We start from the raw sequence: 124477 nt of genomic DNA, 5'->3' as shown, positions 1-124477 counted from the left end.
AAATTGTGTAAAATGCAGTTTTCATTCTGAAAGAGGATGATGCAGAGTGAGGAGACATGAGAATAAGAGCAGCGCTAACTGTGGCCTGTGGGTCAGAAGCATGCAGACAAAAATGAGAAATACATCTTAAAGAATTCCAGATGTGTGCATAATACATTTATTTAACTGATGCTTTTCTCCAAAGCAACTTACAATATTAAGCTACTTACAGTTACTTACCCTCTTATACAGCTGGGTAATTTTACCAGGGAAATTGAGGTTAAACACCTTGCTCAAGGGTACTAGAGCCAGAGGTGGGACTTGAACTGGTGACCTCTAGGTCCAAAAGCAACAGCTGTAACCTGTGGTTTTGTGAAAGTTCTGGTTCTACCCATTTCAACTCGCTCTGAGAGCTCCTATGAAACCCAAAGTACCACCAGAACTTGGTGCTCCTCCTTTTCGCACCATGGGCTGAGGCTCCCCCTCTGCCAGGAGAGCAAGCGATGGAGGCTGTAGGTTGAGGGGCAGCGAGAGACGATCAATCGCACAGTAAACCTCTGCATACCGAGAAGCTGTTTCTCGTGGTGTCGAAATGTTGTGGAGCGAACAGCTGAGCCACGTCAGCGTCACCCCCTGGGCCACATATCTTCTCTCTTACCTCTTTCTCCCGAAGAACAGGTGCGGTATATGCGGGAATTCTTTTCCGCTCACAGAGTAATCTCGATAACACAATTAAGGCACAAATCTTTTGACACTGACTCATCATGTCTAGAATTTATTTATTCAAGGAGGCACAGAAGAGGTCATCGGTTTCCAGCTACTTGGAATGCAGAAAATTGACAATATTCAAAACTCCAACTCCGGGGAAAAAAGAAGTGAAATTAATTAAACGGAGAAAAAAATGCAGCGAAACACTGCCAGTAAAGCAGTCAATGGTGGTGAGAGTGAAGTACTTTGAAGGAAAATCTATAACTTGGACAGAGGAGACCTGTTTTACACCAAGCCCATAAGCGCAGACAGAAGGGACATTCAGCCTGTTGTCCCAAGGGAGAAAAGTCCAACAGATACTCTTATACCACTAAGAGCTCAGAGGAGTAGTAAAAATAGGTACCATCATGACAGCAAGTTGAAACTTGATTCAGTGTCTAACAAATAAAAACTTACTGGACCAGGTCCAACAGGAGCCCCAAATGGACTGGATGGACCTACTGTGTGAAATGCACACAGGACATCCGTACGAGAAGTAATAACGGAGTTATTTCATTCCTTGATCGGCTCAGTTGATTTACATTAAAATATTACAATGCAAACCATCACATGAGCTATGTGTCAGTGCATTATTCCACTCTGTCAGTGCGAGGTCCATCGCAAATGGCCACGTTTTGTCCTTAGCCCTTCGTTACTGCTCTTACAAACTGCAGATTCAAATAAAAACAAGATACACTTCCACAACAACCTGTCTTAACATGTATGACACAAATCAATCTTGTCTATTTTACAAAATTCTGCCACTGAAAATATGAAGGAAAAAACCACTTACGGGCAACACGTGAAAGTCTGATAAATACATAAAAAAATAAGACATCTTCATTACGTTCGTTTAATCCTAAATGCGTCGGATTAAGGCAAAGATATCAAACTCGGTCCCCAGCCAGCCCACAACATTAGTCTTAGATGTTTTTCCCCTAGTTAATAAAGACCTGTCTGTATTTCCCAGAAGTTACGGCACTTTCTGGAACACATGAGAAAACTGTTAAATTCCTTTTTCCCCTAAAAGCAGAAGGATCTAAGTGGGTGGTTGGGAGGGGGACAAAGTAGGCCCACGAAGAAGTTGCAGCGATGACCTCTGGGATCAGGGCAGCGACTGGACCAAGATGACCCTCTCGTTGATGCAGAAGCGGTGCAGCACACTGAGCAGGTTCTCCCCGCAGCGCGCCACCTGTCGCTCCATGGCCAGCCGGAAGTCTTCTTTGACGCCCTTGGTGATGCCGCGGGTCACAGTGTGATGCCTAAGGAAGGGAAGGAAGGGAAACAGCAGGACTAACGTGTGTGTATGATGCTGACTTTCTGGAAGGGCTACTGTACTAAACAGGAACACTGAATCAACCCACAACTTCATTTAGGATAAAGCTCTTTTCCTCACCTGTGTACCTTGTCCCCCTCCTGCGTCAACTCTACTAATTTAATGGACTCTCTGTCCTTTTAACAAAATTAGATGGCATTTAAAAGGAGAAATAAATTTTAAGTAATGCCCTGGATCCGTTTTGGCAGGTGCAGAACAGAAAGGCAGTCATTCAGCAAATATCAAAAGTAAACAGATATATTAAATCACAGAACTTGTGTAACTGATTCAGGCCCCAACATTCAAAAGTACAAATATCATGGGACTCTTTTTCCAGGGTACCTGACTGAATTTAGAATTTCACACACACAAAAGTATTAGCTCAATCCATCTCTACTTTGACACTTTCACAGTAAGTTGAAAAAGAAAAAGAAAAACAAAAAAAAAAAAAAAAAACCAAATACAGACAGCATGAAGGCCACAGTGAAGTCATGCAGGGTGAGCTGTGTTTCAGGGAGCAGCGGGACAAGGACGACGGAGACATGGAGACCTGCGGATCGGGGAGGAACTGGGAGGGTTCGTGTGGGAACTCAACCTGGAGTTCCAGCTCAGGAGCAGGATTGACGGTGTGCCACGAATTCAACACACCCTCCCTGAGAAGCTGAGAGAAGAATCCCGCACAATGGATCCTCAGCTTACTAATGCAATTAGGACCAGAATTCTGTTCTTCATCTTTTCTGTTTGTAAATTCAAAGTCACTTTTCTAAGTCACAATCACACATTCACCATCGCTAAGTGTTCAAAGTCCAAATTGGGGTCACGGCAGTGCAGAGCCTATCCCAGAAGCACAGGGCATGAGGCTAAACAGGGTACACCCCAGATGGGATGCTAGTCCATCAGAGCACGGCCAGACACACATCTCTGTCTCTGTCTCAGCAATTTAGAGTCACCAATCCACCAGAAACATGCCTTTCAACTGTGGGAAGAAACCAAACACCTGAAGAAAACCCACTCAGCTATAGAGAGAATATGTGAACTCACAGACTGAGCAGGATTCAACCTAACAGCCCAGGCACTGAGGCACCACCGTGTCATCCAAGTTAGAACCAATACATGCTTAACACAGAATTACAAACTTATTCAATTTTTATCTGTGTTGGTTTTTGCAAAAACTGTGGGTCAAACAGAAGAATTTGTGATTCTAAACTACCCTTTGTGTGTGACTGTGTGTGATTGCCTGGTGATGGACTGGTCTCCCATGCAGGGTGTTCCCTGCCTCATACACTCTGCTCCCAGGATAGGCTCCGGTTCATCACAACCCTGCACTGGAAAAGTTTTTATTATTAACAGGTGGATTCTGTGTTACCTTGTTGTAGTGAATTGTTTTTTTTTTTTTTTAAATACTGATATGTATGACAACTGCTTTGGACCTGGGACAAGTGGTTTCAGTCAATGTGTGTGTGTGTGCGCTTTGGACCTGCAGGCTATACATCTTCTTTATTGTAAAGCACTTTAAGAAGATTAAAATATTTAAAAGATAACATTACCCAACAAAGCAATTCTGCTAATAACTGTAAAGACTCATGCTCATAAAATTCTCCCTGTTGAGCCACTGGCAAAGCTTAATGTGTGAAAGAACAGCTAAAACCGTGACAGTGACTCAAAATGATAATATCTTTCAGAATGATATTGCCTTTCAAGGGAATTCTACGCATTTTATCACTTCAAGTTAAACTTCTTTTAGCACTTTCTTTAAAACTTTACTTTTCTCTTTTAGAAGTTATGATAAATGATTAAAAAGTCACAAGGTTTGTGAGAGCGGCTTGTGAGTGGGCACACGGCAACAAGATGACTGAACTGTGCAGGAGAAATCACATCCCATGTGGGCGGCTACACGCCTTGCGTGGTGCTCTGTGTCACCACGGCTCCTATTTTGAACTGAAACCATGCTTTGATAAGGGGTTTATCTTAAAAATAAGTTTGTTATGTAAATGTTTACTTATAAGTCAGAAATCTTGTACTAGGAGTGTTCATTATGCAGGTGAAGCCATCATTTTCAATTTTAGTCACTTTGACTGCTTACCACAAACATCAATCCATGCTGATTTTTGGCCAATTCATCCTATAAATATGTACAACATTCGTCACCTTGATACTGGTCACCAACACGACACATGAACTGTAAACTAATATGAAAGTGAGCTGAACTGATCAGGTCCCTCACACTGTCATGCATTTTAGATACAGTCTGGAACATGTGGAGCCAGTGTGTGTCTACATCTACATTTGCGCACATACTGTAAAATTACAGTAACAAAGCATATTTATTACACTCCTGCCACAGAGTCCAAATTTCTCACTGTGGATAAGGGTTTTAAAAAAATGACCACACTGGGATAAAATCAGGGACTGAAAAGCAACATTAAGAGGTTAAGGTAAAGATTTTCTGCATCTTCAAGCTAAGCTGGAACGAATGCCAAGGGTGATGGGGAGGGGGTGGAGGAGAGCCAGCGGGCCTTCGAAGACCTTGCTGTACACAGTGTATCTGAGTGTGAGAGCTGAAACAGTAACAAACACACACGATAAATAGGCCCCGTCCAGTCACCGATACACTTCTGTCACATTATTCCAATTACTGCCGGAAACTGGGTTGTACTTCCAGTTACGTGGGTAAAACGAGGGCGTAAATTTAGATGTAATCACACCTCTGTATAATGGAGAGCAGAGATATGAAATGGATACCCAAACAGACTGCATACAATCACAATAACACGTCATAATCAAAAACTTGATGCTATGGCTGGAAAAAAAAAAAAATGTTTGCGCAGCTCAGCGAAATAATGAAGAGTAAGACTACGAACAAACAGAAAAACTGAAAACAGACGAAGGATGGCCAGGCTGCAGGTGGCTGGGGTGGAGGGGGGGGGGAATTGGGGTGGGTACCTTTCAGCGCTCTGTGCCCCTGGAAGCAGCAGGGTACTAAACTCCTGGGATACCAGGCCCAGGGAAGGGCTAGGGTTCCTAGAGACAGCAAACACGATCATTGAACAGCCCGGAGCAGCTTTGCACGTGCCCCCCACAAAGACGAGAGGCCGGCCAGCACGACGGACCGAGGTCTTAGTGAGGGCACAGAGAGGGCCAGAGTGTAGGGACAAGTATTAACAGGCCCAGCATGTGGTTTCTTCACAAGGACCCCTGATCTCTTCTGAAGAATAATGATTTAGAAGGCTGCGTCAGCTGCCTAACGCATTTTTAAAAAAAAAAAAAAAAAAAAAAAAGCGTTTCCCCTAGTAGTGTCTCTGCAGACCTTTGGATAACATCTGAGTTAAAGTTGTAATACATACTGAGATATCAGAATCATAGAAAACAAAAGGAGCACTGGGTGAGGAAACCCTACTGTATATTCACAATCTGACCAATAAATACTGTATATAATTACAATATAAGGAACTGTAAGGAGTCTTTATCTAGCTGCACCCCCTCTTCTATTTTTAACGGAAAAACTAGTCAGTCTCCAGTTTCTCTTTGCCGGCAGACAAGACGGACACTGCATGAACAGCTGCCTCTCATAGACAGAGACTTTTGGTAACCAACCACAGAATAGCAATGCAGTGTATACCCCCTCACCCACCCGGCTGGGTCTCTTGCACCGACCGGGGCTGCACACCCACACCCACCCGCACCAGTCCCACCTCCAGCAGGGAACTTACTTGATGAGCATTCCTTGGTTGGGCAGCAGCTCCAGCTGGACTCTGCCCCCTTCTGTGGTGCGCAGGTAGGCAAACTCCTCCAGCATGTCAATGTCTGTGCAGGTTGTCAGGGTCAACATGGCATGTGGATCTACTGCTCAGATCCTAGTATTAACATCTCAGATGAGAAAACCCCAAATCTGCCACTGATGCTCCAAAAATACAGGTCCACTGCAAACCCACCACAAAACACCTGAAGGTTTCACAGGTACAAGGACAAACTTTTCACGAACAGCACAAAGGATACTGGTGACATAGTTGAAGAAATTCTCATACTGGAAGCTCCCCTGCTGGCAGATTTTATCTATAGCCTTAAGGAAGAGGGCTTCTCCCAGAGGCCAATCATGTTGCAGGAGAACAATTACATGACCAAGAGCGAGATCATCCCTGTTGTCCATGAAAGCCCGCAGCTGATTTGCATTTTGTGGGACAAGAACAAACAAGGACAGCACAATTAAACTAACGTTTATTCATTTAACTGACGCTTTTCTCTAAAGCCACTTACAGTGATAAGCTACTTACAATTATTTCTCCATTTATACAGCTGGGTAATTTTACTGGAGTAACTTAGGGTAAGTAATTTTCTCAAGAGAACTACAGCTGGAGGTGAGATTTCAACCTGCAACCTTTGTGTCCAAAGGAAGCAGCTCTGTCCACTATGCTACCAGCTGCCCAATTACAGATGGTAGGCAGGACAAAAACACATGGTAACCATGCCTGTGTGATATACATGTATACATACAGATACACGAATAAACAACCATGATGGGAAAGCTGTCACATAAAACCCCCCTGCGCCCTTTGTGACCCAGCCAGGGAAAATTCTGCCTGTGCCGGAGGCGGGGGTTTGCTACCTTGAAGCAGGCCAGCATCAGCTGCAGGCAGAAGGGTAGGACGGCCTTGGTGGTGCAGGGCAGGAGTCGCAGGTCACTGCCTGTGGGACACAGCAAGGGAGCAGAACGACCCTGGTGAGCTCACACCAACGGAGTTATGTCTCAAAGTTGTCTTCTTTTTTCTTCTTCTTCGGTAAACAACCTGACAGTCATTTTCCACATGAAAAACAGCACACCGGGTCACATGAAGCATGCATAAAGTACCTTTCCGAAACTTAGTGCGTGTGCTGCGGGTGAGCTCCTCAGGGGTCCGGGAGGGGTCATGGGCTTGGGGAGTTAGTGTGCACACCACCTCCAGTAACTTCTCACAGGCCAACTGAATACACGAACACAGGTGGGGGCGGGAACCCACAGACAATGTTATACACTTTTGAAAACAACGAGAGGAAAAATGCCAATCTGAACACTTTCATGATGGCTGGACAGAAAAACAACATAGACTCATTGTATCACAACAGAGAGAGGACACACACAGAAAGAAAGAGAGGAAGGGGGTAGCTCAGAGGGGGGTCTCACCCGATACTCCCCCAGGGCATAGTGGCATGAGGCCAGCTGGATAAGGGCACGCTGGTGCTCCAGACTACCTTGGGGGACCATTGGCCCCTGCTGGAGGGGCTGGAAGGCAGCCATCTGATGTAGGCTGGTCAAGGCCTTCCTATAGTGACCCTGAAGCACAGATTTACATTTATTTATTTAGCAGATGCTTTTGTCCAAAGCGACTTCCAGTGAACTCCATGTAGTGTTATCAGCCAATACACACCTTATTCACCGTGGTGACTTACACTGCTAGATACACTAATTACACTGGGTCACTCATCCATACATCAGTGGAACACACTCTGTCACTCACACACTATGTGTGAACCTGAACAGTATGTCTTTGGACTGTGGGAGGAAACCAGAGCACCTGGAGAAAGCCCATGCAGACACCGAGAGAACATGAAAACTCCACACAGACTGAGCAGGGATCAAACCCATGTCCTCTTGCACCACTCAGGCATTGAGAGACAGCAACACTACTCGCTGTGCCACTATACTGCCGATAAAGCTCAGGTTTGAGAAAGACATGATTCCGGGGGTTTGAGGTTTGATATATAAGTTCTTTGCAGGCATCCATGTACAGAACACCTTTCCTATACATTAGAAATCATAATAGTCAAGTGTCCTCTTAAGATACCAAAACGTGCCATTTACTTTTATACAAAACACAAGACACTTTCACTAAAACAGATCAAAATAAAAGCAATTTGGCAAAATGTTGGGAAGAGTCTCATGAACTATATAATGTGCTTGCTAGACAGTCCCCCCCCCTTCCCCAAGTTTCTTGGTTACCTGGTAGATGATCATGTCCGTGAGGAAGATCCGGAGCCACAGCCAGGTGTCAGTCTTCCAGGAAGAGCAGATTTTGCTGAACTCTGGGGGGAGAGACCAGTAAAAACTGAAAAAGCATAATGCCTCTTCATAAAGCACATACATGATTCTTGGAAGGAACTGCAAACATCAATAGTTCTTCAGCTGCTGTTTGTCTGAGGCTGAAAAAAAAGCAGTGGATGTAGCTGAGTCAAAAGAACAATAAGGACAGCACTACGTTTTCATATCCTTTAAAACCAGGGGGAAAAAAAACTGGAAAAAAGTACTTTTACATGCATACATGTACTGGAAAAATGAGACCACAACGTAATTAGACAAACAGCTAAATATAAGGTTTTACACACAAAAATGGTTTCTAAAGTCAATTCAATACAGCTCACACTGCAGCACAAAAGGTGATGTGAGGAGTGAACAGTTTCCTATTGTAATACACTGGCTCCTCACCTTACAAACACAGCTAAGGCCACAAGTCTGGTCTAAAGTGTCTACCGTTCATTTTGTTCGTAATTCCAATCGCAGTCAGCAAGATCTTAATCTCCAATTTATTTACAAGTTAGTTTGTGTTAAAAACTTGGAGACAGCTGTAATTTTTACAAACGCTTTCTCACATTTTAATCAAATTTGAGCTACATTAACATTAAAGCTAAATTTATAGTGACTGCAAACAAATATACGTCATGCTCTTCGGTCCATTCAATGCATTTAAAAAAAAAAAATCTATTAAAAGTTAACATATTGCAAAATGTAACTGAAAAATCATGTCAATGGTTCATAACACGGAGCCAGTGTGCAACTGCAATGTAAGAATAAAAGCAGTGGCAGTCGAATGGGCTGACGGATGTACCAGATTCCAGGGCCTCGTGTGAGTGCAGCAGGTCCCAGCTCTCGCGCGCCGTCCTGAAGCTGTCCAGCGTCTCCGCCCAGCCTGGCACGTCCGCCTTGCTCAGCACTATATGACGGTTGCGGCCCTTCCCAAGGCCTTCCTCGTCATCCGAGCTCTGGACACACACCCGTGAACAGCGTCAGCACTGACATGTTCGCAAGTCAATACCCATCACACACTAACACAAAGCAAGCAAAAATGTAGTTGCTGCAATGAAGCGACACCACTGAGGCATCAATGATGGAGTAGCTAGGAGAACAATAAGCAAATTCTTCTCAGTTGTATATTTAGCTGCAGCTCTGATGGAAAGTGGAATAATAAGGAAACTCATGACTGCCAACATGTACCCTCACCACGGTCTTCTCCCGGCTGTCAGCCAGCTTGCACTTTTTGTGCGCATGCTTAGCGCTCTTCTCTAGGTCCACCTCGCTGTACACAGAGGACAGGTCTTCAACCAGGATCCAAGGGCCCGTCCCGGGGGAGCAGTGAGCTGAAGGGTCAGCAAAGACAAAAATACATTATATTCATTGTCATGATCCTCATCTTGATTACCATCACCATCCGTGATCACAAAATCAAAAACAAGCACACGAGACAGATAACCCTGGACGCTCCAACCGCCACAAAATTTCGGCCCAGTAAGCCTCGCTCACCCTGGAAGAGGGATGGCTGCACGGTGCTCACATAGAGGTACGCGCTGCGGAACAGCACGAGGGCAGCGCAGGTGACCACCTGACTGCGGCAGCGTGACAACGTCTCACCCTCCAGGCTAGGCAGGTAGCGGCACAATTTCTTCATACGCTGCAGGATCTCAGGGTAGCTCCTGTGCGCACACACAGACACACAAATGTGACAGAACCAACAACCACCAGTAGGGTGACATTTCTCATTTCACATATTTTACGTAAGAGACTTTGTCATCATTAAAACCAGTAACAAAATTGCTGCTGCCTTTGGACCCAAAGGTTACAGCTTTGATCCCTACCTCTAGCTGTAGTACCCTTGAACAAGGTACTTACCCTAAATTGCTCCAGTAAAACTACCCAGCTGTATAAATGGGTAAATAATTGTTAGTAGACTAACATTGTAAGTCACTTTGGAAAAAATGCCAGCTAAATGAATTAATGTAAAATTAATAACGCTGCAAGTTCCCCATAGGAGTTCATGTTAAGAACCTCCCTTGGGAGTATGATCTTTCAACTGCATTTCCATAACCAGTGTGACACAAATTACCTCCACCTTCATCAGTTTAGAGAATCATGGGTAGGGGAAGGACACTGCAATAGATAGGGGAATCAGTAGAATCAGCACACAGAGCAACAGAGGAATAAAACTGCAGTCTGTGCATTGTGACACTACCCTACCCGTGTGGTTTGCTGCCCAGTACCTGCTTGCTTTGTCACCCTGCCACTCGCAGAGGGCCCCAACCACAGCCAGAATGTCCAGCAGGCGTTCCCAAGGGTCCGACACCAGGGAGGATTTCTCCGTCAGCCCGTCAATCACGTAGCGCTGTGATCCCCGGTGGGCGCTGGGGGACTTCAGTCCAACAGCCTCTTGAGAGCCTAGTTTGAGAGACACAGATTCAATGAGCACCTTCAGAGAGAGAAAGATGTAATCTGTCCCTCAATTAAACTTTAAAATTCACCTGTTTGAATAAATAACTATGGATCTGAATATGTATGCCAGATCTGGGCACTCCAAAACAGCAGTTCAAACAGCAGTACCTGAAGCATGTGGGCAGAGACAGGCAAGATACCTGGCAGCTGGCCGTCCGCAGAGGGTCCACGTGTGACATAGGCAATGTAGAACTCTGCTGCCTTGTGCATGTACTTGTACATCAGGCTGGGTGGCAGACGCATGTCGGAGGTGTTGATGATGAGAGGCAGGACGTCACACACTGTGGAAGGAGAAGCCCATTACACCTAATGACCCCATTCTCACTTTCATTGATTACTTTCTCTTTAGCTGTAAGTGGCTGTGTGTTTCCATCAAGGTCTTTCCACCCGACTAACCAAAGAGCTTCCTAAAGCAGTTGACTGGTGTGTCCAGGTCCTCGATGCTTTCAGCCTCCAGGAGAGTCTCCCCCAGACTCACCTGGAGGAAGATCAATGCAGTGTTACATTTTCATTACATTTACATTTATTCATTCAGCAAATGCTTTTCTCCAAAGCAGCATACATCTCAGCAAAAATACAATCTGTGCATTATGTTAGGAGAAAGAGAGACATAGTTGCAGACGTAATTCTTAAGTAAACCTAGTTCGTTTCTTTCCACTTTATGCACCGATGTCCATCGCACAAGTGCATAAAACGCAGGATAGAGTAATCCTGATAACCTTCCTACAAATTTTGGCACATATATTTCAACGTCAAGTTGCACTCATCAGCCTGGTAGCACTGACACTAAAGCAAATTACAACCCCTTATCTTCTGCTAAACATTTGTAGAATTACAAACTATTAACGTGAACATTGATCCACTGGATTCTAGGCAGAACTCACTATCATCATCATTATTATTATTTTTATTTAATAAAAATAATAAAAAAACCTTTCCTCCAAAGTGACTTTGGAAAATCATTCTAAGTAGCTGTGCATACAATTTATACTTATAAACACTCTGCTACCTATTGTGCAACATTAGGGATTTATGGGAAATGCATTATTAAGATTTCAAGCTGTGTCTGAACGCAGAAATCAGTAAAATAATAACTCAAGACTAAAAAAACATGACCGTGCGGAAGAACGGTCTGTTTACCCCATGCTGGACAACAGATTCAGGGAACCGCCTGAGCAGCAACAGCAGCATCTCAGCCTTCTCCACTGTGTTGAAACACTGCTCCGTGGCCTTGAGGAGCATCTCGCACTGCACACGTCCGGGCAGCGTCTCAAACAGGCCTGACACACACAGGCGTGAGACAGACACACGAGTGAGAAAGCACAGGCATGGTGCGGAAGGAGGATGACACCCTAAGCGCAAGAGCATGTCTGCATCCTTACCCCGCAGGAATTGCGCGTGTTTGTCCTGACAGTCGCTGCGCAGAGCTGCAGTGATCACAGAGATCTCCCTCCACACCACAGGCTGATCGGGGAAGTTCACAAACCTGAGTGCACACGGCAGACACACACTACACACTCAGTACCAAGACACACCTGCATTGAGGGAGCCAGGAGTGTTGTACACACCTCGCGCAAACCACTTATTTACATGCGTTCATTTAGCAGACGCTTTTCTCCAACGTGATGTACATCTTATAGAAAATACACTGTTCATTACATTAGCAGGAGGAGACACTTAGATGCAGACGCGTGATTCTAAAGTGCAGTTAGTTTTGTTTCTTTCCACCATACGAACCAATGTTCATCACACAAGTAGCTGCATAAAACTTTATCACAATATCCACAATTCCTGATCACCTTCCAAATTCAGTTTTTTTTAAATTACACATTTACATGAGCAGCTGCGTGAAACTTCATCCAGTATTCAACAGTTATGATGTCAAAGTTAAAGAGCACGAACATTTACGCATTACCTGAACTTAGATCATGGGAGAAGTGAGTTTTAAGACCCTTTTTAAATGTGGACAGAGATTCAGCAGTTCTGAGTGACAGGGGGGTCATACAGGTACCAAACAGCGCAAAAAGTAGAGAGCAGAACAAACACAGTCACTGATTTGTTTTCTCAGTATGACATGTGTGCTGTTTAGCAGAACCTTGTGAAGCACTATCATCATGTGGACTTTCTGAGTTTCTCCATTCTTCACTCACATGTCATACAGGAGCCTCCCGGCCGAGGCAGTCCTCTCGGCATTGCGCTCGATGGTGTACATCTCGTACTGGAAGAGACACGGTGAGAGCCTGTGATCAGCAGTGCGTCCACACTGTAACTACACCAGTAGTAGGTCTTTTTTTTCTTTTTTTTTTAATCCAGTGACCCACCTGTATGTTGAAGTCGGAGGGGTATAGGGTCCGGGCGGTGATGAGCCACGCTTTTGCCGCCCAGGGGTCTTCAGACACGAGCTCCCTGGCCTTCTTCACCAGAAACTCGCAGTCCCCCTGAGCAGACATGTTGCCTGTACACACTCCTCGCCGACGGACACGTGTGTTTATACAGCGTCAGTCTGCGTTCACACACACATCGCCCACCAACTTGACCAAGCAAGCTCAGAGTCAGACAGCTGCAACACAGTGGATGTCCACTGAGTCCAGTCCAGGAGTCCCTGGCCTGCGCTGCAAGAACGCCAAGCGCCCCCTTGTCCGTCCCTCACTTTCACAACTCAGCGCCGTGCATATGAACTATATTTCCCCAAGACTGCTATATCCTAACGTATCAATATTCATTTAATTTAAATGCGTCGTATAATCATCACAGAAACAGAGTAATTTTCTCCTGTTACTCTTACTCCTGAGCTACGCGTCGCTGGAAAATGAAGCGGGCATGACGTCATAGAGTCGGTCGCATAAAAAATACGTCACACACGTTCGAAGAAAGCCGCTTATGAATGAATGAATGAGCTTTATTGCCAAGTATGTTTACACATACAAGGAATTCGTCTTTGTGACAGGAACTTCCACAGCACAGAGAGAATGACAGTGACAAGAGACAGATAATAAAAGTAGAGTGGGCTAATAAAGATAAAGAAAATATATAAAGTACACCCCCGGTCAAAGCATCTTGTTTCAGGTGCCTCTCCAGTAATAAAAATAGCATTACATTCACACGGATTTTTTTGTTGTTTGTTTTTTAATCATATATTTCGTTTGCCTGGTCACCCTCCTGCAATGCACGTGACATGGACGTTGCTTTATTCATTGCCGTAAACCTGGGGAGGTTCAAAACGAGCAGCTCTAACCCTGTTGACAGGTGGGTTGTAGTGACCAGGCTGGCGTTCTAGTAGTACACACTGTAATAATGCCATGAAATATACGTTGCTGTTATTGCTGCTATTAGTTACTGTGATTGACACTGTTTTGTTTGTCATTGTTTTGTTGTGCAGTATTTCTATTGTCCTTGCCCATAGTCTGTGGAGAAGCATTCAGGAAGATTTTCATGATACATGTACAACATGGTACTTGTATCTATGACAATAAACGTGAAACTTAATATACAAAACAAACATACTAAAATGTATCCTAATTATTCGCTCCCTTATATATGTAATGTAAAGTGTCTTTAATTGGGTCAATAATAATTTTATATAATGCAATTTATAATTTATTATAGCAATATCTTATGTGTGGTTATATAATGTAAATGGCCAACTATGGGAAACATCACCGTACGCCTTTAAGGATGTGATCCTCACGCTGTGATTTGATCTTTACCCTCCTGACGTCACAGATACGCGCCAAGGTGCGCACGAAGGCAGTCCTCGGACGGGCAAGTAAAGATGACGTGTGAAGTGTCTCTCTTTTTGAAGTGCAGTCACGTGTTGACTATGAAGGTGAAAAGCTCGGGGTAAGAGTTTGCCCACAGGACGCAGCACGGATTCCGTGCTGGTGGCTGTTAGTCGGTCTTTTTGGGACAGAGTACCGGGTTGTGCCGCGCTCGGCTCGTCCCATCTTGGATCGGTACGCTATTTCTACTGTGCCCCACTCCGCCGCTGCCGCGACGGGGAGGGACATCGACGTGTAGAGGCGAGGAGGTATGATGATCGCAGAGAAAAAAAGGAGCCCCCAAGTTCTCCAGGCTCTGTCCGTCTGGTCTGGCCGGCGACGTCGGTCACTTTTTTTTTCGTTGTTGTGTGTGCGCGCGCCGCGATGATGATCCGCTCGCGCTGCCGCGTCAAAAACGTTTCCGAGTTCGTCTGTGTGTTACAATTCTTGCAAAAAATTGTTAAAAAAACAATAACTGTTACTGTAATAAGCTGGTAGCGCGTTCTTGCCGAAAAGTTTAACGTACCACAGAGGACGAGATAGAGGTTCGAATCCTACCCTGAGGGAGGTATCCATCCCGACCATCCCACATCGATCGATACGGTAAAAAATTACCCAGTACATGGGACATAACAGCAATATTTTTTTTTAGCAGATTAGTACAACAAGCTGTGGAAGGTGTTTCACCGTAATTACTGGGTGTGAAACGCTAAAAGTGTAAATCGGGATCACGAGTAATCCGATTAGGGGTTTTAACCATTTGCCCACTTATCTCACCGGCTGTCAGTAATAGTCACCGTTTACATGTTTCCTATAAACTTCATTAGCTCCCTGGTCCGGTGAAAATCTCCAACTATGGAAGTTTATGCATAACGGGTGAAAGCTATGCATTCATCTCAACTTTAACGTCAGGCGCGGCGTGTGACGCAATGTGACGTTAACGGCTCGATGACGTCATTCATTTTCCATTAATTCACCAGTCATTGTTCGTTGTTATTAACAAATGAGAAGTTAAAGCGGAAGCCGCCCCCTTCTTGTGTTGATACTTGTTCTGAGTCTTTTTTTTTTTTTTTTTTTTTAAAATAAAAAATATGGTGTCAGATTTAATAAAAATCACCAAAATTACATGATCATTTAGGTTCTCGGGAAACTGCTTTCCTGCGACTACAAAATGAACGAAACAAAGTAATACAGCCTTGCAGAACACAGTCCAGAGAGAGGTTTTACACGTATTTCTCGGTTTGACTCTCTCTGTGTGTGTGTGTGTGTGTGTGTGTGTGTACGTACGTACTTACAGTGTTTATTTTAAAATTGCTTCTGTTAATGTTTGAGCTATACTTAATGTCATTTTAGACTTTGCAGCATATTTAGTTTGGCATCAGTAACTAAATCATTGCATTTTTTTTTTCTTTTTATGAATTCACCTTTGAGCCAGAAGTTGATAAAGGTAAGCCAAATGTAGAAGTGACCTTAGGCAAAGACTTGGTTCTGTGTAAATAGTGTAGGCCTGAACTAAATTGCCACTGTGTGACCAGAATCAATGAAATGCATAGCTAGAAACTTAAAAAAATCCCAAATCAAATTATAGTAAAGACATTTAAACGCAGCACTAATTGTATATGATCCTAAAAGAATAATAAGCTGCAGTTGAACCTGCTTTTGTTAATTATGTATGACATGGGGCAGTACGTGGTACCGTGGTTAGAATCCAGGTTTACACCCCCCCTGCTTGATCAAGGTACTTACCCTGAACTGATGCAGTAAAAACTACTTGGCTGTTCATATGGTATATGGTGTATGTATAAATAAAGGGATAAGTTGTTGTAAGTTGCTTTGGAGAAACACATCTACTTAATAAATAGTAGTAATTATAGGGAACACTTTGTGTTCCTTCACAAGTGACAGTGACGGGGTGGACTGGGGTGGACTGTGATCCCCTGTTGCTGATTCCCTTTGCAGGATGACATGAATGGGCGACACAGCTAGCGATGGAGGCCGTTAGGGTGGTGTGATCTATTTCCGCCATGGAGCAAGAGGCGCGCCAGGGCCGGCGGAGGAGCCACGTGCTGCTTCCCACCCTGGGCCCACGGGGGCGACACTATGCGTGCGGGTCGTGCGCCTCCTTTACCAACATCCTGGTGACGTTCCCCATCCAGAAAGTGCTGTTCCGGCAGCAGCTGCATGGCGTGCGTGCGACCGATGCCCTGCGGCAGCTGCGTCAGGAAGGTCTGCGAAACCTGTACCGGGGGCTGCTGCCGCCGCTGCTGCAGAAGAGCACCACGCTCGCGCTCATGTTCGGCCTGTACGAGGACCTCTCCCGCTTGCTGTCGCGGCACGCCGGGGGGCCCGAATTGCTGACGTGCGGCACGGCGGCCGTGTTGGCCGGGGCGGCCGAGGCCGTTTTCACCCCCTTCGAGAGAGTGCAGACCCTCTTGCAGGACCACCGGCACCACGGTCGATTCAACAACACGTTCCACACCTTCCGGACGCTGGTGCGGGACTACGGTGCGAGGGAGTGCTACCGCGGCCTGGTGCCCATCTTGCTGCGCAATGGCCCGAGCAACGCCCTCTTCTTTGGGCTCCGCGGTCCCATCAAGCGGCAGCTGCCCGACGCCCGGACTCGCGCTGTCCACCTGGTCAACGACTTCATCTGCGGTGGGCTGCTGGGCGCCATGCTGGGGATCCTCTTCTACCCCTGCAACGTGCTGAAGACGCGCTTGCAGTCGCAGGTGGGCGGTGACTTCCTGTCCTCGCGCCAGGCGCTGCTTACCATCTGGAGGGAACGGGGGGGCAAGGTGACGCACCTCTTCCGAGGGGCACACCTCAACTATCACCGCTCCATACTCTCGTGGGGCATTATCAACGCTACCTACGAGCTCCTGCTCAAGCTCATGTGAACGGCGGATGGGGCGGGGCTGGGCAGGGAGGGAAGCGCGTTTCGCCGGTGAGTTGGTACGAGAGCGAGGGAACGTGTTTGGCTGGGTCTTCGCATAACCCAACAGGCGACTACCACTGAACACCAGGACTACAGGCAGTTCGATCTTGAACCCAAGCTCATGACTGCTCACATTCTTACCAGTTGGTTTACTAGCTTCTTCTGGTATAGTGGCAGTTAAATGGGTTGAGCAGGGTTTTTTTTTTTTTCTCTTCCTCCTTTCCATTTTCTGAATTACTTGAAGGAATGTCAGGAGCTGCACGAAACTGAATGTCTCACTGCAGATCTGTGCGTGTGTGTTCTGCCTTTTTTTTTTTTATTTTTTTAATTCACCCACCCACTGCAGTGCTCTATCCAATCACTTCCCAAGCTGTAAATCTCTGTCCTTTGCTGCTGTGAGTGTCTGAAGATCTGTGTTGGCTCTTGATGGCACTACTTATCAGCGCATGCCAGTAAAGATATATTTTCACCACTTGGTAGCCGTCTCCTGCTTGCGAACACGGCAACGCCGACATAAGTGAGGAGGCTGGGAAAACCCAGCAGTAGGATTCCTTCCACCAGCAATCCATCCTGCTTGCTCTCTGAGCGTGGGAGAACGTTGGAGCTCTGGGCCTGAGTGCCATGGGTGCCTGCTTTTCCCTCTTATTGCGTAACAGGGCACGTCTCTTATTGCCTGAATAACAGGAGATTAACCAGCAGTGTGATCCTGCTGGTGGAGCCAAGAGCTTGACCTCCTGCCTAGATTAAATTCAATTTATGACCCTTTCTTACTGAATAAAGCATAAATCATGATCTTTCTTTTGGGGGTGTTTGGAGGAGGGGAAGGAATGATGGGGATGACCCCTTTACCATAGTACCTCCCACGCACTGGCCCCAATTCCTGGGATACGGGGTCAGAGGAGGATGAGGAGGGATCTGCACGGAGTCGTGGATTTAGCGCTCTGTCGCAACGTGTGACCCGACGTACAGGAGGTGTTTGCCGACGACGGCGTTTATTCAGTTTCATTCCATTTGCATTGTTCACACACCTTTTTTTTGTTTGGGTGTTTCCATTTACAAGCGCACTACTTCCAACCAGCTCTTAAAGTGAAACGAGCGATCAGTCCCAGCAGCTTCTTCTCCACCAGAGCACGTTCATCTCTACGGTTACTATTAATCATTGCTGGTGCTTTTCTCCTAAGCAACTTAAAATGTGAGCTTTGTCTACTCAGCTACTTATATATATTTTTTTTTTTACCAGTTTATACAGCTGGGTGATTTTTCCTGTACCAATTCAGGGTAAGTATTTTACTCAAGGGCACTAGAACAGGAGATAGGATTTGAACCTGTTTCTTTTGATTGAAAGGTACCAGCTTTAACCACTATTCCACCTTGTGCCCCCACATTAGTGTTAGTGTGTTCATCTTGCACACAAGTTGTCCTGAATGGGGTTGGTGCAGCTATTCATTCATAAGCCCACACACACACCTTGACTGAAACCGCTTGTCTCAAGCAGGGTCGCGGCAAACCGGAGCCTAACCCAGCAACACAGGGCCTAAGGCTGGAGGGGAAGGGGATACACCCGGGACGGGACGCCAGTCCGACACAGGGCACCCCAACCGGGACTTAGCAGAGGCCAGACCCACTGCGCCCCTCTCATTTATAAGCAGGGTGATTAATTCATTGATATATTCAGTATTGTTTTCCACTTGTCCGCCGCAGCTCCGCAGTCCATCCTGAAGAACAGGGACTCAGGATGGGACACATCCATCACAAAGCAACCAGCCACACACACTCTAAAGGCAGTTTAGAGTCCTCGTTCACCTGAAACATGTCTTTGGACTGTGGGAGGAAACCAGAGCGCCTGGAGGAAACCCACAGAAACGAGGACAGCGTGCAGACAGCGTGCAAACTCCATGCAGACTGAGCTCGTTTCGAACCCACAGCCCAGGAGCTCTGAGGCACCAGTGCTACCTGCTGCACCACTCCAGGATAGTTCAAATCCCTGTTCGACACCATGCGTCGGTGTATGTCACAACTGAACAGGAGGTTTTAAAGCCCTGGAAAGTCACCTGGATGAGACACCTGGTAAAGAAAAAAGTTCTGACAATATGGCTTAAACGACTGTGTGCACTAATACTGTAGCAGCCAGTCACTCAGATAAATTTACTGCGAAAATACTCCAGGTCCCAACGGAGGAAGTAGACTGTCGGCACATTTCTCCACGCTGCGAAATAGAGTTCTCTCTCTACCCCGGGGAAGCGCTGCAGGAAACGGCTTCGTCTCTGATATATTGTTCTAATGCCCAGTGCTTGGAAGGTGTTTCGGTCTCACGACCGGCTGCGGTCGAATCACATTAATTTAGATACGGTGTCCACGGTGCCAAGAGCGACTGGAAAAATGTGATTTTTACAGGCAGCGCGGTCGCGCTCCGGTCGAACCCTCGACAGGGATGAATGTGGTCGGAAAAGAGGTGTTCCTTTCTGATGAAATATAACTTCATTGTCAGCTGCGTTTCTTTTCTAGCCCTTTTACTTCACCACGCTTTTCATCCAAAACGCCATTACTTATTTAACTGATGCTTTTCTTCAGACGACTTACGATAGTTTTGTACGCTGAGATGCTAAGAATAATCGGCCCAGTTACGCACCTGGGTAATTTTTACTGCGGCAATCCACTGTACGTACTTTGATCAAAGGTCCAACAGTGAGACAGCTGGTAGTGGAGTGCTTAGAGCCAAAGGTCACAGGTTTGAATACCCCCTCCACATATAGTACCTGTGAGAAATTGCTCCTGTAAAATTATCCAGGTGTATAAACAGGTAAATAATTGTAAGTAGCTTAATGCGGTAAGTTACTTTGGAGAAAAGCATCAGCTAAATGAATAAATATGAGGGGGGACTTGAACCCAAAACCTTCAGATAGCAAGGTGTAAGGCTGGAGGGGGAGAGGACACACCCAGGACAGGACACCAGTCCATTGCAAGGCAGCCCGAGCGGGACTCGAACCCGAGAACCCACTCCAACCTACTGCGCCACCGCCCCCCCCGGGGTAAAACACTTACACTGAACTGGTAAATGAGTGTAAATTACTTTGGTAAAAAGTGACAGGTAAATGTAAACAGTGTATTGTGGCATTTTGAGATTTTGGCAGTCGGCTTCTTGCGCTAAATTGTGTCGTATTTGTCCTTTGAGTCCTGCTGGGAGGTCTTCCCGACGCCTTTTCCCAGTGAATAAGAACAGATCGCACTCGTAGTACTTGAACTAGCAAACACCCCACAGCCACATATACTGCACACATTGCAATACCTTCAGGAGGGCCTTGACCCTATAAGGTCCCTGGAGGAAGGAGTGAGACAGTGCAAAGCAGGTATCAGCTTTCACCACACCTGTCTATCACTGGGGATGGCTCTGAATGCCCAGGGGGATTATAAACCCTAACCCTGATTTTACTCCGCTCGTCCTGCGGCAGTGTGGCGCTGTGACTCAGCGTGTCCTGTAGAGCGGGTGTGTGTTTGGCCCGCGTGGCCTTCACACAACCTGCTGAATTTCCTAAGGAGACACGGGACCCGTCGGACAGGTGGGGCAGAGGAGGAGCCGGAAGGACCGCGATCCTCGGGCGTTTCTCTACGCCGCGGGACACAGATCCAGACCTACGTGGTACGTTTTAAACGCGAGCAACCACAGTTCCAGCCAAAAGCCCTTAGTGACCGCTGCGAGGTTGCTCCTTCCACGCTCCTGGTGCTGAACGCTTGGAATATTGAGCTGATCATCTCACATTGAATAAAAAAGTTCAACAGTGAAATGTTTTGTGTGTTTGCCAATATGTGTTAAAAAAAATAGCTTTATTGCACGGGGGGGGCTGATGTAATTCAGCGGAGATCACCGAAACAGGCTTTGCTGAGGGAAACAAATTATTCGCTTATGTCTGCAGAAATCTGGGCCTTTCAGCATCCTGCGAACACCCAAGGGTCCTTGTTGGCGCAGATAAACACCTCCTGCGCAAATGGGAAACAGGCAGGCTGTAGCGGTGCTGCCTCCTCCTGGGTGAACACACACCTGCACTGCAATGGTGCCCAGCAGAGGACAGTGGAATCCCTCCTTTCGTCCCCACGGATTGGGATGGGGGACACAAATAAACGTGGTAAACGGACACGCGGTCAATACGAAAGCCGGCAAACGTTTTCCCGTTTTCCAGAGTTTACAACGGTAGAAATGTCATTAAGGCCACTCGTTTCGTCTGGATTTGTTCTTAAGCAATATTCATTTACTGTATATACACTATGTGTGTGTGTGTGGCTATAGTGTCCGGCAAACAGGAACAGAGTAGAAACGTACAAGGTGAAGTTACATACAAACATTTGTTTATTTCGCAGACACTTTTCTGCAAAGCAACTTCCAATGAACTCTATGTAGTGTTATCAGCCCACACACCTTATTCACCATGGTGACTTACACTGCTAGATACACTACTTACACTGGCTCACTCATTCATACATCAGTGGAACACACTCTCTCTGTCACTCACAATAGGGGAACCTGAACTGGATGTCTTTGGACTGTGGGAGGAAACCAGAGTACCTGGAGGAAACCCATGCTGACTGAGTGGGGATCAAACCCACATCCTCTCGCACCACCCAGGCGCTGTGAGATAGCAGCACTATTTGCTGTGCCACCATATATATATATATATATATATATATATATACATGCATGCATGCAAGCATACAGACATATGTGTGTATATTATATAAGTTATATATCAAATTTATAATTGATGCTCTAAATAGCAATAAATTGTCTTAAAAGTCTTCTTTAGTCTAGAATGCTCGGGTGTGGGGAGTGGGGGGGTTTGGGGGGGTCAGGTCAGCCACTGTCACTTGGACCCCCAGAGGTTTTTTTTTCTTTCCTTGCCTTTTGGTTGGGAGTTTTTTTTGTCCCTTTCCTCCCTGGCCAATAGGTATACTTATAGCTTTAATAACTGTGTAGTGACCGGGGGTGCGGTGGCGCAGTGGGTTGGACCACGGTCCTGCTGTCCGGTGGGTCTGGGGTTCGAGTCCCGCTTAGGGTGCCTTGCGACGGACTGGCGTCCCGTCCTGGGTGTGTCCCCTTCCCCCTCCGGCCTTACGCCCTGTGTTGCCGGGTAGGCTCCGGTTCCCCGTGACCCCGTATGGGACAAGCGGTTCTGAAACTGTGTGTGTAACTGTGTAGTAATTTTATGTATGGAAAACATTTTATGCCTCTCATTCTTTGTTCGGCAACACCGTGTGAGAAGAGCACTTTATAAAAATGAATTGAATTGAACATTAGTCCCAGTCAAAAGTTTGAGTCCACTTGAGCAACACTTACGTGGGACACACTGGACAGATTAGTGAAAGCGAAGCAATACGCAAGTGTCCTACATCTCTGGGAACCGCTGCAGAAGAGCGGGGGAAGACATAGCGCCTCATTTCCTAATCAAACTTGCTGACATTGTAGGAAAAAAATGAATTTCCAGCACACATACTCATGCTTTGGTTGGTACGGTAAGTCTCAACCAAGCTGCAAGGTCACTGGCCTCCTGCTCTTGGACCCCATCAAGAGTCTCTCAACGCACAGCATCCTACCGTCCTGCCATTGCGCTCGGCCTCAGTTAAGGTACATGCTCTTTGCTCAGCCTTCGTTCGATCTCGTACGTCAGCGTGTACTCATGGAGCCCGAACAGCAGCCAGGTGAGCTCTTCGCTCACACATTTTTAATGCATGGGAAGACCGTGTTTTTTCTTTATCAAGGTAAAGGTCCTGTCACAGATGTTACTAAACAGTTGCACGGGATAAAAAAAAAAAAAAAAAAATCACTAAACACAATGAGTGGTGAGAAACCATTTAAACCAGACAAAATTTTTGTCTAAACTGAATTTAAACCATTTTTTACTTCTCAAAAGTGCCGGTTAAAATATACACATTCAAAAGAGCTGGGAAGAGATACTAGTGTCAGACAGCTGGTAGTGGTGTGGTTAGAGCTGCTTCCTGTGACCCCAAAGGTTGTGGGTTTGAATCCTACCTCTAGTTGTAATACCCTTGAGCAAGGTACTTACCCTAAATTGTGCTGGTAAAAATTACTCTGCTATATAAACGGGTAAATAATTGTAAGTACCTTAACAATATAAGCTGCTCTGGAGAAAAACCATCAGCTAAATAAATGTAAAAGATTTGTATGTCATCTTATGACTACTGTCACCTCTGCAATGCTCATCTGGTTTTCCCACAAGAGGAATGATGAAACGGTTTGCAACGGAGGAAGAAAAAGTTTGAGGATCCAATTAAAAAGGATAATTGGTTGAAAGAAACAGTAGTTGGATCTTGACTTTTTTTTTAATTAGAGGAAGGAATAGTGGGCTCAGGCACACAAAGAAGACAAATGATAATATCCAAAGGCATATTTTATTCAAAACAAAGAGTTAACTGTAGTAATACAGTGTAAAAAAGAAGCAGTGATTGTCCCTTCACATTTCCTCTTCGTTCAACCCTCAGATATGGCTTCTGTGGAGCAACTTCGCGGCCCGAGAGGCTGCGACTGACCGCGTTCGCACCTCTCGTTGGAGACACAGCGCTGAACTATCCATCCGTCATTCGCAGCGTAACCATGACCTAATGAGTTAGTTTTTAGAAAAAAACACACCTGGCACAAAAACCAAATGCTGTGACTACTCATGTTTTGCAGACAACCAGATCGCTTTTTAAACCTTTTAAATGCAGCCTGAACTTGATCTCAGAAGTAAGTTTTTTTGTCGTTTTTTTTTTTCTCCTACGGGCCACTGAATATCTGAAAGGGCCGTGAAACACGAGCTTTGGCAGAAACGAGGTCGTGTAAACGTGTGCGAGACCTGCCAGGATCCTTCTGATGATCCTTCGAGTGACGCATACGATCTGGATGAAGGCTGCCAACAGCCCGACGCGCAAATACAGAGTTCAGGACTAAATAATATTAGAAACGTTACAGGCAGCAAGAGGAGGACCTTGGTAATAAAATTCAACCTCAAGTCATCGACTGGTAAAAGGGACAGAACTTACCGGTGTTTTTGACTACCAACATGTATTACCGTACCTTGATATAGCCTAATTCTCGTGCATTATTTACGGAGTATCCGAGGGCTGCAAGTTTCAAGAAATAAAAATTCCATCTCGGTTCTCCGTGAAACCTACGAGCGGCGAGATCTTCAGGGCATCGCATCTAATGTTCGTCTCCTCGGCAGACATTGCGCTTCCCGCTGCATTCTGCCAGTTGCTGGTATTGTGCTTTACGAAAACCCCAAAGGTTACCCTTCCTTAAGACGCACATTTACCGCATGTTCCTAGGAGACTGTCGCAGATGGACAAAAGCAAAAACCCCTTGGTTGCCATGGGAACGGCCTGACCTCAGTAACAACAAACACCGGCACCTCTCTCTCTCTCTCTCTCTCACACACACACACACACACACACACACACACATTTCACAGACCCCCTGAACACACTGCACCGGGGATTAATACACTTTGTCGAGACATCAAGACAGTTAAGTGCTTAAAGGTTTTTTCTCTTGCATTCCATGCAATTATACCTGGCGACTTTGGCCTGTGTAGACAGACCTAAATAAATAAGAGCGTTAGCCTTTTAAACAGCATCGAGCGCAATTTAATTCCAATAAACGGAGGTCTGTTCGTAAGGCCTTGCAGTCACGGGGACACGATAACCGGAACTGCTTGTCTGTCCAAATGTCGATATGTGGCATCATTTGTAAACTGTTAGTGTATTAATGCTGCAAATCGTGATGAGCATCATAAAGGACTCTCCACCCAACAGAGCTACAGGAAATATGGAGACATACGAACGTCTCCCGAGCCCCTTTGCGCTCGCTCCTTCGAATAAAACAAACAGTCAAGTAAATTAATCACGTACATTAAGCACGTGAACGCGTGTACCGTGCGTCCGTTTCCAGCAGAACGTCTCGTTCACGTGCTTTATCCGAGGAGTGCGAGAAGCTCCCGCCCAGCGCGACTGGCGCAAGGGAGCCCGAGCACGTCTCGGTTCCGCTCAGACGTAAGGGTCACGGGTTCGAGGTCGGAGGTGGCCCGGGCGCTCAGAGAGCGGCGAGGGTGCAGTAGAGCTGAGTGAGGCAGAAGACGGAGGAGGTGAGGGCTGTGCACTGCCTGGCCAGCACTTTGATACTGAGATCGTGGCAGCTCTTGCGGCCGCACGCCAGCTCCGCCGCCTGCGAGAAGTCCCCGTACGCCTTGGCTATGTCCCTCAGGCTACCCAGCACGTTGCCGAGGCTGCCTTCGCAGTGGCTGCAGCTGGAGAAGCACATGCACACGCTGGCCAGCTGCACGAGCGTGCGGAAGCTCTGGCTCAGTGACTGCAGCATCTCCTCGGGGCTCTGGCCCACTCGGATGACCCGCTGGCAGTCGGACATGAGCTTCCGCGCCTCGGCGTGGAGCACGTGTTTGTTTTCCGAGAGGTGCGCCACACAGGTCTCCCAGTGGTGCCGACTGCGGCTCCGGGGCTCCCCCTGTAAGATGACCAGCAGGTCAGCCAGGTCCCGCTGCAAGTGAGCGAACCCTCCGGGGAGGGCGTAGCGCCGGCTGCGCAGCTCCCCAAGCACCTCCTGCAGGGACTCGGGAGGGAGAGAGTCCGAGGGCTCCAGAGGGGACAGTAAGGGGCTGAGCTCCGAAAAAGACGAACGGGGAAGGGGTGCTCTTGAGGAGAAAGATATGGAGGAAACGGGAAAGGAGGAAGGCGTCGTCGCTATTAGGCCCATCCCCTGCAATCCCTGTGCCCGACAGGAAAACTCGTGCAAAGTCAGCTCCTCATCCAAAGCTGCTCTGTCCAGCTCTCCACTGAAGCAGTTGGAGTAGGTGGTCCGGCACCCACAGGTCTCCCCGGGGGTCCGGTTCACCTGTAGGGCAGGCGGGCTCAGAAAGCAAGCCTTCCCTTGCGAGCAGGGGTGGGGTAAAGGTTGAGGTTGCTGAGACTCGCAGTGTTTTAAACCTTCATATACTCCTTTGGGGGCCTGCGTCCCCTCAATCTCCTCAACTGATTGGCCTCCCGGCTCAACCGACCCAGGGCTACGTAGTCTATCGGGGTCCTTGCAAGCCTCCAGCAACTTATCCATAGACGACACAGTAGGAGAAGCATCTGGCATCAAGGTACCCTTTACCCTGGAGATGGACGTGACCTCGTTGACCTCCCGCAGCAGCTTTTGATCTTCTCCTGGCTCTTCACTGACCAACTCGACGATTCCCCCTGCAGATTCACAGGCTTCTTCAGCATCCTCTGCCACCGCTTCCGTGACGTCTCCAACCTCAGTGGTAACCGGGCTTGTTTCAGAAATTCTTTGCGAAGGACTCTGATCATCGGCGCTGCTGCTGCTGCCTAAAGTGCTGAGGGTCTCCTGGGACCTGGACAGGCAGCAGGGAAGCTTCCGGATCTTTGCCCGCAGGGTCGAATTCGACAGACGGCCCGCAAGCTCCGAGGAGCGGCTTCGGGAGCCAGTAGCTGTCTGCTCTTGCGCGGCGCCATCTCCCGCTTCAGCAGTGGTGCCAGAGAAGGCAAGATCTTCTGCTCCTGTCAACAGCAGGCTTTCACAGCTGTGAGATATGCCTTTCTTGTTGACCAGAGCCAGACAGCTACCGTCTCTCTGGTCTGCGGTCATACTGAGAGATTCTGCCTCGGAGTCGCCGTCGTAACTCTCGGCTTCTTTAGCCTCCTCCGAACTGGGGCTGTTGTTTCCTGAGGAACAAGGAGGTATGGTTGCGTGTACAGGTGGAGATGAGTCCAGCTCTGGGGAGGAACCTTCATCTCGTTTACCGTTCGTTCCATTGTTCAGTTCCTGTTTTTTACTGCCAAGCACCGGCTCCTTGAGGACCACAGAAGCACCAGTGCAATCCAACCCCTTCCTCCTCACACCCGAGTCAGGGCTGGAGCACTTCCTATCCCCTGGAACTATGTGGTTCTGTACAGCCGCAATAAAACGAGAGGCCCCCGAGAGCAAGTGGTTCACGGGTTTGAACTCCATGGTATCTGGCTCCATCTCCATGAGCTCAGAAGACAACGTGGCATCCTTAAGGGGCTCCTCACTTATCATGTTGCCATGAGAACCAGTCGGATGAGAGAGTTTAGCAAGAGCCGGGTTGGGATGTTCAATGGGTTTCTCATCCTCACTTCTCAACACTGGGAGCAGGTTTAAGAGCTCTCTGTCAGCACAGGGCACCTGGTCCTCCGCCTCCCGACCACGTGTGGGGAAGGACACTTGCGAGGTGTAGACGGATTCTACGAAGGAGCGTCGCTTGCGGAGCTTCTTCACTAAACTTAGGGATGCCTGCTGTGCCCCATCCTCCTTGTCCACCTCCAGCTCTAGGTCCATCGCCCGCTGCAGATCCACCTCGCTGAGGTTGTGCAGGTTCAGTGTCCGCGTCATGCTACATGCATCCATGCAGCTCTCTGCAAATACACAGTGTGACCCTTTTAATAACAAAATAATAATATTTTTATTGCTTTTAATTACAAACCCCCCCCCCCCCCCAATCTTCTGCTTAGTGATTCTGTTATAGGCTCCAGACTCCTGCCACCCTCACCAGGATACGTGGTTAATGAAAATGGATGGATAATAACAAAAAATGATCATTTCCATTCCAACGAGCACGGGAGCATTCATGTTGGTCTGCATGCCTTTCATCTCCACAAGCTGCAAAAAAAACGAACGGTTTGACCCTGACCTCTCCTTTAATAGAACATGGTAAAGATGTGCAATTTGCCGAAAAAGCTCAACAGAGAAAGAGACTGACCTGTAAATTCCTCAAGGGCGGTTGGGGGCGTGAGCCTATCGTTTGCGTCAAAGAACTCATCATCCGAGCTGCTGTCTACAAAACTGGGGGAAGGCTGGAGAATGGGAGCTGACACTAAGTCTTGGGATGGGGTGTATTCCTCCGACTGGGCCCAATGAGGTTCACCAGGAAGGTCGCACGCCCAGTCGGAGGGGGGTCTGGAGTCGGTGGGGCACTGCATGTTCATCTCATCCAGAGTGAGTATACAGTCCCTGTGAGGAGGCAGTCTGGGACCCTGGTGCTCCTCTTCCTCATCCGTGGCCTCTGTGGGGCTGGGGAGGGAGTCCGCCATGCGTGAGAGCTCAGCATAGCAAAGGAAGTCATCGTTACTGGTGCTGACGGCATCAGGACAGGGGACAGAGCCGCTGTCCGTCAATTCCTGCTTCTCAGACGTGACCAGCAGATACGGGTGGTGGACGTCTGGGTTCAAAAGGACAAGGTCATCCTCATCCAGGTTGTCCAGGGAGTTGGCGTCGGTGCGTGAGTCAGTGGGGCACCAGTTGGACAGCTCTGAAAGCTCATCCTCAGTCGCATCCCCACCCTTGTCCACACACTCTGCATTCACACACTCCTCCGATGTCGCCGCAGCCGCAACCGGCTGCTCCTGTTGTATCTCTTCCTCCTTTTGTCCTTCTTCCTTGTTCTCCTCCTTCTCCCCGACTCTCTCCTGCGCCACCCTAGCGGTGTCAATAGAGAAGTGCAAGTCGACTAGGGCGCTGGTCGAATGGTCCACCCCCGGGAAGTCCTCCGGGTCACTGCTGCGTCGAGACACGTACCCTTTAAACAATGCAACACACTATGTTGAACTTGATGTAATGCATCAGACCAATAAAGGCAGTAGCTCTTACATAAATCATAAGTCATATTTCATTCCCAAAGGACCATGGGTAGTATCATGAAGTCCCAGTCAATGCCCAGTCCCATCGTGCTTCACCTCCTCACCTTCCTCAGTGGAGATGCGGTAGGTCTTAGCGGGGCTGCTCCAGGACAGGACCGACTGGGCCGGGTCCACAAACAGCCTGCAGTAGCCTGTCACCAGGCAAGACAGATCCTTGGCAGCGGCAGACTCCATCAGCAAGGTTATTTGCTGGGGTTAGGAGACAGCGAGAACCTGATGGAGTTACAAGTTTACTGGTACACCCAATATAATCAAGTTCAGAAAAACAGCAGCATCTCGTGATGCACAACAAAAAACATCAAATACTTAATGGCACGAAGCTGCAGGAATGTGTAGTATATCCTATGAATGCAAGGGCAAGTACCCTGACATCCTGCAGGTAGATCTTGACCAGGCTGACTCTCTCGGACTCAGGGAGGAGATCCACACGGGTGATGCCGCTGAATTCGGTTAGGGTGCTGATGATGTTCAGCTTGTGGTTAATCACCTGACTGATGCCATATCTGGCCCCGACCAGCAAGCTCACCATGGCCTCTCTGTCCTGAAGCTGCGAAGCACAGGCACGGATGCGTACGGTGAACCCAATCTGTCAAGGTCTTCCTACTGTGGCAGCGAACAATCCGACAGCCCGAAGACAGCTTCCTCTCCCAGAAACGGAACCGGCTGCTTTTCTTGACAGAACTACAACATTTTCATTTAAATACGACCTCGGACTTGTCGCTTTCACACAGAGAGTTCAACAAGTTCGGAACAAAAAGGTGTAAACTTCAAAAATACTTCCCCTTACTGAATAAGAAAGATACATTTTTCATACATTTGTATCGCACTTCTACTGCAAAAATTCCTCATTAAGAAAAGCCGCAGTTGCCTGAAAGCGAAACGTCTTTCAAATTACACTGCTGTCGGAAGCACGTCGGTACTGTGTACGTTTCCAGATGGTTCTCCTACCAGGATGGTGGCCGTGAAGCACTTGCCCCCATAGGACTGAAGGTCGCCCAGCTGGGACAGGTAGCTCAGCCGCGCTTGAGTAGCTGATATCACCTGTTCAGGACAAAGTCATGTCCCCCCAGCTGTAATAATGGCTCAGTGAATAGCAGGGAAACATCAGCCAGGCTTCCCAGAGTTTTGCCGCACCTTCTGCTTGGGCTCCAGCAGGGCCTGGATCTTCTTCATATGGTATCCAATGGCCTTCTTTAGGTCCTTCTCACTCATGTTCCTCAGCAGGGTTGGTGAGATGAAGTTCTCGATTCCCCAGTCCTTCCTGCAAACGTGGGCAAAGTAAGGGTTGAGCTCAATGTGTTCAGTTAAAGAAGCACTGGGAGGAAAGGAGCATGGTACTTAAAGTCAGGGGCTTGGAATCTCAAGGCTACATGTCCCCGGAGGGGCCGTGATTTCTACTACTGTACTCTTTAGCAACACACTCGTACACTTGACACCTGATAAAAACATCGATCAAATGGATAAATATGTTTTTTCACTTTATACTGGATAAGTAAAGTAATAGCAAGATAATTTTACTGAATTTCAGTTCAGGAACTGATTTGTGCTCAGTATTTCATATGCACTGGCTCCTCAGCTTATAGACACAGTTGGGGCAACAAGGTTGTTTGAAATTTATTTTGCTTGCAATTCTAGAGTCACGTTTAGCCCTAAATCATAGTCAGTAAATGGTTTAACAATACAGACTTTCTCAATTTATTCGCCGATTCTGCAAAAATCTCTGTAGTACAATCATGGCCAAAATATTGGCACCCCTGCGACTTTCGCAAATGACTCACATTTTCTTTAGAAATCAGTTGAAAAGGACCAGTTCAGTCCACTGAGTCTGGGGCGTCAGTAATTTTGTCAGTGACATTTTTTTCCTATTTAAAAAGATATAAGTTCTGAATGAAAATTAAAGGTTTCTATTCGGTGAAATAGAGAATTGTGGAGACCAAATACTGTACTGTGGTCAATTTATTTTTGGAGAGAATTGTAAATTACCTGCAAAAAGTAGCGAAGCAACTGTAACTATCAGAAAAAAAAATTCTCTATAAGACTTTTTTTAAAAAAATGTACTAACCTGTAGCTCCACAAAATTAAAATTACAGTCATCCCTCAGACATAATTACCATGCGTTTCAATCGTAAACATTTTCGTTTCTTCCTGAACCCCAAAGTTGACACCTCTTTAGCTAAAATATCACCAAATCCCAATAAAAGTGAACACAGTTACTACAGTAATAAACGTTATGATAACATAAGTTTGTGTTCATTAATTATATGATGTTATTAATTATATTAACTGACTATATTAATGACTAATAATAATATATATTGATTAATTAATTGACATATGACTGTCTGCTTGCCTTGTTCATTTCTTTCATAGTCATTATGTTCTACATCCAAACTTCACAAGACAAACATACATATGATACTCAAAGTTTATGCATTAATTCAACCTGTAATGTAAAAACGAGCAGAACTGTTGTGTACTACCTTACTGCCTTAATTAGGTAGTTTGAATTCAATGAATGAATACACAAGTGGATTCTGGACAAAAAAAAATCTGCTAATTACTCCATCTATTTACTTCTTACACACTTGCCACGCAATATGTATGAAGTCCTCTTAAGCATATGCACACCTACTACATGACATGAACAGTAAAGACAAAAGAAACCAACGCAAACAATGCAAATGAATTCACGCTCACGGAACAAGCGAACATGGCTTGGAAAGTCCGTTGGCCATGGTTATTGTGACTGAACGAAATTCCTCAAAGTTGAGTCCTTGTATCCCAAATGGGTGTATCTTGGTGTATGACTGTGACTTAAAATGACTGAAATTAAAAATAAATCATCTCCACAAAATTCTATTCTGCGGTAATTTTGATGGCCAGTTCATCCCATGAACATGGCGACATTTGCCATCTTGCTGTTGATCATCATCACTCAGAAACACCAGACACAAGTTGTCAACACTCGTTCTACAGACATGCGTCGCTTAACAACGGGGATACGTTCTGAGAAATGTGTCGTTAGGCGATTTCGTCGTTGTGTGAACATTATAGAGTGTACTTATACAAACCTAGATGGTATAGCCTCAATCATTGAGTGTACTTATACAAACCTAGACCGGTATAGCCTTGATCATAGAGTGTATTTATACAAACCTAGAAGGTATAGCCTCGATCATAGAGTGTATTTATACAAACCAAAAGGTATAGCCTCGATCGTAGAGTGTACTTATACAAACCTACATGGTACAGCCTCGATCATAGAGTGTACTTATAAAAACCTAGATGGTATAGCCTCGGTGCAGTCAAGAGACGCGGTAAACGCGAGATTTATGACACTGCTGCCAGCGTACCACAGCATACTGTTTTACGGTAAACTTTTTTTATAAGTAGAAAGAGTACACTCTAAAACAACGATAAAAAGTACAGTATAGTACATACATAAACAGTAACAAAGGTGTTTATTATCGTTTTCAAGTATTATGTTCTGTACATAATTGTATGTGCTATACTTTTATACAACTGGTAGAGCAGGAGGTTGGTTTACAGCACCACTACAAACACGTGGGTAACACGTTGCGCTACAACATCGCTAGCTGATAAGAATTTTTCAGTTCCATTATAATCTTCTGGGACCACCGTCATATATGTGGTCAGTCGTTAAACGAAACGTTAAGCGGCGCATGACTGTATTCCATTTCTGTGCTCTTTACTGTCATCTGTTGGGCAGGTGCAGAAAGAGTTTTCATCCACTGAGAGAAATGTTAGAAAATAGACCACAGAAGACTGTGCAGTGAAAAATGGAAAATAAAATGAAAAACTCTTAAAATTCTGGTTTTCTTTGAGAATTCATAGCTTGACCGTTCATAAACTGAGGAGCCAGCGTACTGGGTATAACATTCGCCGACATGTGTGTTATCTGCTCACGTGATACTCTTGAGCGAGGCGCGCTGTGTGTGCCCACAGGTGTCCAGGCGCTCGTGGATGTGCAGCGCAGCCAGGTGCAAGGCAGTGTTGCACTTCATCTCCACGGCGAAGCGCTCCTGCAGCACATCGCTCACACTCTGGGGAGACGGAGCGTGTGGCCCACAGCTAGTTACAGACTACCACCTGGCACTGTTGTGTCTAAGGAACTGAATACAGGAGCTTGTAGGTTCAAGTCTGCACAGTCCAGTGCATTGCCATATTATTTTTTTATATATTTTCCAGAGTTTACAAAAATTTGGAAAAATATAGCTTTTTTTTTTACATTTATTCATTTAGCTGACGCTTTTCTCAAAGGCGACTTACAATGTCAAGCTACTTACAGTTATTTACCTATTTATACAGCTGGGTAATTTTACTGGAGCAGTTTTAGGGTAGGTACCTTGCTCAAGGGTACTACAGTTGGAGGTGGGATTCAAAGCTGTGACCTATTGCTATTGCCGCTCGAACCACTACGCTACCAGCTGCCCATTGTATACAAGAAGCAATGTACATTGCAGGTACCCCATCAAAAACGGGGAGAAAAATCATGCTGGGGTGTATAGAACCACGCATGTAAGCATAAACTGAGGTTTATAAGTTGACTATTTTTATTTCTCATAGCATTTCTTTAGCATAAATAATTTTTCCAATACAGTACAACTTTACTATGATTTAACAATGAAGAAAAAAATAATGTTTATGACTCAGTGAAATGACCAGTCAGTTGCATGACCACATCACCCCTCCACCCCAGCAGTCCAGTTATGCAAGGATGAATCTTAAATGCTTATTGGCTACTGCTACACAACTACATATGAGATGCACCTGCATCTGAAGTGTAGGATCATATTTACACTCTTATTATTACCTTATTTCCAGGTAATCTGCGTAGTGCGGCCTGATCCTCACCTGCAGGTAGAGGTACTCGAAGGCCACGGGGTCCTCCTGCAGCAGGTCCAGAGGTTCCCTGGGCAAGAAGCACACGCGGAACAGGCACCTGTAGTTGTGGGCCTCCTTCCTGTGTACCACCTGGATCAGTATAGCAGCGCATCACTCAGTCTGCGACATCACTGGGGCCCAGTCCAACTGGCACAACCTCAGGGTGTGTACAGTCAGGGGACAGGCGTGTCTCAGTGGACTATAACCCCTGAAAGTGTGTGTGTGTGTGTGTGTGTGTGTGTGTGTGTATGAGAGAGAGCGTCATGTCCACCTGCTGGATGAACTCCTCTTCGTGCAGCAGCAGTAGCTTGGTGGAGCTGTACTGCTCCTCCAGAACCAGCGCAAAGTGTTCGATACAGCGAATGGACAGCTTCTCCTTCAGAGTCAGCACAATGTCCTGCGGGGGGGGTGGGGGGGAGCAACAGCTGTCAAGCGGGATCCACAACTTGGAGGAAACTTAACCTACGGCCCATGCTGCACAAGCAGGTCTGGAGTAGTGCTGAGCCCGCAGGTACCGCCGCATATCCCCCCCCGCCACCCCCCGGGTGCCTCCATCGAGCGCTTGCCGGCGCGCTCCGCTTACTTATCGGATTCCCACCGCAGAGCGCGACACGTTTCCAATAGCGAAGGACATTAAGCAGGAATATATGAAAGGTAAACACCTTCACCGTGGTCTTAGCCTCGAACTTGAAGGCCTTCGTCTGGCCGTTTTCCAGGTAGACCTTCAGAACGTTGGGCAGGAAGAGCAGTGAGTTTCCCTTGGGGGTGGGGAGGGAGGGGGGGTGAGGGCCAAAGAACATATGTTAGTGTGGAGGAAAGAAAAATATACTTCTACCTGCTTTATTGCCGTTCATTCATTGACGTGGTGGTTTTCACCTATGCGGCATACAGTGTTACCCTTTTTTACCGCGCTGCTTATGATGGTTTACCCATTTACACAGCAGGGTCATTTTTACTGTATCACTTCAGAGTAACTACCATGATCAGTGTATTCACTCAAACAGGAGGTGGGATTCGAACCTAGATCTTTTCATTTCAAGGCAACAGCTCAAACCAGTTACATCCACTGCTTCTTTACTGCTACTGTTAACTATCATTTAGTTGAAGCCACTGACCGAGGTAACTTACAACGATACATGTACCACACTGAGCTAATGTTTGGTATCCTTACAGTGATTTACTCATTTATGCGGCAGGGTAAATTTTTACTGCATCAGCACAGCGCAAGTACCTCGATCAAGGGTACTACAGCAGGAGGTGGGATTCGAACCCAAAGCCTGCTGTATTGTAGAATAAGCTGTTACAGGCACAAGTGGTGATGCGCACGAACCCAGAACTCAACCGAAAGAAGGAACGTATGTCTTCAACCTGAGAGTGACCGTTGACCACCACCTCCTCCGCGAAGCGAACCTTTACTGGGTTAGTCTTGAGACGTGCTCTTTTTTCTGCTGTCATGAAGGAAGACTTTGGCCCCTGTGTGAAGAAACACTGCATATACTGTAGACACGGGGACACACAGACACACACACAGACATTTGGATGTTTTTCCGATCTTTCTCACCAGACGGCGTATATTGTTTTTGGACTTGAGTGATTTCACATGTCTTTGGAGGGGGATGTGAATGATTCCATTAAAAAAAAAAAAAGGCGTGGCATGTAGTGCCCGTGGCTGCAAATGCCTGATTCCAAATCAACTCGGAGTTAAAAAGTGCATTTTACGATAGATGGAGGAGAACAAGAAACACTGGAAAGTATTTATGAATGAAGCAGTGCTGGTAACGCAAATGAGGAGGGACAGCGGGCACAGCGGTGACGCCAAGCCAGCAGCCGTTCGAACCCCAGGGCGGCGGCATACTCACAGCGGAGTGTCTGAGGACGGTCAGAGTCACGCAGTCCCACGACTCCCTGGGAGGCGGGAAAAGAGGCGGGGGACATGTGACTGGATCATGTGATTTTTAGGAGCGGTCTGATGAATGAATGAATGAATGAAACTATATGAAACCCAGAGGAAAACTCCACTCCATTACAGCAGCATTAAACATATTGCATACATACACACAGTAGATGGTCCAACAGTGGGCAGGAGGTGGGAACTGTAGGATGGACAGCTCTCAAGGACCCGTCCCTGTACTAAGTGAATGATGAGGGCCAGCTGCACCCATTCAAGCATAATAAGGAGGGACTATAAAAGCAGCTGGCCTGTCATGTTTTGGGGAAAGGCTGACAAGTGCGGCTTTGTGAAGGCGGTTGAGGTTGTGCATTTTTTTTTTTTTTTGGATTTTACAGTTGCTTTTGCCCAACATGGGTTGTTGCATTGGCTCTTTTTTGGTTTGTAATAAACCTGTTAATTTGTTTAATTTGCTGCACCTCCCAACTGGCCACAGCCCATATGACATAGTCGCAAATTTACATTTATTAGTGTAGCTGACACTTTTCACCAAAGCGATTTACAGCGGCAAGGTTACATTTACTTACCCATTTATACAGCCAGGAAATTTCTCTAGAACAATTTATAGTAAGTATGTTGCTCAGTGGAACTACAACTGGAGGTGAAGGTCAAATCTACAACGTTCAGAGCCAAAGGCAGCAGCTCTAACCACTAGGCTACCAGGTGTCCTCAAGGAGCTTTCAAAAGTGGGATTTAAACCCAGGCCTCCAGGGGAGATGGCGACCCGAACACAGCGCCTTAGAATGCTCAGCTACCCAAATAAGTTGATAACAACAGATGGCAATGATGGATGATCGTTAATACATGAGAGGCAGGGTGATGGGAGGTGCTGCTAGGTGTAGTGATCAGGAGAGAGCACAGAATTTTGCTTCTATCTCGACCAGTCACACGTCGCACGGTGAGAATATAGAGTCACGGGGCGGAGAAAAGAGCGGATCCACAGAGAGAGGAGGAAAGATCTCGAAAAAAAGGGCTTTGTAATCAGAGGTTTCCATCTTTTCTCACGGACGTGTAATTAGCATTAGAAAGACGGCGAAGACGAATGCGACTGACCGCCTAATTAAGTTCTCCGCACCGCGTGTCGCATGGAACCGTACGTTAAACACGGAACGACAGCGTGACCCCGAAGGAATTCCCCAGAAAACAGAGAAACGGCGTGCGTTTGTGACCTGCCGTATCCATCGTGGCACGATCGCGCTGAGACTACGTTAATTTTCCGTCCTCGTTCGTGACACGGAGAAGCGGAGCGCTCCCCCCGGCCGCTTCAGCAGTCTAGCGGCACCCAGTTAATCCAAACGCTGTTAATTACTATAAAAGACGCAGATGCGCGGAGAGGCGAGGAGAGCCGAGGACAGAGGAAGGTCTGCGGGGGGTGGCGAAGCGGGGTGAGGAAGAGCGGCGATGTTTAAGAGTAGCCTTTTGTCCCAGAATCATTGGGTCCCTCAGGCCTCTATTGCTGGGAAAAGCTCTGGAATTCCAGCATGGGGGGGGACACACACAAATAAGAGCCACTTAAATGCTTAAAAATATAACGTTTGGAAAAAAATCCGGCAAATTAGCTCAGATTCAGCAGCACAGACTGAACCCTAACCATGAGTTAACTTTAGTTTTTCGCTTGCGCGGTTATTGTGTTAAGAGCTTATTATACGGAAGGATAAAACATAAGATGGGAAATCTCTAGCTCAGTATGGCAGTTACCAACACCAACGAATCCAGCGGGCTGACAGAGGACAGTTTGCCAGTGTGGGGGGGTGTGGCCAATGAGGGGGTGGGGTCAGATGGAGGTGTGGCCACTGGAAAGTACAGTTGGTTGGGGGAGGGGCTGTTAAAAGATGTCATTGGTGAGCAGTTTGGACAACAGGAAGTATGGCCATTGGGAGGTGTGGCCATTGGAAGGTATGGCCAACAGGAAGTGTGGCCATTGGAAGCTGTGGCCATTGGAAGGTATGGCCAATAGCAAGTGTGAAAATTGGAATGTATGGCCAATAGGAAGTGTGGCCATTGGAAGGTAGGACCAATAGGAAGTGTGGCCAATAGGAAGTGTGGCCATTGGAAGCTGTGGCCATTGGAAGGTAGGACCAATAGGAAGTATGGCCAATAGGAAGTGTGGCCATTGGAAGGTAGGACCAATAGGAAGTGTGGCCTTTGGAAGGTACGGCCAATAGAAAGTGTGGCCATCGGAAGGATGGCCAAAAGGGAAGTGTGGAAATTGGAAGGTGTGACCTGGAGGAGGTGTGGCCGTTGGAAGGCATAGCTGGTGGGCGGGGCTTACCTAATGATTTCAGCTGCCTGTTCAGCGGTCAGGTCATCTGTCACAACGTTGTTAATCGTTAGCACCTGGTCACCAGGGAGAAGGCGGCCTTCTGCTGGGCCTCCTGCGACACACACATACACACAATTAGCGTGACCTCTAGCCACGCACCACTGAAAATTCCGAAATTCGGGCGACACGGGGAGGCCGCATGATTCCTCGGGCACTTTGAGCTCATCGTGTTTATCGTGTTTATTTATAACGCTTGTCTGCGGGCTAAGGCTCCAGCACAGCAAGGCCCTGTCCTGCCAAAACCTCCTTGGCACTTAATTACCCGACGGCAGCGAAGGCGGAGGTCCCGGCAGGCAGGCACTCGGAAGTTGCTCCCTAAAAGAAATAAGACAGCTAAGCAAGTGTTAGCGTTACTCCATGAGCCGCATTGATCGACAACCCCGGAGGAAAGTAAACAGGGAGCCTTTTTTTTATTTCCTTTCCTGGCACTCTGAAGTACAAAGATGCCAAAACTGTTGCGGTCATTAGCCTAAGAGGGGACAGGGGGTGTTCATTCTTTCCGTGTCCTAGACTAACATGGACCGTATCCGTTCGCAGCACGTCAGCGATCCGGACGAGTACGCACTCATACGGTCCTCTCGACATACGAAAACACAAAATTACAGTCTAGCGACTTTCTTAAGGTCCACGATGGTGGCTTCCGAGGAGCAGTCCTACCGTTGCATATCCTTTTGTGGCACCGTGGTAAAAAAATTAAGCTCCCGACGAGAGTGCTCAAACTTTTGACTCACACTAAACTCATAACTAATGATATCATCGCACGTAAAAGCATTTTAGTTGTATTCAAAGCTAACAAGTGATGCAGCGCAGACTGTGGATGTGGGCTCCTGGCAATGCGGAGCCTCGAACGCGGTCTGATAGTGATCTCCCGCAGCCATTGGAAGTATTGATTTCCATTTAAGGACTTGTGTACGTTTGGCTTCTTTTTGGTTGTCACGGCTACTCAGCCATGTAATTGATTTCAATTGCTCCGTCCCGACGGCAGTTCACCCTAAACTCTTCAAGGCTGAGGTTTTTAAAAGCCCAATTAGTAGGTTCTCTCGGTGCATCTCCCACTAAGAGCGCTCTTCGAAATCCCGGCGGGGCTCCGGCGATGCAAATTAAGGCCTATTAAAAGGAGCTCATTTGAATGTACTTTTCCCGATGACCTTCACTAATAACCAAAAGGTTCAGACCGTCCTCAAAACATTCACATTCTAACCAGTATTCCTGTTGCAGGCAAATTAGTCTGGAGGGAGCACTCTAGAGTTTCCTCCGCACGCAGGTGCGACCGGGTTTTATTAAGGTGACCTGAGCACAGCAGGAGGAGTGGGGAAGCTACCTGCAATGACCTCGGTGACCAGCAGGGGAAGCTGAGTAGAGACTTCGAACCCGTGTGAGTCCAGGTGGAGGTTCCTCGCAATCTTCACGGTCAGCTTGATGGGGGTGATCGCAGGCCCAGTGGGTCCAGCCAACTTGACCTCCCCAGATGCCCTTTCCCTTCAGACAGCAGAAACACACATGATTTGTCACAACCTCCTTATATAGGACAGCCGGTAGAGTAGTGGTTACATTTACATTTATTCAGCAGACACTTTTCTCCAAAGCAACTTCCCCGATAACTCTATGTAGTGTCATCAGCCCACACACCTTATTCACCATGGTGACTTCCACTGCTGGATACACTACTTACACTGGGTCACTCATCCATGCATCAGTGGAACACACACACACTATGTGGGAACCGGTACAGCATGTCTTTGGACTGTGGGAGGAAACCAGAGCACCATACTCTCCCTGTCACTCACATTTTGCCATTTATACAGCAGGGTACTCTTACTGTATGAATTCAGGACAAGTACCTCGATCAAGGGTACTGCAGCAGGCATGGAGATTCAAACCCAGGGCTTTGCAAGGCAACATCCCTGAACACTACACCATCTGCTGCTCCCATCATGCACATGGGTTGGTTGTGGTGAAGCCATTACATTTACTCATAGCTGATGCATTTCTCCTCCTTTTCTCCAAAGCACGTGTTTACCCATTTGAATACTATGGGTGAACCTGAACAAAATATGTGTGGGAGGAAACCGGAGCACTCCGAGGAAACCCACGCAGACACGGGGAGAGCACGCAAACTCCACTGAGCAGGGATCGAACCCACGTCCTCTCGTACCACCCAGGTGCTGTGAGGCAAAGGTCACAGGTTCGATCCCCACTTCAGGCTGTAATACCCTTGAGCAAGGTACTTGCCCTAAAGTTGCTCCAGTAAAATTACCCAGCTGCATAAATGGGTAAAAAAAATGTACAGTTAACAGTGTAAGTCACTTTGGAGAAAAGTGTCAGCTTGATGTTCAGAGGGGACCTGATACAGAATTGTTGGACATGGTACCTATAGGCCGTATTCACCTCCCACTTTTTCACATTCTATTACTCCATAAGAACGAATCACAATGCATGTGAGCAGGCATCTTGACACTGATCGACAGAACACCACGGTGAAAACACATTTCCACAAATCAATCAAATACTTTCTACTGGTGCTTGTAACCTGAAGTGCAAGTCGCTGTGGAAGAAAGTGCCAGCTGACTAACAAAATCATGGGTCAGTGGTGCAGAAATTTTGCACAAGCTTACACAAGAGATGCGTCTTTATTGTTCATTTAGTTGACACTTTTCTCCAGAGAGATTGAATCTTAGGTGTGCTTACTAAGGTACTTACTTTACCCATTTATACCGTATTAATTCAGGGTAAGTAGATTGCTTAAAGCCATGACAGCAAGAGGAAGCATTCGAACCCGGGCTTTTTAACCTCAAGGTGACAGCTCCAACCGCTACGCCACCTGCTGCCTCATCTTCGCTCTGCATCCAAACCTACATGATTATTTATACCGCAGGGTCATTTTCTGCTGCAGCATTTCGAGGCGATTTCTTTTTACTTTTTCTGTATGTTTCCGGAAAGAAGACACCGCGCAGAAAATAAATAATGTAACATGAATTAATGAGGAGCACAGAAAGTAATTAAACTTTTTTGACTTTGTCAGTCTTATCTGACTTTGCCCACCTTGGCCCGAGGTTAATTTCATTAGGCTCGCTTGCGTATTTAGCGGATTCAGCCGCTCCGGGTCACACTCCGTCTCTCCTCCCTACAGCAGGACCTCCTTATTCCATATCTCCTGTCCTCGAATGCATTTCGCTCCTCCCAGGTATCTCTCTGAACAAGGACTCTAGCGAAATGAACAATAGTGGCACTTCGAAGCATGTGGGGGTTAAGCCCTCTAACTCTATCTGGGTGACTGGTACCATTGTGATTAGAGCTGCTGCTGCCTTTGGACCCAAAGATCACAGGTTCTAATCCCACCTCCAGCTGTAGTACCCTTGAGCAAAGTACTTGCCTTATTTTGATCCAGTAAAATTACCCTGCTGTGTAAATGGGTAAATCATTGTAAGTGGCTTTGCAGAAAAGTGTCAGCTAAATATAAGCACAGGTAAAGGTCTGAAAGTGTTTACAAGGTAGGCAGCTGCTACTTCCAGCCCAGCTGCTCATCTCAGGTCTCAATGGGCCCCTGTAAGGAGCCCATGATGCATTGGGCTGTCAAGTACTGGAGTCAGCTGGCAAGAGCTGTTTCTCCACTGCAATGCAGGCTGAGCATCAGAGCCCAGCCTGCTACTGCAAGGAGGGAGAGGCTTGGTGAGGGAGGGGGGGGGGGGGCGGTGACCCTACCTGCTACTGGAGTCGCGGGAGCGCCGAAGCCACCGGCCCACAACCTGCTCCACCCGGCTCGTCCGGCGCGACGGGGAACGACTTCTCTCTCTTTCCCCCATTTACCTGCCAGGATAAAAATGGACAGGCATGTGATTTCTCTTCCTTGCCTGATCTTTGTTTTTTTTTGCCCATTATGTGGTTATCTGCTGCCAGACATTTTTTTAAATTAAAAAAAAAAAAAATCAATCAAATAATTTTGACAAATCCGAAACAGACAGCATGAAGACAAGCATAAAGACAATAGATTTAATACTATTACTATTAATAAGTTATTTAGCGGACAACTTTCTCCGAAGAAAAACGCAATGTAAAGCTACTTACAACGATTTACCCATTGATACACCCGGGAAAGCGTTGCTGTATCTGTTCAGGGTAAACACCTTGACCGAGGTGGGGATTCAAAGCCAGGTTCGCAAGCGCAAGGTGGTATCATTAACCACTGCGCCACCTGCTGCCCCTCTGTGTAGGCATGTAGAGGTCACTGATGTCAGAGTTCATCTCCCCTGACTTCTGCTACATGGACCGTCCTGCAGCCTGAGCTGATCCGACCGGGGGCTACAGGGAGGTCATTACATTTAATTGAATCTTGGAGAGGCGACGTCAGCGTTTGCCGGCCGCTCTCAGGCCAGGTGCCAATTCCCAAGCCCGCATCATCTGATCCAGCAATCAATAACACACTTACTTATTCATTTATTAATTTCTTTCTTGCCAAAACACTGCTGTTTCACCTTACTCTATATTTTCATTGCACTGAGCGCCATAACTGAACAAACACCACGATAACGGAATAAAAACCATGATAACTGAAGGAACACCATGATAACCGAACGAACACCATGATAACTGAAAAAAAACCATGAAAACTGAATAAAAACCATTATGACTAAATGAGCACCCCTGCAAATGAATGAAAACTCAATTTTAACACCTAAAAACAATACAATGTTACATAAAAGTAGAACAATGAGACATTCAATATTAATAACTTTAAATTATAGTTTGATTGGTAAGAGGCCAATTTTTTGTCGTTTTTTAAAATTTATTTTCCTTATCAGCAAGTTACAGTGAACAATGAACAACGAATGAACCATATAATTGTATCCTTTAAGCAACCCCCTCTGTCTCCTTCCCAGTCTAACTGGAACCAATAAAGTAGAACCTTTAAGAAAAAGTTACATAGCATCATATACGCCTACACAAATATACGTTCACATACATGTATACGTGCTCACTTCATATCTACCTTTCCATGAGAGAGAACAAATAAAAAAAGATAAGGAAGAACAAAAAAAAAAGAATGAATGAGGGAAGACAGTGAAAAATAGAGTAAAGATATGAATGACCAAATTCTACAAAAGTGAACAACACTGTGGACCAGGAACATATTCACATTTAAATATATTTATACTGCTGATATATACAGGCTTAATGTACATGGTAAAAAACAGAGTAACAGCGCATCGTGGAGTCTGGCCAGTCGAACACTGCCAGAGTAAACGCACGCGTCCGTGCACAATGACCACATAAAATAATGACATATCGTCGTTAAAGACGGGGAACCTTCTTCTCCGTAGTTCCCTGATCATCAGCCCATCCCCATATACTGAATCATCGCTGTACGAGTCCGTCTTCATTTCTCTTGTACTATGTTCTACCAGCTAAATACTGTTTAAACAGCTTTATAATAACTTTGAAAAAATTTAATTATTTTTAAATTTAAAATTAATTAAAATTATATTGAATTTAAAATTTAAACATTCCTAATAATTCATCACCTCCTTGGTCTCTCTTTAAATCCACCGATGAGAAACGAATATAAGACAGAGAAAACAAAAGTTAATTTTATTGTGGAATAAAGTCACTGGCTTTGAGGATGGGTTAAATGAATTAGATTCATGGGTTAAGTGACTTAGATTAACAAGTTCTGTCACTAATAAAATAATGAAATATACAGCCTCACCGTTCAACAGAAATAAATCATGTGGGTCTAATAAATTCAGTTTTCCCGTAATGTAATTAACTGTTAACTGGAAATGACAGCAGGGCTGCACTATGCTATTGTGATTTATGCTATCTTTTTTTTCTGCTGTTGGAGTCTGAAACAGAACATATTTCAAATCAAAGAATGGACAATTTCTTACATGATCACGTAGGACTGACCATATACTGTATTAAGAACACACTGTGCGTATTTTGTAGGGTGGCCTCACCGCTATATGTTTTTTTGCTATCGTTATCCCAACTACTGGATTATTGAACATGAGGGGACAGGATTCAATTTCTGACCAATTCTGCTCATCAGATCAGATCCGGAAACCGTGGTAAAGAACAGATGCGTTCGTTCATGAGTGGAAAAAAACCTGAAATCTGTGACCAAATGGCTGCAGATTAAAATCCTAGAATAAGATCAAATAAAATCATTCTTACCAACAACAAAAATAATAATGATTTATATCTGCTATTATCTCCACTCTCACCCTTTTGGTTTATTTATATATATATATATCTATATATACATACAGTATAAACATATATATATATATATATATATATATATATATATACTCTTTCTATATATATTTTACACATTATATGTAGTCTGTATACTCTACATACTCTACATATATAGAGTGCACAGTGATCCTGTCCTGGAAATACTCTGAATGACACTCATTCCACCCAATAACACACTCACTCGCGCAGATGTACACAACATAAGGGCAATTTAGAGTGAACAATCCAATCTTTGGACTGTGAGTGGAAACCAGAGCACCCAGAGGAAACCCATGTGAACACAGTGGTGAGTATGAGATAATGCAATGGCTATTTTTGGAAAAGTAAGGAAGGGAACCCGAAACGTAACTGGAGCAGCACTCGTAAGAAAAGGTGTCCACAGGTCAGGGGAGGTCCACTATCGGTCCGTCCATCTCTAACAGCGACTGTTCAAGTAAAGATGGACGACAGCTGTGTAAATAACACAATCCGTGACCATCCCTGCACACCCTTCAGATCACCGACCAGAAGCCGTTGTTTTCCTTGACATTATTCATTATTCAGAGCCATGAAGTTAAAAAACTGTGTACTTACCACGGTTACATAATAACAGGGGCATATAAATATTAACCATACCTTCAATAATGCTTCATTGCATGCATGTGTAACCCTGTGTAGATAAATACTGATTCCTAATAGGTTGTTTCAAACTGAGAAACCACCAAGCGGACACCTGCGTGGGGACCGTGACTGGGAAACCCACGCAAACATGAGGACAACGTGTAAACCCCAGACTGGGTGGGATTCGAACCCAGGTCCGAACCCACAGCACAAAAGCTGTGAGGCACCAGCGCTACCCACCGTGCCACCGAGATCCAAGCCGGCTGAGCTCCAACACATCCAGCAGGACGGTAACGTGATGCTGCGCTGTGCTCGGCGGGCTGTGAGAAGGCATTACCATGTTTTGCCACTGATCCAGACTGGAGACGGTCACATGCTCAGTGGAAGGCTGCGCCCCGGTGTCCTCTTAAACAGAGCTGGGCCACAAACTGCACAGCGGAGGAATTCGTCCATTTGCGCTGAATCATCCGATGCCTAATTTAAGACGTTAACTCGAGGCTCATCATATCAACACATGCGCTTGCCGCTGGAGCCCCCACCGCATCCTCCACAGGCCCACAAGCACGAGTTGCAGAAGCAGGGCAGGGAGGGAGGACACGTCCACGTTCGCCTTCGCTCCGCTGAACCCGCAGCTCCTCCGGCAAACACGACAGCTGGCCTACCTTCGGCGGAGGGGATCGAGCCGAAGGTGAACGAGGTCCCTGGAGGGACTGTCACAGACATCTAGAGACCTTCGTGTGTGAAACTGCACCTCTTATGTGTCACTGGGTGCCACCGAAGTTGACGACAGAGCGATTACATTTATTTACTTATCAGACACTTTTCTCCAAAGTGACTTCCAACAAACTCTATGTAGTGTTATGAGCCCACACACCTTATTCACCGCGGTGACTTACACTGCTAGATACACTAATTGCAATGGGTCACTCATCCATACATCAGTGGAACACACACACTCTCTCTGTCACTCACACACTATGGGTGAATCTGAACAGCATGTCTTTGGAGTGCGGGAGGAAACCAGAGCACCCGGAGGAAACCCACACAGACATAGGGAGAAGACGCAAACTCCACACAGACTCAGATGGGAATCGAACCTACGTCCTCTCACACCGCCCAGGCACTGTGAGACAGCAGCGCTATTTACGGTGCCACCATGCTGCCCATTCATAAAAACACCACTGCATGTCACCATTATTATTATGTATTTATTTGCTGATACTTTTCTCCAGACTCACTGTGTTATGCTGACACTCCAAGCAACTTACACTGATTTACCTATTTATACAACAGGCAATTTTTACTGTATTAATTCAGGGTAGGTACCCTGCTCAACGGTAGCACAGCAGGAGGTGGGATTCAAACCCGGGTCCTTAAAGTGCGAAACAGCAGCTCTAAGCACAATGTTACCTGCGGCTGCTGTTTCGCGGTAGAAGGTTTGTCGTAAAACTTAAAATAGAGAAGAAAGGAGACCCCCACCCCCCACTCGCCAGCCGCCGTCTAATTAAAGCCGGGTTGTGGGGGCAGGATCACGGGGCGGCAGAGTGAGACAGCACTCCAGCAACAGCTGCCTCAGCAGTGGCCCTTTGTGGCAGCCCACCCCCGACGCCCCCCCGGTCCCCACCCCCTGCGATGAATATTTAATACTGCATCCTCCGGCACATTCGGGTGTTTTTATTTTTTATTTTCTGTCTATTTTCTCAAAGCGGAGCACCTGTGCCGCACCACGGCCAGCCCGGCCGCGGGCCCCGGCGTGACGGAGCCTGCAGACAAAGGGCCGGAGAGCCGGGGGTCACCCGGGGTCACGCGTGCCGTGACGGAAAAGACCTCACCCGCACGTCTTGCGGGTCCTTCGAACCGCTGTCCCGTTTAATCGCAGACGGCACCGACGCGGCCCTCGGATGAAAAGCACGTCACGTGAGCTCCCGAAACACAGCAACGTTGCGCGATTCATCCATGCACTGCATGGATCCGTCGAAGCCTTACCTGTTTACCTTTTACTCGCGTATCTACTGCGCTGCTTCAAAGAATGCGAAGCCCTTGTGTCCCTTACTTTTACCACGACATGGGTACTCAGTGAGAAGCAGTCTTTCTAATAACAGGTGTGTAATAATCAATTCCATTTGGTGCTTTAGAGGAAGCAGGGTGCGGTGGCGCAGTGGATTTGGCTGGTGGGTCTGGGGTTTGAGTCCCGCTGGGGGTGCTTTATGATGGACTGGTGTGCTGCTGGGATAGGCTCCGGCCCACCATGACCCTGCTTGGGACTTGTGTGTGTTTTACAGGAAATCATGTATGTAGCAGAAACACAGAAGTAGCACAGGTGTAAAAATAAGCGAAGCCCAAGGTAAACTGGTTAAACCAAGTAGGTAAGCAGAATCAGGTGTGTAAACCATCATCGTTTACTCATTTTAGTAAGTTTATGTTAATATTTTCTACAAGCATGACAGCTGCTCCCATAGGGTTCACATACTGTGGAATGGTGCCGTACAATTGTTTACATCGCTCAAGTGCTCAACGGATGTTTCCATCGGGGGTTACAGACCTAAAGCTGGAGCTTCCGGTGCCGCAACTCTGAGGGGAGCGACGAGTAAACGGACCGTGGTCTCAACAGGGCGTCTGGGGGGAGCGGTTAAAACGCAGGAGTGGCGATCCCTTTCGCTCATGGCCTCGCTGAGAGTTGGACACGGAATGGAGTCTTCAGCATTTTCAGGGTTTGGCCTCACAGCTGTTTCCTGCTGCATATTAAGAGTGAATATAGTGGGTGGCACGGTGAGTAGTGCTGCTGCTGCCTCCCAGTGCCTGGGTGGGGTGAGAGAATGTGGGTTCGATCCCCACTCAGTCTGTGTGGAGTTTGCATGTTCTCCCTGTGTCTGCGTGGGTTTTCTCCAGGTGCTCTGGTTTCCTCCCACACTCCAAAGACATGCTGTTCAGGTTCCTCCACAGTGTGTGAGTGACAGAGAGAGTGTGTGTGTGTGTGTTCCACTGATGTATGGATGAATGACCCACTGTAAGTAGTGTATCTAGGAGTGTATATCTTCCAGTGCTCTGGTTTCCTCCCACAGTCCAAAGACATGTTGTTCAGGTTCCCCATAGTGTGTGAGTGACAGACAAAGTGTGTGTGTGTGTTCCACTGATGTATGGATGAGTGATCCATTGTAAGTAGTGTATCTAGCAGTGTAAGTCACCACAGTGAATAAGGTATGTGGGCTAGTAACACTCCATAATATCCACTGTAAGTTGCTTTGGAGAAAAGTGTCTGCAAAGTGAATAAATGTACATAAGGCTTGGTTTGTTTCAAAATATTATCTCTGCATCAAACGTTGTTCCCCTCGGTTGACCTTTTTTTTTTCCCCCCAGTCTATGTTTTAACATCATTTCAAGTGTGTGAGAATAAGACATTTTTTCTAGTTAACGTGAATATTATTACACTAACATAATAACTCATTACTTTTACATCAGAACCGAATGCAAAACGGGGCAGGTGGTAGTGCAGAGGTTAGCGCTACTGCTTCTGGACCCAAAGGTCACAGGTTTGATCCCCATCTCTGACTGTAGTACCTTTGAGCAAGATACTTACCCTATATTGCTCCAGGTGTATAAAGGGGTAAAAATTCCTATCTTTAACAACATAAGTTGCTTTGGAGAAAAACATCATCTGAATGCAAACCTTTGAACAAACTGTGGCTCTGCAACACACACTGTCTGAAACTGCTTATCTTGAGCAGGGCTGTGGCAAACCAGAGCCTAACCTGGCAGCACAGGGGGGTAAGGCTGGAGGGAGAGGGGACACCAGCCCATCGCAAGGCACCCCAAGCAGGACTCAAACCCCAGACTCCCTGGAGAGCAGGACCTGGTCAAACCCACTGTGCCACCGCACCCCCGTAACCCTGCAACGCGATGTCACGGGATTTGAAAAGATTCAGAATACAGCCGAACTTTATCAGATCCGTTCTGCACCGTAGCGGCTGTGTCCTTCGAGGGCAGCGGCATATTGCACGATAAGGGCAAACGCGCAGCGGGATGCGAGAGACCAGGAATAAAGAATAAATGAGCCGAGGAATGACTAGGTGGATAACGCACGGTGTTTTCCAGATGCACTTATGAAACGTCATTTGCGGAAATGAGAGCAAGAACCCAGCTGCCAGCGCCCTGGGGTACCTATGGGGTGCATACCTACGTGGACGGGGGGGGTCTCGAGGAAATCGACGCGTGTCCCGTTCCGAAGCAAACTGGAAGCCATTCGCGAGGCCCCGTCCCCGTGTCCCTGTAGCCCCCCCGGGCAGCTAATGCAGGCAGCGCTGACCCACAGACCGCAAGCCCATCAATAATGCATGGGCCTAATGCAGGGAGCGCTCCAGCAGCTTCCCACCGCACCTGCCGACACGCGGCCCCCGAGCGTCCCCGGCAAGCGCACGCCGGGGACAATCACAGCAAACGAGGGCTCGGCGCACGAACACAAACCATCTAGGAAAGCGACGAGGGCAAAGGGGGGAGAGGCGAATCGGGCGTCCGTCCTCGGGGTTCTAACGAGCCGACCGGGCTTCGTGATCACGCTGGACCCGACAGCAGCGCTGCGCCACGGCACTCGGGGCGGCGAAACACCCAAAAAGCAAACAAGCAACAACAAATATGCCAGGCTCAATCAGACCGAGTTATGGGAAACCGGCGGGGGGTGAGACGACATGATCGATACGGGACGTCCAGTTATAATAAAAAATATCCAGCTTTATTGCTTTGGGGGGAGCCGGACCAGGCCACGGCGGAGGGAGGCGTGCGAGGGGCTCGTGGGACCGGCTGGGCAGCGACCGCCGGACGACGACCGAATTCCCAGCCACCATCGCAACCACGAGCCCAGACACACATGTGGAACTGAGAAGGCCGATTATAGATATGACCGAGTGCATAGAACAGTGGCGACGCTTCCTCTGCTCAGCTCCAGCTCTCTACTTTACGCTTGGCACACGCCGGCATTAACACCGTCGCACGATTTATAAATCGTAATCGGCTCTGGAAAAGAGCCAACGGTGGACGAAGGCGTTTCGTGCACGAGATCGCACCGGGAAGTGGGCAGCGACCCAGGCCAGCTCACTGAGAGGGGAAACATGGCCATAAAAGCAGATGGACTAAGACGTCCTGAAAGGCATGGCTTTAACACCGCGGTTTTCGTACCTCCGTTTAGTCTCTTTCATCCGGCAAGACGAGTGACCCATTTACGCGGCGGGACTCTCGGCTCTGAATGGAGCTCACGAGCGCGGGGGCCGCTGCCCCCTTGCAGCCGCTCTCCCTCCCCCCCTCCCTTCCTCCCTCGTCACGAAGGGATTGACTCGGATCAAAGTGCACAGTTGCTGTCCCTATTCTGGTGCTTGAAGAGGACACAACGGCTGCAATCCAGTTAAATCTGTGTCTCACCCAGGGAAATGACCCGGCTGCCTCGCCCTGGGGACATTAGGGCGCGTCAATTAAAGCGAGACTGATAAATGGGCAGCCGACTCGCTATTAATCCATACAGCATTTACACTTTTATTTATGGCTTTGGCTTAATTGCCAACGCGCCCTATGAACTAGTATTTCGAGCACGTAGACGTGGGCGGCATGGTGGCACAGCGAGCAGCGCGGCTGGGTGGTGCAAGAGGATGTGGGTTTGATCCCCGCTCAGTCTGTGTGGAGTTTCCATGTTCTCCCTGTGCGTGTGTGGGTTTCTTCTGGGTGCTCTGGTTTCCTCCCACAGTCCAAAGACATACTGTTCAGGTTCCCTCATAGTGTGTGTGTGTGTGTGTGTGTGTGTGTGTGTGTGTGTGTGTGTGTGTGTGTGTTCCACTGATGTATGGATGAGTGAGCCAGTGTAAGTAGTTTATCTAGCAGTGTAAGTCTTCCGGGTGCTCTGGTTTCCTCCCACAGTCCAAAGACATGCTGTTCAGGTTCCCCCATAGTGTGTGTATGTGTGTGTGTGTGTGTGTGTGTGTTACACTGATGTATGGATGACTGACCCAGTGTAAGCAGTGTCTTTAGCAGTGTAAGTCACCACGGTAAATAAGGTGTGTGGGCTGATAACACTACATATAGTTCATTGGATGTCGCTTTGGAGAAAAGCATCTGCTGAATGAATAAATGTAAATGTATGCTGAAGAGGGGTCATTCATTTTACAAAATACATGAGTATTAGCGTAGTACAACAAAGTTGAAAGGACTCAGGGTACCCTAGAGTAAGGTACCAACTATAAATTGCTCCAGTAAAAATGACCTTGCTGTACCATAGTGATCAGAACTGCTCACTTTGGACCTGCAGGTTTGAATCGGGGCAGCAGAGCCCTTGAGCAAGGTACTTACCCTAAATTGCTCTAGTGAAAAAAAAAATCAACCAGTGGTATAAAAGGGTAAATAACTGTAGGCACCTTAACACTGCTAGCTGCTTTGGAGAAAAGCATCAGCTAAATTACAAATATAAATGTTCAAAGTATTGCAAGCAGCTAAAGACTGTTAGACACATTGGAGAGAAGCATCTGGAAAATTAATAAATATTAATAATTGGTAAAAGTTAAGCATCAAGTCCCATTAAAAAGATGCAACAACACCAACACAGTCAACGGCACCAAGACAATTTTACATTTAAATTACATTTGCATTTTAACAAAAGTTTGCTCCCACTTTACATGTGGATGTCGGCAGATGCAAAGCGACAATATTTCCGACAGTCTGCTAAGCAGGGATCGACCGAACAGTCGGGTGAAGCACAACGATACCGGCGGCGCAGGTTCGATACACAGTATTCACTTAACTACAGAGGTAATTTAACTGCAGCCTCCGCCAGCCTGGGGTCAATAAACAAGCAATCGCTTGTTAAGTGGGGATATATTTATGAGCCTGACGTCCAATTACTTTGCAGCTAAGTTCTAAGAACCAATTTATTATACTATTTGCATTATTTACAAACTACAACGATATGTGACCCTGGTCTGTCTTTGGGGAGTAAATGTAGATCTTCCCCAAACTTAGGGGTAATTCTGTTACCGGTACCACCGCTGCATCACTGTGTAACTGTAGACTGTAAATACACATGACATTTATTTATTTAGCAGATGGTTTTCTCCAGAAGGGGGCGCGGTGGCGCAGTGGGTTGGACCGGGTCCTGCTCTTCAGTGGGTCTGTGGTTCGAGTCCCGCTTGGGGTGCCTTGTGATGGACTGGCGTCCCGTCCTGGGTGTGTCCCCTCCCCCTCCGGCCTTACGCCCTGTGTTACCGGGTAGGCTCCGGTTCCCCGTGACCCTGTATGGGACATGCGGTTCTGAAAATGTGTGTGTGTGTGTGTGTGGTTTTCTCCAAAGCAACTTCCAGTGAACTGTATGTAGTATTATCAGCCCGCACACCTTATTCACCGTGGTAACTCACACTGCTAGATACACTACTTATAATGGGTCACTCATCCATACATCACACACACACTATGGGTGAACCTGAAGAGCATGTCTTTGAAGAGTGGGAGGAAACCAGAGCACCCGGATACACTACTTACACTGTGTCACTCATCCATACGTCAGTGGAACACACACACTCTCTCTCTCTGTTACTCACAGACTAGGGGTGAACCTGAGCAGCATGTCTTTGGACTGTGGGAGGAAACCAGAGCACCCAGAGGAAACCCATGCAAACTCCAAACAGACTGAGCGGGGATCGAACCCATGTCCTCTTGCACCACCCAGGTGAGACAGCTGTGCCACTGTGCCACCCCATATACCTGGAAACAAAGCACACAGAACACACTTCCGTCTGTCCATCCATAACTGCTTGTTCAGTGCAGGGTCACGGTGGTCTATAGCCTATCCTACAACCACAGTCAGTGTAGAAAAACATCTAAGATATGACATTAGAATAAATGAGTTCCATCTGTATCGTCTCAAATTAAGATGACACAAAAGCAGCAGAAGCATTCCAACTTTTCAAAAAAAAAATTACGGCGGTAATTATTAATTAATTTCTCTTTATTTAGTAGCGTTATACGGCAAGAGGTGCGAAAGAGTTTGGCTCGCGATTCAGGACGTGGATTTGTAACTGAAAGGTTGCTTATCTGAGCAGCACACACCCCTTTTTTCGTACCTTCAATAAAGGCACAGACCCAGAATTACTTCAGTAAGAAGCTTTATCCTTGAAATTATTATTACTTACATGTACATGTATTCATTTATCAGACATTTTTCTCCAAAGCGATGAACATCTTATAGAAAATACAATGTGTTCATTACATTAGCAGAAAGAGACACAGATGCAGACGTGATATCCGAACATCAATAAATTCTGATCACCTCCGTAACATTTTTTTTCTGATATATATAAACATTTACGTTACAATACAGGAGTAGCTGTGTAAAGGTTTATCTGGGGATGATCTTAAAGTTATAGAGCATGAACATCCACACCTTGTATGAACTTAAGAGATGATGGGTGAAGCGAGTCTGGAAGAGTGAGTGAGTTTTAAGACCCTTTTTAACTGTGGACAGGGATTCAGCAGTCCTGAGTGAGAGGGGGAGGTCGTTCCGGCACAACGGACACAGAACCGAGAACCTCTGTGCTTTACTTATGTAATTATTATTATATAAAGTAGAAACGCAAACAACAGAACGCACCTTAAAGGGTCTGCCTCGGAACGTGTCAGAGTCGGACACGGTCTCGTAACCCTCAGACCGAGCGAGAGAAACAGCGCCGTTCACTACTGAGACTGTTCTACCCACCGGAGCGTCGCCAAATCCCTCGTCCCAAATAGGTCTCCCGATGAATGGAAGAGCTGTGTCCAACCACCCCGCCCCCCCATCCCCCATCCCCCTGATCCCGCCATCCTGGCTCCATCTTCATCAGTGAGCTGTCAGGAAACCCCCCGGTGTTCCAGCGCAAACATCATTCGGCGTGGGGGACGTGCAGACTTTCGGTCCATTCCCTTAATGAGGACTGAAACGACGCACTTTCATTTCGACAAACAGCCGTCAGCGCCATGATCTCGCTGCAGCCGGCATTCAACGCAACAACCATTTGGAGATTAAAAGCTGTCAACTTTCCTCAGATCTACAAATTTAAAAGGTTTTTTTTCTTCCCCCAATGATGCCCCTTTTAGGGTTATAGCTGAAAAGGAGACGGCCATGAGCCAGTGGCTTTTTCACCGATTCCACAAAAAAAAAAAGGACGTTTAGCGTCACGGCGACAAGGCCGACTCCGGCAGGGGTCGTTTTGGACTCCCTGTCAAATCCGCTCGTTGGCACATGAGACACTCTGAAAATAACAACATAAATTAATAATAGTGTGAAGTCCTTAATTTAACCGGGCTTCCTTACAGAGAGATGCTGTCCATAGAGCGCAACACAAATCGGTGCCATAAACAAGAGCAGCACTTGCGCGCGTGTCCAAATAACACCGTGTTGCCCTTTACGTTCTCTTCCCTGTTCCTCGTGACAGTTTATGTCACGCACATATTTATTTTTCATATCTGATTCAGAGAGAAAGGCAAAACAGGTCAGGTATTCAATAAATTAATCCGTCATCAGCAACTGCTTGTCCAATGCAGGGCCGCGGTGGTCTGGAGCCTATCCTGGAAGCATATGGCATCAGGCAGGGCGCACCCTGAACGGGATGCCGGCCCGCACACAAACACCCACACACAAACACCAGGTAATTTAGGCTTACCCGACTGACCTGCAGCACATCTTTGGACTGTGGGAGGAAACCAGAGCACCCAGAGGGAACCCACGCGTCGAACACGCAAACTCCGCACGCACTGAGCTGCGCTCAAACTCAGGTGCGAATCCACAGCGCGGGAGCTGTGAGGCACCGGCGCTACCCGCTGCACCAGCGAGCCTCACGCATGACACACACACACCTGAAAACAAACGAGACAATTACCGAAGCCTGAAACAGAAACGAAAATCCTGCGCGGAGAAGTAATGGAACTAAGGCTGTGTCACATTTCCCGCTGTCCTTCGGCGTCTCGGCAGGAGTCGCCGTGGCGATGAGCGGAATGCGATGCCAAGAACATCCTCCTGCACACACGCAAACTGAGCCGAGGTGCCTGTGACCGCAGGTGTGTCACTGTAGCAAAGCGACGGCCGAAGTTTCGCCGTAAACCATAATTCGGTGACGCAACCGAGCTCTCGGGTCCCTGTGGCTCCAACCGGAGTCCAGAGGCGCCAGATCTTCTGATCATCTCACCTCCTGCAGAACGTGCCGGAGCGCTGCGGAGGGTGGGATCGGCACGTCTTCGCTGGAGCTGCCCTGCTACCTGCTCTGCTGTTCTGCTCACCTCTTGGAGCAGGAGCATCCTTGTTAAGGGTTAAACACACACACACACACACACACACACACACACACACACACACACCCTCTTCTGCGGTACCAGAACTGCAGCAAGGTGGCAAAATGCACACACAGAGGACACCACAGCGCAGTAGGATCCCATATCTGTGTGTGTGTGTGTGTGTGTGTATTACTGAATTATAGTGAGTGTGACTGTGTAGTGTGATGGGGGGGGGGGGATCTCAGAGAGTGATTATTGAAACTCCAGCGTTACCTGTCCATTTGCACTGAATGGCTCTAATCTTAAAAACGCAGAAAATTATTACTAACAACGGGCTCAAAAATGACACATCTGCATTTGTGCGCGTGAAGCAGAGGCGGAGCTCGCGGCGAAAAAGCGCAGGAGAAACTACGTGAAGTTGAGCCAAAGCGCATGATAGAGTCAACTTGGGGTGGAGGGTGGGGCGCGGAGGGGGGCGTCACGTGATCCGGCAGGGGTGGGGGGGGGGTGGCGGAGGGGGGCGGGCAATAACTTGGTCATCATAACATCGCTGTGTGTCTTTGTTAGTGTCACTTTCCGGGAAAACGTGATGAATTATTACCACGATTACCACAATTACCGACAGCTGCACATAAATACTATCTGACTCCCTTCCTTCTGCACACATGTGAACATTTCAAGTTTCATTATCAATTCGCTTCCACCTTGATGTGACACATCATCGCGAGGAGCGCAAAGAGTTTACACACACACACACATCTATGTATTCCGGAGCACTTCTCACATGGATACTTATCAGTACAATAATTTCTATAAGTGCTCATATAATAAATCAGTATTAATATCAATATTATTTATTAGTATTAATCCCTATAGCTCAGCTTTGATCGCTACGTACGCGCGGATTTACTGTCTCGAACGAGAGTGACGGGTGGTGGTGGTGGTGGTTGGAGGGGGGGGGTGAGGAGCGGTAAATAAACAAAGAGCGAAGGAGCCTTTTGTTCCCTCTTTTACCAGATACATCAGTGACAGGAGGGACCTGCGCGCTCTGGGATCTTCTTCCCACCTCCCGCCGGGGCTCAACATCGCTTCCTGCAGCCGCACCTTCCCGCTCTCGAGTCTTGTTTCTTTATATTTGTTTTTGTTTACTCTGAACGCCCCCGATCCCTCCCCCCCCCAGCATATCCCGCTCGAGACCCCGCTTCTCGCCCAGCCGGCGCAAACTTGTAACGCGCGTCGAGAACGCCGCGTTAAATCATGGGAAGACGCGCGGGCGCCAGACCGACCCACGGAACCCACTCACCTGGCGCGCGGCGGGGCGCGAGACGCTGCGGTCATGCCGGTGGGGCGGAGGGCTGAGAGGAGGCACGGGTGCGCGCTGTCAGCGGGACGCGACGCTCTGCTGGCGGCTCTGACCGCATCCCTCGTGAGCTGGACAAGAGCGCCCCCCCCGCACGCCACACCGCTCCGCCCCGCCCCGCCCCGGACTGGACCGGACCCCCCCCCCCCTCCCCTGTCCTCATCCGCACACACTCGTCATTGTTCAGTATAATTCAATTGAAGTGCCCCCCCGCCCAGCTCCGGTCTAGGATGGACAAAGAAGTCACCATGATCACTGTTTTCATATTTACGCGTAACAAATACTAGCAAAATGTTATACTGTTATAAAACACTTCTGTACTTGTTTCAATACCAGTTTCTCACCAAGTGGGATGAAAAGGACCAAATTTTAAAAAATTTCAAAAAAGATCAGTGCTGGAAATTCAGCCCTGGGTGAGGCTGGAAGTGGCGTCTGTCGCCATCTGCTGGTGGCTTTTCGTCATTGGGCCACGCGACCGCACTCAACTTTTCGCCACGGGCTACGATGACGGCGGCTCGGCGCGCGCTCGGCTGCACGTGACCGCCGCGAAGCTGTGGAGCACGCGATCCGCGCGCTTTGAACCGATCCGTGATTCCGCTCAGCTGTTGACAAAAGTGCGGAAGAGATAAAGCTCGATACCTAACCATTCCCGAGATTTTGTAGCGAATGAGTTTTGCGTTCAGTGTATTTGTGTCTATAGGGTAGACGGTATTTTATAACCTTCTTATAGGTTATAGGTTCAAGGCCCACTCAAGATTGTGCCGCAGCACCGCTGGCAAACATACAGCCTGAATCAGTAACACCCAGAATTATGAATATTAATTGTCCCCAGCTATTCTCTTCATCCGAGCAATTGACCTTTAGAAGCACCTCCTCGTTAGTATAGTGGTAAGTATCCCCGCCTGTCACGCGGGAGACCGGGGTTCGATTCCCCGACGGGGAGAATAGGCTGTAATTTTAAATCGTGAAAAAGCGTGCTCGCCTCTATCAGTGCTTTGTGTGGGAAAGGAACCCCGAGTATGGAAAAAGCTACGTCTTTCTATCTCGGCCACCAGGTGGCGTAGTGGTTACAGCTGCCACCTTCTACTCGAAAGATCCAGGTTGGCATTTCACCTCCTGCTGTAGTAGTAATTATAAGGAAGTAACTTATCCTGAATTGTTCAAGAAAAAATCCCCAGCTGTATGAATGTGTACTATTATTACAACGAACTTCACACTGTAAGGCCCTTTGGAAAATGCGTCAGTTTAATAAATAAATATAAACTAAACAAGAAGTTTAAGAATCGCGCGTCCACCGCCCGTACGTTTTGGGCCTCACCGCGGCCCGTAGCGTCCGGCCGCTCTCAGTACACTTCCGGGTCGAGAAAAAGGGCAACCGCTGTCATTCCGAACACGCCGTGTCGTGGAGGCTTTTGTACCCGGAGAAAGGAGCTGTCTAACTAACGCCACAATGTTCAAGATTGAGGGACTCGGACCTAAAATGGATCCGGAGGAGATGAAGAGGAAGATGAGGGAGGATGTTATTTCTTCTGTGCGGAATTTCCTCATTTATGTGGCTCTCCTTAGAATCAGTAGGTGTCCTGACCGGCGACGGACGTGACGACGTCGATCATGATCATGATCGTGATGAAAGACTAAGATTTGTGCTTTTGTTCTCACATCTTAAGTGTGAAAGTGTTATTTTTCGCTCTGTGGGAGAGCATGATGTTCAGTGAACAGTACTATGTATCTCTTCTGGAGAATTAAATATAAAATGCATAACTAGATAGTCTGATTGGACGGTTTGAGTGCGATGTGTGATGAATAAAACATGATCACGAATGTTTGTGTTTGCCTTTTAAAAAGCTCAAAGCTTGTGACTAAATGTTTCTAGTGGAATTTCCCATTAAACTGCTATTTTTTTATTTTAAAAAAATCAAGAAGGTTATTATGTGATAAATGATACAGGTGGATTGGAAGTGAAAAGAACATACTGATACTCCATGTTTTTCTATAAAATATACAAACATACAGCAGTTTCCTGCTCAGTTTTAGGGTTGTTACCCTGTGATCTGGACATTTGTGGTTTGACTCCCTCTCCTATACTCCCCCTCGATAAGTACAGTTGGTAGCGTAGGTAGTGATTAGTGCTGCTGCCTTTGGACCCAAAGGGTGCAGGTTCTAATCCCAGCTGCAGTACCCTTGAGCAAGATACTTACTCTAAATTGTTCCAGTAAAATCACCCAGCTGTACTAATGGGTAAATGTAATGTGTGCTCCTCTTGATCAAGTATTCACTCTGAATTGAAATCATTCCTCTCTGTACACGTATGTTGGTAATTTTAACATTGCAAGCATTCTTCAACAAAGGCATCTGATGAGTAAGTGGCAGTAACAATGGAAGTACTGGCTTTTGCTAGGTATGGAAGCAGCCAGTCTCCTAGCATTCATGGCATTATTTGTAGGAGATCTATAACAGCTGTACATTGCTCCAGTGAAGGACTGTTGGACATTGCATGTACCTTTTCTTCTTCTTCTTCAGCTCCATATGTTCTAAAGAAGCTGGACAGCATATGACTGGGCACAGTCTCCCCTCCTCCTAGCAAGCCCCCATCTACAGACTGGAGTTCAGAGAACATGGCAGAGGCAGCACGATTTCCGCAGACCAGGGGACACGCTGACAGATGGAACCGTTTCATCTAACGGTGCTGCAGCCGAGGATGCCGTTCTTGCTCTCCAGAACATCTGAGAAACTTATGTGTACATGGCTCTGACTTAGCTTTAAATAAATGCTAATTGTTGAATGTTTTTTTTGTTTACCTGCATCGTCTGCATTCTCCAGTTTTTTTTTTTTAAACTGAAAAGTGCCTGTGTTTTGTCTCACTCGGCTGTATTTTATAAACCAGACAGTAGCATTTTTAATACCAAACAGTTTTATGCAAGTGCATAAGTGTATTATAACAGCAACAATAACAGTACATTTTGCCAGTAGGTGTTAAAAGTAGGTTTTGTTACCCTGCGTACTGTTGGAATTATCTGAATAAAATTTTGATCACAGATAGCTTGGTGTTTCTAATAATTAGAAGAGGACTGATAGATACCACTTTAAAAATAAAAAAAAAAAAATCTGAGCTACCAGTCATGAATATTATGAATGTAGTCATACTGATATTCTGTAGTGACACAAAGACTACAAATAGTGATGCTATTTTTATTTAATGTTCTGTTAATGCTCAAACAATGTCTTTTTTTGAATGTTAATTTTTGGTACCCTGCATACTTTCAAATGAATGCAGTAACTGTTCCGGCCTTCAGATGTCCTTTAGAATTTCTAACAAGAATTTTTGCCACAGCTAAAGTTTGTCGATCTGTGACTATTGTAGGAATACCTGCTTTAAAATGTTACTTAAAATTTAGTTAGATAGCTATTCAGCTACTGTGTGTATTGAACTTTTTTTCTTAGGGAGACTTAAGCACCTTAAAACTGAAGAACCTTTTAAAAAAAGAAAAAAGAGGCAATTCTGTAAAAACTGGTGTCGAACAAAATTTTCATACCATTATAGTAATATATATATTGATCACCTAGCAGGTTACTGTGTTCAAAGTCATGGACAACCACACGCACACACACTCGTAGACTGGCTGAAGCCACTTGTCCCAAGCAGGGTCGCGGTGAACCGGAGCCTAACCCAACAACACAGGGCGCAAGGCTGGAGGGGAAAGGGACACAACCAGGACCATGAAGACTAACTATTGCAATATTGCACAAATGCAAGAAAGATTGTTCTTTCAGATCTTAATGTTTTTTTTTTTTTTTTTTTTGCTACATCTAACGCTGCTACGGCTTTTATCGGGCTTCGTCATTAACATTAAGAAATACAACAATCAACCAAAACATTAAAACCACTGACAACTGATGTGAATAACATTGATTATCTTGGTACAATGGCACCTGTCAAGGGGTGGGATGTCTTAGGCAGCAAGGGGACAGTCAGCTCTTGAACTTCATGTGTTTGAAGCAGGAAAAAGGGGAAAGCGTAAGGATCTGAGTGATTCTGACGAGGGCCAAACTGCGATGGCTAGACGACTGGGTCAGAGCATCTCCAAAACGCCAGGTCTTGTGGGGCATTCCTGGTATGCAGTGGTTAGTACCTACCAAAAGTGGTCCAAGGAAGGACAACCGGTGAACCGGTGACAGGGTCCTGGGCGCCCAAGGCTCATTGATGCATGTGGGGAGCAAAGCCTTGCCGTCTGGTCCGATCCCACAGGAGAGCAACTGTAGCACAAATTGCTAAAAACCTTCATGCTGGCCCTGAGAGGCGAAGGTGTCGGAACACACAGTGCATTGCAGCTTGCTGTGCATGGGGCCGTGTAGCCACAGACCAGAGTGCCCATGCTGACCCCTGTCCACCACCAAAAGCACCTACAATGGGCATGTGCACCTCAGAACTGGACCATGGACAATGGAAGAAGATGGCCTGGTCTGATGAATATTTTCTTTTAGATTATGTGGACAGCAGGGTGCATTGTTTACCTGGGGAAGAGATGGCAGCAGGATGCACTATGGGAAGAAGGCAAGCTGGCAGAGGCACAGTGGTGCTCTCAGGAATGTTCTGGAATTCATGTGGATGTTACATTTGCATTTATTTATTTAGCAGTCAGTTTTTTCCCAAAGAGACTTTCAATGAACTCTATGTAGTGTTATCAGCCCACATACCCTATTCACCATGGTGACTTATACTGCTAGATACACTACTTACACTGGGTCACTCTTCCATACATCAGTGGAACACACACACTCTCTCTGTCACTCACACACTATGGGGGACCTGAACAGCATGTCTTTGGAATGTGGGAGGAAACCAGAGCACTCAGAGGGAACCCACACAGACATGGGGAGAACATGCAAACTCCACACAGACTGAGCAGGGATTGAACCCCCATCCTCTCACACCACCCAGGTGCTATGAGACAGCAGTGCTACTCGTTGTGCCAGCGTGTTACTTTGACACGTACCACCTACCTAAAGATTGTTGCAAACCACATACATCTCTTCATGGAAGCGATCTTCCCTGATGGCAGTGGCCTCTTTCAGCAGGATAATGCGCCCTGCTGCACTGCAAAAATTGTTCAGGAATGGTTTGAGGAACATGACAAAGAGTTTGGGGCGTTGACTCGGCCTCCGGATTCCCCCAGATCTCAGTCCGATCGAGCATCTGCGGGATGTGCTGGAAAAACAAGTCCGATCCATGGAGGCCCCACCTCGCAACTTACAGGACTTACTGTAAAGGATCTGCTGATAATGTCTTAGTGCCAGATGCCATAGGACACCTTCAGAGGTCTCCTGGAGTCCATTCCTCAACAGCAGTCAAAGCTGTTCTGGTGGCACGAGGAGGACCTGCACATATTAGGCAGGTGGTTTTAATGTTGTGGCTGATCGTGTATGATCCCCACGTGGAAACGCTGCAGTTTAAAGCCCAGTCAAAGGCACGAGACGTTACAAGCTCGCGCACAGCCACAGCGCGGCGTGTTACGTTTCCGTGCGCTGCGCTCGCGCGCCGCCCTGTGCGGAACGCGGCCCGAGGGTTCGAACGAAGGATTGCGATGTATAAGTAAATAAATAAATAAATAAGCAGTAAACTCCTCCCCCCCGTGTGCTGTACGCGGACGGGGTGTCTGTAGCCCGATGGCCGGAGCCGCCGAGCGCGCGCGCGCTCGCTGTATCGATCTAAGGGGCTCGCGCCGCCCGTCCGCCATCGGTCGCCGATCATCCGATTGATTTACGGTCTTTCATCTCTCGCCTGTGATCTGATCGGATGTCATGTGATCCGCGGGAACCTCGGCCTGGTGGTGGCAGCAGCGCGGAAGGGGGGGGGGACTGCGTCTTGCACCCGGGCGGAGAGGAAACGAGCCCCTCGGGTGGTGGTGATGGTGGTTGGGGGGGGGGGTATTTAATGTGGCTCTGCGAGCCTTTCCATCCCTTCTCAAGAGGAAAACAAAAGCAGATGGGAGCGACATATGGAGAGTGGAAGAGCTGAGGGGTCGTCAGGAGGACCCACGTCTCCCGACCCGTTAAATCATCATCATCATCGTCGTCGGCACGTCGCTCCAGGGAGCCGGGAGCGTTCAACGGAGCGCACGTGCGCTCGCGACGCGCTTCCCTGCGTCTCTCCGGCGCCGTTTCGCACCCGCGCCTCGAAGGACGGCCGAAGATCGCGGGAAGGAAGCGGGAGCGCGGCGCCACCCGGCCGGCGATCCTCACCGTGAAGCCGTGTGTGCGTGTGTGCGCGCGCGGTGTGCGTGCGGTGCGTGTCCAGCGCGAGCCGAGGCGGCCATGGTGGAGCGAACGCCGCGGTAAGGCGCTCCTGTTCGCCGCTGCTCTCCGCTCCAGTACGTGTGAGGATCGATGCGCTTCAGCTGCGCTCACACGGTCGCGCTCCCGGCCCCCTCCTGCGCGCGTTTCCGCGAGTGCAGCGATGATCGTGTCCGAGATCGATGGTCTCTGCCGCATCCCCGCCGCACTTTATAAGTTTCATTCAGTCTTTTTCTTTCTTTCTTTTCAAAACTGCGTCCGCGTCTTCCGTTTTCCCCCAAAACATTAAATCAAAGCGAACTGACTCAGCTGTTGTTGCCACATTTGTATCGCATGTTGTTCACATCATCAGTCACTGTGTTTCATGTCACCGCATTGGAAATATCCACCGTTAATAATAATCTCATTCATAAAAAGAAACGTACTTCACATCATTTATTTTCATTTTGCTTGCTTTTTTTAAAAAGTATAGTAGCAATATTGAGATGCATACCTAGTCATAATTCTGTATTAGTGTATACATCCTCTTTGGAACGCAGTCACAGTTGACTTGTTCACAAGGAAAGCTAGGTTTGTTTTGTACATGTAGTCGAGTTTGTATCATTATTATTATTATTATTATTATTATTATTATTATTATTATTATTATTGCACTGATTGGAACACATGACCTTTGCAAGTCCTGGGCAAAGTGCTTAGATTAAGTCCTCAAAAATCAGATAAGAGTAAGGAATAATAATAATGATAACATAAAGGCAAATAGGTTGAATCACACGTGTTTTTGTTTTGTAATGTGTGTATACCTGTGTAAAAAAAGGTCTGGTTGCCCTTCAATTAACCCATGTTCGTTTACAGTACTGCGATTTAACTGTCTTAATGTTTTTTAATTTGATTTTTAATCTCCGCTTTTATAATTTACGCAAAGATTTACATGAAATAAAAATGCCTTGTCTGGATTTTTTTTAGTTTTGTTACATAGAGGGCCTTGGGTAGACCGAGGTGCTGAACAGCAGTCCACAGAAATACGCAGAAATATACAGTGCACTGGAAGGTTTTGCGAAATATGTGTGTGCGTATGTCTGTATATAATCATTCAAAGTTTTTTAAAGTAGATTTCAATGGGTTTAATTTAAATAAAAAAAAAAAAACTATTGCAGGAGAGCCACAGAATTCATTCTTCCCTTCGCCTGTGTTTTATTCCTATTTATAGTAGTAAGAAAATGTTGTGTAACTCCTCCCTCCTCCTCCTCTCCTCCTTCTCCTCCTCATCCGCTCAGGACTGTCCTCATGGAGATGGCTGGGCTGCCTGTGGAGCTGTGGCGGGTCATCCTGGCCTACCTGCCCCTGCCGGACCTGGGCCGCTGCAGCCTGGTATGCCGGGCGTGGCGCGAGCTCATCCTCAGCTTGGACAAGACCCGCTGGCGCCAGCTGTGCCTGCGGTGCCCCGAGTGCCGGCACCCAAACTGGCCCAACCGGCCGCACGTGGAGCCGGCCTCCTGGAGGGAGGCCTTGAGGCAGCACGCCCTGGCCAGTCGCACCTGGAGCCAGAATGGGCCCGAGCTGGACTCCGCCGCCTGCCTCTATCTGTTCCGCCGTAGGAAGGACCGGCGCGTGTGGCACGTGGGTGCGGGAGGCGAACTGGAGACGCTGCGGGGAGCTTTGACGGTTGCGGGCCCCTACGATCGGGTGGTCCTGCACCCGGGGGTGTACGAGGAGCAGACGGAGGTGGTGCTCAAGGTGCCGGTGGAGGTGGTGGGTAGAGGGAAGCTGGGAGAAGTGGCGCTCCTGGTTAGCATTGAGCAGCAGTGTCCCACAGCGCGCCTCTGCAACCTGGTCTTAATGCCGGCGTGGTTTTCCCCCGTGGTCTACAAGGTTCGCATACGTCTCTGTCCGTGTCCAGTGCCGCTAGTGTTCAACTCCCGAAATATCAAAAGCCAAGAGTAAAAAAGAGCAGTTACCTTACTCTGCTTGCTGTCTTGTTTCATTTCAGACTTCATCGGGTCACGTGCAGCTGGATAACTGCAACCTGGAAGGTGGCCAGCTGCAGGTTCGAGGCCCCGGGACGTGCCAAGCCAGGTTCTGCTCCTTCGGACAAGCAAGCGGCGCTCACTTCCAGGGAGTGGCGCTCAGCCTGCTGGAGAGCTGCGACTTCTCGGGCAGCGATAGTGCTTCCGTCACCGTGGAGGGCCCTCCCATCTCTGACCGCAACTGGGCCTGCAAGCATCTCGTCGCGCTGGCAAAGTCCTCCACGTTCGTGGCTGCTAGCGCGGGGGCTGCGGCGGCAGCAGCATCGAAATACCCCGCCGAGGAACGGGAGGGTCGGGAGAGCTACCCCGGGGCCCAGGAGGAACTTTGCCGGAAGGGAGGAGGTTGGGATCCGGGGCGCTGGGCGAGCGGGCGGAGGGAGGAGCCCTTCACGGAGGGCACCGTCATTGAAGACAGCCACAGCGAGAGCGAGCTGAGCGAAGGGGAGGAGGAAGGCGAGGCGGACGACCAGGATGCGGAAGGGGCTCCCCGCTGCCGAGCTGTGCGCAAGCTGCCCCACACCCCTCACGGCCTCTCCCACATGCTGGAGCAGACGCCGTGCTCCGCCCCCGCCAGCCCTCCGGCCACGCCTCCCGAACTGTGCACCCTCCAGCAGGAGCTGCAGCGCGACCGGGAGGCCCAGGCTCTGGCCGACTCGGTCCAGGGCTGTCTGGTGCGTGGCTGCCTGTTCCGCGATGGTAAAGGCGGCGTGTTGGTGTGTAACAGCGGTCAGGCCCGGCTGGAAGGAAACGTGTTCCGCGGCTTAACCTACGCTGTGCGGTGCATCCAGAACGCAAAGGTGCCCGTCTTCTCCTGTGTGTTTTCTTTAGCCTTATTTACACATCTGCTCTTGCTTGTGTTTCACGCTGCAAATTGATAAGAAACATTCTCAGAGACAGAAATCCATCCATCCATCCATCCATCCATCCATCCATCCATCCATCCACCCACCCATCCATCAGTAACCACTGGTCCAGTACATGGCCACAGTGGTCCACAGTCTATCCCAGAAACACAGGTGACAAGGTAGGGTACACTGGTCTTACACAGCGCAATGCCAGTCACACTCGTTTATTCACACACACACATACACACACACACACACACACACACACACACACACACACACACACACACACACACACATGCACGCACATAATACACACTAGGGCAGTTTAGATTGACCAGTTCACCTAAGACACGCATTTGGACTCTGGAAGGAAGCCACTGGAACACTGGGAGAAAATGCACCCTCCGCATAGACTGAAAGAGATTCGAACCCACATCCACACCCACAGCCCAATTACAAAAAGCATCGGGTAAAAGAAAATCAGTATCCAGGAAGAGTCTAAATACATCTCATCTGTCTCCAGCACACAACTGTTGAACCCTTGGAAGAGTGAGAGCGAGTTTCCACAAAAACTTTGTTTTACCTTCCCAGGAGGAATATTAGACTTTATTTACTCTGTTCAGCGGTTCAGGTTTCGTTGTTGGTGCGGCGGTTGATTCGAAATTCGCACACACTGATTGTTGGCAGCATCGCCCATCTGCCGGCGACACGCAGCTGCCTAGACAGTGCCATGTGACCACGTTGTTTCGGGCCTTTTTGATGAGCAAATAGTCATCAGTGAAGTGATGACTGTAGATCTGCACAGCAACAGTCAATTACCCCCTTAAGTGACCGAGAGGGATTAGCGCTGATGATGGTAAAACAAAGTACAACAATATGAAAGACTGGGAAAGCACATAGTGCCGCATGGATAGCGATCGGGTCATTTATTTAATATCAGTGATGAGCTCATTACGATGCTGTGGATGTTGATGGGTTTATAGCCGTTTGCAGAACCACTTTGTTTTCCATTCAAGATTGATGTGTGGCAGGAAAAATGTCCTTTTTTTACTTCATCATGGTTCAGTTTACGGAAACTGCGCACATAACTGATGCGAAGCCGCTCTTAATGGGCTTTGCTTTTCTCCAGCACAATAATATTTATTGCCGATATTGTTTTTGTGCGTCAGCGTATGTTACGGTAATGCGTATTCGGGATGCCCGCCGCATATAGTGTGGAGTTGAGGACGTTCCTGAAAAGCACGTCCTGTGTCGCTCGTGGTTGATCTCTCTCACCCCTCCCCTCCCCCAGATCGTCATGCTGCGCAATGAGGTGTGTGGGTGTAGAGCGTCCGGCGTGTTCCTGCGCCTCTCCGCCCAGGGCCTCATCGCCGAGAACAACATTCATTCCAATGCCGAGGCCGGGCTGGACATCCGCAAGGGAGCCAACCCCATCGTCCTGGTAATGGATCCATCGAGCATACAACCAGTGCGGTACCATGATCCACCTGTGGATGCTGGTGTTCATTTTAGCCGCAGTATTACATTTACGTACAGGTGGTCCTCCATCTACGATGGGGTCACGTTCTCCGAATACCATCATAAGTCGAAAATATATTTAATACACACCTCTGCGTGACAGACTGGGAGATGCGGATCGCTGTCGCTACCCAGCATCGCGAGAGAGTATCGCACCGCATATCGGTTGCCTGGGAAAAAATCAAAATTCATAGTACAGCTTCTGCTGAATGTCTGTCTCCAGCTCACCATCGTAGAGTCGAAAAAATCGTAAGTCGAACCGTCGTAAATTGGGGACCACCTGTAAATTCATTTATCAGGTGCTTTTCTCCAAAGCGACGTACATCTCGTAGAAAATACAATGTGTTCATTAGCAGGAAGAGGCATTTAGATGCAGACGTGTGATTCTTAAGTGCGGTTAGTTTGTTTCTTTCCACCACATCAACCAACGTTCATCACACGAGTAGCTCTTTAAAGGTTTATCCAAATAATTGACGATTTCTGATCACATTTCTAATAACATATATATTTCTTTAAATATATATAAACATTTACTGTTCTTAAATATGGGGTGTGGTGGCGCAGTGGGCTGGCCAGGTCCCGCTGTCTGGCGGGTCTGGGGTTCGAGTCCTGCTTGGTGTCCCTGCAGCAGACTGGCGTCCCGTCCTGGGTGTGTCCCGTCCCCCTCCAGCCTTACGCCCTGAGTTGCCAGGTTAGGCTCTGGCTCCCCGCGACCCCGAATGAGACAAGCGGTTCAGAAAATGTGTGTGTGTGTGTGTGTGTGTTCTTAAATATATACACACACTGGCTGAAACCACTTATCCCAAGTGGAGTCCCGGCAAACCGGAGCCCAACCTGGCAACATAGGGTGCAAGGCTGAGGGGGGAGGGGACACACCCAGGACGGGACGCCAGTCTGCTGCAGGGCACCCCAGACCCGCGGGACCTGGTCAGCCTGCTGCGCCATCACTCCCCCCTTCCATATTTAAATATTAATTTAGTTTAAATAGATGTATATACTGTATATCGTATATGGTGTGTGTGTGTATATATAATATATATATAATTATATAGTAAACATTTACTATAAACTTTATATAAACATTTATAATATGAAGATAATATGAGACAGAGTACACATTAGCCGGCAACCCAGCCCATCTTATTGGGTTATAGGGAGCACCCGGGAGCACCCTGTAACTCCCGCACCCTTTTTTCATTTAAAATAAACATTTATATTACATTACATGAGTAGCTGCGTGAAAGTTTATCCGTCGCTCAACACGCATGATCTCAAAGTTATAGCGCATGAACATTTACACATTACTTAAGAACTTAAGAGATGATGGGCGAAATGAGCGTGGAAGAGGTGAGGTTTAAGACCCTGTTTAAATGTGGGCAGAGATTCAGCAGTTCTGAGTGGGAGGGGGAGGTTGTTCCACCACAAGGAGCCAAAACCGAGAACCTTCGTGCCTTTGCTTTTGCACCTTTCGTGTGCGGGACCGTCAAGCGGGCAGATGTGGAAGAGCGTAGCGCTCTGGTTGGGGTGTAGCGGATGATCGGGTCTTGTAGATATGTGGAACCCATCAGGGGAAAAATGTTTCCTTGACCATGACCATGTTTACTTTTTATCCATTATAAATGCTCGAGGTATCGCTACTGTATTCATATTGTCCAGCCAGCTGCATTGTTGATTAGGAGGTGATGACCGACAGCCACTGGCCATGTGCAGCCATCACATGGTTATGCTTCCCTCTCTCTTTTGAACAAATCATGAACTAAATCACGTGTAAAGAACGCCGTGCCTTTGTTCCTCCTCATTTGCTCAGCTGCCCATCCGTCTGTCCATCGTCCTCTTTCTGCTCCCGCAGTGTAATAGGATACACAGCGGTCTGCGTTCCGGCATCGTCGTCCTGGGAAATGGGAAAGGTTGTATCCGCAGCAACCAGATCTACGGAAACAAAGAGGCGGGAATCTACATCCTGTACAACGGGAACCCGGCGGTGAGGTGCGTGCGGGAGCGAAATGTTGTTCCGCATCGACGGTGAGCTGCAGCGTGTGTGACGGTGGACAAAGCCGGTCTGCGTCTCACTGGTGAAAATATCATGTACAAAGGTGCACTGTGCTGAAGGGTTAATGTGTTAGTGGCCCATTTGGGGTTAATGATGCATCTCTCTCTCTCTGTGTGTGTGTGTGTGCGTGTGTGTGTCTGTGTGTGTGTGCGCTTTCCAGTGGTAATCACATCTTCCAGGGCCAGGCAGCAGGCATCGCGGTTAATGAGAACGGCAAGGGCCTGATCGTGGGTATGCATCGCTTCCCGCGTGTGTGTTTGTGTGTGTTGCTTGTTCCTGAATAGGCCGATACTCTGTCGTGTGTGTTGTGTTCCGTCCTTCGCGCTGTGTGAGAGTCTGTGCAAAATCAATAAAAAACAGCGATAAGGGCGCCTGAGGTGACCGAGCCGCAGCTCCTATCCGGTGTGCCGGGAAGAACAGGCTCATCGTGTGGTTATTATTGATGTTATTGATAAATAGACAGACGGTCGATCTGATCGTGGAAGAAATTGCATCTCATCAGTAATAAAAAGTAACGCAGTAGAATAACTGCATATTAATGATCACTCATGATTAATGCTGTTTTTTTTTTTTTATCAGCGTATTAAGTGACGTTTATGAACCCGTTTCCTCTCTCGCAGGGAACGTGATCCGGGAGAACCAGTGGGGTGGAGCCGACATCAGGAAGGGCGGCGACCCCATTCTTCGCAACAACTTCATTTGCCACGGCTACTGTGACGGAGTGGTGGTGGGGGAGAGGGGGCGGGGCCTCATCGAGGGAAACTACATCTACTGTAAGCGTGTGTGCCCCCCCCCATCCACCGCTCTGCCATCCGTTTTCCCTGGTCCTGAGCTTTGAACATCTTTTCACTGGTCATGGTCATCTGCGTAGGAAGGGTGTGATTACTCAAAGGCAGCAGTGTCCATACGCTATGGGTGATATATGCACTACCGGTGTAAAAATGCTGTATTTTTTGTTGTTTTATTTGTCTCAGTGCAGCGGTAGGGAGTCTGAGTTATAAACCTATGATGCATGTTCAGGGGACATGGTGCTTTTTGTGAGATGGAACTGACAACACACTTTTTCTGCCTCCCCCCCCCCCCCATCCAGGCAACAGGGGCTGCGGCGTGTGGATCATGTCCTCCAGCCTCCCGCAGCTTTCCGAGAACCGCATCACGCATAACGGCATCTACGGCGTGGCCGTCTTCTGCCAAAAGGACAGCGAGGGCGCCGCCGCCGGAGACGGCTACTTCGCCGGCCAGGGGGCGGGCGGGATCGGGGGAGTGGCTGGAGGGGCGGGAGGGGGAGGTGCCAATGAGAATTTTAACGAGGAGGGAGAGCTGCTGGCGTGGGAGAGCGACCTGGACAGCGACGACGAGCGATTCTCGTCTCGGCGCCCGGTGGGCGTGGCCTTGCTGGAGGCCAACTCCATCAGCTACAACGGAGGTGAGAGCAGATGTCAGCGTAACAGTTATAGACACACGCAACCTGTAAGATATTGAAATTGGAATGAAACCATTTAGCCGAGATATAATTGATTATTCTACTTTTACTTTATGTATTCAGCCGACGCTTCTCTCCAAAGACACTCATATTCAGTGCCTTGCTGTGATTTACTCATTGATGCAGCTGGGTAATTTTTACCCTTGATCAAGGGCACCGCAGCGGGAGGCGGGATCCAAATCTGGGTTCTGTGACTGGAAGGCAGCCTCTTTAACCACGACACCACCTGCTGCTCCTTCAAGTGTAATTGTGTAACTGACTGTGTTACTCCCCCCAACCCCCCAACAGTGATAGGGCTTTATATCAAGAGCAGCGAAGCCCTGAACGTGGTGGGTAACGTGGTACATGGCAACGGGGGTGCCGGCGTGGCGCTGCTCCAGAACACGCAGCTCTGCCGGCTGGTTGCCAACTGCATCTGCAACAACGCCCACACCGGGGTCCTGGTGGAGGCCGGATGTCGCGCGGAGCTCCGCGGGAACGGCATCTACGACAACGGCGGCCACGGCGTGAGCTGCCGCGGCGACGCGCAAATCGTGGAGAACGACGTGGTGGGGAACCGCGGCTGCGGCATCCGTGCGATGGAGCCGGCGGACGTGAAGGTGAGGGCGGGGCAGGGCGGGGCGCCGGCGGTCACGGGTAACGACGGTGACGGAATCGAGGAGGTTCCCGAAACTCTCACTTTTGAGACGTCGAAGTTTTCTCTCCTTCCTGCCGAAGATCCTGAGGAACCGTATGCAGCCCGTTCAGGGCTGCGGCATCCTGGTGCTGGAGTGTGTCAAGGGACTCGTGCAGGAGAACGTGGTGTACCAGGGGCGCACCGGCGGCGCCAAGCCCCTCCTCCATCAGGCCCCCGACAACAGCGGCTGTCTGCTGCTCAACAACACCCTGGTCTTCTCCGACAGAAGAAGGTAAGGCCACCTTCTATTTCCTGTACGTTCCATGTGTGATGTCCTGGCTTTATCGTCTTGGCAAATATGACGTTATTACTGTGTAATAATTCTCAGTCTTTTACATTTACATGTATTCATTTATCAGATGCTTTTTTTCCAAAGCGACGAACATCTCATAGGAAATACAGTGTGTTCATTACATTAGCAAGAAGAGACACAATGTGTTCATCACACGAGTAGCTGCGTAAAACTCAGAGTATCGATGATTCCTGATCACACACACACACACACACACATCTTCAGAACCGCTTGTCCCTTACGGGGTCACGGGGAACCGGAGCCTACCCGGCAACACAGGGCGTAAGGCCGGAGGGGGAAGGGGACACACCCAGGACGGGACGCCAGTCCGCCGCAAGGCACCCCAAGCGGGACTCAAACCCCAGACCCACCGGAGAGGAGGACTGCAGTCCAACCCACTGCGCCACCGCACCCCCTCCTTCCTGATCACCTTACTACTAATTTTTTTTTTTTGAGATGCAGACTAACATTTACGTTACATTACAGGAGTAGCAGTGTAAAGTTTTATCCAGACATGATCTTAAAGTTATAAAGCATGAACATTTACACATTGGGAGAAGTGAGTCTAGAAGAGGTGAGTTTTAAGATCCTTTTTAAATGTGGACAGAGATTCAGCAGTTCTGAGTGACAGGGAGAGGTTGTTCCACCACAATGGAGCCGGAACCGAGAACCTCCGTGCTTTTGATTTTGGACTTTTAATGTGTGGGACCACCAAGCAGGCAGATGTGGAAGAGCGAAGCAGTCTGGTGGGGGTGTAGCGGTTGATCAAGTCTTGTAGATACCTGGGAGCAGTTCTACTCATACATTCGTAGGCCATAACCAGGGTCTTTTCATCTTTCGTTCTTAGTGTCGGCCAGACTGACCCACCCTGGGCGTTGGAGAATCCGCCACCACGTCCCCAGTTTGAGGGCCAACTCAGCGCGGGACCCTCCGGACCCCCCGCCCAACGCACCGTTGCCATAACTGCCAGGATCAGTGCCAGGGTGGAGAGCGGCTGCCATAGTAACGGAAGTATCCTCTGTACCATCCTCTGAGCTGCACCACACGTCCTTCGTGGCCTTGCTGATGTTCCCGGGACATCTGAGCAGGAGATCTTTGTTCCGACAGTGAACGGAGAAATGTAACTGGCGAATACCGGCTCACGGATGGCTAATCCACGGAGGAAAAGGGAGGTCTGCGAGGTCCTCGTCTCCGCCCAAAGCTGCTGTACTGTCTGTCCCACGTTCCGAAAGTGCCTATTTATGTCATTTCTCACGAAGTACCATCTCAGCACAGTCGAGACTCCGTTTGAGTCACCCCCCCCCCCCCCCCGTACCCACAATGCACTTGTGCGCAGGGCCGGCCTTAGGCCGGTTGAATCTATTTGACCCAGTAGGCCGCGTTCCCGCAGCACACCGCACGCAGCGCCGGTCCGGGAAATGGAAGCAGCGAAGGCAATTCTTCCTTCTTTGTACTTTGGAAAGCCTGCGAACGACCCGGAATTCCTGCCTCTGAATGCGAGAGTCACACGCGCACGCGTATTTTTGCCAATAGCGGCCACAGTCGTGTCTGGAGAAAGGCTTTTTCAGACGCTTATCCCAATTAAAATGAGTCACAAATCCCATCTAAGATCAAACGCGCTCCAGGATAGACAGCGCTGCAGTGTTATCCGCAAATCGCGATGAAGCAAAAAGACTCAACTTTAACAAACTTTTCAAAAAAGTGCGTAGAACAGAAAGGAAGACAGATATTTTTAAGTATAGTTTTGACACGTTTTATGTCAAAATGCAAGATCATAAATATAGATATTTTATTTTTAACATAATGTGCATTATTGCTTTCATCTGACACTTTTCTCCAAAGCATCTTATAATTATTTACCCATTTATACAGCTGGGTAATTTAGGGTAAGTACCTTGTTCAAGGGTAGTGTGGCTGCAGGTGGGATTTAAACCTACAACCTTTGGGTCCAATGGCAGCAGCTCTAATCACTATGCTCCCAGCTGCCACGTAATACAGAATGGTACATATTCCTGATAAATTATCTGAAATAATCTCAAATTCAGGCGGTCCCATCAGAATGGTCCACATTGGGCCCCACAGCTGCAAATGTTCGCCCTGCTTTTCATGATTGTCTCTGCTGTTGTTGGGTCCAAGCCCCATAAAGCTCTGAGGCAACTTGCTGAATGATGATGACTACAAATTATGCTGTAAAAGACTAAAAAGGAAGTTGCTGTGCACTCACTTTTTATTGACATTCATGAAATCATGTATTTAAATTCTTTCTGCTCTTACCTTATTGTTATTATGGGATAAGAAGTCACCCGCTGACCTTGTTTGATTTTGTAAGCTGTGAAAACCTGTAAACAGTATTGCTTTTCTACTTCAAATAAGTGTTTCTATTTTTTAATTAAATTGGATCTTTGAAGAAAATAAATAAATGATGGATATAATAAATAGGTCAGATGATGGTAATGGCGAAGGCAAAAGGGCATTAAGTATGTATTGTTAATATTTTTTCATTGCTGTCAAAAATATTTTTCCTAGTTTTTGTTTATTTTTGCAGCTTTTGACATTAATCACATCCTAGACAGTTCTAGTAGTATAGGAATGGAGCCTGAGACAGAAAAAAATGATGCCAGTGTATTTTTTTTTTTTTTTTAATTTAAATGTCATCTTCTTGGTGTGGAAAATAATGAAATGTACACTCACAGGAGTGAAAAGGAACCTGACTGCAGTCATTTAGATTTGCGTTTATTTATTTATTGGACACTTCTCCAAAGAAACATGCATCTCGGAGAAAACTAAAGTGCAATTTCACCAACAGATGGAGACACGTGATTCTCAAAGTACGGTCGATTTGTGTAATACCACCATTTAAACCAGCGTGCACTGCATGCGTAGCTGCATATTTAATAGGTAGAGAGCACTTTTTTTTTTAATGATAATGAAGTACGAGTTTATGGAGCGGATAGGAGACCTGGAGAGAAGTGGGTGTGAAAGAAGTGTTTTGAGACCCTTCTTGAAAGTTCAGAGGGAGTCGGCAGCTCTGATTGAGCGAGGGAGGATATTACACCGCGGTGGGCCGAGAACTGAGAATCTTCGGGATTTCGATTTTGGACCTCTTGTGCGTGGGACCACCAAGCGGGAAGAGGTGGAGGAGTGTAGCAGCCTTTTTGGGGCATAGCAAGTGATCAGGTGCTGTGGGTATCGTGGAGAAGATCCAGCGATGGTTTTGTAGGTCGTAACCAGAGTCTTAAAGCTGATATGGGCAGCTGCAGAAAGCCAGTGAAGAGACACCAGGATGAGGGTGTATGGGAACTCTTTGGTGGGTCAAACATAACTTGTGTAGCAGCATAATGGATCAGCCAGAGAGGATCGATGGCAGAGGACAGAAGACTACAAAGGAAAGAATTGCAGTCGTCCAGGATGGAAATTATCATGGCCCAGATCAGAAGCGCTATAAAGTTTGCTTTGAGACATTTACATGTATTCATTCAGCAGATGCTTTTCTCCAAAGCAACGAACATCTCATAGAAAATACAATATGTTCGTTACATTAACAGGAAGAGACACTTAGATGCAGACGTGTGATTCTTAAGTGCAGTTTGTTTCTTTCCACCATATGAACTGACGTTCATCACACGAGTAGCTGCATGAAACTTTATCAGAATAAAGACACAAGGGGCAGGTAAACTGGAGTGAGGTGAATAAAATAAGGCCTGATTTGGGCCAACCCGGTCCAATATAACGGCAGGGCCCAAACAGACAGAGACGGGTCCGTGCGCACTGACCAGGCAGGGAGTGACCACAGTGACCATATAGCCTGGCCGAGGACAGATTGAGCATATGGAAAGACCACTGAGCCTGAGTTCCTGGAACAGGACCGTGTAAAACACGCGCACGCACACACACACACACACACACACACACACACACACACACACACACACACACACACACACACACACACACTGCAGTTATCAGAGACATCCTCCACCCTCCAACGGCCAAGTACAGCGGCATTTTTCCGGACGGGGTGTGACGTGTTAACACTCGCGGATCTCGCGCACCGCCGCCGCACCCCCCCCCCGCCGCCAACAGAGGCGGGGACTGGGGCAGCGCGTGTCCGCGGGGTGGGCGCTCTTGGCGGCCCTGCGCGTTCCCGGGGCGCGATTCGGAGGACACGCGCGGAGCGGGCCTGCTCGTGCTGCCACCGGCCCTTCGCGGCTTTGTGCGCTAACATCACGCACGTTCCCCGGCGGTGTGCGGCTCGCGCGCACCTCCGCTCGCACCGATGGCAGCGACGGCGCCGCTCGCGCGTCTCGTCGTTAGGGCGCGTGTGCAAAGAGCTCGGCGAACGCGCGCGCTCTCCCGCGCGAACTAGCGACAGTGCGCGAGGAGCCGCGTGCGTAGCTTCGTTCGCAGCCGAGGACGACTAGACACCTGGACGGAGAGGAGGACAGATCCGCTCGCGCAGCGGTAACAAACAAAGCAGCGTCCCGATGGGATGCGCTGGTATATTTATATGTAATAAGAGTTATATAGTCTGAACTGTGTAGTATAGTGTGAAAGCCCAGTAAATGTTAACTACAGTTATATAGCCTGAACAGTTAGTGGGGCGTGCCGTAGCACAGTAGGTTGAATCGGGTCCTGCTCCCTGGTGGGTCTGGGGTTCGAGTCCCACTTGGGGTGCCTTGCGGTGGACTGGCGCCCCGTCCTGGGTGCGTCCCCTCCTCCTCCAGCCTTACGCCCTGCGTTGCCGGGTTAGGCTCCGGCTCTCCGCAACCCTGAATGGGACAAGCGGTTCAGACAATGTGTGTGTGTGAGTCTGTAGTGTGAAAACACAGTAAACTTTATTGCATTAGTAACATCAGTTTGTAGATGTGTTTGACTTGAGTTTTTGCACACAACCCTCTTCCAGATGTTGGGATACCGGGGAGCTGAGCCTGACTCTGTTCTCTCCGCCCGCAGCTCATGGAGTTCCCGGGACACTTTGAGCAGGTCTTCCGGCAGCTCAACCACCAGCGCGTGCAGGGGCAGCTGTGCGACTGCGTGATCGCCGTGGGCAGCCGGCACTTCAGGGCGCACCGCTCGGTGCTGGCGGCCTGCAGCACGCACTTCCGCGCGCTCTTTACGGCGGCAGAGGGCGACGGCAGCGTGAGCGTGATCCAGCTGGACGGCGAGGTGGTGACGCCGGAGGCTTTCGCCGCCCTGGTCGACATGATGTACACCTCCACGCTCATGCTGGGTAAGAGCAACGTCATGGACGTGTTGCTGGCTGCTTCGCATCTGCACCTAAACGCCGTGGTGAAAGCCTGCAAGCGCTACCTGACCACCCGCGCACTGTCCAATAGGGACGTGCGCCGTCAGCCGGAGCTCCGGCAGGCCCCCGCTGCCGGCCCCAGGTTCCTGCAGCCGCATCTCGGCTCGGCGGGTTCTGCCCCGGGGCGGCTGGACAAGGGCGTCGCCCCACAAGGGGTGGTGCAGCAAGCCTCTGTTCCCATCCGGCGCATCCACAAGCGCAAGCAGCCCTCGGTGCCGCCGGCCCCCAAAGACGGAGCCGGACTCTGGCCCCGGCTCTCTGTGGCCCCAGCGGAAGAGGGCGGGACACTGGGTGAGGAGCCGGAGAGCGGCGTGGGTGGGGACGGCAGCGGCGGGCAGAAGGACGGGGAGGGGCCATCGCAGGAGGACGTGCAGGTGCCCAGCCAGTCGGACGGGGGGTGCGGGGGTGATGAGCGGTGGCGGGGCAAGGTGGAGCTCCCCGGAGGCGTCGACGTTAAAGTGAAGGAATCAGCTGAGGAGGAGGAGGAAGAGGAGAAGCGAGTGGCGGTGAAGAACGAACCGCCAAGCTCCCCGGAGCCCCTGGACGAGGCTGGCGACGTGACCCCCCGGGTTGGGGGGGGCGACCGGTCAAGGCGGCGCCCGGACAAGAGGGAGCAGAGCCCGGAGAGCAGCGAGCGCAGCTTCTCCCACCTCAGGGGCGGCGCCGACCCGTCGGGCGCAGGTGGGGCTGGGGGAGGACCATCCGCTCATCCTGCTGACCACGAAGACCAGGGAGGAAAGCAGGACTTCAGCATCTCCAGCTTCCTGTGTTCCAGGGACGTCGACATTCTGGGGCTACAGACTCGCTTCGGGGGGCACAGCGGCGGTCTCCTCACCATGACGGCTGCAGACTGGCAGCCGGACGGGGAGGGGGGGCCGTTCCTTCTGGCCCCGGAGTCGGCCACCGGCGCCGCGCCCTTCTCCGCACTACGCTCCAGCTCTGCCCATCCCCAGCAGCGCTTCTTCTCCAGAGAGGTCCGCTCTGATGCTTTCTTCCCACAGCCCCCCCAGGAGGCGCTGGGCTACCGGTGGGCGGGGCCTGAGCAATTTGCACCGCATTTCCAGCTCTTGGGCGTGGGCTCGCGCTCATCGTTGCGTTCCTCCCGCCAGGATTTGGGCGGCGCCCGCACGGCCCTCCCAAGTTACCGCAGGATCGCGCCCAAGGTGACCCCCGGCGCGAAACAGCCCTCCTTCTCACCCGCCGCGCCGACCGCGCCGCCCCAGCTGACCAGAGCGTCTGCGGACGTCCTGTCCAAGTGCAAGAAGGCGCTGTCGGAGCACAACGTGCTCGTGGTGGCGGGGGCGCGCAAGTACGCCTGCAAGATCTGCTGCAAGACCTTCCTGACGCTGACGGACTGCAAGAAGCACATCCGCGTGCACACGGGCGAGAAGCCCTACGCCTGCCTCAAGTGCGGCAAGCGCTTCAGCCAGTCCAGCCACCTGTACAAGCACTCCAAGACCACCTGCCTGCGCTGGCAGGGTAACGACCTCCCCGGCTCCTTGCTCTGATTCGCCGTCACAGACCCCCCGCGACCCCCCGCACCCGGAGCACTTGGCTTTTTCCTTTATGCGTATTTCTTCCCGTTCGGGCAGCAGGTGGCGTAGTGGTTAGAGCCAAAGCCACTTGAAGGGGCCTGGTTCCAATCCCACCTGCTGCTGTAGTACCCCTGAGCAAGGTACTTCCCCTGAACTGACATGGTAAGGATTACCCCGCTATATAAATGGCTAAATCATCGTAAGTTGCTTCGGAGAAAAGCGTCAGCTAAACGAATAAAGGAAAACGTAACGATCGCATAATGAGGAGAAACATACTGTACTTTCCAGCCCCTTGGATATAAAGCAGCACTTTGTCTCCGTGGCATCTCAAAATTCGTTCACAGTATACCGTGTTTTCACCGTTTCCGTTTTCCGCTCTTATTTGTAAGTCGCTGCCGGCGCGGATACGAGCGAGGCGGGTTCGGAAACGCGGTGACGTCACTGGGGCGTTCGGCTTTACGCCCAGCCGCCTCCGGCGAAGTGGAAACCCGGGAGGTCGACGAGTCGCAGATTGTAATTTTTTTTTTGCATGTCGAGTCTTCTGGGGCCATTATACACACACACACACATTTTCAGAACCGCTTGTCCCTTACGGGGTCACGGGGAACCGGAGCCTACCCGGCAACACAGGGCGTAAGGCCGGAGGGGGAAGGGGACGCACCCAGGACGGGACGCCAGTCCGTCACAAGGCACCCCAAGCGGGACTCGAACCCCAGACCCACCGGAGAGTAGGACTGCGGTCCAACCCACTGCGCCACCGCACCCCCCATGTGTAAAGAATTTTATTTTTACTTGCTTTTACTTTTTCTTGTTTTGAGTGAAGTCTGAGGGATGCGGAGGTTAGCGCGGCAAGGAGAGCGGTCCGAGTCGAGGCCTCCGTTTTCCAGACCTCCTGTTTCCGCCCACCTTACAAGCTTCCTCCCCTGTTCTGAGCTTTTAGTGAAATAAAAACGCAAAGAACGGCCTTAAGCTGGAGGGTAGCCGCCCCACGGGGCAGCTCATCGTGGATCCAGCTGCCGCCTTCAGATCCGGAGGTTGTAGGTTCACATCCGACCTGCTGCCGTTGTACCCTGGAGCAAGGTACCTAACCCTAAGCAGCTGCAGTAAAATTACCCAGCAGCGGAAATGGCTAAATAACTGTAAATAACATTGTAAGTTGCTTTAAGTGACGTGGCGGGTAAATGAATTTTTTACATGAATTTGTAGACGCTGCACAATTTGAAGTGTCGAAATTTTTCGTGTCTCTAAGGGTAAAAACACGAGCGAAGGTACGGTTTGCCCATAATTAGATCAACAGTATTCTGTATTTTTTTTCATGACAATGAACATGACTAATATACTTTCCCAAAACACCCAGTCGCCTCATTTCAGAGTTACACCGGCTCCTTGTTATAAGCAGTCGTTTTATTAATTTTCAAAAGTAACATTAACTTCAACAACTGCATTTTCTTCAGTTAATTCCTTCCCGAAATGTACATTTGCATCCGAGCGAAAGCGGCCAGTTGGAGCCGAATTTATTCCGTTCACTTCCATAGTGTTTACAGCTGGTGTCCGGTATTCCTGCGTCGGTGATCAATAACGAGGGGATGGATGTAGCACTTTCAGACTGAAGGGAAAAGCCCGTTTTTATTTTAACGGAGCTCAAAGTTGAGTGTGAATCTTCAAAGTGATTTTTTTTTATTATTATTATTACAGCACAAGTTTTTCACAGATATTGCGTTCCGCGTTACAGCAACTTCAGGCTAAATCCCCCCCACTTACGCTGTCATGTTTTGCAGGTTTAAAACAGACTTTACAATTTTTTTTATTCCGACTGCGAACGAGGGCCACTCATGTACAATGCGATGATTTTGCATTTTGCAATAACGGTGCTGCTCACGTACAGGTTTCCGAAAGGCTGCCAAATGTATCCTTCCCCTATCCATAAATTGAAATCTGTACAAATCTTCCTGAAAAGCCAAGAGAATGAATACTTGTGTGTGGGTATATGTAGATAGATAGAGACACACACACACTCCCCCCCAAAAAAAGACCTTTAACATTGTGTACTTCATTCTATGTAGTTCAAATATAAGTCTCAACTGATTTGTCCACTGGACCGTAAAGGCTGTTTTGTGAATTTAAGTGCACAGTAACATGTTTATACCTGCATATCATATAAACGTTATCGAAAGACTCAGGAGTAATTCTGTGAATTTGACTAATTATTGAAAAGAAATTGACTGCCTTCCTCCTCTCTGGCTTCCGAAGCTGGAGACGCGCAACGGCCGAATGAAGGAAGGAGGCCGCGTTGCGCGTACGCAGCGTCGCGTGTCGAGATTTATGGCGCGGGGTGGGGCAAAACGAAGAGCTCGTTTCAATTTGCCGTAGAAGCCGGAATAAACGAAGGACACGTCACCATTTAGCAAGAGTTTTATTTGTACCATCTTCTCTCCAATAGACAGTGCAGCCGGATGACACAGAAAGGTCATTTGCATATGTAAATCAGAAGGACGCGGAGCCGTGGAGGACGTTTTAAGGGAAAAATGGAAAACGGGAGCACTTTTCAGTCGCGTGAACTTGGAGTGTATACTTTCATAAACGAATTGTTTCCAGTCGGAGCGCGGAGTAGATTATTGAAATTCGCCGTTGCGCGTCAGACCGCAGAAACGTGCAGACCGATGCCGTCGCCGGGACACGTACGCTCGTATTCGGTTCCCTTGCCTTTTTCCCAGCCGCGACACGACCCATGGTTCGCGCTGCCGGGACGCCGTATCTATTCATCCCGAAAACGATCTCACCTGTGCATCCGACGAAGGTTCGACTCAACTCCGGCTACGGAGCGTAGTAATTCTGGCTGATATACCGTGGAGTTACTCAATCATTTTTAATGTTTTAGTACAGCACTATACTGCATGGAAAGTTAATAAACCCGCCGTCTACCATGGCACTAGAAGTCTTTAGTAGCATCGGGTCCTAGAGGGCGAGTTCGCTGGGCATCGCGCTCCCGGTGAGGCCAGCCAGCAGGTTGTTGGCACACAGCTCCGCCATGATGCCCCGTGTGGAGTAGGTGGCGCTGCCAATATGGGGAAGGATCACTGAGGGAAGACCACGAGAAACACCGTTACGAGGAGACGCCTCGGACCCCAAAGGTCTCGCCCGCCACGCCCTTAATGGGGGGGGTCACCTCAAGCCAAAGGCGCAAGGAGCAGCTTTCAGTTGAGACGCATCGGTCCAACTCACCGCAGTTCTTGAGCTTGAGCAGGGGGTGGTCCGTGGGCAGGGGCTCGGGGGTGGTGACGTCCAGCCCGGCAGCCGCGATCCGACCGCTCGAAAGCGCTTCGTGCAGATCCTCCTGGTTCACCACGGCTCCCCTGAACGAATCGGCCCCGGACACGTCAGCGGCGGCACGCGAGCCGGCTTCCGGAGGAGCGGCGCAGCTCCCCCGGTCTCACAAAACGGGAGGCGCGAGCAGCAGGGACGTACGGTCACCTGCTAGTGTTGACAAAGACGGCAGTTTTCTTCATCTTGCTGAAGAGAGCCTTGTCGCACAGGCCCTGGGTTTCGGGGGTGAGGGAGCAGGACACGACGACGAAGTCGCTCTCGGAAACCAGCCGGTCCAGAGACGCTGGGGAGGCAGCGGAGGAGCGCGGCTCAGCCGTGAAGTCGACTTCATAGGCCGGCCAGTCGGCCACCCCCCCCCTCCCACTTCCCATCTCCTTACCGAACTCCCCGTCCACCTCGGCAGCCTGAGGCTTGGACGTCCGTCCCGAGTAGAGCAGCCTCTTCACCCCGAAGGGCTTCAGCCTGCGCGCGATGGCCAGGCCTGAGACGACCACGCAACCGACAGGTGAGTCGACACAAAATCCAAAACAGGGAGGTGACAACGATCGCCTGCAGGATGGATCTCTTACTGATACCACACAGCTCCCAAAAAGTACAGCACGAGCGGCAGAGAGGATGGTTTTCGGTACATTCCGTCCTTCGCTTGCGACGGGGTTCCGTTCCCACAACCCCGTCGCAAGTCAAACTTTGTCGCAACTTGCAAATCCCCTAATATGAGCCAAGAGATATATAGATATAACATGCGAATGCTATGTTATAAAACAGGGCTTTATTACACATTGCCAAACTTCACACGTTACTCACATTAAAACTAATTTAGAACGATATACATACAGTAAAGCATCAGATTTTTTATGATGCACAGTAAATCCCAATTTCCGAATCCGTTGTCTTGGGCATTTTATGGCGGAGCGGTCGGCGCGAGGCGTTACGAGCGAACAGCGAGACTTAAAAATAATATAATAATATAGTTAAGAGGACAGCCATCGTAAGACCCCTCAACTGCGTTACGTTGTTTTTCGAGTCTCGGCTCATCGCGACGTCAAGATGACGCCTTGCAGAGGGAAGCGCGCATAGCCCTGCTGGTCGACGGCGGCGTTACCGATGCGTCCCAGGCCGATGACTCCCACCGTGCTGCCGGACAGTCCGTAGCCGCACAGCCACAAGGGTTTCCAGCTGCTCCACCCACCGCTGCAAGACAGGGCACTCGTTCCGTATGCTTCGCACGGTCATTCCGACGACGCGCTTAACGCGCGCGACACGTACAGCCCCGCCACTCACTTCTTCACCTCTTCGACCCCCTCCGGGATCCGGCGCGCCGTGGCCAGCAGCAAAGCCACGGTCAGCTCCGCGGTGGCATCCGTGAGAACGTCCGGAGTGTATCCCACGCGAACGCCGCTGCGCAGAAACGGAGACGGAGCGTAACCCTAAGGCGCGTGCGGCGTACCCGTGCGCCAAACACGCCGCACAAAGGCAGGGTGTTCGAACGCAAGCGTTTTATCATCAAGTATCGTTGAGCTCGTCGCTCGTTTATTCGGGGGAGCCGAATTCTCACCGTTTTTTGATTTCGCCAACGGCCAGGTGGTCAAACCCCACGGATAAAGTACTGATCACTTTCAGGTTCGGCCCTGAACAGACGGAAACGAACACGTGGGAATTAAGTTGCGCCGGTGTTCACGGCATCACCGTGCCACCCCTGGTTCTTTTCTCTCTCTCTCTCTCTCACACACACACACACACACACCTGCTGCGTTTATAACCTCGGCGTCGATGCGGTCCGACAGGAGGCAGAGGATCCCGTGGGCCCCCGACACGCCCTGCAGGAGGTCGGTACGCGGGATGGGTTCATCCGAGTCCCACAGCGATACCTTGCACCTGAACCCAGAACAGAAAATAATAACAGTAGTAATAATAATAGTAGCAGTTATAATAATAATGAGCCCTTATAAATAAAATAAATGAAAAATATGACGCAGTAGGTAGCACAGCGGTTAGAGCCGCTGTCTCTGGACTCGGAGGTCACAGGTTTGAATCCCACATCCTACCGTAGGGCCCTCGCTCCGGGTGTTTACCCTGAATTGCTCCAATAAAAAAGAAAAAAAAAAGCCGCATGAATGACAAATAATTTTTCATTGCTTAAGAAATTCGGTTGCTTCGGAGAAAAGGTCAGGACAGTACATATGGAAATTATTAAATGGATAAAAAGATGGACTTCAGTAAAGTAAGAGAAATAGTCCCGATCAACACAGCTGCACATTAATTTGTATGAACTGCACCGTAGCATTTCGAGCGCAGTAAAACATGGTGTGACCTGCAGAAAGGTCACCGGAGTCACTTTCCTATAAACTCACATCTCTTCCTCCCTCGTGACCAGTGGCAGTAAAAGTAAACCTATTGTGACATGAGGTTTTACCCAAAGCGTGCAGACAAGGGCGCTGGTAACATCAGGTGACTTTTCAAAAAATATTTTTAAGCAAAAAAACAAGCATCTTTTTAATAAGATTAATAAATTCAACAGTTTTTCTTAAACTTTAGCAGCCAACACTAATTTTTGCATGAAATTAATGAGATCAGAACTGTTCGGTTCCAAGAAGAGGCATTTTTAACCGCGTATTTGCAGCCACGAGAACGCAGTTTCACTCAGTCACACTGTAATACCATAGTAACTTGAAAGTAAAAAGTTTTTGTCCCTCTCATCATGTGCTCAGCAGTAACTCCATTTCTGTGTTGCGCACCTGAGCGGGAGCTAAAGCAGCTCATGGTTCAGCGCAGTACCGTACCTCGACGAGGGCCCTGCAGCAGGCAGGGGTGGGACTCGAACCAACAACCCGCCGCAGCGTCTCTCCCACCACCACCAGAGAAGGCACGCATGATGAGCCCATAGATTAAAAAGAACGACATGACAAAAGGGGGGGAGGGGCGCTCACAGGCCGCTCTGGTTCAGGACCCTCATGCCCTCCTGCGGGATCCGCCGGGTCACGAACACCTTGAGCAACTGCTGCGTCCCCTGCATTCCGCCTTTCCTCCAATCGCACGCTCACGCCGCACATGCGCACTCGGGCGAGCAACGGCGCAGCCGCCAGCGAGCTCGCCGGACAAGGACGCGCGCGGGCGCGGCCCCTGGCCCGCCCTCGCGCGTCTCACTTCCGCTCAAGGAGCAGGAAGTCCACAGCGCCATCTGCTGTTCGTGCCGGTAGGTCGCAGCGCTCGTTTTTCTCGTCAGGAAACTTCTCGCTCTGTTGTTGAGTTTCTTCGGCGCTGTCAAATTATAGCGTTAGTTAATTGAGCGAAAATGGGGAAAAAAAAATGAAAAAGTGTGAGTGACAATAAATAAATAACGTTTTGTTTAAACAACAAGTTAAAACGTGAAAATTCCGCACAGCTACCGTGGACTGAATGGCAACAACTGTAGTCTGTGCAAGTGAAGATCCACTGGATCTTTGCGCCAACCTTTCTGTCTCCTGGCTCTGTATCTCATGCCTTAATGAACCATAACTTTTCTATTTAATCTCATATGTTGGTGACAAAACAATATCTTCTGTCTGTAGGTTGAACAAAAAGTGTAATTATGTTTTGGCTACATTTACATTTTACATGTATCCATTTTTAGCAGACACTTTTCTTCAAAGCGACGTACACGTCTCATAGAGAATACAATGAGGTTATTGTATTTGGAAATTCCATAAAGTTACATTCCCTGCAGCTTTGAACACACATTCGCTGTCCCACTTTGTGGATCAGTAACTGCTGGTGCATTGTAGGGTCCTGGTGGTCTGGAGCCCATCCCAGAAACATGGAGGCACGCGGCAGGGCATCCGCTGGACACACACACACACAAACACACAGACAGAGTGGGAAATTCAGAGTGACCAGTTCACCTGAAACATGTCTTTGGAAAGAAACCCACATGGGAACTGAGCGGATATCAAACCTGTGTCCAATTAAGTCTTAAAAATGATTGACCCGAGCTGGAAAATATTACTGCAAAAAAGTATTGCTTTACAAAAGAAGTGAAAATTAAAATTGTTTTTTGTACACAAGAAGTTCTTTGACTCACCTGTCTTGCTGGTAGTACTTTACAGGAAAGATCATATGGATATTAACAAACATCTCAATTTTTAAGGGTCTAATTTTGGGACGTGTGACAAGTTTAAACAAATATGCTCATTTTGCAATTACGCACATACAACATTTCCAGCTTTACTGTGTATTACTTCAGCGGACTGTTCCTATTAATATGACCACAACAAAAAACAACTGGTTTTGAAATACAAGATTACATGACCCGATTACATGAACACACAGCTCTTCTATTTTATTTTATTAAAAAAATCAGGAAATTGACTATATTTGAGAATCACGCGTCTGCATCCAAATCTCTCCTTCTGTTGGTCTAAATAAACTTTTCCTGTTCTCTGTTAAATCAATAAATGTAAATAAATGTAAATCTGAATCCCATTCATATCTACCTGTGTTAATAGCCCTGTCTGCTCACTCACATACAGCCAGAATGTGGAAAATTTCATGCTGCTAAACTACCAAAAATAAGACCAGCACTCACTGAAAAATTATATATGAACAAATTTATTGCCTCGTGCCCCAGATTAAAACACATTTTGGTTAAAACAAAATAAAACATCTCTCCACATGTGCTGAAACTAAGTTATGTACAACGCTACCAGCCTTTCACAGAGAAACTGCACTTGACAAAAATGATATTGCTGTATTCTCTTAAAGCACATTACAGTGTGAAAGGATTGTTAAAAGCCTGAGCAAACTGATGTTCTTCTGCACTTTTAACTACTATTTCCAAAAACCCTCTTATTATTTTCAGATTTTGCATGTTAGAGGCGCATCCATGCCCACAAATACCCATCAAAAGACTCAGATTTGAATCTCACGTCCTGCTGCAGTACCCTCAGATGTGGTACTAACCATGAATTGGTACAGTAAAAATAACCCAGCTCTATAAATGAGTAAATTAGTGTAAGTAGCTGAGTATACATGCTCATAAAACACACTGCAAGCTACTTTGGAGAAGAGCATCAGCTTAATGTATACATAATAATTTTCCATCTTCTTTCAGCACAGATTTCTTACGGCGTACCGGATGTTTCATTATAGCTTCGATTTAAATCAGACTTTGATGAGTTGCTAAACAAGATCGCATCATCGTGCAAAAATGATGTGACACGACGACAGAAATGCTCTTAGTGAGCCGATGGCTGGAATACTATACCGCTGGGCCGGACGCGGGTCCGCTATTTGACAGACTACAGTGCTCCATGCTCTTGCTGGCTGAGTACAGCTGTTCCCTCCTCTTCCTCAGGGTCTGGTCCAGCTCATCCTTAAAAGACATCTCTGGGAGGAAAAGGGAGAATATGAGGAATCTACATTTTCACAAGCAAATGCAATTTGTAATAAATGCAATCAAGAGGCAAAGACATGCTCACATATACATTTATGTATTTAGCAGATGCTTTTCTCCACGGCGACTTCCAATGAACTCTATGTAGTGTTATGAGCCCATACACCTTATTCACCGTGGTGACTTACAATGCTAGATACACTACTTACGATGGGTCACTCATCCATACATCAGTGCAACACACACACACACACACACACACACACACACTCTTTCTGTCATTGACACTATGGGGGAACCTGAACAGCATGTCTTTGGAGTGTGAGAGGAAACCAGAGCACCCAGAGAGGAGAGCATGCAAACTCCACACAGGCTGAGCAGGGATCGAACCCACATCCTCTCGCGTGGTGAATTTATGAAACACATAAATTTACAATGAGAATGAATGAACTGAGGGATGGATTGCTTTTTATGCCAATTACAAGGGCAGCTACGTTACTGAGCACTCGGGCATCCTGATACATACATACTTACATACATCTACTACAGCAGCTCTTTGTCTAGTGGATAGGACTGCTACGTTTCAAATCCCGCCTATGGCTGTAGTACCCTTGAGCAGGGTACTTACCTTGAATTACTCCAGAAAAATTACCCAGCTGTATAAATGGGTAAATAATTAGAAGCACCTTAACATTGTAAGTCACTTTCGAGAAAAGCATCAGCCAAACAAATCAGTGTAAATGTGTTGAGTTTGAAATGTATGATGCCAACTTCTTCCTGCATTATCTGCCCAAATATCACATATTTATGATTTATGAATCTAATATGGGTAGGGGGTGCGGTGGCGCAGTGGGTTGGACTGCAGTCCTGCTCTCCGGTGGGTCTGGGGTTCAAGTCCCGCTTGGGGTGCCTTGTGGCGGACTGGCGTCCCGTCCTGGGTGTGTCCCCTTCCCCCTCCGGCCTTACGCCCTGTGTTGCCGGGTAGGCTCCGGTTCCCCGTGACCCCGTAAGGGACAAGCGGTTCTGAAAATGTGTGTGTGTGTGTGAATCTAATATGTGCTCAAATACATGACATTACTGCATTTATAAGCTGCTTTGGAGAAAAGCGTCGGCTTAATGAATAAATGTAACGGAAGTGGAAATATCGTAAAAGCAAAGACCGGAACTGAGACGTTTTCCCGTCGACAATCAAATTCAGAACTGAGCAACTAAAACCGAGTTTGCAGCATGCAGATAGTTTTTGGCTGAGAGTCTATTTTCAAAATAAAAATTACCGCAGCTGAAATAATTTCAAGCTCTTTTATACTATAAAACTCTATTAATCTCTAAACCGTGTTAATACCAATGCTGTATGGCGTATATCACTACCAATGCTGTATGGCGTATATCACTGTACTGGAGAAATTATTATCGTTAATGTGTTACGTTTCACTTTGGCACAGAGGTCAGCATTTAAATGCAATGTCACAGCAGATAACGGCAATCTAAGCAAGAGGCTTGTTTTTTTTTCCACATTAAGCTTCTGATTAAGAATAAGGCAAGACGTGCGCTCCTTTCCTTTGTCCTTTTCACCTTTGCCAGGGTGGTCTGGTTCTATGTACTCGTTCTCTTTTTCCTGTTCCATCGGGGGCTTTGGGGGAAGGGGCGGTCCTGCCGTCGCAGGCTGCGGGCTGCGGATCATGGGTACGACCCTGGCGCGTGGGGTGACCTTCGGTTTTGCAGCTGGCTTCGCAGGAACAGGGCCCCGCTCCGGGGGCATCGCCGGTGGGCACAGATCTAGGCATCGGTTATGGTTAGGGTTTGGATGATCATGCTGACATCACAAGCCACATGCGAAAAGAATAACAGAAACGTGAGAACGTTTTTCTAAGAATGCGATTGTATTGCAGGATATTTTATGCTCTCTCACCTATTCGTGTTTCGTAGGGCTTGGGATCGACATATGGCCGAAGATTCCCTGGAATATGTTCCACAAAGTACTCCAGGACGGCACTAAGGGTTGGCACAGTCACCTGGACATTGAAATAACAGCTGTCAGTATATTCACCGCTTGAGCCAAGACACGTAGCCTATGCAGCGAAACACATGTGTGAGGAATATTGGCAGCTATAAAGCAGCTGCGGTTCGATGGGACGCACACACCGGACTGTCCAGCTCAATGACGAACCCGGATGCTTCGGAGCGCACCTTGAAGTGCTTCGTAACCGGGCCGCTGAAAAACAGCAGGAGGGTGCAGAGAGAACGTCTCATTTCGCAGGCAACCACATATAACTTAGACACAAACAAGCACACTGGATCCTTGTGCTGTGAACATCCAAATTATGAATTTACAAATATTTTTAAATTACTAATCTAATTGTATGAACTGCACTTATTTTACATTACATTTATTTATTTAGCAGACGCTTTTCTTCGAAGCGACTTCCAATGAACTCTATGTAGTGTTATCAGGCCACACACCTTATTCATCGTGGTGACTTACACTGCTAGATACATTACTTACAATGGGTCACTCATCCATACATCAGTGGAACTCACTATCTGTCACTGTCACTCACACACTATGGGTGAACCTGAGCAGCATGTCTTTGGAGTGTGGGAGGAAACCAGAGCACCTGAAGACTTCCACTGCTAGATACACTACTTACAATGGGTCACTCATCCACACATCAGTGGAACACACACACTCTCTCTGTCACTCACACACTTTGGGGGAACCTGAACAGCATGTCTTTGGACAGTGGGAGGAAACCAGAGCACCCAGAGGAAGCCCACACAGACAAGGGAACATGCAAACTCCATACAGACTGAGCAGGGATCGAACCCATGTCCTCTCGCACCACCCAGGCTCCATGAGACACTAGCACCCTGAAAAGGTTCTATGACTTGACAGTAGTTGATAATAAAGAGCACACAACAGAGCAAGAATGTAGTAAAAAATTAATTCGGCATGCTTCCTCAGTGTTTAAATCTCGTGTCCCGAGTATCGGCGACAAGAACGAGTGATAATATGACGAATACTGCACGTTTACGGCATGAATCAGTCAAAAGTCAGAACTGAACAGAAATTTGTGGAGACGATCCACATTAATTAGAAATCTTTTTAAATTTTAATGTACTGAAAGTTAAAATGTTCCAATAAAAGTATTACAGTATGGCTGCAAATGAGACTTTTATGAAACCTACTCAATAAATAAATCCAGATCCTGCTATTATTATGATTTTGTTTATTATATAGATAATAAAGCAAACTGAAAGTGGCCAGATGCTGACAAACGTTGCACAGGTTGTTTCAAATTAATAAAAAAAGAATAAAATAAAAGTCGTGCGACGCACTGGAGTTCCGTCCATGGCATTCCCTCCCTCACAACCTGTACGAATGTATAATGCTCTTATGGGTTATTTTCCAATGGCGCAAGGCTGGAGGGGGAGGGGACACACCCAGGACGGGACGCCAGTCCGCCGCAAGGCACCCAAAGCAGGACTTGAACCTCAGACCCACCAGAGAGCAGGACTGTGGTCCAACCCACTGCACCACCACAACCCAGTGTATAGTAATGGTAAAATATAAAAGGAAAAGAGAAGTGAAAATACTGGTACGGTAGAGCCAGGAATGATGCACAGAGCAGTGTCAATCACATTATTTTTCTCGCTTGCCCTGTGTGGGCCTCCATGTGTGACTGAAACCTGTGCTAAAGATGTTAAACCCAAGAAAGCGAGCAGTCACACCTGGGCATCATCTGCCTTAGTGTGATGGCGTAGTTTACATTATCCGTCGCCGGACGCAGGATGATGCTGCCGTAGTCGGGATGCTCCTCCAGCATGCGTTTGGCCTCCTGCCGGGACACGAAGAAGACCCTGCTATTTGGGGAAAGAAAGAGAAGAGCAATAGAAAGGCATGAACATCACAGTGAGAAATGTGCCCGTTGTTGGCGCTGGCCACCACAGGAGCCAAAACCACTGATTTCATGTGAAATCTGAATGTGCCAGTGAGACAGGAAGATGCCCACCAGTGGTGGATGTCAAGGCGGAGTCGGACTCACGAAGGGATGCTGGAAATGACGTCATCATAGATGTTGCTGGGGTCCTGGGTTTGGAGGTCGCTGGTTTCCCAGGGAACCGACGGGGGCTGCGCTGCGGTCCTCTTACGTTCCATCTCAAGGGTCTCCTCCAGCTTCAGCATTTGACCTGGGAGCAGCTGAAGTTTACTGGGGATTTTAAGCTGGAAGAGAATGCCAGATTTTAAATTCCCTCTCTTCGTTACCTTTATAGGGGTCGAACAGCTGCCCATGCAAATTTTGTCTCTGTTCCTCTTGTCGAGGAGCGGATGGCACTGAGGTCATACCCCATCTCTGATGTTATTGTTGCTGTTGTTGAAAGACTTGTAAAATTATAACCTGTGTGATGCACGGTTGGGTGCACACAGACAGGCTTAGAAGGTCACAGGTAATGATTAACATCACCTTGCAGCAAAAAGGGATTTATGCCGGGCGGCACGGTGGCACAGCGAGTAGCGCTGCTGTCTTGTAGCGTGTGTGCGGTGCAAGAGGACATGGGTTTGACCCCCACTCAGTGTGTGTGGAGTTTGCATGTTCTCCTCATGTCTGTAAGGGGATGCTCTGGTTTCCTCCCAGAGTCCAAAGATGTGCTGTTCAGGTTCACCCATAGTGTGTGAGTGACAGAGAGAGTGTTTTCCACTGATGTATGGATGAGTGACCCAGTGTAAGTAGTGTATCTAGCAGTGTAAGTCACCATGGTAAACAGGGTGTTTAGGCTGATAATACTACATGGAGTTCATTGGAAATTGCTTTGGAGAAAAGGGTCTGATAAATAAATAAATGTAAATGGGACAGATGGTAGTGTAGTAGCTAGGGCTGCTGCCTTTGGACCCCAAGGTTGCTGGTTTGAGTCTCACTGCCAGCTATAGTAACTTTGTGCTAGGTACTTACCCTAAATTGCTCTAGTAAAAATTGCCCAGCTGTGTAAATAACTGTAAGGTGCTTCAGAGAAAAGTGCCTGCTAAATGAATAAATGTATTACATTGAGCCACGGTTGTCTCAATGTGAAATGACACTGTGGAGTCTAACTCCAAAAGAAGCCCTACTACCCCCTGTGTTTTTAATGTCTAGGAAACCAGGAATCTGTGCTATTGATTCTGGCTCCACATGAGCGTACAAATATGGGAACGTAGTTGTTGAAATGTCTTCCGAGGAGGTGTCGATACGAGAGATTAACTGACGTTTGCGACGGTCATGATGAACCCCTTCCACTCTTCCCCGGTGTCCAGGCTGTCAATCTGTGATGAAAAGTCAATTTTTAAATTTACTTATAAGTTGTTTTTTAGGGCAGGGAGGCAAATTATAGTGAACAAAACGTATTGATGCTGTGCATCTTTTCACTACGACCTTCAGCTGCACTTGCTCGTTGAGCAGCATCAGAGTGTAGACTGCGGGCCCAACTTTGATCCCCGGGTTTTCCATGACAATCGCCTTCAAGTTGCAAAGCTCTATTTTCTCTGAGTACTGCAGAAATTCAGCAATGCACAATATTTAAACTGTGGCTACGAATAAAACGTAAATATAGGAGGCATCAGAGGCTCAACTCTGCCAATCTCATACAGCACTATAATAACATGTATAACAGTATTTACCACGAATTACGCAATACAATTGCCATTTAGAGATCATATAATAAACACAAACACTTTTTTCTGACTAAAACATGAATGAGCTCAAATATTTATCCTTCAAAGACCAATAGATATACAGTATACACACATATACACAAATAAATCGCTGGTGGATCTCAGGAGGCTTTGGAGAACATCAAAGCCACATGTGCAGGATGACTGACAGAGGCAAGAATCCCCACATACCATGTCTTGCTTGTCATCTGAATAGAGAAAGATGGTGGATCCTCGCAACTCTCCAAAGAAACCGTGGAAGTCCTAGAAGGCGAAGTCAACATTAGAAGAGGACTTTAGACAACCAGAGTCCTGCTCATCATCCATTGAAGACCCACGCATATATTTCTTATTATATCTCTCAGTTACTCACACACTATGGGTGAACCTGAACAGCATGTCTTTGGAGTGTGGGAGGAAACCAGAGCACCCAAAGGAAACCCATGAAGACACAGGGAGAACAAGCAAACTCCACACAGACTGAGTGGGGATCGAACCCATAGCCTCTCCCACCACCCAGGTGCTGTGAGACAGCAGCGCTACTCGCTGTTCCACCCACAGCATTCCACAGCATCTACAGCAACACCTTCTCATGATGCCATCCCTCAGGCTGTATCCAGCCCTTTACATCTCCTCAACAATTTTGTCTTATCTTGGGTGAAGTTATCTTGGTAAATCTTATTTTGCATTACTAAAAAATGAGGGAGTTCGATGTCAGCTTTACTACCTGTAAACAGCAACGATTTTAAATCATAAATTGGTGAATGTACATGCAATTCCAAACTTCACATCTTTTAAAGGGACCATTTACGTTTTGAGAGATCATACTTTAGGCCGGGGATTACAAAGTATTTATAATAAAAAGAAAGTTTAATGTCATCTTGACTTTCAGTGAAGTCAAAACTCCAAAAAACAGAAATTAATGTACCATGTATGACACTAAGGTCTGTTCATTTCACACAACATGTGCTTTAGCTCAAGAAAGAAGGAAGAAATAAGTGATGTTAAATAATAACTTAGCCCAGATGATGAGGCACGGTGGCGCAGCACCTGGTGTAGGTCGGGCGTAGGTTCGAATCCGGCTTAGTGTGTGGAGAGTTTGCACGTTCTCAACGTGTTTGAGTCGGTTTCCTCCCCCAGTCCAAAGACATGCAGTTCTGGTGAATCGGTGACACTAAATTGCCTCTATTGTGTGTGTGTGCGTGCGTGCGTGCGTGTGTGTGTGACTACCCTATGAAGGACTACTGTTGCGTCAAAGGTGTACCCCACCAGCCTAGTGCCCAGTGATTCTAGGATAGGCTCCAGACCACCATGACCCTGACCAGGACAAGCGATGGGTGAAAGCGAGTGTGTGCTTTTACTGAACTCAATTCAGTGATTTCCCAAAATCAGCTGGGAACATGCATACATGTTTCAACCATCACTGATACAGAATATTTATTTTTTGGCTGCTAAACATGTACGAACTTCCCTGCGTCATCTGCATCGCACTTTTTAGTGTTTTAAGAGCGCGTCAGCACTTACTCACCTTCTCTCCAGGGAATTTCTTCAGCAAATGGCCACAGTGGTACAGGGGCAGAGCTGTGATTTTTTCCCTCCTCTTGCTGATGACTCGCGGAGCTGCAGGAGGAGGAAACATGTTGTACAGCGCTATTCCGAACGCCGGGCCCGATCGAAAAGTTCGCTGCCGGAGGCTCGCTGAAAACAAGCGACCCCCCCCCCCCACCCCACCGATTGAACTTGACCGTCAACTCGGTCACGTCAAAAAGATGAATGCGGAAAAGGCACTGAGATTTAATAGGGAGGGGATGGGGGAGGTGAGGGGGAAGTTACCCTCCATGACACCGGACACCTGCGCTGTACTTTGGACCGCAGCTCTGTGTCTCTTTTTCTTTGCTAAACAGTCCTGAGTTAATGCCTTAAACTTGTGACCGCAGCATTAACAGATGTTAAACGTTCGTAGGGCATTTTCGTGGAGCCCTGCAGAAACGTTACCGTTCCCAAGTCTTAAATATCATGTTTGCGAGCTTGCAAAGAAGTTAAAAGTGCAGAACATATGTTTTTAGAGGCTTTTATTTCATAAGACCAACAGATATGGTAAATAATTATGTATGCATTGGTCTTTTTTTGGAGGGGGGCATGGTGGTGCAGTGGTGCAGTGGGTTTGACCAGGTTCTGTTCTCTCGTGGGTCTGGGGTTCGAGTCCCACTTTGGGTGCCTTGCAATGGAGTGGTGTCCTGTCCTGGGTGTGTCCCCTCCCCCTCCTGCCTTACGCCCTGTGTTGCCGGGTTAGGCTCTGGTGTGTGTGTGTGTGTGTGTGTGCGCGTGCGCGTGATTTTTTTGGAAAAGGATACACTTCATTACTCATTAATTAGTACTTTATTGTTTAACTAATGATTATAACTGACTAAAAACAGTATGGAACCCCTTTGTACAGCTAGATTTTTTTGTTGATGCAACTTAGGGTAAATACCTTGACCAAAGGTATTATACCAGAAGAAGGAAGTGGCACTGGCATTAATTCAGGTAACAATGCACTTTCCAGTAATCCGCGTGCCCATGTTTCTCTTTCAACTGACTCTCTGTGTGTAAACCTGGGTTAGTACACAGAATCAACCTCATGCCACTTTTAACGCAGGTACTGTTAAAAAAAAATTATGTCAGCTAACCAAGTATATACCTTGACATAGAAAATACTTTACAAAACATGTTGAAAGTCTTGATTTGAACAATAAAAAAAAAAATGCACATTTTTTCAGGCTGCATTCCTAAAAACTGTATAAAGTGCAAAAGCGGCTGATTAAAGGATTTAATTAACTGTCGCATGAAACAGTGGCTTGGAGCGGCTGGTAGTGCGGTGGTTAAAACTGCTGCCTTTAGCTGCAAAGGTTGCAGGTTTGAATCCCACCCTTAGCTGTAGTACCTCTGAGCAAAGTGCTTACCCTACATCCTCCAGTAAACGTAGCCAGCTGTATAAAAGGGTTAAAAACTGTAATAAACCTGACATTTTAAGTTGTTTTGCAGGAAAGTGTCAGATAAATCTGATGAGTTTGAGATGGACGATGCCAACATCTTTCCGGATTATCTGACCAAACATGATATATTTGCAATTTATGTTTAAATTACAACATATGTAATATTTTGTATATGTATACACATATATTGTACACATTTACACATTAATATATGTAAATGTATACGTATATTATGCAAAATGTAAAAGATACGTATATTGTGTGTATACAATAATGACTACTATACTATACTGTATACACAGTCCATCCCAGTCACTGAATCAGTGCAGAGAAAGCCAGCAACATAACTAACTTATTAAGGCAGTTTTGTGTGTGGAGCAGAAAAGGTGAGACAAAAAGTGCCCCCTTGAAGTAAAGAGGAGCACAAACTATACTCAATCCTTCTCATTTATGAAGAAAACCCTTAAATACATTTCCGTCACCACATTATTTCCCAGAAAACATTACGCACTCCGACCTTAACACCCCTTGTTCCAACATTGACAAAACGGGAAGCGAGGGGGGTGGGGCTGTGCGAGAAACTGCACCAATAGGAGCGCTACGTTCTGACACACCCCGATTTGTGCTCCGCCTCTTGCCGTAGACACGCCCCTTTGTCGTCACGTTAAGGAGGAGGAGCTTCAGAGAACGAGGGTGTGGCCGGACCGGCGCGGCGGCGGGCGAGCGAGCGCTTTAGCGCCTGCCGTTAATCAACTCCAGCTCGCGGCGTGGATTCACGAGGGCGTGGCCTAACGGAACGTCGCCGCTCGCGGGGGCCGGTAGGCGGACACCCTGCGACTGTTGCCGAGGCTTCAAGATGGCGGAAGCCCTGACAACGCAGGAGGAGCGGGTAAGCTAACGCGCCGCGCGGGTGTTAATTTATGAGCCGCTTATTCGACCGCGCTGCTCCCTCCCGGCTGACGGCTTGTCCGGGCGCTCCGGCGTCCGCGTTTCGTCACCCGATCGCGGTGTTTCGCCGTGCGCTCGCCGCCTCGACGCTGTTCGCCACGGCCTGGCTCGCTCCCGCTCCCGCTCCCGCCGCTGCTGCTGCTGCTGGGCTGCGCAGTGTCCGCCCGCCGTGCCGAGCGAGGCGGGTGCCCGCTCGGTGCGCGTGCCACGGCGGCGGCGGCTGCTCGGCGAACGCGCGCCTAGTCTGAGCGGCGTCCGCACACGGTGACCTTTACTGCGGGTCTCGATCCCAGCGTGGAGGAGGAGGAGGAGCCGCCGCCGCGGCGCGTGCACCGACCGAGTGACCCCCCGTACGGACCGGGAGAGCGAGTCCGCGTTCCCCCCTTTACAGCCGCACTGGAACGGTCACGGTGTAGCACCGTCTGCGGCGGCAGGAGGCGTCTCGCGCGAAGAAGGGCTTTGTAGCCTGCATGGTGTTGGTTCGAATCCCAGCCCTGCCTAGTACCTTTGACGAAGGCGCTGACCCAGAACTCAAGCGCTAGGAAAACCTGCCATGTGAAAGGTCCGGCACTAAAAGACCCTTATGCTTTATTAATCTCTGTAGCTTACTGACATTTTCGTCCCAGGTGCCCCCCCCACATTACTATGGTAAGCTGTGCGCTACTACTGTTGACACTGTATGTAGTGTATCATTTCAGTGTATTTACCTTGGCCCTGGGTTCTACAGCAGGAGGTGGGATTTGAACCCCAAAACTTCAGGTCACAGGATGACAGCCCTCACTGGAATACCACCTTCTATCCCCCTTAATTATAGTTATTATAATTATAATAAAACTGATTTTTCGGTGAAAGTCTTGGCCGGGCAGCGAAACGATGACCACAATAATATTAAGGATAATGGTGACCGTGACCGTGAGTCCCCAGGTGTGTCCCGTACAGTAACTTGAGCCCCAGCCTGACTTTTCCCACAGCTGTGGAGTTAATGAGTCACACAGACTCCACTGTTGAGACATGAACTAATGAGTTATTCATAACTCCTCGCTGGGTACATGTGTGCAGTACCACACCCCCCCGGGATCGGTAACGGGTCTGTCCAGCTAATCAATCGATCGCTTACTTATGTTTGCTTGAATTCTGAAGGTAAGTTTAAAGTTATTCCCAAAATGCATCATAGAAGAAAAAAAAACTATGAATTTCCCAAATAATTTGTTGTTTTTCAACTGTCTGAGCTTTTAACCAGGCGGCACATACATTGGAAACGATGTAACAAAAGGAAGCGTGTAATATTAATATAAGGAATAAGCTCAGTAAGTAAATCGTAGTATATAGTATAGTAAGTATTATAATAATAGCATTACAATAGGAGGGTGCGGTGGCGCAGTGGGTTGGACCTGGTGCTTGTCTCCGGTGGGTCTGGGGTTCGAGTCCCACTTGGGGTGCCTTGCAACAGACCGGCGTCCTGTCCTGGGTGTGTCCCCCTCCAGCCTTACGCCCTGTGTTGCCGGGTTAGGCTCCGGCTCCCCGTGACCCCATATGGGACAAGTGGTTAAGACAGTGTGTGTGTGTGTGTGTATTACAATAGCGCGGTATGCCTGCTTATACAGTAAGGTATTTTTACTGTAACAGTTCGAGGTAAGTACACTACCTTGATCAAAGGTACTACAACAGGAGTGGGGGTGGGATTTGAACTAACAGCCTTCACGTCACAAGGTCATTTCCTTCACTGCTGCCCCAGTGCTGCTATTCCAGGATGTGAGGATGAGAAGCGTGAACGTGTGGGAAAAGGCAGTAAGGGGGAAACCGAGTGCACAGGACTTTCTGAGAAACCGACCCCCCGCGATGACTCTCCTGGATGGTAGTTGTTTTAAGTCACGGGGAGACGGATGCGTCTCGTCTGTCTCAGTATAACCAGCGGGGACTTATTTATACTGAGCCGGCCTTCTCAGAACTGGCCTGTGTTTTCACGGAAAGAATGAAGCGCGCACACACGCCCACACACACACACACACACACACACACACACACACGTGCACACGCACGCCGCCTTGGGTTTCCTTTTCACTGCATATTTCGTTGGCTGTTTCTGAATCAACTGACAGCTTCCTTTGCGGAGGGTGAATATTTTATTTGTAGTTTTTCTCACTGTATCACTTCATGTTACTTTACCCACTTTAATAGGAAAATGATCAATACCCCTCGACCAGGGTTGGGTCATGATCCAGAACCTATCCTGCAGTTGCTTGTTTTCAAGATATTTCTTTGTGACTTTTAATATAAACAGCTGAGATTTGGATGGAGATCAAATTTCCTATCAGGCTGAAACCGGTCCTTGAATATGTCCTCTGCCAGAATTTGGTAACACACAGCGTGGGTCACACTGATCCAGATGGGTTACTGAGATGGGGTTAGTGGACTCTGGGGAGTTTTTGGGTTGTGAACATCTGTACAGTTTAAAGCAACATTTCTATATTCGAGCTCCTCGCTTGTATGGAGGCAACAAAACATGCGGTGTGTGGGTGGCGTGGTGGCACAGCGTCTGGATATGGGTTTGATCCCCGCTCAGTCGGTGGGGATTTTGCATGTTTTCCTTGTGTCTGCGTGGGTTTCCCCCGGGTGCTCTGGTTTCCTCCCACACTCCAAAGACATGCTGTTCAGGTTTACCCATAGCGTGTGAGTAATAGAGTGTGTTCCACTGATGTATGGATAAGTGACCCATCGTAAGTAGTGTATCTAGCAGTGTAAGTCACCACGGTGAATAAGGTGTGTGGGCTGATAACACTACATGAAGTTCGTCGGAAGTGGCTTTGGAGAAAAGCGTCTGCTAAATACCAACCAACCAACGTCTATAACCGCTTGTCGGAGGGACACACCCTGGATGGCACGCCAGTCCACCGCAAGGCACCCCAAGCAGTGCTCGAATCGCAGACCTGCCACACAGGGGACACTGGTCAACTCCCCCCCTTGTCTGTTAAATAAATAATGAAATTTAAATCTTTTACTGTGCAGAAGTTAAATATTTTTACTGTAAATGTCCGTGTGGAATTTGCACGTTCTCCAGTTCCTGTTGGTTTTCTCCGGGTGCTCTGGTTTCCTTCCACAGCCCTTAGACATGTTTCGTATGGACTGGTGACTCTGAATTGCTCTTAGTGCCTGTGTGTGTGTGTGTGTGTGTGTGATTGCCCTGTGAAGGACTTGCGCCCTATCAAGGATGTACCCTGCTTTACCTCTCATGCATCCAGGAGGATAGCTACTAGGCTAGCTACTGCCTTTGGACCCAAAGGTTGCAGGTTCGATCCCCAACTCCGGCTGTAGTACCCTTGAGCAAGATACTTACCGTAAATTGCTCCAGTAAGAAAAATTACCCTGCTGTGTAGATGGGTAAATAACTAAGTACCGTAACATTGTAAGTCGCTTTGGAGAAAAGTGTCAGCTACGTGAATAAATATCGCTGAAGGGCAGCAAATAAACCTCAACATACAGGTCTGAAGTGTTACCGTTTATTAACTTTTACATACTTTGTAGCAATACATTCCGAGTGTTACTTGTTGTTTATGTTCAGTGAAGTCATCGGGTTTGAAATTCAATCGAGTGGTTATAGTCACCCGAGGCGTGCCCATGCGTGTGTGTGATTATGAGTGATTGACTTTGTTGATGCAGGGTGTGTGTGTGTGTGGAAGGGTGCCCTAAGGAGGCGGACCTCTCCGTGTTTTCCAGGCCGTGGACGAGTTCCTGGCTGAGCTGAGGAACCCGGAGCAGCGCGGCGCGGTGCTGGTGTCCCGCGGCACGGCCGTCAAGTTCCTCATGGCCCGCAAGTTTGACGTGTCCAGGGCCATCGACCTCTTCCGGGCGTACAGGGTGAGGAAGGGCCGTGGCAGCTCTCCGCTCTGCGGGGTCAATCTTTTCATTTGCTCCTCCCAAGTGGAAATGCACTGTGAACGAAGCCCAGCTCTCCTTAATCCCCCTTTAAAAATACGCAATCAAAGCATTTTGAAAAAACGTGGAATATTGGTTTTGTTGCAATATATATTTGGCCCCATGCGAAGGAAGTAGCAGCTTTATGATGGGTCAGAAAATGAATGTCCCTAGGTTCTGGGTTCCAGCCCCATTGTGGTGGAATAAGCTCCCTCTGTCCCTCAGAGCTGCTGAATCCCTTTTAGTGTTCAAGAAGGGTCTCGAAGCACATCTTTCTGACCCATTGGTATTCTGATCTCATAGCTGCTGAATAAATGTTATTTTTTGGGTCAACAAGGGGGCTGGATTATAAATTGCAGTTTTGGCTATGAATCTTTGGCCGTCTTACTGCTGTGAACGGTGAGCGTAACAGAAATATTGTGCTTGGAAAAACTGGGATTGGAGCACATCTGCTTGGGCAGCAGGTGGTTTTAAGCTGTGTCCAGTGTGATCGTTGTGAGGTTTCCGTTGCTCAGCATTAATATTAGTTATAGCTGGAAACTCCTCCTTAATAGTTGTCTCACAGCTGGTAGTGCAGTGGTCAGAGCTGCTCCCTTTGGACCCAAAGGTCGCAGGTTCGATTCCCCGCCTCCAGCTGCAATACCCTTGAGCAAGGTACTTACCCTATAATTGCTCCAGTAAAATTGCCCTGCTGTTTAAATGGGTAAATAATTGCAACTTTAACCCTGTAAGCTGCTTTGGAGAAGAGCGTCAGATAAATGAATAAACGTGTACATGCTTCTCACCTCATGGTGAGTTAATGCATGACTGACCTGTGGCGAGGCAGAAATCGTACAAGTGGCATTCTTTTGCGCTACGTTGTGTTCCGAAGGAAACGCCGGAACGCGCATCTGCAGTCGCCATTGTGTATGTTCGCTCCTCCTAATGGTATTTGTCTCCACTAGAACACGAGATTGAAAGAGGGCATTTGTGACATCAACCCGGACGAGGAGCCTTTGCGGTCCGAGCTGCTGAGCGGAAAGTTCACGGTTCTGGTAAGTGTTGGTCGAAAAGTGACTGCTTTGACTCCGCCCCTTTTTTACATTTTCATTTAGCTGATACATTTCCCCAGAGTGACTCACAATGTTAAGCTACATGTAGCATTTACTCCTTTATGCAGCTGGGTAATTTTATTGGAGCAATATGCGGTGACGTCCTTGCTCAAAGGTACTACAGTTAGAGGTGGGATTCGAACCTGCAACCTATGGGTGCAAAGGCAGCAGCTGTATCCACTGCGCTACCGGCTGCTCCCGTTTATTTGTTTAGCTGTCAATTTTCTCCAGAGTGACTTACATTGTTAGGCTTCTTACAATGATGTACCCCTTTATACAGCCCCAGTTGGGGTATTGCAGTGGGAGTGGGGTCTTGACCCCAGCCTGAGTTCAAAATGCTGGCACTAAACTCTACGCCACCTGCTGACCGTACACACCTCGTTTAAGTTTGTTCCACTTTGAACCAGGATTTTATGGCATGGCTTCGCGGACCAGGCTCTCGGCCCTTTGCGTTGACTCTGTGTGTTTCCACGGCAGCCCCATCGAGACGCCAAGGGGGCTGCGCTGGCGCTCTTCACCGCTCGCCTCCACAGGCCGGACTACACTACCCACAAGGCTGTGCTGCAGGCCATCATTTACCAGCTGGATAAAGCCATCGAGAGGTAACGCATCAGATGACAGCGGTGGATCGTGACCGCGTGCGCTCTTGACATACAGTTCCGCTCAAATGCATGAGTCCGCTTGCTGGGAACTGGTATTGGGTGAACGGGTTCGATGAGGAAATGAGGTATCGTGTCCTCCCAGCTCTCCTGCAGCAGTTCCCAGAGACACAGGGCAGCGCTGTAGTATGCTGTGTGTTGCTTTGCTTTGCTCCTCCCATCTAGTGTCCTGCAGCAGGTGTGCTCAAACTTTTGACTGGTACTTTTTACAAGTGTGAACTGTGGTGATGATTGTTTCTATTTACATTTATTAATTAAGCCGATGCTTTTCTCCAAAGCGACTTGTGGTGTTAAGCTACTTCCTTCTATACAGCTGGGTAATTTTACTGGAGTAATTTAGGGTAAGTACCTTGCTCAAGGGTACTATAGCTGGAGGTGGGGATTCGAACCTACAACCTTTGGGTCCAAAAGCAGCAGCTCTAGCCACTACCCTTCCCGCTGTCCCATACGCACCTCTTCTTATTATGATTGTTATTATGGTTACATTGATGTGATTGATATGATATTATGGTAACAACTACAATTGTTATTATGAAAGTATAAAATTGCTTTGACTTGTAATTTGTTTCTCTCGCTGTATTGGCGCAAATTTGCTTTTTTTTTGATGGGACTCTGTGGGTCAGTGCTGGTGGGCGGAAGGACTTTTGCGCTTTAAAATATTGCCGAGAGGTTCGTGTTGCTCCAGTGACGTGACCGATATTGATCTCCACCAGCATCCAGACGCAGCGGGATGGCCTCATCTTCATCTACGACATGACCAACTCCACGTACGGAAACTTCGACTACGAGCTCTGCGTCAAGATCCTCAATCTCCTGAAGGTGCGGGAGCCGGACGGGTTTGTCTTCGTCAGGCGCTCGTTCCGGGTGCCCAGCTTCACCCCCCGCGCTCCTCTCGTCCGTTGATTGCTCTCAAATTGGCTGTCGGCAGGATCGGATCGGATCGGACACGGGTTCAAATCCAGCTCAGTCTCCGTGGGGGGGGGGTTTGTGTGTTTTTTCTGGGATCGTGTCGATTTGCTCCGGGTGCTCAGGTTTCCTCCCAGTGTTCAAAGACGTGATTCAGGTGAATCGATGACTTTAAATTGGCCCATTGTGTGTGTGTGTGTGTGTGTCTCCTGTCCAAAGTGTATGTACTGGACCCTACCTCACACCTTATGGTTCCAGGATAGACTGCGCACCACTGTGACCCTGCATTGAACAGTTTTGATTGATTGGGGGGTGCGGTGGCGCAGTGGGTTGGACCACAGTCCTGCTCTCCGGTGGGTCTGGGGTTCGAGTCCCGCTTGGGGTGCCTTGCGGCGGACTGGCGTCCCGTCCTGGGTGTGTCCCCTTCCCCCTCCGGCCTTACGCCCTGTGTTACCGGGTAGGCTCCGGTTCCCCGTGAACCCGTAAGGGACAAGCGGTTCTGAAAATGTGTGTGTGTGTGTGTGTGTGTGTGTGTGTGTGTGTGTGTGTGTGTGTGTGTGTGTGTGTGTGTGTGTGTGTGATTGGATCGATGGAATGGAAGTATCAGTGTATGAATTGTCACTCGCTCTTCTCTCTCCTGCTCAGGGTGCATTTCCCGCACGTCTCAAGTGCGTCTTCATCGTGTCGTCACCGCTGTGGTTCCGGGCCCCCTTCTCCGTGCTGCGCCTCTTCGTGCGGGAGAAACTGCGCGAGAGGGTAGGGGTCCGCAGCGCCGGCGCTCTCGTCTCCTCCCCTCCCCCGCACAGCATGGTCGGCTCTACCGTATTTTTACAATGAACGTGCCGGAAGAGGCCGCGTGGGTGTGCGATTAATGTCCCGCTCCCTTTCCTCTTAGCTCCTTACAAGCTGTGTTCATTATTGCCATTTTTCACAAATCGCAACATTTTCTCCCCCCCTCCGTCTGACTCTTCTCCTGCAGAACTGCTGAATCAGGTGGTGAGGCTTCATTGTTCTGGAATTTTTAGAAGTAGAAAGTCTCCCAGCTTCTCGGCGAATGCCAGTGTTCTTGAGCTCGTAGGGGGCAGTAGTGCCGAGTAGCGCTCCAAGCCAAGAGCCGTAACGGTAGTGGGCTGCGCTCCCCAAAAGTCCCCTTCGCATGTGTATGTCATCTCTTAGTGTGGCACAGGTGGTCCACTTACACCAGCGAGACACGTCCCACCAACCTCATGGTCATATGTTCGAGTCCTCATGTTTGGTTGCAACACCTAAGGGTGGCCGCTCCGTTTGCTGTATGGCATCGACTGCCACGCACTTCTTATTGGCTCGGTCAGCGTGTCCGTGATTGGGTTTTTTATTTTACGTTACAATACATTTATTTATTCAGAAGAAGCATTTCTCCAAAGCGACTTCCAGTGAACTCTCTGTAGTGCTATCAGCCCACACACCTTATTCACCATGGTGACTTCCACTGCTAGATACACTACTTACACTGGGTCACTCAACCATACATAGTGGAACACACTCTCTCTGTCACTCACAGACTGTGGGTGAACCTCAGCAACATGTCTTTGGAGTGTGGGAGGAAACCAGAGCACCCGAAGACTTACACTGCCAGATACACTACTTACACTGGGTCACTCATCCATACATCAGTGGAACACACACAGTCTGAGTAGTGGTAAAATGTTGTTTGATGTTGACAGTGTTAAAATGTTTTATTTGCAGAACAACTTTCTGTTTATGGTACTCTTTATTTACAATGGCTGTCAGTGTTAAAACGTTACTACGGTTTTCTGGTTTGGCGGGAAAGAAGTGAATGAAAATGGATAGAAATTAGAGTGGAAACACAAGTGCAGCGTGACAATATAGTATTTTATTCTATATTAGTTTTTATATCTGTATTTTATTCCATATTGGTGTTTTTATTTAATTAGTGGAAAAATATAATAAGGCCTTTTTGTACAACATACCGTACATACATCCACAGTATCATTATAATTAGTGTAATTACAGCGAGACAAACTAATTGGAATGAAATGCTGTTGTAAGTGAGGACCACCTGTATTAATAAAACAAAAACCTCCTTAAGGTGTGTTGCTAGAGGTTTCCAGGGTCTTATGTACCGCGGTGCCACACACAGGCACAGCACGTACAGCTGCGGTCGGGTTTACTGGCACTCGAGCCATTTTAACCTTTTCTCTTAATATGGGAAGATTGAGAAAAAAGATTTGTGCTGCTCATTTCATTCGTTTTGCTGACATCTTTAAACTTAAACAGGTTAATGGAAAAAACATTTAGAAGCTTCGCCTTTTTGGGTAGGAAATCAAAGTCTTGGACAAAATCATTAGTACCTGAGAGTGACTGCTTGGGCTTTTCACACTTTAGCTGACACTTTTCTCCAAAGCAACTCACACTGTTAAGCTACTTACAGTTTCACCCCTTTATACAGGTGGGTAAATTTATTGGAGTAATTTAGGGTCAGCACCTTGCTCAAGGGTACTGTTGTCAGAAATGGGAATCGAACCTGCGACCGTTGGGTCCGAAGGCAGTAGCACTGCGCCACCAGCTGTCCCTTTTTTTTTTGGATTTTTTTTTTTTTTTTTTTTAGATTTAAGCTGTCAGTGACCCTTATAGAATTAGCCAGTTCTTTTTATTTGAAGAGCTATGGTTGAAATTTCTTGTGTGCTGGTGATTTTGATGACAATTCTCCGTGTGTGTGTGTGTGTGTGTGTGTGTGTGTGTGTGTGTGTTCGTTCCCTGCCAGGTGTGCACAGTGAAGGCTCATGAGCTGGCCAGCCACATTCCCATGGACTCCCTGCCGGAGCACCTCGGCGGTCGCTCGCGGTACAGCCACGTGGCCTGGATCCAGGCCTGCATCAACTCGGAGCGCACGGGGGTCCCGCTGTCCCCCCGCTCCTCTGCCCCCGCCTCCAAGGACAAGCTCAACGCCAACGTGCGCCACCATCACCACCACCCCCGGCAGCGACAGCCCAACTGTCAGAACTGGAACGGTTCCACTCACGGAGCTGCAGTTGTGGGGGCGGATTTGGGAGGAGGAGGGGACAGGCTTGCGGACCACGGTAAGGCTGGCCAAGGCGGGAGCCCCGGTGCCAAAAGAAACGGACTAGGCGGACAGAGCCCCCTCGATTGGGACGCGCCCCCGGACGCGGCCCCGCACCAAAAGGTGAGCGACGGGACCGGACGAAGGGACGTGGTCCGGGCAGGGCTTGACGGCGGGGAGGAAGGCTGGCCGCCCCAGAAGACGCCCCGCCGTCCGTCGCGATGCCAGGACCTGCGTCCTGCAGGAGAGCAGGCGCAGTCGGTACACGTGCCCGAGCACGGTGGCATGGCCGTCAAAGAGCTGCTCCAGTACGTGAAGAGGAAGAAGAAGAAGGGCATCTACCAGGAGTACGAGGAGATCCGCAAGGAGCCGCCGGCGGGCACCTTCGAATACTCCAAGTGAGAGGCCTGTTAAGCAGTACCGCGGTACTTTGCTCGGCAAAGACCAGTACAGTTAATCTGTGCACCCCTGGAGCTCGGGTGACCGCATGCTGGAATGGTCGTACGGTCCGGTGCATCGCAGTAGTGCTTTCCAGTTAAAATAATGGGTTTGAGGAATGCGGATTTAAAAAAAAAAAATCACTACTTCACTATTTGAAGTGGTTGAACTTTTGACAACAGAAATATTTTATTATAAAACAGATTTAGTAGTGTAGTAAAATACATTTTTCTAACAAAATACATTTTATTCAATTACTGTATGAATGTCTTTTTATTGTATGATAAACTGTTGTAAGATGATACATTTACATATTGCATAACTAGTGTAAATATTTTAAAAAAAGGAAAAAAATCACACAATACATTGGAATGACACATTCAGTTGCTTGACTGGACCCCCCCCCCGTTCATCTGGTCATGTGAGGATGAAGTAGGCTGAGTGATTTTGTTGTGTTCAGGGGTTGCTGTTCATAGCAGTTTTGTCTCTAGAACTCACAGTATGATATGACTATATCCACCCACCCCCCTTCAGGAAGCTTTCCAATCAGATCAAGAACCGATACAGCGATGTTCTGTGCCTGGACCACTCCAGGGTGACGCTCACGACTCGGCACGACGCAGATGATGAGGTATAACTACTGTACAGCGGGTCGTGCTCTTCTGCCAAATAGTGCATGTGCTCTTCCAACAGAAATATCATTACTGTCATCCTTCTTGAGTTTGTGTAACGCTTTTCTCCAGGGTGACTTAAACTCTACAGCGATTTACCTATTTGTGCAACAGCTGGTATTGTAGTGGTTAGAGCTGCTTCCTTTTGGGTCCGAAGGTCGCAGGTGTGGATCCCATCTTCAGCTGTAGTACCTTCGAGAACGCTACTTGCATATCAGACACTTTTCTCCGAAGCGACTTCCAACGAACTCTACGTAGTGTTATCAGCCCACACACCTTATTCACCGTGGCGACTTGCACTGCTAGATACGCTACTTACACTGGGTCACTCATCCGTACATCAGTGGAACTCACTCTCTGTCACTCACACACTATGGGTGAACCTGAACAGCATGTCTTTGGAGTGTGGGAGGAAACCAGAGCACCCGGAGGAAACCCACACAGATACAGGGAGAACATGCAAACTCCACACAGACTGGGCGGGGATTAAACCCACATCCTCTCGCACCACCCCGGCACTGTGAGGCAGCAGCGCTGCTCCCTGTTCCACCGTGCCACTGAATTGTTCTATTAAAATTACCCATCTGAATTAATGGGTAGATAATTGTAACCTTAACATTTTAAGTGGCTTTGGAAAAAAGTGTCAGATAAATGTTATGCAGCAGGATATTTTTACTGTATCTACTCAGAGGGTACTACAGCTGGGAGTGGGACTCGAACCTGGCACTTTGCGATTCTAAGACGAGCACTGAGTGCCATGCGATCTTTTCAGCGCTTTGGCGGATTAGTGAAGCGCTAAGCACCTTGGTGACACTATATACGCTATAATAGTTTGCAGTTTTGTTCCCTTACAATGCAGAATAATCGTCGTTCTTGTTGGTTTGCCTTCTTCTTTGCAGACGTCGGATTATATCAACGCAAGTTTTATGGACGGGTACAAAAGAGTCAACGCCTACGTTGCCACTCAGGGTGAGTCGTCGCTCTCCCACCAAATCACAGAGTTGCTCACAGCGTTTGATCATTTATCTGTGTTTTATTCGCTTGGAAAAAAAAAAATATACTACAGGTTTCCAAAAACTGAGAATAAGCGGTGGAGAGTCCATGAGCTGCCGGAACAGGGGAAAGGACACACAAGGCTTTACATTACATTTTCTTATTTAACTGATTCTTTCCTCTAAAGTGAATGAATAAAGAGAAAAATGTTAATACACCTGCGATTATTTACCCATTTATACAGCTGGGTAATTTTTAGGGTACGTACCTTGCTCAGTGGTACTGTAACTGGAGGTGGGATTCGAACCCATGAGCTTTGGGTCTAAAGACAGCGGCGCAAACCACTACGCTACCAGCTGCCCCCTGCATTTCTGCCTAGTTTCTGTGCCTTTGTCTCACGAGACGACGTGTTCTGTTTCAGGGCCTTTGCCAAAAACCTTCGGTGACTTCTGGCGCATGGTGTGGGAGCAGAGGGTTCTGATTATCGTCATGACAACCAGGTAACGACTAACGGTGCTGTTTTTTTTGCTTTTGGACCTATGGCTGTGGTCCTTCGCTCTTTCAGCCATTTCTTAGCAACTGCATACGATACGCTAAATAAAGGTTTACAAACAAAACGTACTTACGTATGATTCTCAGTCTTTGTTCATTCAGCCTCTAATGGAAAAAATACAGAGTCGCCGAGTTACGAACGTCTGACTTGCGTACAACCCGTGGTTACGAACCACCCTAAAGTGGAAATAATAAAGCGACCGGAAAAAGGTGAAACGCAAACTCTGGAAAAGCGTTCGGCTACAGTCACTCAACGATCGGGACAATTTTAAAAGACAATGTGAAAATGATGGAGCATCTAAAAGGCTCTATCCCGATGAAATCTGCAATTGTCCGACTTACGTACAAATTCGACTTAAGGACAGACTTGGGAATGGAACTCATTCGTAATCCAGGGACTGCCTGTAAAACGGAACAGTAAAGACGAAAGAAGTCGATGAAAACGATGCGAATGAAGTCGGACTCGCCTACCAAGACGAGATTTTTTAGTGCCGTCTTTTTACTCGCGTTACGCCACGTGAAACTGGCAAACGAGGAGCCGTGGAGGTGAAGACCCTCCTGCGAAAAGCACGGCGCGGTGGCTCCGTTCTAGCGCCACGGAACCGAAATTGAAGCTGCGTAGATCCGAATAAATGCCTCGTAAGCCGAAGAACGCGCGTTGAACGAAACTCCCCGTAAAGTCACGTTCTCGTACCCGGAACTGGCGCGTCTCGGGCGAGCGGCACGAGTCGCGGGTCACGTATTTTCGTAACGCGACCGTGAACGCGTGTGGCGGATCGGGCGACGCCGGGAGATTGACGGGTGCGCCGCTGCTTTGTGCTGGCAGAGTGGTGGAGCGCGGCCGGGTCAAGTGCGGCCAGTACTGGCCGCTGGAAGAGGGGTCCGCCGACGTCTACGGCCGCTTCCAGGTCAGGAACAGCCGCATCGAGATGTTCCAGGACTTCAAGCTCTCGCATCTGGAGCTCTGCGACAGCCAGGTGAACGCGCTCGTAACGCCAAGGCCGGCGCTCTCAGCTTTGCTGTTCTATTGTATTAATTCCATAATGAGTTTTAATTTTTTTTTTTAATACTCTTCCCTGTGAAACGTAAGGAGTGTATTATCTCGTCTATTTTAATCAGAGCATGCGTTCAGATGTTTCTCCCTACGTAGGAAGGCATTGTGTGTTTCAGAAAATAGACACCGTGCCCCGATCAGTTGCGCTGTAGCACGTGGGAGGGATTCGAACCCGTGTCCTTCAGTTTGAAGAGCAGTAGCTCTAAACGCAGCGCCGCTTTCTTCGCCTTACTCTCTCGTGCCAGTCAGGGGAGCGCCGGGACGTGGCCCACTACCTCTACGTGAGCTGGCCGGACTTCGGCGTGCCCAAGTCGGCCTCCGCCATGCTGGACTTCCGCGCTCAGGTCAAGCGGCACCAGGAGGCCGCCTTCCAGGCCATGTGTACCGACTGGACGGGGCCGGCGGGGGGCCCCCCGCTCGTGGTGCACTGCAGCGCCGGAATCGGAAGGACAGGTATCCCGAGGGCCGCTTTCCCTGCGGATGTGCGTTCGTTTGTAAGAAAAATGTTTTTACGCCAAATCGAATTTAAAAAAAAAAAAAAAGAATTGACAATTAAACAGAATCGTACGGTATAAAAATTTCAGTAAAAAATAAAAATCTAATTTAAATGAACTTTTCCATCGCTAAAGGGATACTTTATTTCAGAAGTGTAGGTGTGCAATACGAAATACATGTAGGGAAGCTGCAATATGAATGTTAATATTTTTGTGTCGTTATTCATGTGCTTTTAGGTGTTTGTCTGTCTTTTAGCGTTTAAAAAAATGTTTCTGTCGTTCGTCTGTCCTCTCGTCGCCGCGCCCAGGCACTTTCTGCACCCTGGACATCTGCCTGTCGCGGCTCGATGACATCGGCACCGTGGACGTGAGGCAGACGGTGCGGCGCATGCGCTCCCAGCGCGCCTTCAGCATCCAGACCTGGGACCAGTACTACTTCTGCTACAGGGCCGTGCTGGAGTACGCGCAGCGCCGGGGCCTGCTGCCGCCCGTCGAGTGGTCCGACACCGAGCTGGAGACCGACAGCGAGTGAGGCGCCGGGATGGGAGGAGATCCGGGCGTCCGGGGTCCGAGGAGGCCGCGGGGCCGCGTCGCCGTTCCTCGTGAGCGCGGCGAGAAGAAGGCGGCGAATCGCTCGAGAGGGCGCGCGGCCCCTCGAAGCGTACCGACCGCGTTTCCCCGACTCGCCCGCAGGGGGCGTTCTCCCGCGTCGGGTAGGAGCCCTTCGGCGCCGCCGTCTTTCCCTCTCGCTGTTCTTCAGCCGTTCTGATTTGGGCCGCGAGCTTCGGAAACAAAACGGGAATACTTGAGCGAAGAGGAAAAAAAAAAAAAAAAAAAAAAAACACGTGGTTTTCACAGAGACAATAATAATGTCACAAGTTCTGCGATATGGTTCTCATTAGAATGTTTTCTGTTAAATTAACTTTTTTAAAATTTTTATATATGCCTGCTAAGGCGATGGTACTGCCCTAAATATTTGGATGCTCTGGACATAATTTTGAGAAGTTCACTTTTTTTTTTTGTTTTTTTTTTTTAATGTTCATCTGCATCGCGTGTAACGTTTGTCAGTGACCGTTTTGTTTTTAAAGGCCTTATGTTTAAGTGTGCGTGCGTGCGTGTGTGTGCGTGCGTGTGTGTGCGTGCGTGCGCATGCGGAAGCGGTGCCCGGAATCAGCGGAAGGGTGACGACGCTCAGAGCAGCGGCCCACGGAGAGGACCCAGGGGAGCGTGGTGTGGACCCGGTGGGACGTTGGCTCGGTATCTGGGACTGTGGCGCAGGAAGCTGGATCCTCTCCTGCCGAAGAGGACGCGCAGCCCCCCGGGGCAGCTGCGAGAGACGCCTAATGGCAACCCGACCAGCCGGACCGCGCACCTCTGTCGTTGCCGGCCGGTTAGCGGAAATCAAAAGTTTGAGCACACTCGCTGGAGTCCAGCTTTTCGTAATTGGTAGCATTTTGCATGATATAAGCTTGCTTGTGACTGACCATTTCAGTGCAAAAATCTTCATTTGCAGATCAATTCATTGTACTTTCATTTCCAAACGGAGGAACTCACCCTGGCAAATGAAGAGAAAATAAAAAAAAAAAACGCCGTTTAGTAGAGCGCTGATCTCAAATAAGACGTCCGGCAACCGAGGAGAGGAAAACAAGAATCCGAGCCAAGGAATTTGGAGAAGGATAAAGCCGTGCTGGTCCAAGCACCAGTGCGTGACCAAGCCTCTCGAACACTCTTGTGCGTTAGAGTGGGGTGCTTCTATAAATTATTGATAATACTGTTATGAAATATAAAGCATAGATAATGGTGGAAACCCAGGTTTCAGGCAGGTGTATTCGGGCTTTATACTGGCATGTGTGTGTGCTGTTGGAATATGCTTCTGCGACGTGTGTGTGTGTTCTTGGTGTCAGAACTTGTTTCGTACTCATCGCTGTCATTCTGTCTCACGCGTCCTTACGAACGTGCGGCCCGGCCTTAAGCAGGACGCCGGTCCATTTCCTCGCTCGCTTTTCTTTCCTCCTCATTCTGACCAGGACCCGCTGTCTGCTCATGGGTTTGATTCCTTGTTCCTTTTTTTTTTTTTTTTATTTGATAAAAAAATTAAGCCCATGTCCTTTGACTCGCCAACACTACAGCCGTGCGGCGTCAGCCTGCGTCCCGAGGTCCACACCGCCTCCGATTATTGACGTGCCTTCAAGTTCTCCATGACAGTGTAGATACACACATTGTAGCAGCTGACATGATCTTCGATACAAGGTTTGTTTTTGGGAATCTCAGGGGTCAATGTAGTTGTCAAAAACAGAATGTCTCTCGGTTACCCTGCTAATGATCATTTTTTTAAAAGAAAAAAAAAAAGTGTAGTTTTTTTTGTATTTTATATGCTGTAATACATCTTATTTATGCGGCTTGTAAAAGCTGACAGTATTCATAATGATGGATTGCTGGTACGACGGCGTGACCCGAACGCGTATATTTGAGTTTCGTACGGAATGTGATGAAGAAATGACCGTTTTTAATTTTGTGACGCAGCGGACGGCGCTTCTTTTGAAAGCGATGACTCGAGACCGAATGCAGCTCCTGTCCGCTGCGGCGTCGGTTGTCGTCGGACGCGTGTGTTGAGTGACGAGAGCCGAGCTCGTCTCGCCAATCATTTGATACGTTTTACTCGTGGGTTTCGAGGTGCCGCAACGGCCGCGTTTCCGTTGCGTTCCGTGCAATTTGGGAGCTGTTCTGTCCTGAAGGTCAACGCGTGATTCGTGAATGGAACTGTAACTGAGGTCAGTTATGTCACAGTAAAACATGAATATTATTCTCAGGAGTTGTACTGGTCTTCATTTTGCACCGTCCTTTACCAATATTTTTACACCTACTGTACTAATGGAAAGTTACATTTATTTATTCGTGTGACACAAAGCAACTTGCAATGTTAAGCTATTGCAGTGCTGCTTGAAAGTATGTGAAGTCCTTGCGCTCCCTAGTTTTACCTCGAAATGGTGATTTAATGGGAATCGGTAGTTATGTGACGTGATTTACATTCACGTTTATTCATTGACGTGTTCATCTATCGGACGTTTTTCTCCAAAGCGACGAACATCTCATAGAAAATACAATGTGTTCATTACATTAACAGAAAAAGACACTTAGATGCAGACGTGTGATTCTTAAGTGCAGTTAGTTTCTTTCCGCCATGTGAGCCAATGTTATAAAGTAATGTAATGTAATAAAACTTTATCCGAATATCCATGATTCCTGATCACCTTCCTAGTAAAAAATTTTTTTTTTTTTTGGAGATACATATAAAAATTTGTTACGTTACAGGAGTAGCTGCGTAAAGGTTTATCTGGGCATCTTAAAGTTGTAGAGCATGAACGTTTACACTTTACGTGAACTTAAGAGATGATGGGCGAAGTGAGTCTGGAAGACGTGAGTTTTAAGACCCTTTTTAAATGTGGACAGGGATTCAGCAGTTCTGAGTGAAAGGGGGAGGTCGTTCCAGCACAACGGAGCCAGAACCGATAGCCTCCATGCTTTACTTTTTATGTTTGGGACCACCAAACGGGCAGATGTGGAAGAGCGTAGAAGTCCTGTTGGGGTGTGGTGAATGATCAAGTCTTGTAGATACCTGGGAGCAGTTCTGCTGATACATTTGTAGGCCACAACCAGGGTCTTAAATTTGATCCATGCATACTGGAAGCCGGTGCAGAGAAACGAGTAGAGGAGATACATGGGAACACTTCGGCGAGTCAAACGCAACTCGGGCAGCAGCATTCCGTATCAGCTGTAGCGGTTTTATGGCAGTAGCTGGAATACCAGACGTGATTGGTGTGTAATGATCAATTCCATATGTTGCTTTAGAGGAAATCGTGTGTGTAGTAGAAACACTCAAGTCGAGCAGGTGCAAAAATAAGCGAACCCCAAGTTGTACTGGTTAAACCAAGTAGGTAAGTAGAATCGAGGGTAAATCGTCTTTTAAGTCTATTTTAAGATTTAACATTTCAATTTTATCATTTAATATTTTAAACAAGGACAGGCGCGTGGGAGTGCGGTGGTGTAGCAGGTTTGGCCGGGTCCTGCTCTCTGGTAGGCCTGGGGTTCGAGTCCTACTTGGGGTGCCTTTCAATGGACCGGTGTCCCATCCTGGATGTGTCCCCTCCCCCTCCAGCCTTGTGCCCTGTGTTGCTGGGTTACGCTCCGGCTCGCCGCGACCCGGCTTGGAACAAGCGGGTTCAGACAATGTGCATGTGTATTTTAAACAGGCATGTTGACCATTCCTGGAGGGTTTACATATCTTCAAACTGTACTGTATTTACCAAGAGCATGCCGTGGATTAAGTGCTTATACTTTACACAGCATGGTAATTTTTCCTGGACATCTTTACAATAAGTACATTGTTTAGGGGTATTACAGCTGAAGGTGGGATGTGAACCTGCAACCTCCCCCCTGTCTGCTGCTGATAGTTATTGTTTATCAGTAAGCACCGCCTTTTACTACAACATATAGTCATAAAGAACAGTTTATTATTGTGCTCTGTCCTGAAGAGACAGTGCTTTCCACGGTTGCAGGGAAAACAAATGACAAAGAATCAATAGGCTTCCTCCCTGCAGCATCACTTCTTCACCTTTCTGCACACACACAAACATTGTCTGAAACTGCTGGTCCCAAGCAGGGTTGCGGCAAACCGGAGCCTTACCCGGCAACGCAGGGCATAAGCCAGGAGGGGGAGGTCACACACCTAGGACGGGACGCCAGTCCATCACAAGGCACCCCAAGCAGGACTCGAACCCCAAACCCACCAGAGAGCAGGGTCCAGCCAAACCTGCTGCGCCACCACACCCCCCCTGCCTCTCTGCCCTGTACTGTACTGTACTGTAAATAGAGCCAAGTGTTTCTTAGTAAAGTATAAGAGCTTAGGGGTTCCAAACCGAAATAATGAATGAATGAATGAATGAGCTTTATTCCCAAGTATGTTTGCACATACAGGGAATTCGTCTTGGTGACAGAAACTTCCACAGCACAGACAGAATGACAGTGACAAGACACGGATAATAAAAGTAGAGTGGGCTAATAAAAGATAAAAAAAAAAAAAAAATATATATATATATATAAAGTACACAATATACAAAATAGACACTAGACATATGTTTGTACAGGTATGTTATATACAATACAAGGGAAAGTAAATAAGAGTAAATATTGTTTTTACTTATAACTATACAATGCAAGTCCAAAAACAACTACTCAATACATTTATGCGGCTGCTTTTTTTTCCAACTGTTATGCTCCTCCACCTCTACCCGCTTGGTGGTCCCATGCACGAAAGGTCCAAAAGCACAAAAGTTCTCGGTTCCATTGTGGTGGAACGACCTCCCCCTCTCACTCAGAACTGCTGAATCTCCGTCCACATTTAATAAGAGTCTTAAAACTCACCTCTTCCAGACTCACTTCTCCCATCATCTCTTAAGCTCATGTAAGGTGTAAATGTTCATGCACCCTAACTTCCTGATCATGTCCAGATACACCTTTACGGAGCTACTCCTGTAATGTAATGCAAATGTTTATATACATCAGAAAAAAATATTAGGGAGGTGATCAGGAATCGTCAATATTCTGATTAAGTTTTATGCAGCTACATCTCCCCCAGCTCTCCAAAAACTACTCATCCAGAGTCAGTAAAAGGGCTAGCAAAATCATTCTAGACCCCTCACATCCAGGCCACTTTCTCTTCGAACCTTTGCCATCTGGCCGACGCTACAGAGCACCGAGCACCAGGACAGCCAGGCACAAGAAAAGTTTCTTTCCTCAGGCCATCTACCTCATGAACAGCTAAATCCCCCCCAGAGAGTAAACCAGTGCAATACACAACGCTATTTATAATTATATTTATCACATCATATCTCTTACTCACATTCACTTGCATTTGTATAGAACATACCTGTACATACATATAATGTCTAATGACTATTTTTGTATATTGTGTACTTTTTATTTTTATATATTTTTTATCCTTTATTCACATATTCTATCTTCTCATCTGTGTCTTGTCACTGTCTTTCTGTCTGTGCTGTGGAAGTTTCTGCCACCAAGACAAATTCCTTGTATGTGCGAACATACTTGGCAATAAACCTCGTTCTGATTCTGATTCTACTCGTGTGATGAACATTGGTTCATATGATGGAAAGAAACAAACAAACTGCACTTAAGAATCACATGTCTGCATCTAAGTGTCTCTTTCTGCTAATGAACACGTTGTATTTTCTATGAGACGTACGTCGCTTTGGAGAAAAGCGTCTGCTAAATGAATACATGTAAATTGAAATGTACATTTCGGTACATAGTGCGGTGCTTGCTTCTAGAGCAGTGCTGTTTCCTTTATTTCTGGATAATCCTTGTTTCCGACGGACAATTGGTCCTCATGATAGATGGACTTTAATATTTGGAATTTTCACGGGAGATCAAGACTACAGAACTTATCTGGAGCTCTTTGATGCTGAGAGTGATTTCTCCGTGACCTCAGTGCTACAGTAAATCAGGTCGCTCTTGTAGAATGTGAGCTCCGCTCCCTTCCGGCTGCCAAGTGTCGAAGCCTGACTGTCGACGGCTGCGTTCCCTCATAAATAAGGCGGCGTTTGATGCGCTGCCCACTCTTCCTCCTCGTCCCGAGGAATAGGAAACGCAAACTCAAAGCGGGACGCGTGGAACTCCGTTTCACTTTCGCTTCGATCAAAATTCTGCGAATTTCCGGATAGTCTGAACTCCGTGGATTAAATGCTTATAATATCAGGTTATCGTTTTATGGGAACTTAATGACATTCATTTTTCCCCCCACATTTGGGAAATATCTACTTTCACAGAGAGTGCTATGGAAACAGGCCTCTTAAACCATAAATGCAAGCCAAAGTTTATCTTTTTCATATATTTGAAATTTAGTGCGGTTAAATAAGCCTCTGTAGCACTAAGTTTGATACAGAATATGAAAAGTGTTAGAAATATGAAAAATGTTTGATAACAGAGTAATAACTGCGCTCTCTTCCGTCAGCCCTCGCTGTAAACACTGCTGTGAAAACATGCTGATAGTGCAGAGCTGAAATACGACTTCAACTGTCTCCTATAAGGACACTTAGTCAAATTTTCTCACTCGCTGTCTGATTTCTGAATGTCTGGCTTTAAAGATATGTCCAAAAGGGTCAACATCAATGTACGGTGAGGGTGGAAGAGCAAAATGGTCTGTTTGGAACTCCTGTATTTCTCAAGGCAACTGCTGGCGCCTTATAATACTATAGTACCTGTGGTTAAAGTTGCCTGTATGTGGAGGTGTCTCTTAATCAAAGCAGAATGAATGAAATTGTGCACTGGCTCCTCTTGCCACCAGTGCTCAGGTTACTACATTTTACATTTGCATTTATTTATTTAGCAGACGCTTTTCTCTAAAGCGACGGACATCTCGGAGAAAATACAACGTGTTCGTTACATTAGCGGAAAGAGACACTTTGATGCAGACGTGTGATTCTTAAGTGCAGTTAGCTTGTTTTTTTCCACCATACGAACCAGCGTTCATCACACGAGCAGCTGCATAAAACTTTATCCGAATATCGACGATTACTCATCACATTCCTAATAATTTCATTTTTTAAACATTTACATTACAGGAATAGCTAGGTGAAGGTTGATCCGTTATTCAACGGATATGATCTCAAAGTTCTAGTGCATGAACATCTACACCTTGTATGAACTAAAGAGATGATGGGTGAAGTGAGTCTGGAAGAGGTGAGTTTTCAGACCCTTTTTAAATGTGAACAGAGATTCAGCAGTTCTGAGTGACGGGCGGGGAGGTCGTTCCACCACATCGGAGCCAAAACCGAGAACTTTTCTGCTTTCGGACCTTTCGTGTGTGGGACCGCCGAGCAGGCAGAGGTGCAGGAGCGTAGCAGTCTGGTTGGGGCGTAGCACACGACCGGGTCTTGTCGATATCCGGGAGCAGTTCTACCGATGGTTTCGCAGGCCATAAGCAGAGTGTAGAATTTGATCCGGGGAGCTACAGAAAGCTGGAACGGCGCCTCGAACAGCACGTCGAGGCTACGCTGATCCTTATTCACACGCAATGCAGGCGCGCTACTCCTACCATCCCTCCAAGGTCGCAAGGTGTAAAAGTGTCATTTTATCAAGGAGGACGAAGGCCTCTTACGGAAAAACCGGAAGCATGCAACGCCGCCATGTTTCCCGCCAGCTGCGGACGCACGTGCTCGGCGCGCTCAGGCCTCGGTGCCCCCGCGCGGCCCCTCCCCGCGCAAACATTCAAATAATCGGCATTTCGTGCGACGATATCTGCCGGCGATTACTCGGGCTATCAATATATGGGAGTAATAACCTGGCAGATAGTATTAGGAGGGAAAAAGGCCTGTTCCCATCTGCCCCGGCCGCTGAAAGCTTTTCATGCTCCAGTAAGTTCGGTAAATATCGGCCGATAAAGAGCGTAAAGCCCAGCAAAGCACGGATTTGCTCTTAATGTCTCCGCAAAGTGCAGCCCCCCCCCCCGCCCCGTTCCCTCCGATGCAACGATTACAAATTATTTTCTCCTAACGTCGTTTTTACATAGCCCCCTTTTTCCGCTTGAGTAGTTTGCCGCCGAATGAATGAATGCCATTAAAACAGTTCATCATTATCAGAGGCGCCCCGGCGGCGCGCGCGCGGCCCCTTTCCGCGGGACGGAATCTCCATCACAAAAGGGCAGGAGATCAGCGACCCCCCCAGCCCTTTTCCCCCCCCCGCCCCCAGCTCATCTCGAATGCAAATTGGCCTGTAGGGCCAGCTCCCCCCCCCCGTGACCTTGAGCCTCCCTTTTATCGCCGCGCGCTCTCTTCCCGCCCTCGGCCGCTCGGTATGCCTAAGACCCGTGCGCGCGCATGCGCTGTGCTGCGGCTCGCGCGCCTAGCCGCGCGCGCTCCCTATTAATTAACGGGGCTCCCTGTAGCGGTTTATCGCCGTCAAATAGGCGTCTACGCGCGCTAATATCGTGGCCATCTAAATGGATTACAAGGTGCTGCCGCGAGTTCCCACAGATATAGGGAGCGAAGTACACATTAGTACTTATCGTGTTCCCTCCTTTCGGGCCGTGATTGATTTCATTAACATATCAAATACTGCGAAAATTGCTATAAATCTGGGCTCGAGATTAAAAAAGGGGGCAGCATGGCTACCGAGGCTACAAGTGAGGGAAAAAGTTTAGAAAGACAAGAGCGACCGAGGCGCTCGGACTAAAGGGTCTTCTTTTAAAAAAATCCAAATTTTATCCTCTTACCTACGGATCAAAATTATGGTTATGTGTCAGTAAAGACATTTAAATCGTTTTGTAATAGCTGACACCTTCGAGAAAGTCTTGGTTTCTGGGCATCATAAGGAGGGAAGCACTGGGTGGTCAGGAGGGCTGAAAATAATGTAATTTTAACATGTAATCGTATTAAAGCAACATATCTGCTGTGGCCTTTGCTTGGTTTTCTCATAAATACCATGATATTCAAGCGATGTAATATGTGTCACTGCTAACTCATCATGTGACCTTTCAACATGGCATAAACATTTACCGTTGAATTGCTTTCGGCAAAATGGGATTAACACACCGAAGGAGGAACGTGGGTGTTTACACTAAACAACAACAATAAACAAAAGCAAGCAAACTAAATATAAATTATGCATGTCTTTGGTTCAAATCTCTGAAAGGTGCATTTCGTTCTAAAAATAATTTGACAATTCTCAACAAATTGTGCATGCAGTGTAACAGTCTGTGTTTCATTTATGATGACGGTAAAACAAGGTTATTCATTTGTGATGCTACATATAATTTGTAGGCATGGATATGTCTTCCATCTATCCAGTTTCAATAAATACTTGCCATGAGCAGGGTCATGGTGAACTGGAGCCTATCCCAGGAGCAAAGCTGAGGGGGGTTACGTCCTGGGCATGACACCAGTCCATCTCACACACACACACACACACACACACACACACACACACACACACACACACACACACACACACACACACACACACACACACTGCATGAAATTTGTCATCACCAATTCAACTGAACTGCATGTGTTTGGGAGGAAACCAGAGCAGAAAGAGGAAACTGACACAGACACAAGGAAAACACCTTTCACCTCTTTAGTGTGGGACATCATCTGTTAAACTATAAGTCTCTTGGTAAAAAAAAAAAAAAAAAAAAAAAAAACCAAGCACGTCGATACTGTGACCATGAGTGCAGAGAGTTAAATAGAAAATATGAAAATTTCAAGAGCGTTCAAAAGGAGAAGAGCTAATTCACTAATCTTGACTTAATAAATCAAACTTTTTCACAGATGAACTTAACAGATAAAACACACATAAAATCCATGATGGTCTCTTCCTCCCAGTTCATTAATATGCTGTGGGATTATATTTTAAGAACATTGGTAAGCACAATCAGACACATTCTTCAAACTTTTGTCGGTGCAGCTGAACAGAAGCGTACAACAGAAAACTGACAAGGCGGCTACGATCGGAACGACACGTCAGGGGTAGCAGAAACATCCGAATAATAAAGCAACTCACATACCATGTGCCAGTTGTTTCCTGTGAAGCTGTTACGTTATCGCATCACTTCGAAAGGTTGGCAGCGTCTGCAGCGCTGCGTGGGAGAGACAGGTTCCGGAGAAGCACCTGGCACTCAACCCCACTGGTGACACAGGAGAGATGTCTCAGTCAGCGTCACTCAGAACTGAGACAGATACTGTGTGGGGTGTCCTCACCTTTACTTACTTGTCACATTGCATGTTGACATGGCGCTGTGTCCTCCGCTTATAAACAGAACGGTGACAAGAGGTCTGTTGTAACGTGAATTGTCTGGAAATCCCACCACTATGTCAATAAAAGCTTAACAATGCAGATGTTTACATATTTAGCAGACACTTTTTTCCAATGCAACTTACAATGGATACTATGTAGTGTTATCAGCCCACACACCTTATTCACCGTGGTGACTTACACTGCTAGATACACTACTTACACTGGATCACTCATCCATACATCAGTGGAACACACACACTCTCTCTGTCACTCACACACTATGGGTGAACCTGAACAGTGGGAGGAAACCAGAGCACCCACAGGGGTCCTACGCAGAAAAGGGGATAACATGCAAACTCCACACAGTTTGGCTTTGGAGAAAAGTGTCTGGTAAGTGAATAAATGTAAGCTGTGAAATTGTGCAGCTAGACCCAAAGGTTGTAGGTTCAATCCCTGCCTCTGACTGTAGTACCCTTGAGTAATGTCCTTACCTTCAATAGTTCCAGGGATATAAATGGGTAAATAATTGTGGTTACACTACCATTGTAAGTTTCTTTGGAGGAAACTGTGAGATAACTAACTGTAAAGTGCAAGTTGCTTTTGCACCACAACAAATTTTTTTAAAACAAAGCAGTACAAATACAATTAAAAATAACTCACCATCTCTGCTATTATAATATAATTTCTGACCACCACTAAATTCCACTGAGCAGTAGTGTCCTTCTGTTTATGCCAATATAATGAAAAAGTCCTATATATGTAAAGATTTTCATGCATTGTTTTTGCATATTTATTCATCAGTTATTACTGTTGCGATAGCTCTGTATACTAAGCCTCTCACAATTCTTTACTAATTTATGCTGTTAGGGAACTTTTCTGTATCACTTTACATTAGGACCTTGCTCAAGAAGGATAAATTGCACAATGGGTGGCACGGTGGCACAGCAAGTAGCGCTGCTGTCTTACAGCGTCTGGGTGGTGCGAGAGGATGTGAGTTTGGTCCCTGCTCAGTCTGTGTGGAGTTTGCCTGTTCTCCCCGTGTCTGCATTGGTTTCTTCTGGGTGCTCTGGTTTCCTCCCACAGTCCAAAGACATACTGAGGTTCACCCATAGTGTGTGAGTGACAGAAAGAGTGTGTGTTCCACTGATGTATGGATGAGTGACCCATTATAAGTAGTGTATCTAGCAGTGTACGTCACCACGGTGAATAAGGTGTGTGGGCTGATAACACTACGTAGAGTTTGTTGGAAGTCGCTTTGGAGGAAAGCATCTGCTAAATAAATAAATGTATGCAAAATGTCAGTGGGATTTGAACCTGGGTGTTTCTATTGCAAAGCAGTTGCTCTCAGCCATTTACTGCCTGCTGCACATTTAGCATTCACCCAAGACCACGATGCTCTCTAAGATAAGAAAAATATTATTATATTTCACCATTACTAATTACAAGCACCCACCAGCAGGTTCCTTATATTTATCCCGGAGTGTACATGCGCAGAAGGGTGCATCCACTTGAAAGGGGTAAAATGGGGCTTTGACATTTCAGTGAGCTCAGATTCATTTAGGGAGTGACGTCACAGTGGTTATTACCGCGCTGGTGTGGGGTCTTGATATATAGAGCGGAAGCCGTTTCGTCGGTTTAATCAAACACGAGCAGCCAGTGTCAGCTGCCTGGATTATCTACTCCGCTGAGCTGCAGTTACGTCTACGAATAAAGGTTTCTTACTTAAAGCAATGCAAACGCTATCGCCGACAAACGAAAGGATGATAGAATATCTCCGCAACTTGGAGATTCCCCTGTACCCCAGGCAGCGGTTTTAAGAGCCAGTTTATTTGTCTTAAAGAATGCGGACACACTCCTTTATGCATCGCGGCCGAGGGAAACGGACGACTTATCCGCTATTTTATTAGTACAGCTGGATACGTTCTGAAATCGGCCAGAAGACGTATTCAGTGCCGTGAAATGAAAGTGGGACTTCGTGCTTCTGGATCCAGCTCCTTCACCACTCTGCCCCCTGTTGGCCACCCTGAGCTACGGGCGGATCGCTGAGCCCGGCTTTGTTCGGCGCGCTCGGGAGCGTTCTGCTCCGCCTCCGCTCGAACCCGCCCATCGCCGGAGGGCATCGCGCGCATCAAGTCGAAGCGGAGGGCACGGGCCGCCGGGTAACTCATTACTTTCGAATTAAAATCCAGCAAACCCCAAAACAAGCCCTGTTATCTGCAGCTGAGTCACAAGGCCCAGCCCCTCTTCCAAATTCATACCAGCGCAGAGGCGTAAACAGCTCATCTAAATACGGTGTATATTTTTATGCTCAAAGGTGCATGGGCCAGACTAATACATATTAAATATGCACGCGCTTCCTGAGCGAGGCATTAGCTTATTGCATGGGGCAGAGGCGCACCCCAATCAGACGGCACTAGCGGTGCAGGGAAGCGCTGTGGCGGGGGGCTGAGCCTGCCCTGATGGCTGGGTGTGTCTGCTGACACACACTCTCTGTGATGCACACGCACGCACGCACGCACGCACGCGCGCGCACGCGCACGCTCGCAGAGCAAATCTAATCCGTAAACCCACAGTCGTAACAGTTACACACTGCAGACTGGGGCGCTCATATCCGTTTTTGCCAGGGGCAATTTAACCGACTCTGGATAAATACCGAAGACGCAACCATAAAAGTCCGTGAGGATGGGCGTGCGATAAAATGAGCTCGGGCTGCCGTTGCAGTCGCGGAGAGAATATTGTTGTACTCCAGCTCTTTAACATTCGGATGGAACAGAACGGAGCGAAATGGTTCCCGTGGCAACCGTGGTCAACGAGAGGAGCGCATGGTCCTCTGCTCGATTGCTATGATTCACCATCCACGCCAGCTGCGGTGCCAAAGGTG

General features: G+C 47.9%; 9 protein-coding genes and 1 non-coding gene across 18 annotated transcripts; 6 read left to right on the top strand and 4 right to left on the bottom strand.

The window, feature by feature from the left end:
* Positions 1-671: 671 nt before the first annotated feature.
* ints10 (integrator complex subunit 10) lies at positions 672-13381 on the bottom strand. 4 transcript variants are annotated; one of them, XM_029252499.1, is made up of 18 exons: positions 12875-13381; positions 12704-12771; positions 11936-12039; positions 11694-11833; positions 10950-11031; positions 10694-10834; positions 10325-10499; positions 9591-9760; positions 9285-9427; positions 8899-9052; positions 8016-8098; positions 7200-7349; positions 6888-6999; positions 6645-6724; positions 6038-6200; positions 5752-5845; positions 4985-5062; positions 672-1988 (listed from the first exon to the last, which is right to left on the bottom strand). In XM_029252499.1, exons 1-18 carry the CDS (start codon positions 13001-13003, stop codon positions 1832-1834), a joined length of 2223 nt encoding a protein of 740 aa, XP_029108332.1. In that variant the 5' UTR covers positions 13004-13381; the 3' UTR covers positions 672-1831. The 4 variants fall into 4 exon arrangements, with proteins under 4 accessions (XP_029108332.1, XP_018601667.1, XP_018601668.1 ...); XM_018746151.2 differs by having other exon boundaries at positions 9291-9427; XM_018746152.2 differs by lacking the exon at positions 4985-5062 and having other exon boundaries at positions 673-1988.
* A 933-nt stretch (positions 13382-14314) lies between these two features.
* slc25a51b (solute carrier family 25 member 51b) lies at positions 14315-17710 on the top strand. Of its 3 annotated transcripts, none has more exons than XM_018746207.2 (3): positions 14315-14580; positions 15747-15758; positions 16271-17710. In XM_018746207.2, exon 3 carries the CDS (start codon positions 16336-16338, stop codon positions 17206-17208), a length of 873 nt encoding a protein of 290 aa, XP_018601723.2. In that variant the 5' UTR covers positions 14315-14580; positions 15747-15758; positions 16271-16335; the 3' UTR covers positions 17209-17710. The 3 variants fall into 3 exon arrangements, with proteins under 3 accessions (XP_018601723.2, XP_029108037.1, XP_029108038.1); XM_029252205.1 differs by having other exon boundaries at positions 14318-14393; XM_029252204.1 differs by lacking the exon at positions 15747-15758.
* Positions 17711-23701: 5991 nt separating this feature from the next.
* LOC108930769 (FERM and PDZ domain-containing protein 1-like) lies at positions 23702-56683 on the bottom strand. 4 transcript variants are annotated; one of them, XM_029252357.1, is made up of 16 exons: positions 56574-56683; positions 41843-41947; positions 39462-39619; positions 38090-38192; positions 35729-35774; positions 35238-35366; positions 34532-34627; positions 34141-34266; positions 33840-33959; positions 32892-33028; positions 30099-30225; positions 29913-30005; positions 29329-29511; positions 29009-29153; positions 28028-28843; positions 23702-27683 (listed from the first exon to the last, which is right to left on the bottom strand). In XM_029252357.1, the coding sequence occupies exons 2-16, from the start codon at positions 41941-41943 to the stop codon at positions 25324-25326; spliced, it is 4740 nt and encodes a 1579-aa protein (XP_029108190.1). In that variant the 5' UTR covers positions 41944-41947; positions 56574-56683; the 3' UTR covers positions 23702-25323. The 4 variants fall into 4 exon arrangements, with proteins under 4 accessions (XP_029108190.1, XP_029108193.1, XP_029108191.1 ...); XM_029252360.1 differs by having other exon boundaries at positions 35238-35342; XM_029252358.1 differs by lacking the exon at positions 56574-56683 and adding an exon at positions 56285-56378.
* An 818-nt stretch (positions 56684-57501) lies between these two features.
* Positions 57502-57573, top strand: trnad-guc (transfer RNA aspartic acid (anticodon GUC)). Its single transcript has one exon. It is a non-coding gene; the product is annotated as a tRNA-Asp (tRNA).
* Positions 57574-57993: 420 nt separating this feature from the next.
* tomm5 (translocase of outer mitochondrial membrane 5 homolog (yeast)) lies at positions 57994-59416 on the top strand. The gene is made up of 2 exons (XM_018746221.1): positions 57994-58201; positions 59151-59416. Exons 1-2 carry the CDS (start codon positions 58081-58083, stop codon positions 59183-59185), a joined length of 156 nt encoding a protein of 51 aa, XP_018601737.1. The 5' UTR covers positions 57994-58080; the 3' UTR covers positions 59186-59416.
* Positions 59417-62270: 2854 nt separating this feature from the next.
* On the top strand, positions 62271-73536 carry LOC108930768 (F-box only protein 10-like). Its single transcript, XM_029251673.1, has 11 exons — positions 62271-62962; positions 64199-64793; positions 64912-65745; positions 67088-67237; positions 69164-69300; positions 69525-69595; positions 69985-70137; positions 70455-70790; positions 71136-71446; positions 71565-71755; positions 72663-73536. The coding sequence occupies exons 1-11, from the start codon at positions 62943-62945 to the stop codon at positions 72847-72849; spliced, it is 2985 nt and encodes a 994-aa protein (XP_029107506.1). The 5' UTR covers positions 62271-62942; the 3' UTR covers positions 72850-73536.
* A 2395-nt stretch (positions 73537-75931) lies between these two features.
* On the top strand, positions 75932-79229 carry LOC114910588 (zinc finger and BTB domain-containing protein 5-like). Its single transcript, XM_029252331.1, has 2 exons — positions 75932-76276; positions 76769-79229. Exon 2 carries the CDS (start codon positions 76772-76774, stop codon positions 78626-78628), a length of 1857 nt encoding a protein of 618 aa, XP_029108164.1. The 5' UTR covers positions 75932-76276; positions 76769-76771; the 3' UTR covers positions 78629-79229.
* A 1822-nt stretch (positions 79230-81051) lies between these two features.
* grhpra (glyoxylate reductase/hydroxypyruvate reductase a) lies at positions 81052-85128 on the bottom strand. The gene is made up of 9 exons (XM_018746147.2): positions 84907-85128; positions 83724-83854; positions 83535-83607; positions 83261-83377; positions 83082-83170; positions 82359-82460; positions 82127-82262; positions 81878-82008; positions 81052-81732 (listed from the first exon to the last, which is right to left on the bottom strand). The coding sequence occupies exons 1-9, from the start codon at positions 84990-84992 to the stop codon at positions 81611-81613; spliced, it is 987 nt and encodes a 328-aa protein (XP_018601663.2). The 5' UTR covers positions 84993-85128; the 3' UTR covers positions 81052-81610.
* A 1419-nt stretch (positions 85129-86547) lies between these two features.
* On the bottom strand, positions 86548-96728 carry LOC108930767 (signal-transducing adaptor protein 1-like; the record flags this gene model as incomplete). Its single annotated transcript, XM_018746177.2, has 11 exons — positions 86548-87340; positions 88920-89123; positions 89257-89359; positions 89490-89559; positions 91077-91208; positions 91391-91569; positions 92587-92643; positions 92753-92869; positions 93223-93294; positions 94559-94650; positions 96620-96728. Coding segments are annotated over 11 exons (1263 nt in total), but the record flags the coding sequence as incomplete, so codon positions are not given.
* On the top strand, positions 96658-111637 carry LOC108930766 (tyrosine-protein phosphatase non-receptor type 9-like). Its single transcript, XM_029252316.1, has 13 exons — positions 96658-96894; positions 100668-100808; positions 101810-101899; positions 102434-102558; positions 103329-103434; positions 104167-104277; positions 106286-106980; positions 107555-107651; positions 108591-108660; positions 109106-109184; positions 110063-110213; positions 110536-110743; positions 111093-111637. The coding sequence occupies exons 1-13, from the start codon at positions 96862-96864 to the stop codon at positions 111314-111316; spliced, it is 2130 nt and encodes a 709-aa protein (XP_029108149.1). The 5' UTR covers positions 96658-96861; the 3' UTR covers positions 111317-111637.
* Positions 111638-124477: the final 12840 nt, after the last annotated feature.

The sequence above is a fragment of the Scleropages formosus genome, chromosome 5, assembly GCF_900964775.1.
Source record: "Scleropages formosus chromosome 5, fSclFor1.1, whole genome shotgun sequence".
Taxonomy (NCBI): domain Eukaryota; kingdom Metazoa; phylum Chordata; class Actinopteri; order Osteoglossiformes; family Osteoglossidae; genus Scleropages; species Scleropages formosus.
The sequence above is the reverse complement of the archived record's forward strand: the minus strand, read 5'-3'. Positions and strand labels throughout refer to the sequence as shown.

Excerpts from the sequence above, each read along its gene's own strand:
- LOC108930766 (XM_029252316.1), top strand. The coding sequence starts at position 96,862 with ATGGCGGAAGCCCTGACAACGCAGGAGGAGCGG. Across the intron at positions 103,435-104,166 it reads AGATCCTCAATCTCCTGAAG|GGTGCATTTCCCGCACGTCT; the intron begins GTGCGGGAGCCG and ends TCTCCTGCTCAG. Across the intron at positions 106,981-107,554 it reads GGCACCTTCGAATACTCCAA|GAAGCTTTCCAATCAGATCA; the intron begins GTGAGAGGCCTG and ends ACCCCCCTTCAG.
- grhpra (XM_018746147.2), bottom strand. The coding sequence starts at position 84,992 with ATGCAGGGGACGCAGCAGTTGCTCAAGGTGTTCGTGACCCGGCGGATC. Across the intron at positions 83,608-83,723 it reads CGAGGTTATAAACGCAGCAG|GGCCGAACCTGAAAGTGATC; the intron begins GTGTGTGTGTGT and ends CCGTCTGTTCAG. Across the intron at positions 83,378-83,534 it reads GTTGGCGAAATCAAAAAACG|CGGCGTTCGCGTGGGATACA; the intron begins GTGAGAATTCGG and ends GTTTCTGCGCAG.
- LOC108930769 (XM_029252357.1), bottom strand. The coding sequence starts at position 41,943 with ATGGGGGAAAGAGAGAGAAGTCGTTCCCCGTCGCGCCGGACGAGCCGG. Across the intron at positions 34,267-34,531 it reads AGGCTAAGACCACGGTGAAG|GACATTGTGCTGACTCTGAA; the intron begins GTGTTTACCTTT and ends CCCCCCCCGCAG. Across the intron at positions 33,029-33,839 it reads TCGAGTACCTCTACCTGCAG|AGTGTGAGCGATGTGCTGCA; the intron begins GTGAGGATCAGG and ends CCGTCTCCCCAG.
- tomm5 (XM_018746221.1), top strand. The coding sequence starts at position 58,081 with ATGTTCAAGATTGAGGGACTCGGACCTAAAATGGATCCGGAGGAGATG. Across the intron at positions 58,202-59,150 it reads TGTGGCTCTCCTTAGAATCA|CTCCATATGTTCTAAAGAAG; the intron begins GTAGGTGTCCTG and ends CTTCTTCTTCAG.
- LOC108930768 (XM_029251673.1), top strand. The coding sequence starts at position 62,943 with ATGGTGGAGCGAACGCCGCG. Across the intron at positions 62,963-64,198 it reads ATGGTGGAGCGAACGCCGCG|GACTGTCCTCATGGAGATGG; the intron begins GTAAGGCGCTCC and ends TCATCCGCTCAG. Across the intron at positions 71,756-72,662 it reads GTCTTCTCCGACAGAAGAAG|TGTCGGCCAGACTGACCCAC; the intron begins GTAAGGCCACCT and ends TTTCGTTCTTAG.
- ints10 (XM_029252499.1), bottom strand. The coding sequence starts at position 13,003 with ATGTCTGCTCAGGGGGACTGCGAGTTTCTGGTGAAGAAGGCCAGGGAG. Across the intron at positions 9,053-9,284 it reads GGGAGAAGACCGTGGTGAGG|AGCTCGGATGACGAGGAAGG; the intron begins GTACATGTTGGC and ends GTGTGTGTCCAG. Across the intron at positions 5,063-5,751 it reads AACCAAGGAATGCTCATCAA|GAACCCTAGCCCTTCCCTGG; the intron begins GTAAGTTCCCTG and ends TGCTGTCTCTAG.
- slc25a51b (XM_029252204.1), top strand. The coding sequence starts at position 16,336 with ATGGAGCAAGAGGCGCGCCAGGGCCGGCGGAGGAGCCACGTGCTGCTT.
- LOC114910588 (XM_029252331.1), top strand. The coding sequence starts at position 76,772 with ATGGAGTTCCCGGGACACTTTGAGCAGGTCTTCCGGCAGCTCAACCAC.